The 144,179-nt window shown below is 44.7% G+C and overlaps 3 protein-coding genes across 5 annotated transcripts in view; all 3 read right to left on the minus strand.

Moving 5' to 3' along the window:
* LOC142740743 (speriolin-like protein) overlaps positions 1-3,168 on the minus strand; it is a 5,938-nt gene extending 2,770 nt beyond the window's left edge. Inside the window, exons 1-2 of one of the 2 annotated variants that reach the window (XM_075850166.1) lie at positions 2,862-3,167; positions 1,162-1,194 (exon numbers count right to left, since the gene is read on the minus strand). In XM_075850166.1, the coding sequence (XP_075706281.1) occupies positions 1,162-1,194; positions 2,862-3,054 (226 nt within the window). In that variant the 5' untranslated portion in view covers positions 3,055-3,167. Of the gene's footprint in view, positions 1-1,161; positions 1,195-2,861 lie in introns of both variants that reach the window. The other variant, XM_075850167.1, reaches the window with a different exon arrangement.
* A 14,822-nt stretch (positions 3,169-17,990) lies between these two features.
* On the minus strand, positions 17,991-27,021 carry LOC142740744 (uncharacterized). 2 transcript variants are annotated; one of them, XM_075850169.1, is made up of 4 exons: positions 26,102-27,021; positions 25,785-25,926; positions 25,121-25,273; positions 17,991-21,096 (listed from the first exon to the last, which is right to left on the minus strand). In XM_075850169.1, the coding sequence occupies exons 1-4, from the start codon at positions 26,150-26,152 to the stop codon at positions 21,059-21,061; spliced, it is 384 nt and encodes a 127-aa protein (XP_075706284.1). In that variant the 5' UTR covers positions 26,153-27,021; the 3' UTR covers positions 17,991-21,058. The 2 variants fall into 2 exon arrangements, with proteins under 2 accessions (XP_075706284.1, XP_075706283.1); XM_075850168.1 differs by lacking the exon at positions 26,102-27,021 and having other exon boundaries at positions 25,785-26,088.
* Positions 27,022-56,770: 29,749 nt separating this feature from the next.
* Positions 56,771-88,360, minus strand: LOC142742359 (inhibin beta C chain-like). The gene is made up of 3 exons (XM_075851995.1): positions 88,270-88,360; positions 87,587-87,940; positions 56,771-58,448 (listed from the first exon to the last, which is right to left on the minus strand). Exons 2-3 carry the CDS (start codon positions 87,930-87,932, stop codon positions 57,712-57,714), a joined length of 1,083 nt encoding a protein of 360 aa, XP_075708110.1. The 5' UTR covers positions 87,933-87,940; positions 88,270-88,360; the 3' UTR covers positions 56,771-57,711.
* Between the last annotated feature and the right edge of the window lie 55,819 nt (positions 88,361-144,179).

Genomic DNA, 144,179 nt, shown 5'->3' on the forward strand with positions numbered 1-144,179 from the left:
TCCACCACAAAAACGTAAATCTAAAAATAACTTTTTTCTGTTTAAATTTAGTTTAAAAAGGGTCTATACTTACCCCTCTGACATGGACATAGCAATGGCTGCTTTTCTTTCCGGCTGTTCTCCGTGCAGCACGGTCTCTCGGGATGACGTTTCATACCATGTGACTACTGCAGCTAATCACAGGAGGCCGGACTGCACGGAGAACGGAGGTACGCTTCACTATGGCAACACCAGGGGGTTAAGTATTAGCTTTTTTATTTTCCACCTCTGTTTTCCGCAGTGACGATTAATGGCCAAAAAATCTGTACTATTTGATACGGTTTTTCGGACGGAATTCCCTGTGGGTTCTAGGACGTATACGCCACGTACTTTTACACAGCGTATCCAACCTGTGGGAACATACCTTAAGGGTATATGTTCACACGCGGCAGATTTGTTGCAGAAATTTTTGCAACTGAAAATCCATTTGATACATGTGAATAGGATTGTTTCTGCAGCACATGCATGGATTTCTGCAAGCCCCATTCAGATAAATGGGTCAATTGCAGAGATTCTGTAATAAATCTGCAGAGTGTGAACATACTCTTACATTATTTTGATTGTTAAGGACATTTCTAAAGTGGTAAAAGATGAGTCTTGTCATTTGGCACTTGCTATTTTTGGTAGCATCTCCAAGGTTCAGATAATAGGGAATTCCTACTGATTAATCTTGAGTAGGTTAATAGGAATTTTGCAAATGCACTATTTAGATATCACTTATTTTCTCTGCACACTTAAGGGCACATGTAATTTCGAGGATCCAATGCCAGGTCCCTTGTATGAGATATTGTAGACATGTCACTATCAAGGGAGAGGGTGTGAATTAAAGGGGTTGTTTGAGATTAGAAAAAAATGTCTGCTTCTTTTCAAGAATAGGTTGTAATGGGGCTAAGCTGCAATACCAGACACAGCCCATGGACATGAATTGCGCTGTTTTGGGAGGAAAAAGCAGATCCTTTATTCTAATCTCAGACAACCCCTTCAAGGCCCTCTTAGGCCTGGTCATTAATAGGTTAAGAAATGAGTAGCTGCAATGTATTGAACATTATGTTAAATTATAATAAAACTCAAATACATTGTTAAAACCATCCCATCCCCCTTCAGGAAGGTAAATAAGCCTACCTCGACAAGTTGCTTGGAGTTTGTCTTTCTTGTCTATATATTTATGGGTTTTGAAAATTAAAAAGATTATTGAACTATTAATTTACAAAGTTTATACAATAGAATATCTTAAATATATGTACTGGCTCGGTTTGGAACTAAACCACGTTTCAGCTCTAGGTTCCATGTATACATCAGAAGATGCTCCCAATGTATATGTCTAACATGCCCATAGACTTCAACAGGCCAGAAGTATGCCAAAAGAGTGTCCTGTTGGCACACATTTGGCCGGTATGAATAGGCATGCCTTTTTATTTTACCTCTACTGAAAAGAATAGTCGACTATGTCTTTTAATACAACTGGTTGTCACAAAAGACATTTACCGCACAGTATATATTTTTCTTACAATCGGAGTCAATGGTAGATAGGGATACAGTTGTATACACTGTATGTCATCCGTCAGAGGCATCCGTTAAGCAGATACGTGATGAGCTTTTCATGACATATCCGTTAAGTGATTACCATTATAGCCTTTTGGTGACGGATGCCACTATCAAGCATCAGTCACAGCCTATGTTTAAAGTATACATCAGGAGCTTTTCCCAGGACATATACGTTTGGCGGCATTTTTACACAAAACGTAGAGCCCGAATGTGAAGTGAACATAACCTTAGATTCATTACAGACAGAGTATTGTATATACCATCAGATAACCAGGACAGGACTATGTATACACTGCCGGTCACCAAAGACGGGCCAAAGTGTATGGCTTTTGGCCTAATCAATATATATAGAACTAGGTCACCAGGGACTAAACATAATATACATGAAGTTGATCAGGCGATACTGCACACAGTGTAAGTCAAACTATGATGTAAATTACGGAAGACAGGTTATATTTATTGTTCACTATGCAGAAAGCTGACAGTAATTTCTAACAGTAGAACAAAATCTTCATGCCTTTTAATTTTTCTAGTACCTAATGCATATATGAAACCCTACAATGTAATGCTGTTGCTGCCAATAATACTGCCAATGAACATACGTTAAGATGCAATTGGAAGTTATTCTATTTTACCTTAATCTTTGAAAAGAACCTTTAGTGATGTCATATTCTACTGAATTCTAAACTAAATGTGAACATTACCATTACCAAAGATACTAAAGATTTATAAGGTAGTTCTGTAGTATGATCTAAGACTCTGTGCACATCTTCTTTTTAGTTTACACTTAGTGTGTACATTAGAAAAGCTCACAACGTACAAGCTAGGCGTGTCCATAGGGTTTGATTATCAGATGGTCAAAAGAATGTTCTTTTAGCCTCCGTCTGGCCAGTATACATTAGAATACCGCAAAAAGGATATGGAACAGTGTTGCAGACTATGCTATTCCATCCCACGGAGTCTGTTAAAAACAACTTTTTTTAACATAGTAGCCAATGGGTGATGAATGCTACTGCATAGCATCTGTCACAGATTGAACGAATTAGTCATGGGCTTTCCAATAACTTTTCACGACGTCTCCGTTAAACAGATACTATTATAGTCTATGGGTAATGGATGTCACTGTTAGGCATCAGTCACAGCCTACGCTTAACATATACATCAGGAGCTTTTCCTGGTGTATACGTCAAATGTAGATCAAAAAATGTGATGAGCACGTGCAACACAAATACTACATACTATATAATGATATACTATAGAGTTATCCATATAAATACCTCTTTCTTCAGAGTGACATCTTTTGGGGATGGATATGCCACGCACCTTGCCTTCTTTTTTTTTGAGAGCGCTACGTAGGTCTTTGTTTTCATACATCAGCCCAAGCATCTTCCGTAGTTCAGCACTTTCTGCCAGCAGCTCGGCATTTTCAATCCTTAATTTCTTCAATTCTTGACTTTGCTTTTGATCCATTATGTTCTAAATTACTTGTCAGACTGCAAAATTGTAGGTGGGTCTTGCGTCGCTTGCCTGTTTACATTGGGTACTTGCTTGGAAAACTGAAACTGCTCTTTACCATCACCATATCAGCCACTTATGCAGCAACTCAGCCTTTGTGATGTCATACAAACTCTTACAGTTCTGATTAAAAGGTACACACTTTCTGTTCTATATATATATATATATATATATATATATATATACATACATATATATATATATATATATATATATATATATACACACATATATATATATATATATATATATATCGAAAAATAAGCAGCAACTCCAAGATTCAAGTGAAAAAATGGGTACTTTATTGAACGTGCTATTGCCGCACGGGCAATAAAGTACCCATTTTTTCACTTGAATCTTGGAGTTGCTGCTTATTTTTCGATTTGTATGTACTTGGTCTGTTCCTTAGAGCTTGCACCCACACGCTGCCAGTGCTGCCTGACTCTGTATATACCTATATATATATATATATATATATATATATATATATATTCATTCAATAATTTTTTTGTTTATTTGTGAAAATAAATAAATAGTTTAGCAGTTTTTACTGATCTGCGCAGTTTGGTACAATCCCAAATGTACTGTATATGCTTGAAAAATTGGTCACTGCTCTACCTTAATTGGCTTAATGATATTACACTAGAAAATGGAAGACTTTTTGTATAAACCGGATAAGTGGTTTTTTTACCCCTTAAGGCCCCCTACAAATGGCCGTAGCCGTAATTCCAATCTGTGATTACAAGCACGGACAGCCGCGAACAGTCACCCACAATTGCGGGCCGTGCTCCCATTATAAAGTATGGGAGGAAGGTCCGTAAAATAAAAAAATAGAACATATCCTATTTTATGCGGATGCTATCTACGGCCCGGACACCTTCCCGTACATATACGGGAAAGTGTTAGTGGGCAATAGAAATGAATGGATTCGCAATTACGGATCCATAATTGCGGATCAAAATACGATCGTGTGCGTGGGGCCTAAGAACGCAACAGGTTTTGGCCTTGCGGACACAGCCCTATTTTTTAATCCTGGAATGATTCACTTTATATAGTAATAACTTTGGAATGCATTTACTAATCCAAGTAATTATGAGACCGTTTTTTTCATGACACATTGTACTTTAATTGAATGGTAATTTTTGGTGAATATGTTTACTCTTTATTTATAAATAAAAATCCAAAATGTAAAGTAAATTTAGAATAAATAGCATTCTGGCAAATTTGAAATCTTCTTTTTCTAAAATGGGTAATGATACCACACAAATGAGTAAATAAATAAGGTTTACGTCTTTTTGTTTTTTAAGTAATTGTTAGGCCCCATGCACATGAACGTGCTTTTGCGGCCGCAATTCCCCCGAAATTCCACGGGAGAATTGCGGCCCCATTAATTTCTATGGGGCCATGCACACGACCGTAGTTTTTATGGTCCGTGCATGGCCCGGGAGCCCGCACCGCAGAAAGAACGGATCTGTCTTATTACGGCCGTGTTCTGCGGTCCGGGCTCATTGAAAATAATGGCCGCGGCCATGTGCATGTCCCGCGATTTGCTGGCGGCTCGCGGCTGACAGTCCGCAGCCGGCCGACCCGAAAATCACGGCCGTGCACATGGCTACGGTCGTGTGCATGAGCCCTTAGTGGTACATTTTGGTCGATACAATTTGTGTTTTTTTGTGGAAAATACCAAAATGCATCACATTTTTTTTTTTAATTTGTCATTTCAAAAATCCTGAAGGGGATGTCCACTTTTTATTTTTTCTATTAATTTATTTATAAGATAGGACATCATACAGATTTCTAATATACATGTATTTAAAATTGTGCTCACATACCTTTCTTATATGAGTGCAGTTCTCTCTGTCTAAAAATAACAAAAATGGTATAGCCCATAGATTTGTCCATAAAAAAAAACATCCATAGTATAACTGAATGGACAGTCATGTGACCCAATTCATGTGACCACTGGCATTCAGGTAACACTGTCCAGGTGTCTAACAGGTAAATAGTGGGTTATTGAAGCGTAGATTTTGCTGGAATGGTTTTCGAGGGCCATGTCGCAGTGGCAGACCCCCTTATGTACCAGTACAGTGGAAACCCTAAAAATGTTACCCTATTTTGGAAACTACAGCCCTTAAGGACTTCATCTAGGGGTGTAGTGAGGAGGTGCTTCCCAGCAATCAATGCGCAGCGGATGGTGCAATGTGAAAATTCAAATTTTTCCACAGATAAGCAATTTTACTGCCCTATATGTTGTGCCCAGCTTGTGCCACTTTGACAAGACAGCTCTCTAATTATTATACTGTGCTTCATGTTTTTAGAAGCACCCTACATGTGGCCCTAATATTTTGCCAGCAAATGAAACAGGGTTCAGAACGGAAAAAGCACGATGAGCATTTGAGGCCTAATTTAGTGATTTACACAGCATTGGCCCACAATTGCAGAGGCTCTGAGGTGAAATAATATAATAGTTGACCCGATTTTGGAGACAAAAAACTCTCAAGGAATTAATCTAGGTGTGTAGTGAGCATTTTGGTTAGGTTCTAACCAAAAAATTCCCATTGGTATTTATCCAGTGAAACATATATAGTACTCAAGGGAAAAACCACGTATATTTACTATTGCACAGTGAATAACATATGTAAGCTAGGAAGAGTATATCAGGTGGTATAACAACAGAGTAAATAAATGATAAATTAATAATCAATGCATGTATGCACAGGCAAGGTTTTTCGGGGCAGGTGTCGCATTGATAAGTGGTATTATTTCTTATGCTTCTTTTGGAGCACACTGCAGATTTTTTTTTTTAGTTCTACCCTTCTTGCCAGAGGAAGTGTTGCTCTGATACACTATAGGCACCTTCACTTTCAGAAGTACAAGGGCCCTAGCCAGGGGCGTAACTAGGAAACACTGGGCCCCATAGCAAACTTTTGACTGGGCACCCCTCCCCTGGGTGCCACACACAGCCCACCCTTGTAGATAGTGCCCCCCTGTAGACAGTGCTATACAGCCCGTCCCATGTAGACAGTGTTATACAGCCCGCCCCTGTAGACAGTGCTATACAACACCCCCTGTAGACAGTGCTATACAGCCTCCCCATACATTGCTATACAGCCCCCCATGTAGACAGTGCTATACAATTTTTTTTATTTTAAGCCACGTTTCTAATCCCACCCAATTCCTGCCCATACACACCCGGTTCAGCCCACACAGTATCATGCTACCATAGTGCCCCCCACACAGTATAATACCCCCATAGCTGTTACTATACAATATAATGCCCACACAGATGTCCCATACAGTACAATGCCCACACAGATGCCCCATACAGTATAATGCCCACACAGATGCCCCTGTACAGCATAATGCCCCATAGCTGCCCCCACAGTATAATGTTCCTCATAGCTGCCCCACACAGTGTAATGCCCCCCATAGCTGCCCCACACAGAATAATGCCTCCCATAGCTGCCCCCACAGTATAATTCCCCCATAGCTGCCACCACAGTATATTGCACCAATAACAGCCCCCATAGTATAATGCCTTACGCAGTATGATGCCCCCATAGCTGTCCCACACAGTATAATGCCCCCCATAGCTGCCCCCACAGTATAATGCCCCCTCATAGCTGCAACCACAATATAATGCCCCCTCATAGTTTTCCCCACAATATAATGCCACCCATAGCTGCCCCCACAGTATAATGCCCCCACAGTATAATGCCGCCCATATAGTATAATGCCCCCATATAGTAAAATGCTCCTATAGCTGCCACCATATCAGCCCCCTTCCCTATCAAGTATAATGCCCTATAGTGCCTAATAGAAAAATAATGCCCCCCATAGCTGCCCCCACAGTATAATGCCCCCCAATAGCTGCCCCTACAATATAATGCCCCTCAAAGCTGCCCCCACAGTATAATTCCCCCATAACTGCCCCCACAGTATAATGCCCCCACAGTATAATGCCGCCCATACAGTAATGCCCCCCATTTAGTAAAAGGCTCTTATAGATGCCCCCATATCAGCCCCCATTCCCTACCAAGTATAATGCCCCATAGTGCTTAATAGAAAAATAATAACATAATTATTTACCTATCCCCGTTCCCACTATGGGTGGCGGATCTTTCTTTTCTGTGCTGTGAGTGACTCGGCGCAGACAAGCGTGATGACGTCACTACATCGCGAATACCTGCACCGAGCCGCTCACGGCAGAGTGAATACTGGAGCAAGGAGCCGTCAGCTACTTGCTCCAGCATTCAGGAAGCGGGACTAGCGTGGTCAGCGCTGTGTGGCTACTTGGGCCCTGTGGACCCCCCAGGCTTAGGGGCCTGGTCGCAATTGCGACTGCTGCGACCCCTAGAGCTACGCCACTGTTACAGTAGCCTATGGCAAAGCAGGGAGGTACCTCCCTGCTCCGTCATAGTGTTCAATAGCATCTGCGTCCGAAAGACACAGACACTATTGAATGTGGCGTCGCTACCGCTTTAGTAGCCATAGCGGCTGCTAGCGGCGTCTCCAGGCATGGGGGGGCCCGGTGGCACGGGCCCCCTAATATCGTGGGCCCCGTAGCAGCTGCTATGGCTGCTACAGCAGCAGTTACGCCACTGGCCCTAGCCTTCTTGGTTCCCAAATATTATGGAATAATTGGAATAAATGATTACCACCTCTTGAAACTGAAGGAATCTTCCTGTCTGGCTTGCACACCTTGGTAGCACGAAAGCATTATGCAGTGCCATCTGTACAATATGCACAGCCAGATTTTTTTTCCACACCTTGGTTTTCCACATGGCACTATATGGCTTCAGCACTTGATCCGAAAGATCAACACCTCCCATGAACCTATTATAGTGCAGAATACAGTCTGGCTTGTGCTGTACGTAACCCTGCATTGTGTTCAATATAAGGACAACCCTCTTGTCCTTATACAGTATGTGATCATCAACATGTTTTCACTGCATAGTGCCCTGCTGTCACCTCTTTTTTTTTGCACGGTCTCGTCTGCCGCGGTATTTCTGGAAGCGAGGCACTTAGGGCATGTTCAGACGTGGTGTCTTTCTGCAGACACTGTCCATTGCGCCTTTACCTAAAACGTGAAGTAAATTGCTGCGTATTAATCGTTGCGGATTCAGGTGAAGAGTACATCCTGCTCTCTTTTAAAACATTCCATCTCAGTCTGGCTATAGACCTCGAAACACATAGGTCCAGCCAGAATGATGAAATATCCTGTTCGTGAAAGCAATCCGCAACGCAACACACATTACATCTGCGGATTTCAATGCGTAATTTTGCAACTCCATTGAAATCAATGGAGAAATTCCGCCACAAGTACGAATCAAGTCCGCAACAGCCAGTGTATGCTGCGGACACCAAATTCCGCACCGCAGCCTATGGTCCACAGCGGAGTTTTCCGCAACGTCTGAACTAACTTGCCTAAAAATGTATTGAAACAAATATAAAAAACGACCGCTGGAGAATTCCACTGCGGACTGTCCGCAGTGGAATTCCACAGCAATTCCGCCACGTGTGAACATGCCCTTAAAGAGTGGGATGCTGGTATGGAAGTTATCCAAGTAGAGGTGGTAACCCTGGTCCAGCAGTGGGTGCACCAAATCCCACACTATTTTTCCACTAAATCCCAGGAAGAGGGGAATTCTGGGGTTCAATCCTTTCCCTTTGTAAACTCTAAGGGCATGCCCAGACGTGGCAGAGTTCTGCAGTCACTGTCCGCACCAATGCCGCACATAATCCGCACTGCGGATTCCGCTGCAGATTTTGCAAAATGCTGCGGATTTGGCTTGCGGAGTTAGGTACGGATTTCCAAGGCAAGTCTTGAAATAAAGGAACTGACATCATTTGTGAGGTCATTTCCTATGACCACGTGCTGGACACACACATGCCATGTATAAGTGTGGCCAGAAAGAGAAGGGAATCTGCCTGGAGAAGTCTACTCAACCGAAGTGTGGGACAATGCCTGACATCCAAGAGAGACCACTTCAATTACGAAGACAATATCTGATTCTGCTGCTGCGCAACATAGTGAGCATTGTCCGTCGTCGGCGAAGGCAACGTGTAAGTAATATTTTGTTGCCTCCAAACGTCACAGGCAAAAGTATATGTTTCTGTATGCCAATGATATAGTAATATGTTTCTTGGATTTCATAAACATTATTTGCACGCAGGCTGAAGAAAGAGGCTGTGTCCAACTGTGGGTTCATCCTTTGGTTGCTGAAAGACCAACCAAAGGTCATTTTGCACTTCTTTACCGAGATTTAAGAAGGTATATATTTTTAATACAATATTTCATTGTCACTGCCCCTGAGATTCTGTTGGGTAACTTAACAAAATATGCATAATATGTATTGGAATGAGTCTCTGCTCATCCGGCTGCTAAATGTGAGGGTAGGGTGTAGAGTAAAGTGTTGGCCAAGCTCTAAAACGCAATGTTCTGTGGACCGGATAGGCCATTGATTTCTGATCGCTCGGCCTCTGACAGTCGTCCCCGTCACCGATCAGTTGTCGTGAAGGGTCCATAGTGTTCGTATACCCTTCTTTTGCTTAACTTTCTCACAATTCAATTGCTAACACAGCTCCAGTGGCCAATCACACGATTTAGAACCTTATCCCATTGAAGTGCATCTGAGAAAGATCGCATAGTCGTAATGTACGCTACATGTGTGTCGGCGATTGACAGTGTGATTAAGTCAAGGAAATCAAGGGGTAGCAGCGGTCGTACGAGCACAGCGGCCCCTTCCAAACAGCTGCTCGATGACGGTCTCGTCTGGAGGACCCAGAAGGATCATATATTAATGGCCTATCCTGAGCATACCATATTCATTAGTCGTGTCTGGACCACACCTGTGTCAAACCTCCGAAAATGTAGTATAGAAGGACGAAGGGATTCATTCATGCACACCACATGGTGTCTGTAAATGCTGGCATGTGTTTCCGAATTAGGCTGGTTAACCACCATTTTTGTTCATCTTCGTGTTTTGTTCTAGATATCCCGACAAATTTACGGGATTCTGCCGGCTGAACATTGAAGCATTTGACAGGCTGCTAGAAATTGTCAGGCCACACATTACCAAGCAGAATACCGTGATGAGGATGGCGATTGCTGCTGAGGAAAGGTTGCTCATCACCTTGCGGTAAGTGGCCACATTTATGAGTGTCATCTAACATCCAATCAATGTCCCTATTGAGCAGTTGTTGATATTGGCCAAGTTTGTTGTTTTTAGAAACATATGTATTATAGTCTCCCTACATGTTGTTCTTAACAAATCGTGTTATGTAATGTAATTAATGATGGGTTTTTTTCCAGATTTTTGGCCACAGGCGAGACGTATGCATCCCTGCACCTCCAATTTTGGGTTGGCAAATCCACCATCTCAGAAATTGTGAAGAGCACATGCCACGTTATCTGGGAAAAGTTGCAGCCCATTGTGATGCCTTGCCCCACTACAGAGATTTTGTTACAGGTCGCAGCAGGCTTTCAAACTGTAACCAATTTCCATAACTGCATAGGCGCAGTTGATGGGAAGCATGTAAGGGTGCAGCAGCCACCGCACTCAGGATCACGCTTCTTTAATTACAAGAAGTATTTTTCGGTCGTCCTGATGGAGGTGGCTGATGCACATTACAAATTTGTTGCCATCGATGTTGGTGCCTATGGTAGTACTGGGGACTCACGGGTGCTGCGAGCCTCACAGATTGGGCTACAAATTCTCCAAGATCGTGTGTCTCTACCAGCTCCGACACCTCTTCCAGGAACCACGCATCCAGTCCCCTTTGTGATGGTATCGGATGAGGCATTTCCATTGAATCCTAACCTACTGTGCCCATACCCACGAAGGGGACTGAATGTCCGTAGGAGGATTTTTAATTATAGGCTGAGCAGGGCACGACGTTTCGTGGAGTGCACCTTTGGCATCATGGCAAATCAGTGGAGGGTCTTTACATCGGCCATCCAATTGGAGGAAACCAGCATTGATGCCGTCATCAAGGCATGTTGTGTTCTCCATAACTACCTCCAGGAATACTGTCAAGAAGTTGAAGGGGACTCACTTCTGTCCTATGTTGGCAGTGGCATTAACTGGGGTTCTGTTTCGCAGCCAAGTTGTGGTGTACGAGTTCGAGAGATTTTCACAGATTTTTTCATGATTTCTGAAAAGGCCGTGCCTTGGCAATATTCCTGTGTTGGTGGTGTGCAGCCTACCCAGCACTAAACCGTCTCATGTACAAACAGTACCCTCTTCTGTCAATGATACTCCTATGAATTGTGAAATTTTGTGTTTGATCTGCTCCCTTTAAAATAAAAAACAGCCCGATTATTCTCATTTTGCCTAAGTGTGTGTATTGGAGTAATCACATGTCTGAAAAGTGAGTATGATGTTCAGGTTGGGTTCATTTGTTGAGCACACCCTAGGATACCCACCCACACACTATATCCTTCCTGAAAGCGACCAAACCGAGAACATTCGGTATGGTCTCCTTTAAGCCATTGTTAAAAGGGGTGGGGTAATAGCGGGATTCACTGGTTAGTGACACCCACTATTACTACCGCCTTTATAAACAGGGTCACTAGGGTTATGCCTAGTTCCCGTACCTTTTCCTTATACTAACGTCGATCTAATTGCTTTAGCGGCTACTCAAGGGAATAAAACCGTATAGCAAATAAAGGTAATATTTATTAACATACAGTAATCACTCTCATATAAATAATACAGTAACTAATCACAGTACAGTGTAAACACGGTATCACAATCCTAATTATACCGCCACCCACTTACCTAAACATACATATGAATACAGTTACGTTACAACACAATACACATAAGTTACTTGTGATTCTCACACGCTCACTATCTCTATCCCACTCCCTCCTAATATAACTTTCCCTATACACTAAGGGTTAATACGGGATAAGGAGGAACAAGGGGAATGGGTTTCTGTGTACTTGGGGATGTGCAGGTAAAGGGTCACTGCAGGGTACTTAGGGCAGCAAGGGTGAACTTAGGGAACACAGGGTTACTCTGAGAAGCAAGGGTTAACTCTGGGACAGTAGCAAGGGGTTAACTCAGGGACTCAGGGAAGCAAGGGTTAACTTCTGGGACAGTAGGGACAGTACTCAGGGAGAGCAAGGGGTTAACTCAGGGAAGCAAGGGTTAACTCTGGGACAGTAGGGACAGTAGCAAGGGGTTAACTCAGCGACACAGGGAAGCAAGGGTTAACTTCTGGGACAGTAGGGACAGTACTCAGGGAGAGCAAGGGGTTAACTCAGGGAAATAAGGGTTAACTTACTCAGGGGGAGTAGGGACAGTACTCAGGGAGAGCAAGGGGTTAACTCGGGGACTCAGGGAAGCAAGGGTTAACTCTGGGATAGTACTCAGGGAGCGCAAGGGGTTAACTCAAGGAATCAAGGGTTACAGCAGGAGGAGACAGGGAGAGACAGGGTTAAGTGTAGCTATTGCTACACTTGATACTTAGCGTGACTCGACTTGGTGGAGCAGAAGCAGAAGCAGGAGCCGTAGCAGCAGGTCTTTGGAGGAGAGAGAGGTGAGCCGGGTCGTGGTGGTGTGGGAGGCAGGCAGGCAGCTCTCAGCTGGGGGTGAGGTCCTCTTCTGCTAGCTCCAGCTCCTGAGCGTACCGACGCAGGGCTATTTAACCCTGTCAGTACGCTCGCAGCGGGGGATGTGGCGCATGCCCCCGGCTAGCATGGGTCGGCATGGTGATCATGAGCGCCCGCATGAGAATGTCCGTGCGCGCTAGAGACTTGAAGTGGAGACAGGGGATAACTATCTCCTGTCTCCATGGTTACCAAACAAAGCAGGGCAATGCTAATTGTCCTGCTTTGCTTCCAACCGCATTCATGACCAGGGCTGTTGTTGTTACATCCCTGGCTCATGATACATTATATGTGTTATACATACACATTATATATATATATATATATATATATATATATATATATATATATATATATATATATATATATATATATATATATATATATAAACAGTCTAGAATTTTTAGGCTAGGTTAATTTTACCAGTGAGAGATAGATTATATTTAAAAAAAAAAAAAAAAAGAAAATCACATAGTCAAAATTATATATATTTATTTGCATTTGCACAGAGAAATAAGTATTTGATCCCTTTGGCAAACAAGACTTAATACTTGGTGGCAAAACCCTTGTTGGCAAGCACAGCAGTCAGACATTTATTTGTAGTTGATGATGAGGTTTGCACACATGTTAGATGGAATTTTGGCCCACTCCTCTTTGCAGATCATCTGTAAATCATTAAGATTTTGAGGCTGTCGCTTCGCAACTCGGATCATAAGTTTTCGATGGGATTAAGGTCTGGAGACTGGCTAGGGCACTCCATGACCTTAATGTGCTTCTTTTTGAGCCACTCCTTTGTTACCTTGACTGTATGTTTCGGGTCATTGTCGTGCTGGAAGACCCAGCCACGAGCCATTTTTAATGTCCTGGTGGAGGGAAGGAGGTTGTCACTCAGGATTTGACGGTACATGGCTCCATCCATTCTCCCATTGATGCGGTGAAGTAGTCCTGTGCCCTTAGCAGAGAAACACCCCCAAAACATAATGTTTCCACCTCCATGCTTGACAGTGTGGACGGTGCTCTTTGGGTCATAGGCAGCATTTCTCTTCCTCCAAACACGGCGAGTTGAGTTAATGCCAAAGAGCTCAATTTTAGTCTCATCTGACCACAGCACCTTCTCCCAATTACTCTCAGAATCATCCAGATGTTCATTTGCAAACTTCAGACGGGCCTGTACATGTGCCTTCTTGAGCAGGGGGACCTTGCGGGCACTGCAGGATTTTAATCCATTACGGCGTAATGTGTTACCAATGGTTTTCTTGGTGACTGTGGTCCCAGCTGCCTTGAGATCATTAACAAGTTCCCCCCGTGTAGTTTTCGGCTGAGCTCTCACCTTCCTCAGGATCAAGGATACCCCACGAGGTGAGATTTTGCATGGAGCCCCAGATCGAGGTCGATTGACAGTCATTTTGTATGTCTTCCATTTTCTTACTATTGCACCAACAGTTGTCTCCTTCTCACCCAGCGTCTTTATGGTTTTATAGCCCATTCCAGCCTTGTGCAGGTCTATGATCTTGTCTCTGACATCCTCAGGCTGGGTTCACACAACCTATTTTCAGACGTAAAAGAGGCGTATTATGCCTCGTTTTACATCTGAAAATAGGGCTACAATACGTCGGCAAACATCTGCCCATTCATTTGAATGGGTTTGCCGACGTACTGTGCAGACGACCTGTTATTTACGCGTCGTCGTTTGACAGCTGTCAAACGACGACGCGTAAAAATACAGCCTCGTCAAAAGAAGGGCAGGACACTTCTTTGGACGTTTTTGGAGCTGTTTTCTCATAGACTCCAATGAAAACAGCTCCAAAAACGGACGTAAAAAACGCCGCGAAAACGGCGCGAAAAACGCAGCGAAAAATGCGAGTTGGTCAAAAAACGTCTGAAAAGCAGGGTCTGTTTTCCCTTGAAAACAGCTCTGGATTTTCAGACGTTTTTGGTCACTACGTGTGCACATACCCTCAGAAAGCTCTTTGGTCTTGCCCATGTTGTAGAGGTTAGAGTCAGACTGATTAATTGAGTCTGTGGACAGGAGTCTTTTATACAGGTGACCATTTAAGACAGCTGTCTTTAATGCAGGCACCAAGTTGATTTGGAGCGTGTAACTGGTTTGGAGGAGGCTGAACTCTTAATGGTTGGTAGGGGATCAAATACTTATTTCTCTGTGCACAATGCAAATAAATATATATAATTTTGACAATGTGATTTTCTGTTTTTTTTTAAATATAATCTATCTCTCACTGGTAAAATTAACCTAGCCTAAAAATTCTAGACTGTTCATTGTAATGACGGGGGTGGGGAGACAGACAAGTGAGCCCTAATCTACCCGGCACTCAGTCCCTGCCTACTTGCAACGACCCGCCCTTGGCGACGGGGTACAACTGGGCGACGGTCCCTACGCTCAATAAGTGCATGACAGACAAACAGACAAGGGTACACAGAGCTAGGGGGAGAAAGGGGCAGTTGCCCACGGCAACACCGTGAGCAACAAGAGAAGTGAACAAGCCGAGTCAAACCAGGAGAGTACGAGGTGCCAAACGCAGAGCAGAAGAGTAGTAAACAAGCCGAGTCAAACCAGGAGTGTACGAGGTACCAAACGCAGAGTAGGAGAGTAGTCAGCAAGCCGGGGTCAATATGAAGCAAGGACAATAGTACAAGAAGCTGCAGCAGGGCCAGGAAACCAAATGAGAAGAATCACAAGCAAAGGAGGAACAGGCAAGGCAGGTATAAATAGACAGAGGGCGGGAGCTAGCTCCGTCTGGCCAGGCTGTGATAGGTTCTCCCACTCCTAAGCCTGCCACCCTGAGTGGTGGAAGATGGAGTCAGTCTCACAGACATAGAAGCAGGTGCAGACTGATTATCTATGGGCGTTAACAATATCAGCAAGGGATCAAATACTTATTTCCTTCACTGTATATATATATATATATATATTTACAGCCAATCAACAAAGAGAGAGAGAGAGAGAGGAGAAGGCAGCAGCACTCACAAAGAAATCATTGATCAGGTGCCAAGCAAAACGTCCCGATTGGTTTCAGTTAGAATTGGATGTGCATAGATTCATTAGAGCTATTAAATTGAAGGTATGGTTTGAGAAGCAACCCACTAATGCAGTAGTTCATTATACTCTCCCAATGTTGTCACTAAACAAATTGGGATTATTTAACAAAAGCCTGTTTCAACCTCCTGTAACATCACATGCGATAGAAACTTTTAGAGAATTAGTGCAGAAAGATATTAACATACTTAGGACTCAAACATGTGATCATGAGTTCAAACAGCCGAATATGACTACTTCTGATATTGTGGCATTGGAGGAGTTGATCCATAACTATGAACTCACGATAAAACCTGCTAAGGGCGGAGCAATCGTGGTTATGGATTCAGACTTGTACATGAGAGAATGTAATAGACAACTATCAGACACCAATGTTTATAGAATGTTAAATTGTGATCCTAGACAAGATATTACAAACAAGATTACTTCACTTATTAATGCAGCATTGGATGGAGATATAATTGATCAGACGCTACATAAATTTCTCATTGTAGAATTTCCCGTCACTCCTTGTTTGTACGTATTGCCAAAGATTCATAAAAATTTAACTAACCCTCCGGGTCATCCCATTGTTTCCGGTAGGGGTTCATTGATGAGCAATATTTAAATTTTTGTTGACAAAGTGTTAAGAAATTTTGCCATCAATGCCAAATCCTACATTAGAGACACCACCGATTTTTTACAAAAATTAAGAACGTTTGCTTTACCAGAGGGATCTATTTTGGTCTCCTTTGATGTTACTTCCCTTTACACATCAATTAGCCATAATAAAGGGCTTGATGCTGTAAGATGTAAATTAATGACTTCAAATTATGATACCGCTTCATGCGAGTTTATTATGTCTTTGGTGGAACTCATCTTGACCTCTAATTATTTTTTATTTAATGATAGCTATTATATTCAATTAAAAGGAACGGCCATGGGGTCCAACATGGCTCCAACCTATGCCAATATTTTTATGGACACCATGGAGGTGATGTCGATATATGTATCCCACCACTTCTCACATGTTTTGAGGTGGTGGCGATACATAGATGACATCTTCCTCATTTGGACTGACTCTGTTACTGCATTGATTGACTTTCACCAATTTCTCAATTCCTTGGATGAGGACATCCAATTTACTATGACACATTCAATGGATAACATCCAATTTTTGGATGTTACAGTACTGATTGATAATAACACACTAAAATCTAAAATGTATACTAAAGAGACTGATCGTAACACTTTATTAAGATTTGACAGTTGTCATCCAAAGAATATGGTCAAATCTTTACCGTATAGCCAAATGATTAAGGCCAAATGGAACACTGACAAACAGGAAGACTTGGACATATCATTAGACATCATGACTAGGAATTTTCTGCAGAGGGGTTACCCTAAATCACTATTGTTGACACATAAGAATAAGATTCATAACACTACAAGGGATAGTTTGTTTCAGTCTGTAAAATCCTCGGCACATAGAAAACAAAAACGTATTCCTTTTATCTCGACTTGTAACGATGTAAGTGGAGACCTTTCTAGGATTATGAACAGACATTGGCCAATAATTAGGAATAGTTTTGGTCACATTGATGATTTGAATAACAATCCTCTAATGTCCTATAGACGTTCACAAAATCTTCGTAACAGATTGGTGAAAACTAGAGTGTCAGTACAAAAAAAAAGGGTCACAATCCATTCTGAAGCCTTTAAAACCTGGTAATGTTCCGTGCCATAGATGCGTTAACTGCTCTTTGATGTGTAGGGGTAACACTTTCAGACATCCATTAACTGGTCAACAGTTTAAGATCAGATATAATTTTACTTGTGACTCGGACTGGGTCATTTATGTTCTATGGTGTCCCTGCGGCCTTCTATATGTGGGTGAGACCACCTGTGCCTTTAAAACCCGTTTAAATAATCATCGCTTCTCGATTCGTAAAAAGAAACTTGATTTGCCTGTAGCTAAGCATTTCTCAGAGTATGGTCATAATGAAAGGGACCTAACAATCATGATCCTTGATCACATCCCGCCATTACAATATGGTGGTGACCGACATATGGTTCTACACAAAAAAGAATTGAGATGGATATTCTTATTGAATACATTGAGACCATTTGGCCTCAATGTAGAATTTGGTGTAGATAGGATTGCCATGTGATGCATTCATGTCTCTGCTCTATCTTTTAGGTTCTGATGTTCTCTTCTTTGTAATTATTAATGACACATTAATGTTAATTTTTTAATTTTCCTAATTTTTTGTTACATTTTGATGAACACGGTTTTTCACATTTTTTGTATTTCTTTAGATCTGAACACCACTCCCAACAGAACTTCGGGATCTCTTACATTTATTTCCAACAATGAAGATAATGTGAAACAGATTCTCTTCATGGCTATATATCACGTTCTTTTGGTCCTAAAATATATTAATAAAATATGTATATTATTTAACTGAGTTTTTTCTAGTCTCCTTTTTCTGGATCTAGGTTATGTTGAGATATTATGGTATTAATCATATTTTTTTAATATTATTACGATATTATGTCGCTAATGAGTTACTATTGGTCCGTTACACGTGAGAGGTTGTCGGGATATCCTGTGCACATGAAAACGATTCCAGTGGGTTCTGGAAACCCTGGGATTAAGGTCGTTCTGAACACGTAATTGTGGACAGAGATCTTTGTACCCACGTGTGGATCAACAACAATAATCTGTTACCATAAAGATGAAAATTGTCTAAATGCTACTCTTTATTCCCATATGATATCTCCATGACTTACCAGCAGGAGCACTCAATAATTTATATGCTTTTTTTGCATACCGGACCATTTGACTGAATAGAGCTTTGTTATTGAAGGTAGTTATATATGATAATGCCACTCGATACTGTTATCAATGACATGTGACTTATGTGTATCGGTTGCTCGGCAACCGATGATGCCACCGCTCACATGGCCTTACCAGTGGAACGCATTGGAACGCAGTACATCATCATCATGCGCCTTGTGCGTCCTGCTGCTTAGCAACGACATACTTCCGACTCTGGGCATTACACAGATGCACTACATCCTGATTGTCACAAGTCATGCAGCTGAACACTGCTATGGATTCCTAAGGCTCTATATGCCAATGATATACCTGAAGTTCTGATTGGTGAGTGGTTTTATGGTGATGTATTTCAACACCACTGAGGCATAAATGATTATGTCTTAATCAGTTGTTGTTAATGATTGTTGTATTATTTATTGTGATTCACGTTATTTTATATGCACATGGGCACTTTATGTATCATTTCATTGTCTATATTGATACCTTAAACCATTTACTAACCAAGATTTTATGCACTTAGCACTTTATTGTATTATAATGAGACTAATTATGTAAAGTGGTCTCTACCCTATATATGTCTGTAGTATTAGATGTGTCACTAAGCTTGAGAAAGATCCTATTGTAGGATTGAAACGTTGCTGTTGTACTTGGATTGAATAAACCACCATTTTTTCAACTTGGAGTGCTGCAAAGTTTCTTTTGCTATATATATATATATATATATATATATATATATATATATATATATAGTAGAGGAAAACACAGCACTCAATGCAGACTGAACATCAGGCCATGTGCACGTTACCAGTAGAAGGACGAATCAACTCCTTAGAATGGAATACCAAAGACAGAGAACAAGTAACCGCACCAGGAATTCAGTGTTACGGAGATGTTGGTTTATTCACCACCAGGTGGAAGAATGAGCAACGTTTCGGTTCACACCTGAACCTTTCTCAAGCTAATTCAAACAGTGTATAATACCACATATATATAGGAGGATACACAGAGTATACAGTAAACAGTGCAATTACATAATGCGCATAAAAAAATGAATCCATATATAAAGTATGTTCATACAATTAGTGAAAACATATATTAAAGTGACCAGTGCATTTATTTCAGTACAACATCTCTCAGTATGAGATACAAATGTGTATATAACACAGGTAATACTATAATTACCCTATTCAGTGATATCATATCCTAATGAAGGGTCGGAGCAGAGGAATAATATCCAAAACTAATTAGAGTACAAAAAAATAGGACTTGTACTATAGTACTTACATTGTCGGCTCTCGGTGAAGCATGAAACAAGCAATGGCGTCCCACGGTCAGTAGTGCGCATGCGCAAGATGGCGGACTGCCGGAAGTGCGTCACATGGAATGCATCCCCGGAACGCAGTACAGCCGCGCATGCGCAAATGGCTCATTCCGTCACAGCGCATATTATAGCAGGACAGAATAACATTCAAGTGCGGGAATTACCCGGCAATGAATATTTTGATATAAATACCCTGCCACCAATGTGTATATATAATTATATGTCTATATATACATTTTATAACATTGACGTCTTACGTCACCGAATGTCAACTATACGCCCTGAGACAAATTCAGGGAACAAGTAAGTACATAAACAATAGCACAGTAACATCGCATGACACCGCCACAGTCACACAAAACTATGCCCAACAATGGTCAAGAGCACCGACCAACCCAAAAATACAACTACTGGAAAGTATGGTAGTGAGGAGGGGCAATTGGGGACACAAAGAGGGGACAGAGGAGGAGGTAGTGGTAGGAGGCATGTATGACGAAGAGGTGGAAGGATGGATCTGAAGAGGTGGAAGATTCGAAGAGTAAGAGGTTGAAAAAGTGGATGGGACATTGGAGTAAGGTCGGAAAGAGGAAGAAGAAGGGTGTCGACCAGACCAGGGTGAAAACAATTGCTCTGGCTGCAGTGAGTGTCCAGAGCCAGCAGGTGGGGCGTGTGGCACAGCAGCAGACGGGTCAGCCCTACGCCCAGTCAATGTGCGCAGATGGAAAATAATGTCCGCCACATCGAGTAGGGGCTCGGGGGCTAAAAATATATCTGACTGAGTGAACACACATGTCATAAAGGCCGCCTGCCTATTTTGGGTCATGCTTCTGCAGGGCCCAGCTACGGAATAACCAAAATTGTGGAGGTCATCCTCGGCCTCCACCCTCCGAATCATCGTCAAGGCCTGGGACTCCACAGTGTTGGCAGTTTCGGGTGTGTTCGCTCGTTTTCGCCCACCCCCACGTTGCCTTTGATGGGGAGGTACTGCCGGGGGGGCTGGACAGGTGTGTTCCACACTACTTGCTGTGGCCTGAGTAGACTCGAGGGCCACATCTTCTTCAGCCATGTCGTTGGCCTGCATTTCCCCCACAACATTGTGGGACGATGCTCCCACCGCCTGCTGCTGCACCTGGACAAGGCCACTCAGTTGGTGACGGCGAGGTGGTACATTGCCCTGAGATCTACATGGAAAAACAAAGGCCATTGAGTTTTTGTATTTTGAAAAATTTCCTTGACACTTCGTCAGTCGCAAATATCGCTAACATTTCTGTTTTACATTATACACACACACACGATCTGACAGCAAGCTTGTGTGTGGAAAAAGAACACTCATTCCCTTCTAGAAGAGATTGAGTTACATAAGCAACTCAGAGTGATATGTCATAATGTGTAAGGGCAGAGGCGTAGCTAGGTTCTCCAGCACCCGGGCCAAAGATTCAGTTTGGCGCCCCCCCCCCCCCCCCAACCTCTTTCCCGACATCTCCTTCCCCTTCGCCGTGTTTGTTTTCTCTACCAATCGACGTGTCATTTCTTTTTATGTAACGCGAGCATAAAAAAATTTGTACATTTCACAAGCAATATGGTTCTATACACAACACCAGAACCAAGCTCAGTACATATATACAGCCCCAGAAGCAAGCTCACTACATATATACAACACCAGCACAAATACAGCTCAATTTAGTGCAACCCCTGCTGTACAGGTGTGTACGGCGTAAAACTACAGCTCCCAGCATGGCCCAAACAATGGTAAGGATATGCTGGGAGATGCCGTTTCACAAAAAATAAATCCTATCATAATCATATCACCCATCATCTCGCTGCAGATCATACAGTGACTACTGTGCGGATTAGAGGCAGAATGAACATTTACATTAAGTGACTCACCGGTGACGTCTCAGATTCTAGTTCTTTTTCTCCATCCGATCCAGACATCTATGATGACTTCTCCCGGTCACAGCCCATTTCTGCAGTTTGCCGCTCAGATGTCTTCAGCTTCTCACTTTTCCAACATTTCTGCACCTATAAACAAAGATAAAGTTATCATTATACCGCACACTACGCCCCTAAATATAATAGCGCTATACACTGCACCTCTAATTATGATAGCACCATACACCATGCCCCTCTAGATAGTGCCTGCCATAGAGCCCCCTGTAGATAGTGCCTGCCATAGAGCCCCTGTAGATAGTGCCCCCATATAGACCACCCCTGTATATAGTGTCCCACAAATAACTCCCCCTATAGTGCTCTACAGATAGCCCACCCCTGTATATAGCCCCCAGTAGAGATATAGCCCACCCCTGTATATAGTGCTCCACATATAGTCCACCCCTGTATATAGTGTTTCACAGATAGCCCACCCCTGTATATAGCCCCCCCTTGTACATTTAGTCCACCCCTGTATATAGTGCTCCACTAGATAGTCACCCCTGTATATAGTGCTCCACAGATAGCCCACCCCTGTATATACTATATACAAGGGTGGGCTATCTGTGGAGCACTATATACAGGGGTGGACTATATGTACAAGGGGTCTATATACAGGGGTGGGCTTTGGGCTTTCTGTGGAGCACTATAGGGGGAGCTATTTGTGGGATACTATATACAGGGGTGGGCTATATCTACAGGGGGACTATATACAGGGGGACTATATACAGGGGTGGGCTATATCTACAGGGGGACTATATCTACAGGGGGGCTATATCTACAGGGGGCTATATCTACAGGGGGACTATATACAGGGGTGGGCTCATATCTACAGGGGGACCATATCTACAGGGGGACTATATACAGGGGTGGGCTCATATCTACAGGGGGACCATATCTACAGGGGGACCATATCTACAGGGGTGGGCTATATCTACAGAGGTGGGCTATATACAGGGGGAATATATCTACAGGGCTGGGCTACCTATGGAGCGCCATATACAGGGGTGGGCTATATCTACAGGGGGCTATATACTATATAGCCCCCTGTAGATATAGCCCACCCCTGTATATGATGCTCTATAGACAGCCCACTCCAGTATATAGCCCCCCTGTATATAGCCCAGGCCTGTAGATATAGTCCCCCTGTATATAGCCCCCTGTATATAGCCCAGCCCTGTAGATATAGTCCCCCTGTATATAGTCCCCCTGTATATAGCCCAGCCCTGTAGATATAGTCCCCCTGTATATAGCCCAGCCCTGTAGATATAGTCCCCCTGTATATAGCCCCCCTGTATATAGCCCAGCCCTGTAGATATAGTCCCCCTGTATATAGACCCCCTGTATATAGCCCAGCCCTGTAGATATAGTCCTCCTGTATATAGCCCAGCCCTGTAGATATAGTCCCCCTGTATATAGCCCAGCCCTGTAGATATAGTCCCCCTGTATATAGCCCCCCTGTATATAGCCCAGCCCTGTAGATATAGTCCCCCTGTACATAGCCCCCCTGTATATAGCCCAGCCCTGTAGATATAGTCCCCCTGTATATAGCCCAGCCCTGTAGATATAGTCCCCCTGTATATAGCCAAGCCCTGTAGATATAGTCCCCCTGTATATAGCCACCTGTATATAGCCCAGCCCTGTAGATATAGTCCCCCTGTATATAGCCCAGCCCTGTATATAGCCCAGCCCTGTAGATATAGTCCCCCTGTATATAGCCCAGCCCTGTAGATATAGTCCCCCTGTATATAGCCCAGCCCTGTAGATAGTCCCCCTGTATATAGCCCAGCCCTGTAGATATAGTCCCCCTGTATATAGCCCCCCTGTATATAGCCCAGCCCTGTAGATATAGCCCCCTGTATATAGCCCCCCTGTATATAGCCCAGCCCTGTAGATATAGTCCCCCTGTATATAGCCCAGCCCTGTAGATATAGTCCCCCTGTATATAGCCCCCCTGTATATAGCCCAGCCCTGTAGATATAGTCCCCCTGTATATAGCCCCCCTGTATATAGCCCAGCCCTGTAGATATAGTCCCCCTGTATATAGCCCAGCCCTGTAGATATAGTCCCCCTGTATATAGCCCAGCCCTGTAGATATAGTCCCCCTGTATATAGCCCCCCTGTATATAGCCCAGCCCTGTAGATATATTCCCCCTGTATATAGCCCCCCTGTATATAGCCCAGCCCTGTAGATATAGTCCCCCTGTATATAGCCCAGCCCTGTCGATATAGTCCCCCTGTATATAGCCCCCCTGTATATAGCCCCCCTGTATATAGCCCAGCCCTGTAGATATAGTCCCCCTTGTAGATATAGTCCCCCTTGTAGATATAGTCCCCCTGTATATAGCCCAGCCCTGTAGATATAGTCCCTCTGTATATAGCCCAGCCCTGTAGATATAGTCCGCCTTGTAGATATAGTCCCCCTGTATATAGCCCAGCCCTGTAGATATAGTCCCCCTGTATATAGCCCAGCCCTGTAGATATAGTCCCCCTGTATATAGCCCCCCTGTATATAGCCCCCCTGTATATAGCCCAGCCCTGTAGATATAGTCCCCCTTGTAGATATAGTCCCCCTTGTAGATATAGTCCCCCTTGTAGATATAGTCCCCCTGTATATAGCCCAGCCCAGTAGATATAGTCCCCCTGTATATAGCCCAGCCCTGTAAATATAGTCCCCCTTGTAGATATAGTCCCGTCCCCCCGCAGATACAGCCACACACTTCTATTACAATTTTAAAAAAAACAAAAAAACAATTCAAACTCACCTTATTCCCGCTCCCACGCCGTCCGGCAGCCATGGAGACCTGCTCTCTTCTGCGCAGGTCTCCAGGGGTTGAACTCAGCGTCTATGAAAGGCGCTGATTGGCTGGGCAGGATGACTTTCCCTGTCAGTCAGTCAGCGTCTTTCATCGACGGAAGCTTCACTGGTACAAAAGGTACCAGTCGCTTCATTCGTGGAAAGGCGCTGAATGGCCGGGCACGGAACGTGCCCGGTCATTCAATGCTTCTAATTGTACCTGTGTCCTTGCGACACAGGTACAATTATAGTGCAGGAGGAGGTGGCGCTGGCGCCCCCCTCTGAACTGCGCCCGGGGCACATGCCCTGCCTGCCCCCCCTAGCTACGCCCCGGGCCATTTTAGTGACGACCCGGGAAAAATCCTCACATACATATCCAGTGAAATCGACACAGGAGTGAAATAGACATCCTATTGATTCTAATCCGGTGTTTCATTCGCTCCCTTTTAACCCAGGTGTGTGTGCAAATAGAGACTTACGTTCGTAGCTCCCTGCTCGGAAACAGGAAGGCCAGTTCCTCAAAGTGAGCAATGGTGGAGCGACGTGCCGGAGAGGACCCACTTGGATTTTTTTTCCGGGCTGCTTCCAGAAACAGTCGCGGACTGTCCGCCATCGGTTGCGCACATCATTTTCTGCAAAAGTAATAATGTTGGTAAATGAGGACAGAGGGGATGATGTGAGGTGTATCCAGAACAATCACTTAAAATGGCCTGTCCTGAGCATAGGTCATCAATCCAACAACATCATTGGGTCAAAACTCGACTAGACAGTGGATATGGCTAAGGCTGGGTTCACACGAACTATTTTCAGCTGTTGAAAACAGCTCAAAAAATGGCCAAAAAAACGGCGCGAAAAACGCGAGTTGATCCAAAAACTTCTGAAAATCAGGTGCTGTTTTCCCTTGAAAACAGCTCCGTATTTTCAGACGTTTTTGGCTCAGCGTGTGAACATACCCTTACAGTTCGAAGAAAGATGTCAACAACTTCGCACATGTCATAGTGACATGACAGAAGTTGGTGTATCGTTTAGCTAACCATGAAAGGCCAAAGATTTTAAGAAACATTTAAGCATTCAAATGATGCAAAAGAACGTTAGCATACAGTCTTTAAAACGATCTGCATTACAAACTATATGCAAACTTACCAATCACTCCTTGCTCTCTCTCCAGCATGCCATCCCACTCGGGGTACAGACCGCGACACACGTACGTCCAGCCTTCCTCCCGTGTGTTACGCTCACTGTAACCAGCACTGGAGGTGTCCCATAATTCTGGCCTATTATGTACCTACAAAAGAAATACACAGTGCATATTGAAGTTTTCATTGTACTTATGAATAAGGTTGTATCTGTTACATGTTTATCTGCCTTAGAATGTGTACATACTGCAGATGCTGCTAGTGATACACCATACATACTAGTCCACATTAAACAACATGACATAAACATATGCAGGTACTTACCAGATTTATAAGTGTGGATACTTCCATGTCCATGCGACGATATCTGGCCATTGCTGTGTCTTTCTGTCTCTTCCTGTCAGCCTGCAAGCCGAAAATAGAGGTTTTCTTTCCTCAACAGAATGATGTCATATCCTGCTCCTGCTTGAAATCCGCACCGCAAAACAGCCGAAATCTGTGACACACATTACATGTGCGGATTCAAGTGCGGAATTTAGAATCTCCATTCAAGTCAATGGAGAAATTCCACAATGAGTCCGCAACAAGTCCGCGACACGTCCGCAACAACCAGTGTATGCTGTGGACACCAAATTCCGCACCGCAGCCTATTCCGCAGTGGAATTGTCCGCAACGTGTAAACGAACCCTACAAAAAAGCTGTGGAAGGCAATGGTGAAACGTGTACGCTGCGGATTTCCGCTGCAGACAGTCCGCAGCGGAATTCCAGAGCAATTCCGCCACGTCTGGCCATGCCCTAAACCTGTGAGTGTCCCCTAAGGTACTATTGCACACATTCATTTTAATTCTATACCTTGCCCTCTTACTGGGCAGGTATTAAATGAATTTAAGCCTCCCTTTAGAATGTCCAGTGGATTAATCTATAGAAATGTACTTTTCAGGGATTATGTCTCAGCAAACTTAATGCTAAAATGACCAAGGAGTGGCCTGATTTTTGATAGGCGGCCGTATGTGTGGCCATGGTCGTGCAGTAAAATGGGGTATGGTAGAAAATTTCTGCACTTCAGTATTGCTTAATCTTTGGTTTCTTAACTAACTTTATATACTGCACATAGCCCCAAAAAGTAATTTTCTCCACTGCATCTACAGAGGTTCAACAGGGGGGGTCTAGCAAATGATGAAGTGTGGTTTTGGGCGATAAATTGCTGGGTATATAAAATCAGAGATTTTTATACACGATGTGTGTGCATATTGCTTTTACACATGTATACAAATTATAGATTTAGGGCATGTACACACGGCTTATTTTCAGGCTTATTTTGGGGCGAAAAAAAGCTTATAATTAAGTATTAAGCTCCAAAATACACTTGAAATATGCCTGTAAACAGTTTCCCATTGATCTTAATGGAAAATGCACTGTGTTGTTCACGAGGCGTATTTTTACGCTACTGAATTAAAAAAATAGGGGAAAAAAAGTGGCATGTCACATTTTGAGGCGTTTTTGGAGCTTATTTTCCATTGACACTATAAAAAAAAAACGGCCCAAAAAGCGGCTCAAAAAAGCATGTAAAATGCAATACAATAAGCGTCAAGTTTAAAAAAGCTTAATTTTCATCTTCAAAACCACTTTGAGATCAGAGGCAGTTTTCTTTGAAAACAGCCTCGTAAATTGCAGCCACTTCTTTTTGTATGTGTGACCATACCCTTAGAAGGAGAAGAAAAAAAGAAAAGAAGAAAAAAATAACAAGAAAAAACTGTATTAAAAAAGAGAAATAATAGAGAAAAAACTGTAGTATAAAAAATAGACTACAGTAAATGTTTGCGTAAACCTGTATTATAAAGCATTTTACTAAACAAACTTCAGTAAAAATAATAATATATATTATATAGTTTTACATGTTCTGACTACAAATTATCTCTAATGCTATATATACGTACTAGGGGAAAAAAACTTTGGTAATCGAAGTTAACTGCAGTAAATTTACACTACAACTGTAATACAGCAACAGTATTTAAAATTTACCGAACAAACTTTAGTGAACAAATTGACACCAATAAAACAAAAATAGTTATTTTTTTTCTGAACTACAGTAAAAAGAAAGAATGTCCATAACTAGTTGACGGTAAAACCATAACGCTTTATGTTAGTAGAAAAAACTGTAGAACAGAAAATTTATTACAAGCAATTTACACTATAACTGTAGCAAAACTACTTAAACTACAGTATATAAAATGTACTGAACAAACTTCAGTAAAAAAAAAACTGACACCAAAAATGTTTGCAAAATACTATTACTGTATAAAACTAAAAAAGTTCTTTTTTACAAAAACAGACAACACGAACCATAGACGTATGTTACCCTACCTACGTTGGTAACTACAACACCTAACCACTAGTTTATTAAGTTAAGGCTCTATTCACATGACAGTGAACGTCACACGACCGTTTTCAGAACAATAAAGTTCTATGGGTGTATTCACATGGCCGTTTTTTAATGGCCCGTGAATGTTGGCCATCAAAAAATAGGACATGTCCTATTTTTTGCCGTTTTCACGGCCAGGCAGGCTCCCGTAGAAGTCAATGGATCAGTTTTTACCAGACTTATTTTTAGGAAACAATCCTTGTAATGGCCAGTAAAAACTGATCCTGGCTGGACTTTCAACAATTGAATCCCCGGCCAGAGCATCCCAAGGTCTCTGACCCGGGACTTCAGTCTTGTAGCTAGCACCCCTACATGTAGATAGCACCCCCCTACCTGAAGATAGCAAGCTCCCTGCCCATCCCCCGTAGATAATGCACCACTGTAGCTCCCTGTAGGAGCGGAATACCCTGCATCCAGACCCCGCTCTGGCAGGGGATTTTGCTCCTGGAGAAACTCCTGGCGTCACTATCCATATATGGATAGTGACGTCAAGGTGTTACTCCTGAAGCGGAATCCCCGCCCGCTCTAGCAGCGGATTCGGCTCCTGAAGAAGCCCCCGGCGTCACTATCCATTTATGGACCGTGACGTCAAGGGGTCACTCCTGGAGCGGAATCCCCGGTCCACTCTGGCAGGGGATTCCGCTCTCCTGACGTCACTGTCCATCTATGGTGTGCTATCTACAGGGGGGCCTGCTATCTACAGGGGGGGTGCTATCTACAGGGGGTTCTATATGGGGGTGTGGCACGATCTACAGGAGACACTGTGGTGCTATCTACATGGGTACTGTGGCACTTTATATGTGGGCACTGTGGTACTATGTGGGCAATGTGGCACTATCTACAATGGACACTGACACTATGTGGGCACTGACACTTTATATGTGGGCACTGTGTCACTTTATATGTGGGCACAGTGGTACTATGTGGGCACTGTGGCACTATCTATAGTGGGCACTATGGTACTATGTGGGCACTGGCACTTTATATGTGGGCACTGTGGTACTATGTGGGCAATGTGGCACTATCTACAATGGACACTGACACTATGTGGGCACTGACACTTTATATGTGGGCACTGTGTCACTTTATATGTGGGCACAGTGCTACTATGTGGGCACTGTGGCACTATCTATAGTGGGCACTGTGGTACTATGTGGGCACTGGCACTTTATATGTGGGCACTGTGGCACTATCTGCAGTGGGCACTGTGGCCCTATGTGGGCATTATCTACAGTGGGCACTGTGGCACTATCTACAGGGACATTGCAGCACTATCTGCACGGGCACTGTGGTATTTTCAGGGGCTTGTGACAAAAAAAAAACCTGACAAATGAAATCCATCCTTTTTTAAATTAATGGCCATGAAAAAACGGAGGGCAAACGGATGACAAACGGCCATTAAAAACGGACAGACGGACTGGAAATGGAGTCGACTCAGCTATTGATTCCGTCGGAAAACCGGAAACCTGCCGGAATGGTGACGAACGGAAACCATTGGTGATGTTTCCGTCACCATTGAGATCTGTGCTTTCACTTTCACTTTCCGTTGTGGGGTTCACCCGACGGAAACCTCAGACAGAACCCCAGAACTGAAGCGAACGGTGATGTGAACAGGCCCTCACACTGATGCAAAATGGCCATGAAAAACTGACAGTTGATAATAGCAAAAATAGCAAAGATCACTGTGCATCACTGATCAGCACTCAGCAGCCACCGGAGGCACATAGGGAGACTGTGTGGGTGTAACCAAATAAAGGGACGAAGAAAAGAAAAAACACTGACCCCCCCCCCCCCCCCGAAAAAAAAAAAAACAAAAAAAAAAACAGAAGTTGATCATTGATGTGTATCACTAATCAGCACTGGGGCAGTAGCAAAGGAACGGACATGTGTGGAGAGAAGGGACTGGTAGATGCACTTAGGTGGTATTTAGGAGGGCATTGGGATATATAAAACAAGATGACGATCATTCTCTAAATATTTACACAGGAATCCAATGCCAGACCACATGATTAGGGATAAAGTACATTTTCTATTAAATCTCACCTGCTTAACCTAACAAGAAGTGCAGCACCGACCTAAAAACACTAACATAGAGAAATCACTGGGACCGGATGGCATACACCCCTGTGTTCTGCAGGAATTAAGTACCATGATAGACAGACCCTTATTTCTGATATTTAAAGATTTTATCTTGACAGCGTCTGTTCCACAGGATTGACGCATAGCAAATGTGGTGCCAATATTCAAAAAGAAGTCAAAAAGTGAGCCTGCAAACTATAGGCCTGTAAATGTAACCTCCAATGTGGGTAAAATATTTGAGGGTTTTCTAAGTGTTGCAATTTTTGAGTATTTGAATACAAATAAACTGTTAACGCAGCATCAGCATGGATTTATGATAGATCGGTCCTGTCAAACCAATCGGATCAGCTTCTATGAGGCGGTAAGTTTTAGACTGGACATTTGTATGGCTGTGAATGTGGTTTATCTAGACTTTTAAAAGGCATTTGATATTGTGCCGCATAAAAGTTTGGTACATAAAATAAAAATGCTGGGACTGGGGGAAAATATGTGTAATTGGGACAACAACTGTCTCAGTGACAGAAAACAGAGGGTGGTTATTAATGGTACATCCTCAGAGTGGGTCACAGTCACTAGTGGGGTTCCATAGTGGGCCTTTTTCTTTTTAATATGTTTATTAATGACCTTGTAGAGGGTTTACAGAGTATAATTTCAGCATTTGCAGATGATACTAATGCTACAGAGGGATTTGAGGAAGCTGGAGGTTTGGGCAGAGAAATGGCAAATTAAGTTTACTGTTGGTTAATAATTTTACATTTATGCATTAAATGGTAAAACTGAAACTGAAAAAGATTTGGGGGTATTGGCGCACAGTACATTTGCCTTTAGCAACCAGTGCGAGGCAGCTGCTGCCAAGGCAAATAAAATCATGGGATGCATTTAAAGAGGCTTAGATGCTCATGACAAGGACATAGTTTTGCCTCTATACAAATCACTAGTCAGACTACACATAGAATATGGTGTACAATTTTGGGCAGCTGTGTATAAGAAGGACATGGCTGAACTAGAACAGGTTCATAAAAGGGCGACCAAAGTAATTAAGGGAATGGGTGGATTGCAGTACCAAGAAAGGTTATCAAATTTGGGGCTATCCTGTTTAGAAAAAACACGGCTTAGGGAAGGAGCATAGCTAAAGGCTTATAAGCCCTCAAGCAATAATTCAGCTTGGGCCCCCTACCCCCCCCCCCCCCCCCGATACCAAGAGACCCCTGTGCGTGCCTATGGATGCCCCCACAGTATAATGTCCCCCATAGCTGCCTCCACAGTATAATGCCCCCACACAGTATGATGCTCCCCATAGCTGCCCCACACAGTATAATGCTCCGCATCGCTGTCCCCCGCACAGTATAATGCCCCCAAAGCTGACCACACACAGTATAATGCCCCCCTACAGCTGACCACCCCGGTATAATTCTCCCCATAGCTGCCCCACAGTATAATGCCCCCATAGCTGCCCCACAGTATAATGCCACCCATAGCTGCCCCCATAGTATATTGCCCCCATAGTTGCCTCCACAGTATACTGCCCAACACAGTTTATTGCTCCCCATAGCTTCTCCACACAATATAATGCCCCACATAGCTGCCCCACACAGTATAATGCCCCCTTAGCTGCCCTCACACAGTATAATGCCTTCATAGCTGACCAGCACAGTATAATGCTCCCTATAGCTGCCCCCACAGTACAGGGTGGGCCATTTATATGGATACACCTAAATAAAATGGGAATGGTTGGTGATATTAACTTCCTTTTTGTGGCACATTAGTATATGGGAGCGGGGAAACTTTTCAAGCTGGGTGTTGACCATGGCGGCCATTTTGAAGTCGGCCATTTTGTTTCCAACTTTAGTTTTTTCAATTGGAAGAGGGTCATGTGACACATCAAACTTATCGAGAATTTCACAAGAAAAACAATGGTGTGCTTGGTTTTAACCTTACTTTATTCTTTCATGAGTTATTTACAAGTTTCTGACCACTTATAAAATGTGTTCAAAGTGCTGCCCATTGTGTTGGATTGTCAATGCAACCCTCTTCTCCCACTCTTCACACACTGATAGCAGCACCGCAGAAGAAATGCCTCCCGATCTGACCCCCTTAGACTTTTATCTTTGGGGTCATCTGAAGGCAATTGTCTATGCTGTGAAGATACGAGATGTGCAGCAACTGAAACTACGGATACTGGAAGCCTGTGCTAGCATTTCTTCTGCGGTGTTGCTATCAGTGTGTGAAGAGTGGGAGAAGAGGGTTGCATTGACAATCCAACACAATGGGCAGCACTTTGAACACATTTTATAAGTGGTCAGAAACTTGTAAATAACTCATGAAAAAATAAAGTAACGTTAAAACCAAGAACACCATTGTTTTTCTTGTGAAATTCTCGACAAGTTTGATGTGTCACATGACCCTCTTCCCATTGAAAAAACTAAAGTTGGATACAAAATGTCCGACTTCAAAATGGCCGCCATGTTCAACACCCAGCTTGAAAAGTTTCCCCCCTCCCATATACTAATGTGCCACAAACAGGAAGTTAATATCACCAACCATTCCCATTTTATTTAGATGTATCCATATAAATGGCCCACCCTGTATAATGCCCCCCATAGTAAATTGCCACCCATAGTTGCCTCCACAGTATAATGTCCCAACACAGTATAATGCTCCCCATAGCTGCCCCCACACAGTATTATGCTCCCCATAGCTGCCCCCACACAGTATAATGCCCCCATAGCTGCCCCCACACAGTATAATGCCCCCATAGCATCCTCCACACAGTATAATACCCCCATAGCTGCCCCCACAGTATAATGCTCCCCATAGCTGCCCCCACAGTATAATGTTCCCCATAGCTGCCCCCCACACAGTATAATTCCCCCATAGCCACCACGACACAGTATAATGCCCCCCATTGCTGCCCCCACAGTATAATGCTCCCCATAGCTGCCCCCATAGTACATTGCCACCCATAGCTGCCCCACAGTATAATGCCACCCATAGCTACCCCGTACAGTATAATGCCCCCCATAGCTGCTACCATATCACCCCCCCCCCCATATCCAGTATAATGCCCCATATGTGCCTAATAGAAAAGTAATAAAATAATTGCTATCCCCGTTCCCATGACGAGTAGGCATCCGTTTCCTCATTTGCACTGTGCTATGAGTGACTACACTACATCGAGCCGCTCATGGCTAACGGCACAGTGAATGCTGGAGCAAGGAGCCGTCAGCTCCTTGCTCCAGCATTGAATTCAACTGTATCTGCATCCTGAGGAAACAGATACAGTTGGAACCGGGACCAACGGAGTCAGTGCTGTGTGGCAACGTGGGCCCTTTGGGCCCCCCAGGCTTAGGGGCACGGTCACAAGTGCGACCGTTGCGATCCCTATAGCTATGCCACTGGCTTAGGGCGATCTAATTACAGTGTATAAATATATAACTGGACAGTACAGAGATCTTTCTATTGATCTTTTTACACTTAGGCCTGTAACAAGGACAAGGGGGCAACCTCTACGTCTAGAGAAAAAAAGGTTTCACCATCCTCACAGACGGGATTCTTAACTGTGAGAGCAGTGAGATTATGGAACTCTCTGAAACAGGATGTTGTGATGGTTGATTCTTTGAACAAGTTCACATAGGGCCTTTATGCCTTTCTTGAAAAATATAATATTACAGATTATGAGAATTAGATTCTGGAGATGGGATCTTGATCCAGGGATTTATTCTGATTGCCATATTTGGAGTCGGGGAGAAATTTTTCCCCTAATGAGGTAATTGGCATCAACCTCATGGGGGTTTTGCCTTCCTTTGGATCAACATGGTAGGCTTATATGTTGGACCTGATAGACCAGTGTCTTATTTCAATCTTATCAACTATGTAAGTATGTAAATCGCAGATAAGCACAGCACAAAACCGCTCTGCTTGCCGTTCCGAAGCGGAATAAGCGGCGACCGTTATTTTAAAATGGCTGCTATTGCTGTGATTGGTCGGTCTATACCAACCCACCAATCACAGCAATTTCCAAAATGAGCCCACCATCACCTCCTCCTCCACACTTGGTAGTAATTGGTGCTGTACTGCATAGCACCAATTAATACTATTTCACTTGTGTCACAGGGCACAGTAAGTGTTTTATTGCAAACTTGCTGTGATTAGGTATTGCAGCCCTGCTCAATTAGGGTATGTGCACACGTAGTGACCAAAAACGTCTGAAAATACAGAGCTGTTTTCAAGGGAAAACAGCCCCTGCTTTTCAGAAATTTTTTGAGCAACTCGCGTTTTTCGCTGCATTTTTCGCTGCGTTTTCGCGGCGTTTTCACGTCGTTTTTTACGTCCGTTTTTGGAGCTGTTTTCATTGGAGTCTATGAGAAAACAGCTCCAAAAACGAGGCTGTATTTTTACGCGTCGTCGTTTGACAGCTGTCAAACGACGACACGTAAATGACAGGTCGTCTGCACAGTACGTCGGCAAACCCATTCAAATGAATGGGCAGATGTTTGCCGACGTATTGTAGCCTTATTTTCAGACGTAAAACGAGGCATAATACGCCTCGTTTACGTCTGAAAATAGGTCGTGTGAACCCAGCCTTACAAAGAATGGGGCTGATCTGCAATACAACACAAACTGTGGACAGGTGTGGTGCTGTTTTTGGAAGAAAGCAGCAAGGTTTTCTTACTCCTGGACAAACCCTTCAACAGATGCTTTGCAATATAATATGGTACATGTAAAAAGCCTCATGCACATGGCCGTGCACAAGCAATATGCATGGAGCCTGTAGAACACCTAGAATCCGTATACAGGCCTGTATGGCTATATGGTGCTTCTATGCGGAATACCTCCAAATTGTCACGATCGGTGGGCATCTGGACCCACTGGGCCGCACTGCCGCAGCGGTACAGCAGCAGGCCAAACAGGGCACAAAGTCAACGTCTATCGTTCGGACAAAGGCACCTGTGGCAATCCAGACAGCAGCGATGGCCCAGGCCCGGATGGAAATCCGGCAGCAGGCAGACAACAGGTGCGGAGAAACACACGGATGTAGTAGGCGAAACAACACGACTCCAACTCAGTATAGCACAGGAACACGGTAGCACAGGAAACAGAATACAGGTAGCACAAATGGAAACACTGGAACTGGAAAACACTCAAAGAACCATTTGCAAACACAGACACGGGTAGATACAAATATGTTCAGGCAAGAAAGGAAGGGGCTGGGTCCTTCTTATAGTCCAGGGTGATCTGGGAGCAATCAGCTCAATCTCACACATGTGTGTGCTCTAGCTCCTTAAGGCTGGACTGAGCTCGCGAGCACACCCTAGTGGTCACTGCGGAACAGGACGGCCTCATGTGCATACATCTCTGGAGAGAAGGGCGTCGACAGGATGGGAGGAGCTCGTGGTCAGCGACTACGGACGTTACACAAATACTGTACCTCTGTACTACAGTTCGTAATAAAAAAAATGGACTACTGGATTAAGAAGAAAAAAACAGTGTGTGCCACAATTTCAGGGTGCTGTATTACAATCTGTACAACATAGATATATATACTGTAATACGGTCATATGCATGAGGCCAGGTGCTTAGTTACTTTGCAAAAACTTTGCAAAAGCATCATGTCGCCTTCTCCAGTCATACACAGGGTTAGATTTAAAATTCTACAGGTTTTCTGTTACCTCTCAAACTGTTTGACTTTAAAAGTCTTTGCATTCCCCTGCTGGTTCAATTTAAATAACTCCCTGAACTGTCAATGGGGCATGTAATGGCAAAGGGGCGTTACTATAGCTGTGACACTGTCCAATCAGCTACGGACAGTGTTACAGCAGGACCGAGGAGAGAGACCACGTGCACGCACACGTGCACGCTCTCACTCTTCAGCTGTCGGCAGACACGGACAAGACTGATCTCTCGCGTAAGATCACAGTCTTGTACTTGTCTGCCAAACTGGCAAGGGGGCATGTCACTGCTACGGACAGTGTAAGAGCTGGAGAGAGGAGAGCGCGCATGCACACGCTCTCCTCTCTCTTGCTGTAACACTGTCCGTAGCTGATTGGACAGTGTCACAGCCATAGTAACACGCCCCCTTGCCATTACACGCCCCATTGACAGTTCAGGGGGTTATTTAAATATCGGCACCAAATATAACGGCACCGATATCTAAAACACGGAGGAGAGTAGAAAAAAATGTAAAGTGCCCCAGGGTTTGTGCAGCCCTACCCATTACACGCTGCACTCCGCTGCACATGTATGGGCAGGTGAAAGCAAAACATGCTCTAATGTGCTGCATTGTATATGTAATGTATACGTCAGGCACTAAGCAGTAGTAATATATCAAATGGCAGAGCACTAAAAGAGCACAACTAAATGTACCCCTTTGTTGCATATTTGTCCCAGCTTAGAAAGAGACTAAGATAATAACTTATATATGAGAAATATGAGCATTAATCTTCTACTCTACATTAAAGTAAATATGTTATTGTTTTACATTGCATTGTTCGCCTTACGGTGGGATTTAAACATGAACCAATAAAGTATTTGCTTTTGTGGAAAAGACTTTAGCTGAAATTTCTGCTCCATAATATATGGGCACAAACCTACAAGTCCGGACTCTCAAAAATACAAAAATGTCCCAAAAATACTTTATATAATAAAGTACCCAATAGCAATGCAATAATAAAATGTATGGGGTTTGATGTCTGATTTGCTTGTGCACCCTCAGAAGTGCTGTTCGATGAAGCTGTATTTTTCTCTTTGGCTCATAAGGGGCATAAAAGGATGACATACTGTAGGGGGAAAGCACAGCACACAGTGATAAATATGAGAGTTTTTTAAAGGGCTCTCCGGGACTTTAACATTATTGGCCAATCCTTAGGACCACCTCTCTTCTAGGATTTCCACCAATCAGCACAATGAAGGGACGAAGCATTCGCAGATTTCATTGTTTACACAAGCACAGCAGCTCATCCATACGAGCGGCTGTGCCAGGTACTTCAGCTTGGCCCAATTAATTCCATTCTGACAAATGGGACGAGCTACAGCACCAGACATAGCTACTCATATGGATGAGCTGCTGTGTCTGTGTAATCAGTGAAGGGGATGCTGCGCTACTTATACTTCATTCTGCTTAGTGGCCGGGATCATGGTCAACTTCCACCGATCAAACACTAGTGGCCACCAATGTTAAAATCCTGGAGAATCCCATGACAAACGTTTTGATCCTACAGTGAAGTTGAATGTACACAAAATGTAATGGAACTTGAATAAACAAACAACTCAGTTTTAGAATTATTAGATTCTCTATATAACATTTACTAACGTAATAAAGTTATCTAAAGTTATCTAAAAGCCCTTTTACACGGGCCAATTATTAGGCAAACGAGCGTTCATGTGAACGCTCGTTCCCGATCATTCCACTGTGTAAACAGGGCAACGATCAGTCGATTGATCATCGGCTGAGTGTATAGTTTATGCTGCAAGAAATATTTTCGTTCTCGACAGCACATCTCCCTGTGTAAACAGAGAGACGTGTTGCCAACTAGATAGAAATATATGAGGACGAGTGATCGTTGTAACAATCGCTCGTCCTCAAACATAGCTCCTTGTGAAAGGAGCAAACGAGCACCGATCAACGAGCTGTCTTGTTGATCGGCGCTCGTTTACACGTCCAATGTCGGGCCATGTAAAGGGTCCCTAACACTCATGTCACCCATGAGAAAAAGCAACTGCCCCCATAAACTAAATAACTGGTTACACCATCTTCGAGCAATAATTGCAACCACTTTCTATAGTTCTCTCCCTCATTAGTTATAAGGTTATTCTTACTTGCAAAACTGGTTTATATGGATTTTTCTAGGATATTCCATCGATATTTGATCAACATTCACCAATCAATGGGACCATCCATAATCCCTAGAACATTTGCACATGATTGCCCTGGAACATAATCCCTTGAACACATTTCTAGGTAAATCACAGTGGGCCTTTCAACTTTTCTCCTAACCAACGCAAGAGGCAGTGGGATATGCGGGGATCCTAGCAATTAAACTCTGCATATCCACACATATTGATAACTTTAGGAATGAATTGCTCATGTCAGATCCATCCATGGCATTTTTTGGGTTCAATCAGGGCATTGGCTACACCATTGACTATTCAGATGTAGACATTCTTTGTATTTTCTACGACCGCCATTTTGCATAATTCAATTACCCTTCATGTTATGAACAAATGTCGTTTAATTCTCAATAATTTTCTGGTACAGAGCAAAATCCATCATAACAGCATGTTGTCTAGGTCCTAGGGCAGCAGCAACACATCCTTACATGATCACATGACTACCTCCATGATTGACTGTTGGGGTAAGTTCACACGTAGCATAAAAACTGCGGATTTAACTCAATGGATTTTGTTGCGGAAAATAGCATTATACAGTAGCAGCAAAGTGAATGAGATTTTAACAAATATCATCCACGCGCTGCGTAAATGATGAGCGAAAAAAAATGCTCAGTAGTTGACCTGCGGTGAGTTTTTTTAAACCGGGCATGCCAATAGAATTTGCACAATCACTGCTTTTTTGTTGCAGGTTTTCCCCATTGAATTCAATGGAGGGGTAAAACCCGCAACAAATAGCAGATGTTGCAAATTTTGCAGCGGAAAAGATGTGATTCCGCCACAAAAATCGCAACTCAGGGGTAAAAAAAAAATCTTACACTTACTCAGAATGCTGTGCTTCTTCATCCAGACCGTTCTCCTGGGATGACTTTTCATCCCATGTGACCACTGCAGCCATTCACAGACAGCAGTGGTCACATGGGATGAAACGTCGTCCCAGGAGGCCGGCCTGCAGGGCGGCAGAGGGACGCGTCGCCATTTATGTGCAGTTTTCCGCAGCGAACATTCTGGCTGAAAACTGCACCACAATTTGGTGTGGTTTTTCGGGCGGAAATTCCCTGCGGCGCCCAGAGCGCATACGCTGTGTGCTTTTACACAGCATATTAACCCTGTGTGAACATAGCCTTGGAGTTTTATTCTTTCTGTGGAGTTCTGTATTGCCTTTACACCAGACATAATGAGACCTGTTTTGTCCAAAGAGTTCCATATTTAACACCTTCCCGACCGCCCACTGTCTTTTGACGTCGCTGTAGATGCTTAGTCTACAGAGACGTCTTTTGGCGTCGCTGTAGATCAGGCTGATGAGCGCTCGTGTGAGCACTCATCCTCTAAGCAGGAGTTGTTACTAACAGCTCCTGATCTTAGAGCAGCCTCCTGAACACAGCTGGGGTCGGCAAACTTTCGGACCCCAGCTGTTTAACCCTTTGATTACCGCGGTCCGTGACCGCGGCATGATCAAAGGGAATTCCCCTCTTTGATCGCATCAACGGGATTCCAGTGATGCGATCAAACACTGGGGAATCCCTCTGCAGTCAGCCCTGGGGACCTACAAAGGACCCCAGGGCTGTCTGTTCCGTGTGCCTGCTTTTCGGGCACACTATGTGCTGCCCGATCAGCAGCCTGTGTCATAGTGACACAGTGTAATGTATTAGCGTACAGAAGTATGCTAATACATTGCAAGTAAAAAATAAAGTTACAAATAAAGTTATCCCTTGATGGGATTAAAAAAAAAAAAAGTAACAAAACAAATAAATAAATAAAAAAAGTCCCAAAAAGAGTCTTTATTTTGCATTAACCCCTTCCCTCTTTAGCCACTTTTGACCTTCCTGACAGAGCCTCATTTTTCAAATCTGACATGTGTCACTTTATGTGGTAATAACTCCGGAATGCTTTCACCTATCCAAGCGATTCTGAGATTGTTTTCTCGTGACACATTGGACTTTATGTTACTGGCAAAATTTACTCGATATGTTCAGTATTTAATTGTGAAAAACACCAAAAATTAGCGAAAAATTGCAAAAATTAGCATTTTTCTCAATTTAAATGTATCTGCTTGTAAGACAGGCAGTTATACCACACAAAATTGTTGCTAATTAACATCACCCATATATCTACTTTAGATTGGAATCGTTTTTTGAACATCCTTTTATTTTTCTATGACCTCACAAGGCTTAGAACTTTAGCAGCAATTTCTCACATTTTCAAGAAAATTTCAAAAGGCTATTTTTACAGGGGCCAGTTCAGTTGTGAAGTGGTTTTGAGGGCCTTATATATTAGAAACCCCCAAAAAGTCACCCCATTTTAACAACTTCACCCCTCAAAGTATTCAAAACAGCATTTAGAAAATGTCTTAACCCTTTACACATTTCACAGGAATTAAAGCAAAGTAGAGGTGAAATGTACAAATTTCATATTTTTCTGCAGAAATAAATTTTTAATACAATTTTTTTTATAACACAGAAGGTTTTACCAGAGAAATGCAACTCAATATTTGTTGCCCAGTTTCTGCAGTTTTAGGAAATATCCCACATGTGGCCGTAGCGTGCTACTGGAATGAAGCACCGGCCTCAGAAGCAAAGGAGCACCTAGTGGATTTTGGGGCCTTATTTTTGTTAGAATATATTTTAGGCACCATGTCAGGTTTGAAGGGCTCTTGCAGTGACAAAACAGTAAAAATCCCCCAAAAGTGACCCCATCTGGGAAACTAGACACCTCAAGGAAATTATCTAGGGGTGTAGTGAGCATTTTGACCTCACAGGTTTTTTACAGAAATTATTGGAAGTAGGCCGTGAAAATTAAAATCAACATTTCTTCAAAGAAAATGTAGGTTTAGCGTTTTTTTTCCTCATTTCCACAAGGACTAAAGGAGAAAAAGCACCGCAAAATTTGTACAGCAATTTCTCCCGAGTAAAACAATACCTCACATGTGGTAATAAACGGTTGTTTGGAGACACGGCGTGGCTGAGAAGGGAAAGAGCGCTATTTGGCTTTTGGAGTTCACATTTAGCAGGAATGGTTTGTGGAGGCCATGTCACATTTACAAAGCCCCTGAGGTGACAAAACAGTGGAAACCCCCAACAAGTGACCCCATTTTGGAAACTATACCCCTTGAGGAAATTATCTAGGGGTATAGTGAGCATTTTTACCCCACAGGTTTTTTGCAGAAATTTTTGCAAATAGGCTGTGAAAATGAAAATCTACATTTTTTCAAATAAAAATAGCTAATTTTTTTTCATTTCCACAAGGACTAAAGGAGAAAAAGCACCATAAAATTTGTAAAGAAATTTCTCCCGAGTAAAACAATACCCCACATGTGGTAATAAACGGCTGTTTGGACACACGGCGAGGCTGAGCAGGGAAAGAGCGCCATTTGGCTTTTATAACTCAAATTTAGCAGGAATGGTTTGCGGAGGCCATGTCACATTTACAAAGCCCCTGAGGGGATAAAACAGTGGAAACCCCCCACAAGTGACCCCATTTTGTAAACTACACCCATTGAGGAAATTATCTAGGGGTATAGTGAGCGTTTTGACTCAACAGGTTTTTTGCATAAATTATTGGAAGTAGGCCCTGAAAATGACAATCAAAATTTTTTCAAAGAAAATTTAGGTTTAGCTAATTTTTTATAATTTCCACAAGGACTGAAGGAGAAAAAGCACCGCAAAATTTGTAAAGCAATTTCTCCCGAGTAAAACAATACCCCACATGTGGTAATAAACGGTTGTTTGGAGACACGGTGTGGCTGAGAAGGAAAAGAGCGCTATTTGGCTTTTGGAGTTCACATTTAGCAGGAATGGTTTGCGGAGGCCATGTCACATTTACAAAGCCCCTGAGGGGACAAAACAGTGGAAACCCAGCCACAAGTGACCCCATTTTGGAGACTACACCCATTGAGGAAATTATCTAGGGGTATAGTGAGCGATTTGACCCCACAGTTTTTTTGCAGAAATTATTGGAAGTAGGCCCTGAAAATAATAATCTACTTTTTTTCAAAAAAAATCTAGGTTTAGCTAATTTTTTCTCATTTCCAGAAGGACTGAAGGAGAAAAAGCACCACAAAATTTGTAAAGCAATTTCTCCCGAGTTAAACAATACCCCACATGTGGTAATAAATGGCTGTTTGGACACACGGCAGGGCTTAGAAGGGAAAGAGCACTATTTGGCTTTTTGAGATCACATTTAGCAGGAATGATTTGCGGAGGCCAGGTCACATTTGCAAAGCCCCTGAGGGGACAAAACAATGAAAACGCCCAAAAAGGGACTCCATTTAGGAAACTACACCTCTTGAGGAATTCATCTAGGGGTGTAGTGAGCATTTTGACCCCACAGATGTTTCATAGAATTTATTAGAATTAGGCAGTGAAAATAAAAACAGTCCTTTTTCTTCAATAAGACGTAGCTTTAGCGCAAATTTTTTCATTTTCTCAACAAATAAAGGAAAAAAAGAACCCAAAATTTGTAAAGCAATTTCTCCCGAGTACGGCAATACCCCATATGTGGTCATAAACTGCTGTTTTGGCAAACGGCAGGGCTCAGAAGGGAAGGACCGCCATTTGGAGTGCAGATGTTGCTGGATTGGTTTCTGGGCGCCTGTGGGCCCAAAACAGTGGAAACCCCCCAGAAGTGACCCCATTTTGTAAACTACACCCCTCAATGCATTTACCAAGGGGTGTAGTAAGCATTTTAACCCTGCAGGTGTTTTGTAGAAATTAGTGTTCACTCGATGTTGCAGAGTGAAAATGGGATTTTTTTTCCATAGATATGCCAATATGTGGTGCCCGGCTTGTGCCACCATAACAAGGCAGCTCTCTAATTATTATGCGGTGTTTCCCGGTTTTAGAAACACCCTACATGTGGCCCTAATCTTTTGTCTGGACATATGACAGGGCTCAGAAGTGAAGAGTACCATGCGGAGTGGAGGCCTAATTTGGCGATTTACAAAGTATTGGTTCACAACTGCAGAGGCTCAGATGTGAAATAATAAAAAGAAACCCCTGATAAGTGACCCCCACTATGGAAACTGCACCCCTCAAGGCATTTATTAAGGGGTGTAGTGAGCATTTTCACCCCACAGGTCTTTTCCATAAATGAATGCGCTGCGGATGGTGCAAATTAAAAATTTATATTTTTCCCTAGATATGCCATTCAGTGGCAAATGTGTAATGCCCAGCTTATGACGCTGGAGACACACACCACTAAAATTGTTAAAAGGGTTCTCCCGGGTATGACGATGCCATATATGTTGAAGGAAACTGCTGTTTGGGGACGCTGTAGGGTTCAGAGCCGAGGGAGCACCATTTGGCTTTTGGAGAGCGGATTTTGCTTGGTACTATATTTGTTTGAGTATTGCTGGTGTTTTATAATGTGGGGGTACATGTAAGCGGGGAGGAGTATATAAGGGGCATAGTCAGGTGGTATAAAAAAAAAATAATAATCCATAGATGTGTGTTACGCTGTGAAGCAATCCTTTCCGCACAGGCCAGTGTCGCACTGATAAATGGTGTCATTTCTTATCCCCCTTTTGGTCCACACTCCGCACCTTTTGTAGTTTGGGGAATTTTGCTGGGAAAGTGTTGTCCTGGTATAATACGGGCACCGTCGCTTCCAGCGGATATGTTTGGGCTCTCCCCTTCCTGGTTCCCTAATTTTAGGTCCTTGATAAATCGCCTCTTGAAACAGAAGAAATGTTCCCCTCGGGCACAACTGCATATTTTTTTATTTCCTGACTTATTGGAGCCATAACTAATTTTATTTTTCATAGACGTAGCGGTATGAGGGCTGGTTTGTTGCGGGACGAGCTGTAGTTATTATTGGTACCATTTTGGGGTACATGTGACTTTTTGATCACCTTTTATCCTATTTTTTGGGATGCCAGGTAAACAAAAAAACGCAATTCTGGCACAGCTTTTTTCGTTTTTTTTTATACAGCGTTCACCATGCGTTATAAATTACATGTTAACTTTATTCTGTGGGTCAGTACGATTCTGGCGATACCTAATTTATAGCACTTTTTTATGTTTTACAACTTTTTGCACAATAAAATTACTTTCGCCAAGTTGTGAGAACCATAACTTTTTAATTTTTTTGTCGACGGAGGTGTATGAGGGCTTGTTTTTTGCGGGACCAGCTATAGTTTTTATAGGTATCATTTTTGGATACGTGCGACTTTTTTATCACTTTTTATTCTAATATTTGTAGGTCAAAGTGACCAAAAAACAGAAACTCTGGTAAAGTTTTTTACGTTTTTTTTTTACGCTGTTCACCGCGTGCAATAAATAATATAATATTTTGATACCTCAGGTCGTTACGGTCGTGGCGATACCAAATACATATGGTTTATTATTATTTTTTAATAATAAAGGACTTGATAAGAGTAAAAGGGGGATTGTGTTTTATTTGATTACTTGAAACTTTTATTGTTTTCAAACTTTTATTTTTTTCACTTTTTTTTACACTTTTTTATACTTTTTTTACACTTTTCTTCAAGTCCCACTAGGGGACTTGAAGGTCCAACGGTCAGATATTTTTTTTTCTAATACATTGCACTACCTATGTAGTGCAATGTATTAGATCTGTCAGCCATTCACTGACAGCAAGCCGATTAGGCTTCGCCTCCCGGCAGGGCCTAAATCGGCTTCCGTAATGGCAGAGCAGGAGACCATTGTGTCTCCTGTTGCCATAACAGCAGTCGCCAGTCCCGATTGCCTCTCAGGGCTGGCGATCTGCTAGTAACCGCTACGATGCAGCAATCGCTTTCGATTGCTGCATCGAAGGGGTTAATGGCAGGGATCGGAGCTAGCTCCGGTTCCTGCCGTTACAGGTGGATGTCAGCTGTAACATTCAGCTGACTTCCACCGCTGATGACGCCAGATCAGCTCCTGAGCTGATTTCAATTTCAGTTTCACCTTTATTATGCTTGTTTGGGATTGTATCTGAGGATATATGGTCTAGCCATACTAGAATATTTTTGAGGGAGGTACAGTACAGCTGACTTCCACCGCTGATGACGCCGGATCAGCTCCTGACCCGGCGCCATCTTGCCGGCAGCTACGGAAGCCGATCAGGCTCCGCCAACGGGCGGATCTTGACCGGCTTCGGTGCTAGGCAGACCGGGAGGCCAGTTTTAGGCCTCCGGTTGCCATTGCAGCCACCGGAACCCCGGCAATTTCATTGCTGGGGCTCCGATGAGCTGCAAACACCTTAAGTGCAGCGATCGCGTTTGAGCGCTGCACTTAAGGGGTTAATGGCGGGGATCGAAGCTAATTTCGGTCCCCGCCGTTACAGTCGGATGTCAGCTGTAAGATACAGCTGAGATCCGACGATGATGGCACCGACTCAACTTCAGAGCCGGTGCCAAACATTTGACGTAAATGTACGGCATTTTGCGGGAAGTCAATGCTTTCCATGACGTACATTTACGTCAAATGTCGGGAAGGGGTTAAATACATTTTATTGCCCCTACACTAAATTAAAAATAAAAAACCTACACATATTAGGTATCTACACAACCGTAATAACCTGAAGAATTAATCTAATGGGTTATTTAACGTGAAACGTGAACGGGATAAAAAAGAAACAAAAAAAACTATTCAGAGAATCGCTTTTTCCTATATTCACGCCGTAAAAAAATATTTTTTTACCCCCAAAATACTATTTCTCTCGCATAAAGCAAGGCCTCATACAGCCACGTCAATGAAAAAATAAAAAAGTTATGGCTGCTGAAGCGCAGAGAGGCAAAAATAGAAAAATTGAGCTGGTCATTAAGGTCTTTTCAGGCCCGGTCATTAAGGGGTTAAATTAAAGAACACCTCCAATTATATAGAAAAACTATTATTTAGCAAAATAATTGATATTCTATATAACTTATTTACTGTTAATTCAGCTTTTTAAAAGCAGCACGGACTACCCGCTTAGGGCGGGTTCACACATGGCGGAATTCCACTTAAATTCCGCTGCGGACACTCCGCAGCGTTAATCCGCAGCGGAGCCGTTTCTCCATTGACTTTCACTTTAATTTAGCAGTGTTCGTTTACACGATGCGTACAATTCCGCTGCGGAGCATAGGCTGCGGAGCGGAATTTGGTGTCCGCAGCATGCTCTGTCTGTTGCGGAGCAGTGGCGGACTCATGGCGGAATTTCTCCATTGACTTCAATGGAGATTCTAAGTTCCGCAATGAAGTCCGCAGCTGTCATGCACATGTCATGTGTGCTGCGGATGCGTCTTGCTTTTTTAACTTGACATTTCTTCATTCTGGCTGGACCTAGGTATTTCTAGGTCTACAGCCAGACTGAGGAAGTCAATGGGGCTCCCGTAATGACGGGAGCGTTGCTAGGAGACGTCTGTAAATAGTCACTGTCCAGGGTGCTGAAAGAGTTAAGCGATCGGCAGTAACTGTTTCTGCACCCGGGACAGTGACTACCGATCCCAATATACATGTATCTGTAAAAAAACATATAAGTTCATACTTACCGAGAACTCCCTTCGTCTGTCTCCAGTCCGGCCTCCCAGGATGACGTTTCAGTGTAAGTGACGGCTGCAGCCAATCACAGGCCAAGCACAGGCTGCAGCGGTCACATGGACTGGCGCGTCATCCAGGGAGGTCGGGCTGGATGCCGAAAGAGGGACGCGTCACCAAGACAACGGCCGGTAAGTATGAAAATCGTTTACTTTCACTAGGGAAAGTGCTGTCCCTTCTCTCTATCCTGCACTGATAGGGAGAAGGGAAGCACTTTTCCCGCAGTCTGCAGCAGCTAGTCCGCATCAATGTACTGCACATTTTGTGCAGATCCGCTGCAGAATCTGCAACGCAGATTCTGTGCGGCATCGATGCGGACAGTTGCGGAGGAATTCCGCCATGTGTGGTCATGCCCTTACGGTGCTGCAGACTGTTTATAACTTTGCAGTACGGTAACCAGCAATGCAGTAGGGACAAGTGTCCTGCTCTGTCTCCTAGGCTACTGTCTTCAGTAAGGGAGCCAGCACTGTTGAATGTAATGTAATTTTACAGTGCTGGTTCCTGTACTGGAGACGGGAATCTACGGTACAGAAGGGAACGCTCTGTTTCCTACTGCAGAAATATGAGCAGCCCATAGCAAAGACCATGGCTATGTAGAATTGAGGCACTAAATCAAATAGAGAAAGTGCCTGGGACTGTATGTGATATGGGGAAAGAAGGGGGGGAAAAGTGCGGGAAAAATTAGGAGCAGGGATTGGTGGGACAAGGGGATAGAGGAGGGGTTAGGAGCAGATAAATAGTTGAGGTCAAGGGCAGTTCACCATCTTACCTGCTGGAGCTGCAAACGTCAGACGTCTGGTCCTGTGAGAGATCTTCCTCTGCGGTCCAGGGCGTTTTCCGGAGTGCAGATGGCGGATGAGCTGATGAGGCAGGTGGCACAGCGGGTTGCCACGGAGGGTACAAGCTGGCTGGAGGTGTTCCTGGCAGGGGATCGCAGGCAGGAGGTGTTACCTGCGGCGGTCGTCGGTGTCAGCAGCGGTGGAGTCCCGTCGGCGTCAGCAGTTAGAGGTAGGCCGCGCCGGGTTTCTCGGCCTCCTCCCCGTTTGAGCCCCAGTCCACCTTCAGCCACCCAGAGGCGGGCCGGCACCGTTCGCTCTTCAGGAGCGGGACGGAGGCGCCGTCGCCTGCTCTCCCCTTCACCCGGTCCCGACGTCATGCCACCCACTCCCCTGGCTGGGGGAGCTTCTGCAGTTCTCCCCATCCGGGCTGCAGGCAGTGCAAGGCCGCAGGCGGCCGCAGAAGCCGGGGCCGTTATTAGTGCACCACTGGTGCTTCTTCTTGGCCCGACAGCTTTCTCCCTCTCACAGCAGGCCGTGGTTGAGAGGGGAGCTGGAGGGGGGGGTCTTAGGAGAGCAGAGACGCAGGCCTCAGGCACCAGCAGGTTAGGTGTGGAGTTGCTGCCACCTGCTGGTGGTTCTGGAAATGACACAGAGCTGGGGAGAGAGCTGGTGAGTGGCCTGTGGTTACCAGGCACAGGCACTGTGAATGAGAGGAGTTCACTGGGTGGATTGTCGTGCGGTAGCAGTGATCTGTTGCCGTGCGGGCAGTCTGCGGAGCAACGTGATTTGCCAGTTTCTCTTTCGGAAGTTTTCTCTTCCAGGTGCGGTGTCGGCGAGACGCAGACGGCGAAGGAGACTGCATGGGAGAGGACATCGTCGTGGTGGTCACGGGCGTCCACGCCATCAGGTTGAGAGACGTCGCCGTTCCCGGAGTAGGAGTGTGTCTTCCAGTACAGCATCTTCTTCGCCGTCCCAGTCGTCATCTGGAGCCAGTACACCCAGCCGCACGGGAAGGAGATACACGAGGAGTCGTCGTCGGGAGCACAGGGATCGGCATTCATCTTCGCTGGTTCCAGTTCCAGAAGTCGCTTCAGCCTGTCCACCTGGTGGGGATCTGTCTGTGGTTCCGGTGTCTGGGAGAGTTGATGCACCCTCGGAAGTGATGAGGACGCCCTTCTCCGGTGAGTCTCCATGTGGGAACGCATGGCTACCTAAGGGTGATTTATCTGCTATTGATTTAGTTTCTGCTGTAAAGGATCTGCCAGGCACAGCTTCGGCTTTAACTCCCATAGGTAATCAGTCTACACCTGAATCTACGTCTCTGAGACTGACTCCATCTTCCACCACTCAGGATGGCAGGCTTAGGAGTGGGAGAGCCTATCGCAGCCTGGCCAGACGGAGCTAGCTCCCGCCCTCTGTCTATTTATACCTGCCTTTCCTGTTCCTCCTTGCTTGTGATTCTTTCCGTGTGGTTTCCTGGCCCAGCTACAGCTCCTAACTATTTGATCCTGCTCCACACTGACCCTGGCTTACTGACTACTCTCCTGCTCTGTGTTTGGTACCTCGTGCTCTCCTGCTTTGACTTGGCTCGTTCACCACTCTGGTTGCTCACGGTGTTGCCGTGGGCAACTGCCCTTTCCCTTTGCTTTGTATTCCCTTGTATGTTTGTCTCGTGCATTTACTGAGCGTAGGGACCGCCGCCCAGTTGTACTCCGTCGCCTAGGGCGGGTCGTTGCAAGTAGGCAGGGACAGAGTGGCGGGTAGATTAGGGCTCACTTGTTCGTTTCCCTACCCCCGTCGTTACATCTGCATTAAAAAGCTTGTTGGATGGTTTGTGTACAAAAGGCAGAGCTTCGGTTCCGTTGGTTTCGCCAGGGGGGGCTCAGCCTCCACCTGAGCGGGCGGCCAGTATGTCTGGCTTGACATTCCGTGATTCGCTGTTTTGTGGTGTTGCTCCATTAGGTACTCACCTGTCGGCCGAGATCAAGGACAAGATATGGGCACATGACTTTGTGGATGTTTGGTCCTTGGTGTCGGTCGATCATGTGACGATAGATAAGGAGCGTGTTTTCGAAAGAGGTTCGGAGAAAAAGGTAAAAGTTGCGAAAACTTTTGGCAATTGGCTCCAGGGTTTTTCTACCTTGGCTCATGTCATTTGTCAACGTTTTCCGGAAAAAGGGGCCAAACTGTTTGTGTATGTAGACACTATATTCAGTGCCCACAAATTGCACGGAGGTGCAGCTTGGTGGAGATATGACGAGGAATTTCGTCGTCGGTTGGCTTTGACACCTGACATTGGTTGGGCGTCAAAGGTGACGGACGTGTGGTTACAGCTAATTTTGGCTCAAAAGCAGGCTCGGCCCTTTCAGGCAGGAGCCGCAGTTTCGGGTTCAGCACCCGGTATTGCGGCGCAGCGCCCAACAGGAGCATGTTGGCTCTACAATGAGGGACATTGCAGGTTCTATTCTTCCTGCAAGTTTCATTATGAGTGCTCCATCTGCGGGGGTGCCCATTCCGCGCTTCGCTGTTTCCGACGGGCAAAACAACCTTCCAAGGTGGGTCCTGCCGTTGCAGCGGAGAACTCCGGTGAGCGCTCTCGCGATGGAGCCGTGGCTCGCCAGGTATCCCAAGAGACAGGAAGCAGACCTGTTAGGTCGGGGCTTCAGTGAAGGTTTTTTCATTCCGCATGTTTTTTCTTCGGTTTTGATGTCAGATAATTTAAAATCGGTGAAAGAAAACATGTGTTTGGCACGGGAAAAAGTGCTGAATGAAGTGTCTTTAGGCAGGATGGCGGGCCCCTTTGAGGAGCCACCTTATACGAATTTACGGGTTTCTCCTCTTGGCTTGGTCCCCAAAAAGGAACCGGGGAAGTTTAGGTTGATTCATCACCTTTCCTTCCCTCGCGGGGATTCGGTCAACGATGGGATCTCCAGAGATGAGGCTGCAGTGTCTTACACGTCTTTTGATGTGGCTGTGCGGTTGGTACGGGAGGCAGGCGTAGGTGCCTTGCTTGCTAAATCGGACATAGAGTAAGCTTTTCGTTTGTTGCCTGTGGATTCTGCCTGTTTCCATTTGTTGGGATGTCGTTTAGATGAGCAGTTTTTTGTAGACATGTGTTTGCCTATGGGTTGTGCCATCTCATGTTACTATTTTGAAGTTTTTGGTTCCTTTCTGGAATGGACAGTTCGTTTCAAGACAGGTATTTCTTCAGCCATTCATTATTTAGACGACTTTTTATTCGTAGGTCCAAGTGATTCAGGAATATGTGGTTATTTGCTGAAAACCTTTCGAGTTTTAATGTCTGAATTTGGTGTCCCGATAGCAGAGGACAAGACGGTTGGTCCGGCCATGATTTTGTCGTTTCTGGGTATTGAAATTGATACGCAAGAGATGATTTTCAAATTACCTGACGACAAGCTTGTGCGTTTGCTTTCTACCATTGACGAATTTGTTTTATCAAAAAAGGTTACCCTGAAGCATCTTCAGTCACTGTTAGGGTTGCTGGTTTTTGCTTGCAGGATCGTTCCCATGGGTCGCGTTTTCTCTAGACGCCTATCATTGGCGACTAGGGGTATTTTGCGGTCACATCATTTCATTCGTGTCACTAGGCAAATGAAAGATGATTTGCGTGTGTTGCAGACTTTTTTGCGATCTTTTAATGGTAGGGCGATTTGATAGTCTGAGGAGGTTTCCAGTTTTGAGTTACAGCTGTTCACAGATGCTGCTGGCAGTGTCGGTTTCGGCGCGGTTTTTGGAGCGGAGTGGTGTTTTGCACGTTGGCCTGTGGGCTGGAGTAGTATGGGTCTGACATTGAATTTGACACTTTTAGAACTCTTTCCCATTGTGGTTGCAGTAGAATTGTGGGGTTCAAAGATGTTGAATAGTCGCATACGTTTTTGGACGGACAATATGGCAGTGGTGCAGGCTGTTAACAATTTGTCTTCTGGATCATTGCCGGTTTTGGCGTTACTTAGGCATCTAGTTCTACGTTGCATGCAATGGAACATTTGGTTTCGGGCCACACATGTGCCGGGTGTTGAGAATAAAATCGCAGATGCCTTATCTCGTTTGCAGATGGGGGTCTTTCGGGAGCTTCACCCGGTAGCACGGCTGGAAGGGGCGCGTTGCCCGGATCACTTATGGGCCCTGGTCAAGGGGAACTTGCCCGGCTAGTTCAAGGTTCTGTGGTACCAGGTACATGGCGGAGCCATAATAAGTCTTGGGCAGAGTGGTTGGAATTATCTGGCGGGGTTTTTCCTACAAATGATGAGCAGCATTATGAGGTTACGTTGGAGCATTTGTCTCGGATGCGTACTAATGGTTCTTCGGTGTACACGGTTTCAAAAGGTTTGACTGGTATTGCGTTTATGTTGAAGTTGTGGGGTTGTACTGATGTGACTAAAATGTTTGTTATTAGACAGGCATTGAAGGGGTGGAAGAAGGAGCATGTTGTGAAGGATGCTAGGAGGCCCATTACGTATGCTTTATTACTAAGAATTCTGACGGTTGTTCCGACAGTTTGCTTTGATCCTTATGAGTCTGTTTTGCTACGTACTGCTTTTTCTTTGGCCTTTTTCGCAGCATTGCGGGTGAGCGAATTGGTGTCACCGAGTGCAAAGCGGTTTGGGGGTCTTCTGTTTGCGGATGTTTTATTGGAGGAAAAAGTGGTCCGGGTATGTGCGAGACGGTCCAAGACTGATCAGATGGGCGTTGGTGTTTGGTTGTGTGTGAATTCATTGGGTGGTGAATTCTGTCCAGTTCGTTTGGTGCGTGAGTTTTTGTCTTTTCGAGCTGATGGGGTTCCTTTCTTGATACATTCTAATTCTTTGCCGCTTACTCGATTTCAATTTGGAGCCGTTCTTAAGTCTTGTTTGGAGCATTTGGGCGTTGATCCTTCTGAGTTTGGGACTCATTCGTTTAGAATAGGGGCAGCCACGGAGGCTAATGCTTTAGGTATGGGGGAGGAAGATATTAAACGTCTGGGTAGGTGGAGTTCAACTTGTTATAGGTCCTATGTGCGTCCGGATCTGGTGTTTTGATTCTTTCCTTGTCATTTCAAAACATCGGCCGCAAGTATGGATAATTTGCCATTCTTTTATTTTCTGGGCAGCTCGTCGGGCTGAGTATCGGCCTTTAGGCTTCAGTCTTGGGGTGTCATCGGCCAGGGTGCACTGGAAAGTTATCAGAGGGCTGAGGTGGGTTCAGCTGTTGCCATTAATAGTTGAAGTTAGTCGGGAATGCCGCGGTCCAATTGTGCTCGTTATACATGTTGGGGGAAATGATTTGGGGAATGTGAAATTGTTTGAGTTGTTGTCCCTTATCAAGGCTGATTTGGGTCATTTCAAACAGCTTTTTTCTGATTGTGTGATTGTTTGGTCCGAGGTGATTGCACGAACTCATTGGCGAGGAGCTAGAAGTGCTGTGGCCATCGAGCGGTCAAGACGGCTGTTGAATGTTCGTATTTCCAGGTTTGTTCGTTCCATTGGGGGGGTAGCAATTCGTCATTTGATGTTGGAAGGTGACAATGGGGACTTATTGTTATCTGACGGCGTTCATTTAAATGACATTGGGATCGACATCATGCTGTCGGGTCTGCAAGATGGAGTGGAGGCTGGTTTGGCATTGTGTGGTGGGGGTGGTCGGAGTACCGCGTAGGTGTTCGCGGTATCCTCCTTGGCGGAGATAGGCTCTGAAGAGTAAAATCCGGAGAAGAACCTACATGCGCGCCGCTTCACAGTGGGCGGCATCACAGGAGATGTGAATAAATTAAGTGGTTACTTCAGGGCCATGTGATACAAAAATGTTTGGTTGTGTTAAATAAAGCTGTGGCCATTCCCACATTCTCCAAGAAACAGGTTTCGTTGCTTTATTTGTTTATTAAATTGGGTAATCAGAACCGATAAAAACACAGGGACATATACAAAAACACCGAAAAAGGCCATACTTACAAATGGATACAGCCAGGCCAGAAATGCTGATGAAAGGGCGAGCAGGTGCTTTAAATAATAATAGCCACTCCCACTAGTCTTGAGGGGAGTGGTGTGTGGTGCATGGGATGTGTAGTAAGAAATAATAAATGAATAGTGTGTGTGCAAGTGTAATACTATAAGTGAAATATAGGGGGCAGTAATAAATGAAGTGCCTCAATAGAAATAAATGGATAATGGAGTGCAAGTGAGTGAAACATGGAGGGATAGTGTGTACGTCATGAGGCACAACGTATATAGCCAGGTAGAAGCCTATTTGTGACGCCTTGATAATTCATAGAGCGGGCTACCCTGCTTGCTATGCCAAACAACAACACACCATGCTCTCCCAGCATCAAAGACCCGGCTGTGTCCAAGAGAAGCGAATATACATAATAATGAAAAATACCTGGGGTATTGGTAATCATTTTGGCCAAAAGGACGCAAGCTCGCAATCCACGACAAGGATCCCCAGACTTGCGAGTCCCTAACTCCTAAACTGGAACAGAACGTTCCTGATGCACAAACAGAACCGATAAAAACACAGGGACATATACAAAAACACCGAAAAAGGCCATACTTACAAATGGACACAGCCAGGCCAGAAATGCTGATGAAAGGGCGAGCAGGTGCTTTAAATAATAATAGCCACTCCCACTAGTCTTGAGGGGAGTGGTGTGTGGTGCATGGGATGTGTAGTAAGAAATAATAAATGAATAGTGTGTGTGCAAGTGTAATACTATAAGTGAAATATAGGGGGCAGTAATAAATGAAGTGCCTCAATAGAAATAAATGGATAATGGAGTGCAAGTGAGTGAAACATGGAGGGATAGTGTGTACGTCATGAGGCACAACGTATATAGCCAGGTAGAAGCCTATTTGTGACGCCTTGATAATTCATAGAGCGGGCTACCCTGCTTGCTATTGGGTAATGATGCGTCAGCGACACTTAATATGGGGATAACATTAGTACATGCAGTCTTGAGGCACTAAATCAAATAGAGAAAGTGCCTGGGACTGTATGTGATAGGGGGAAAGAAGGGGGGGAAAAGTGCGGGAAAAATCAGGAGCAGGGATTGGTGGGACAAGGGGATAGAGGAGGGGTTAGGAGCAGATAAATAGTTGAGGTCAAGGGCAGTTCACCATCTTACCTGCTGGAGCTGCAAACGTCCCTCCCGCCCTCCCTCTTTAGGTAAAATTTGGGTGTGTGGTTATGGTGTTTCTCTGTCTTTTAATTTCTTTGCTTTCCTTTGCCATGTCTCTTATGGCTCGTCAGCTTCTTGCCTTTTTTCTTTGCGTAGGCGTGTTTCTGTGGTTTTTCTTAGTTTTTTCAGATGTCACAGCAGGCGGAGATAGGCTCTGAAGAGTAAAATCCGGAGAAGAACCTACATGCGCGCCGCTTCACAGTGGGCGGCATCACAGGAGATGTGAATAAATTAAGTGGTTACTTCAGGGCCATGTGATACAAAAATGTTTGGTTGTGTTAAATAAAGCTGTGGCCATTCCCACATTCTCCAAGAAACAGGTTTCGTTGCTTTATTTGTTTATTAAATTGGGTAATGATGCATCAGCGACACTTAATATGGGGATAACATTAGTACATGCAGTCGCAAAGTCCAGTAAACAAGTTATATAGAAAAATGATTATTTTGCAAAATCTTGCACTATATTATTTTTTCTATATAATTGGAGGTACACTTTAATCTACCTCTAGAAAATTATCCCAAATATGTTATATTGGTTTTTTTCAAATGTTTTTTCTTGGATAGCAGTTGTTTTTGCCTTGCTACACTACCATGAATACCTTTTTAGCAGCACTTTGGATGTTCTTCTGGGATATTACGTGACTGTGCCTCAAAGTAATATTGGCAAACCCGTAACTCGTTGGAAAATGTACTACTGATACAAGTTTCCTCCATTTAAATATAATATCTTTATGACTTTCCTGATAGTTTGGTTGACTAAAGAGCCTCAGATATAGTTTTATAAATATATTTCAACACATTAGTTTTCATCTTTTTTGCAATCTCCTTTAATCGTGACAGTGTGCTTTAATCTTAGGCCTTATTCACACAGACATGTCTGTATTGCGCGCGCAAAAAATGCTGCGTTTTGCGCGCGCAAAAGGTCCGTGTGTCATCAGCATATGGTGATTTTCGCGCAGCCGGCATCATTATGACACTCTGTTTTTATGTTTACAAACAGAAAAGCACGAGGTGCTTTTCATTCATTTATTTTACTACTGTTGCGCGAATCACGTGCGGCACCCGGAAGTGCTTCCGTGTGCCGAGCGCGATTTGCACGCACCCATTGACTTCAATGGGTGCGTGCTGTGCGAAACACGGGCAAATATAGGACATAGGTCACAATGATGTGAAAGTCTTCTATCAAATTATAGGAAGTGTTTAGTTGCAATAAATGAGGCAAGGATTTAAGGGGTAGTTGCATAATCACATGGGTGATTTGGTTGTTGGATCTTTTTTTTTCTATCTGTGAGCTGTTCTACTTGTGGGCAGCATATTATAAAGCAGTAGGGGCTAAGAAGATTGATTTATTAATTTTGCGGGGAGAGATTAAATGAAAATTGTCAATTATTAATTTACTTCCCTGGTCACTGGACATTTGAGTCCAGTGGGCAGTCTCACTCCATGATTGGCAGCCTGCACTGTGCGAGTGTGCATACAGAGATAGCTGTCAATCATTGTGTAGGACCACCTACTTGACTCAAAAAACTCACAGTGAGCATCAACAAAAGTCAGGTTATATGGAATCTGTTTCCGCAGAACATTATATCATTCTATTGAGCTCCTCCTGCTCTATAACATGCTGAAGATAAAGCACCATGCTCAATGTGATAGGTTTTCTCCAAATAAAGGCAGTAATAATTCTAAACCTACTGTATGTTAAGTGATTAAGGTTCCACTTGTTGAATATTAGATTTTGTTTAAAGTTTGTGATTCTCCACTACAACTAAAATACAAAATGAAACAATTTTGCAAATAGATTTCAGTTTAAAAATTCTACAACTCATTTGTAGAGCTATGTATCTCAATGGTTACAGACTAATAAATGCAGAATCAAACTAGACATAGAGTTTATTTGTGGTCTGTAACCATGGAGACACATAACTCTGCATAGTAGCTGTAGACACAAAATAGTAGAATATTATTGATCAAGACCATTTACAAACTTTCTTTATGTTTTATTTTGGTGCATTGGAGCAACAACAAAAAAAATGGTTATGTATCTTCAAAGATCAAAAACTGTTCAATGTGACAAATCTGTAATAACAGGGGATATCGGAAAAAAAAAAAAAGCTTTTTACATCACAAAAAGTAAAACCAACATAAGATTGATAATATTTTAATTGTAAAATAATGTCCAAAAGATAATTTATCTGGTTAGTTACATTTACTAGAGTGTAATACAACTACACATTTAGTATCTTTGTGGAATCCATGGCGTAACCCCTCTCAAGTTACCCATTTTACAAAAATAAACACTTTGTTGTGGAATTCCGCAGCAGACAGTTTGTCCATTGGTTTCCACACCTTTTTTGTTATCTTCGTTCAGACATTGCGGACAACTCCGCTGCGGACCATAGGCTGCGGTGCGGAATTTGGTGTCCGCAGCATACACTGGCTGTTGCAGACTTGATGCGTACTTGTGGCGGAATTTCTCCATTGACTTCAATGGAGTTGCAAAATTACGCAATGAAATCCGCAGATGTTGTGTGTTGCGTTGCGGATTGCTTTCATCAACAGGATATTTCATCATTCTGGCTGGACTTATGTGTTTCGAGGTCTATACCCAGACTGAGATGGAATGTTTTAAAAGAGAGCAGGATACACTCTTCACCTGAATCCGCAACGACTAATCCGCAGCAATTTACTGCACATTTTAGGCAAAGGCACAACGGAATCTGCAACTCATTGATGCGGACAGTGTCTGCAGAAATCCGCCACGTCTGAACGTGACCTTAAAGTGCATTACCACATTCATCTTATGGGTTAGCTCATATCGCCCTGAAGAATTTCCACCTACTGGCTTTTCCTGCTTGCAATATCCAGGGCATCAAAAACCTGATAAAGCAGTAAATGAAAGTAATAATAACACGTGTGCTCATTTTTTTCCCAGCTGTTTTCTCTTTAATTTATGGATTTCCCCTCTAGTGCCAACAATTTTTGATGCTGATGAACATGAAAAGGAAGGTACAGAATATGCATTTAAATAATTTAAAAACTGTTTACGACAGGCTCACTTGAAAAAGGAGGTGAATGAACACATGTTAAGTGCAGCCACAGCTTTCCACGATCATATCGGGAATGTCTGCCTTGACAATGGTGTTGTTGATGTCAAAGTAAAGAAATGAGAGAGGCCTTCGTTTTGTTGGAACACAACACAGACTGAGATTAGAATATGCATTGTTTGCTTTGATGAGGCTGAATATAGCCGTATGACTTGACGCTGCAATTCCTGGCGCTCTGGCCAGGTGAACGGGACACCTACCTTCACATAGATTCATGAAATAACCCTTTGGGCTAATTATCCAGTCATTCCAGCCAATATCTTTAAAGGCAATGTAAAATTTTTTCAGGCAACAAATTTGCATGTCACTAGTGCACTCCGTAATATGTCTCCGAATTCGAGAGTACTCTTGTTTATTGTGAACTTTTAATGCTAAAAATGGACGATGGACATGGCTAATATTATCCATTTTAAGCGGATTCTGACAGTCCAGACACATCAGTTCTATGTACATATTTTCTGTTCCCTCGTTGAGGGCTTTTCCAGAGCACATTTGTAAAGGAACCATATACCAGCCACCACTTACAGCTGTAGCCTGGGCTGTTCCTTTTATCGAATAGGCCTCAGGCATGAATTTACAAGTCACTGATAGGGTTATCTTGTTGCGGGATGTAGTTTTTAGATACAACCACATATGTGCCTGGTGTATTTCCTCTCGGTTGTCTTTATCAGTAGATAGATGAAAATGAAGAACACTTCTGACACCATTTGAGTTATCTGCATATAAAATAATGTGTAAACAAGGGTAAATAAATGTTAACCTGTGGTGTAGTTTTAAGGACTGTTAGGCTATGTTCACATGGAGTATTTTGGGGGAGGAATATCTGCCTCAAAATTCCGTTTGGAACTTTGAGGCAGATATTCCTCTCCCTGCACGCCGATTTTCGCGGCAATTATCGCGCCGTTTTTCGCCCGCGGCCATTGAGCGCCGCGGGCATAAAACAGCGAGATATACACTTTCTCCTGCCTCCCATTGAAGTCAATGGGAAGTCAGAGGCGGAAGCGCCCGAAGATAGGGCATGTCGCTTCTTTTTCCCGCGAGGCAGTTTTACTGCTCGCGGGAAAAAGACGCCGACGCCTCCCATTGAAATCAATGGGAGGCGTTCTCGGGCCGTTTCTGCCGAGTTTTGCGACGCGGCTCCCGCGTCAAAAAACTCGGCAAAATACCCCGTGTGAACATAGCCTTAACTACAAATTATTTTTTATTTTTCATACATATTTGGGAAAAATCTGAGACTGAGAGAAAATATTTTGACAAACAGTGTTTTGCATAAATATTTGCTCATTATATGAAACCCTTCTCGCTGCAGCCACTTTTGACCTTCCTAACAGAGCCTCATTTTTCAAATCTGACATGTTTCATTTTATGTGAATATAACTTTGGAACGACTTAGGCTGGGTTCACACGTGGCGGAATTTCACTTAAATTCCGCTGCGGACACTCCGCAGCGTTAATCCGCAGCGGAGCCGTTTGTCCATTGACTTACACTTTAATTTAGCAGTGTTCGTTTAGACGAGGCGTAAAATTCCGCTGCGGAGCATAGGCTGCGGAGCGGAATTTGGCGTCCGCAGCATGCTCTGTCTGTTGCGGAGCAGTGGCGGACTCATGGCGGAATTTCTCCATTGACTTCAATGGAGATTCTAAGTTCCGCAATGAAGTCCGCAGCTGTCATGCACATGTCATGTGTGCTGCGGATGCGTCTTGCTTTTTTAACTTGACATTTCTTCATTCTGGCTGGACCTATGTATTTCTAGGTCTACAGCCAGACTGAGGAAGTCAATGGGGCTCCCGTAATGACGGGAGCGTTGCTAGGAGACGTCAGTAAATAGTCACTGTCCAGGGTGCTGAAAGAGTTAAGCGATCGGCAGTAACTGTCTCTGCACCCGGGACAGTGACTACCGATCCCAATATACATGTATCTGTAAAAAAAAATGAAGTTCGTACTTACCGAGAACTCCCTGCTTCTGTCTCCAGTCCGGCCTCCCAGGATGACGTTTCAGTCTAAGTGACGGCTGCAGCCAATCACAGGCTAATAACAGGCTGCAGCGGTCACATGGACTGCCGCGTCATCCAGGGAGGTCGGGCTGGATGCCGAAGGAGGGACGCGTCACCAAGACAACGGGCAGTAAGTATGAATTTCTTTGACTTTCACAAGGGAAAGTGCTGTCCCTTCTCTCTATCCTGCACTGATAGGGAGAAGGGAAGTACTTTTACCGCAGTCCGCAGCAGCTAGTCCGCATCAATTTCCTGCACATTTTGTGCAGATCCGCTGCAGAATCTGCAACACAGATTCTGTGCGGCATTGATGCGGACAGTTGCGGAGGAAATCCGCCACGTGTGGTCATGCCCTTATCCAAGCGATTCTGAGATAGTTTTCTCATGACACATTGTACTTTATGTCAGAGGTAAAATTTGGTCGATACATTCATTGCTTATTTGTGAAAAACACCAACATTTTGAGAAAATGTGCAAAAATTTGCATTTTTCTAAATTTAAATATATCTGCTTGCAAGACAGATAGTAATACCACACAAAATAGTTACTAACTAACATTTCCCATATGTCTACTTTACGTTGGCATAGTTTTTTGAAAATCTTTTTTTTATTTTTCTAGGACGTTACAAGACTTATATATTTAGCAGCGATTTCTCACATTTTAAAGAAAAATTCAAATGCCCATACATTAGAAATCCCCCATTTTTAAAACTGCATCCCTCAAAGTATTCAAAGTATTCAAAACAGCATACACAAAGTTTCTTAACCCTTTTAGGAATTTCCTATTTGTGGGGTGGAATAGGAAAAAAACAGTACTTCCTCAATCTTTTAGGGGGTTTTGTTTTTACGGCATTCACTGTGTGGTAAAAACGGCATGTTAACTTTATTCTGCGGGTCAATACAATTACGGTGATACCAAATTTATATAGCTTTGTTTATGTTTTACTACTTTTACAAGGAAACAACTGATAGGTAAAAATTAAATTTGAGTTTTGTCACCATATTCTGAGAGTCATAACTTTTTTTGCGGGGCGAGCTATAGTTTATATTGGTCCCATTTTGCGGTACATGAGACATTTTGATCACTGTTTATTGCATTTTTTGTGGGAGATGTAGTGACCAAAAAACAGCGATACTGGCGGTTTTAATTTTTTATGGCGTTCACCGTGCAGACTAAATAATTATATATTGTAATAGTTCTGATTTTTATGGATACCTCGATACCAGTTATGTTCATTTAAAAAAATGTTTACATTGTACTTAAGGGAAAATGGGAAAAGTGTTTTTTTTTTAACTTTATTTTTTTGTTTTTTATTTATTCAAAAAACGTTATTTTTATTTTAATGTTTTTTACATTTTTTATTTTTTTTTACTGTTTTTTACTTTTTTACCCCCTCTTGCAGTATGTCGTGATACTGACACTATCTGGCAGGGCTTCATACGAGTACAAAGATGGCAGACCTGGGGGCCTTCATCAGTGATTCCAAAACTTTAGTGGTTCATGGTGTACGAATCGCAGCACAATAGTGATTATCCGTGAGCGTCGGACTCCGTTTCACAGATTACAAAAAGGATCACTCGACCTCAGGAGGGCTTCCCCATAATTACTTTCGGGTAGCCTTACCGAAATGAACTGCGGTTATACCTCCCTCTACCCATATATATTGATGTCACTATAACATTACCTGCTGGCTTGGCATTAAAGAGCTTAAAAGGGGTTGCTTTTTACTTGGATACAGTCCTAGAAGACATCAAAGAGTCAGGCACAGGTTTTCAGGGCACTTTAGATTCGCAACAAATTTATTCGACCTAATCTAATCGGGCGGCCGATTTGTCCGAATCTGACCCAAAACAAATTTGGGAAAATTCCCTCATCTCTATTATGAATAGATTCAACAACTATATTTTAAGTTTGTTTCTACATTGCATACTGAAATTTGCTGACTGTGGAATTTATATTACATATAAATTACTATGATGTTTGTTCAATTTTTCAGTGATTCTTAGGCCTCATGCACACGACCGTAAAAACTCCCGTTATTACGGGTCGTAATTACGACCCCTAATAACGGGCTCATAGACTTCTATTGGCGACGGGTGCCTTCCCGTTTTCTCACGGGAAGGTGCCCGTGCCGTTGAAAAAGATAGAACATGTCCTATTTCAGGCCGTAATAACGGCACGGACAGTCCATAGAAGTCTATGGAGCTCTCGTAATGACGGGTGGCTACATGTGTGCACCCGTCATTACGGCAGCGTTGCTAAGCGACGTCAGTAAATAGTCACTGTCCAGGGAGCTGAAAGAGTTAACTGATCGGCAGTAACTCTTTCAGCACCCTGGACAGTGACTACCGATCAGTATAAACCTGTAAAAAATAAAAATAAAAGACTTTCATACTTACCGAGAACTTCCTGCTTCCTCCAGTCCGGTCTCCCGCCCGTTGCCTTGGTGACGCGTCCCTCTCGACATCCGGCCCGACGTCCTGGATGACGTTTCAGGCCATGTGACCGCTGCAGCCAATCACAGGTCAATCACAGGCTGCAGCGGTCACATGGACTGCCGCGTCATCCAGGGATGTCGGGCTGGATGTGAAGAGAGGGACGCGTCACCAAGACAACGGCCGGGTAAGTATGAATTTCTTTAACTTTTATTACAGAAAAGGCTGTCCCTTCTCTCTATCCTGCACTGATAGAGAGAAGGGGCTGCCGATTTGTGCAGTGCTATTTTGCCGCCAAAAACGTGCCCGTAAATACGGGTGGAATACGGGTGACACCGGACCCATATTTACGGGCACGGGTTCGTAAATACTGGTGCAAAACGGGTGGAATACGTGTGACACCGGACCCGTATTTACGCCAGTATTTACGGGTGGGAAAAAATACCGTCGTGTGCATGAGGCCTTAGTGTGTTAGAGAAATTTACTACAAAAGCAGACCTGGATACCATTCTGCAGCAAGTCTATACTTCCTATATTTATCACATGACATGGCTCACCATTGCTGATGCATCATAAAAAGTAACATTAATTTTTTAAAAATGTGTGGGCTAGCATATCAAGTGAAAATAGCATACTATTCTGTACTTCTGTATTCTGCACTTTCTTAAAAGATATGGCCATTTTTGCAAACAACTTTTTTTTTTTGCTACAAAGTAAGCCCAACGTAATGTAGGCGCTGGCGTAATGGAGAGAGAGCATGACAAGGTGGTTTGGGTATAGCTATAGTTAGAGGCTAAGTTGGAAGGGGGTTAAAGGGATAAGCAGAAGGAGGTTTGGCATAGGGGTGGATCTTTAAGTTGAGGGAGGAGTATGGGGTATATAAGCCCTGGTGGGATAGAGGCAGCCCACTTTCCCGCCGGACAACAGAATAAGGAATTTTCAGTGCAGTGCAGTGTAGTGTGTTTAACTTACCTTCAGCATGGATGGTTCCCTGGAGTCCATGATGACCAGGATTCGAGATGCGGCGCTGCTGCATGGCCCTGGCTGGAACACCACTTTGCTGGGGCTCTGCCTCCTGTACTTGCGGCTGGAGTTTCGGGTGTGGAGGGACACAGGAGTCGACGTTGTAGGCCTCCGGAGTGGCATTCCCCTGAGGTAAATCCTCAGTCCCGTCGGCGCTGTGAGAGCCCCACCAGGGACCCTCCTCCTCCGGTTCCTAAGCAGGCGCCATGCTTGGGGGCTAGGAGGTCAGGGAGGAATCCCGGCAGGCGGGTGGGATTGGAGGTGGCAGGAGGAGTTGGGCAGCGGCCATCCTCCCTCCTCCTGTCTTCAACGTCCAGACCGGAAGTGGCGGGGGACCGAAAGTGACGGCACTCTCCAGCGCTGATGTGCTGGGCGCTGGAGGAGCTCAGCAGACGGAGTCAGGGCATGCATGAGCGGCCCGCTGGGTGCGGCAGACAGGCTCTTTGGAGAGGAGATCGTCGCCTCCTGCTGGAGCAGGGAGGCATGCTGCAGGGACCGGAGGTACCCGATCCGGGAGTCGTCTTGACGTCGTCGCCCCTTCTGGTGAGGGGGGGGTCGGTGGCCATCTTCCCCAGGACTTGTTGTCGGGAGATGCAGAGGATTCGGAGGATAGCTTTGCGGATACAGATGATCCTGGGAGAGGGGACTGCTTGTCTCTTTATGCCACGCCAGAAGCAGGTGGTGGCACTTTGGACGGGCCGGTGTCGACTGGGCCTTGTGCTACTTCAGCCAGGACATCTACGAGCTGCGGGGCTAGGGTGGTGCTGGACCATGACCCCCCTGGAACACCGCGATCGGATGAGAGACCGTCTGGATCCATGGAGACGGCCGCTGGGAGGTCACCTCAGGGACGGCTGAGTGAGTCTACCACTACTTCTGTTCTGGGGGCGGGTGGGGGGGATGTGGGGGGAATGTTTTCTGTGTTTAATATGCAGTTGTTTTTTAAGGGTATGCAGGAATTTTTTAGTAAAAGTGTGGGGGAGGTAGGTCAGTCCCCGGCGAGGGTGTGGGGTGCTGCTTTTGAGGTGTGTGAAGGTATGTGTGCGGCTAGGATTGCAGTTGCTAGTGTGGTGGAGCATGGTGCGGGGGCTGTGGTGGATGTGGATAAGTCTGTTGATGGGGAGGCTGGTACGTCCAAGAAGGTGATGGATGACGTGCGTTTGGCTGACGCAGCGAGAGGCGAGGTGTATGTGTGCTTTGAGGGCCCGCTTGGGGCACATTTGAAATCAGAGATTAGAGAGAAGATATGGAAGGATGAATACGTGGACATTTTTGCTTTGTTGCCATTGGAAAAGTTTAATCTGGACCGGTGGAAACCGGACGAGAGTAAAAAGGAGGAAGAGGAGCGGCGTCGTTATCGGTTGATTCCTCGTACGTTTGCGAATTTGCTTCAGGCCTTCGCAATTTTGGCTAGCATGGTGGGCGAAAAGGCGCCGGAGAATTGCTCAGCGCTGTTTTGTTACATGGATTCGGCGGGGGAGGCGTACAGGGTGTATTGGGGTAACGCATGGTAGAGGTACGACGACCAATTTTGTCAGCGGAAGGCGGTGCGGCCTTCCTTGAGATGGGATCACAAGGATATTAGTCGTTGGATGCGGTTAATGTCGGCTCCAAAACAGGGGCATCAGCCCTTTCGTGACACAGCCGGCGGTCAAGGGTCAGCAACGAGACAGTCGGCTTCATCTGGAAAAGGATGTTGCTGGCAGTTCAATGAGGGCCATTGTAAATTTGGCTCCGGTTACGGAGGCGCCCATGGTTTGTCCAGATGCTTCACGAAGCATAAGAGCAAACTGGGAGATGCTGAGCAGAAGAGGGGTGACGCCAGTGAGGGTGGAAAGGATGCTTCCATTTTTAAGGGTGTACCCAAATAAGAAGGTGGCGGATTTGTTGTTTCGGGGTTTTGCAGAGGGTTTTCAGATTCCTTGTAATTCTACGGTCCGGGAGGGGGTGTCACGGAACTTGTCGTCTGCCTTAGCGCGCCCCGATTTAGTTACAGAAAAATTGATGAAAGAGGTGGCTTTGGGCTGCAAAGCTGGCCCGTCCCCCCCCCCCCCTGTTCCTGGTTTGCGGGTTTCCCCTCTGGGTTTGGTTCCAAAGAAGGAGGTTAACAAATTCCGCCTTATACATCACCTGTCTTATCCTGAAGGGGAGTCTGTGAATGATGGCATTGATCCTAACCTGTGCGCAGTTAGTTATACTTCTTTCTAGGCTGCAGTCATTTGGGTTCGCAAGTGCGGAAAGGGCTCTCTTTTGACAAAAACCGACATTGAAGCCGCGTTTCGTTTGTTGCCAGTGCACCCGGAGAGTTTTTGATTGTTGGGTTGTTGTTGGCAGTGGGGATATTTCGTTGATAGTTGCCTCCCAATGGGCTGCTCGATTTCCTGCGCTTATTTTGAGATGTTTAGCTCATTTTTGGAATGGGTGGTTCGGCGGGAGGCGCAGGTGCCGTCGGCGTTGCACTATCTCGACGATTTTTTGTTCATCGGTCCTCCAGCTACGTATGTGTGTACAGGGTTGCTTCATGCTATGGAAAAGGTGGCGAGTGACTTTGGTGTGCCGCTGGCGCCCAAGAAATCTGAGGGACCTACAACGGTCATCAAGTTTCTGGGGATCATTATAAACTCAGACAGAATGGAATGTCGTTTGCCTGAGGATAAATTGCTGGAATTTAGAGATTTGGTGGCGCGTGCGTTACGTATATAGAAGATTCCGTTACGGGACTTGCAGTCCTTGTTGGGACGTTTGAATTTTGCATGTCGGATTATGCCAATGGGGCGGGTTTTTTTATAGGCGGTTGGCTAGTGCCACTGCGGGGGTTCGTTCTCCACATCATTTCGTTAGGTCGCCCTGTGAGTTGAAAGCAGATTTGTTGGTATGGGGGGAATTTTTGCAAAGCTACAACGGCCGGTCTGTTCTTATGGATAGGCCTGTATCTAGTGTGGATTTGGAACTCTTTACGGATGCGTCAGGTGCTTGTGGTTTTGGGGCGTATTTCCAGGGGCAGCGGTGCGCGGGTGTCTGGCCTAGTGCATGACAAGAATGTGGGTTTGTCCATAATTTAGCTTTGTTGGAACTGTTCCCGATAGTGGTGGCTGCGGAAATCTGGGGTGATTGTTTGAGAGATAGGAGAGTGCGTTTTGTGTGTGATAATTTGGGAGTGGTTCAGGCCATCGATGCGCAAACGGCGAATTCCCCTCCAGTTGTGCGATTATTTCGGCATTTGGTTTTGAGGGGGCTTGTGCTGAATTCGCATTTTGTAGCAGTTCATGTTCCAGGGGTGCTCAATTCTGTGGCTGATTCCCTTTCTCGTCAACAGTGGGACATGTTTCGTCTGCTGGCGCCGGGGGAAGAGACTCACGGCATTGCTTGCCCAGAGCATCTTTGAAAGGTGAAATGACGGTGGCGATGTCGTTAATTAGACGGTCAGTTAGTGGGGCTACGTGGAAGGGGTACAGTGCGGTTTGGGAAGCCTTGTTAGGGAGTGCGCAGGTGAGTATTGATGCCGGGATCGGTTGGCATGCTTGTTGTACTTTATAGGTAATTCTTACAGTGAGGGGGTGTCGGCTTCGGGGGTGTCTAGGCGATTGTCGGCACTAGCTTTTTGGTTTAGACTTTTTGGTTAGGCAGGCGATGAAGGGTTTTCAGAGGGGTTCCGTGTTTAGGGATTATAGGAAACCGGTATCTTTTGATCTCTTGGAATCTCTTTGTGGGCATATGCAGGCTGTTTGTGTGTGGGGGTTTGAAGTTCAATTGTTTACGCTGGCTTTTTCTTTAGCTTTCTTTGTGGCGTTCCGTATATCAGAGTTGGTGGCGGCAAGTAAGCGGGTGTCTGGGGGTTTATTGTTCATAGATGTTGCATTGAAAGCGTCCTCCATGTCATACTTGCTCCGCAGATCAAAGACAGACCAAGCGGGGAGATGTTTTTTGGTGCACCTACAGGCGTTACCAGGGTCTAGGGTATGCCCGGTTCGCTGTTTTCAAGATTTTGTGTCAGTTAGGCCTGAGGGGCCGGTATCTTTGTTGGTTCATGCGGATGGTCTGTCGCTGTCAAAATATCAATTTGTGCAGGTTTCTCTAAAATGTATCCTGTTGTCTGGGTGGGTGGGATCGGAATATATCTCTCATTCGTTTAGAATTGGCGCAGCTACGGAAGCGCCTAGGTGGGGTTTATCCCTGGCTATGGTTAAAAGGATAGGTAGGTGGGAGTCAGACAGATATAGGATTTATATCCGGCCTCATTTGCTTTAGGGCGGTTGGGGAGAGGAGAGTTATGTTACAGGTGTGGTTGATTTGCATTACCTTACTCTTGTTATGTATTTCATTTTAGGTGCAGGCCCCTGCTTGGTATGGATAATGGGGCACTCCTACGTGCACTGGGGAGGTGTTCGGGCTGATGTTCGCCCGGCTGGACGTCAGTTGGGCTTCGCCCAGTACGACGTTCAGGTCAGATGGTTGGGTTTGAGGGGCATGCTTTGGTGCAGGCTGTTGGCAGAGCTTCAGTTTTATTCAGGTTTGGATAGGGCACCTGATATTTTGGTCATTCACATTGGCGGGAATGATTTGGGAAAAAGGTCATCCAGGGATTTGATGAGGGATGTCAAGCTGGACCTTTTGTGTTTGTGGTCCTCATTTCCTGGTCTGATCATTGTATTGTCAGACATTGTTGCCCGCAGGGCGTGGAGACAAGCCCGTTCAGTGCACATTCTGAACCGAGCTAGGGCGAAGGTGAAAAAAGTAGTGGGAAAGTTTGTCGCTCGCAATGGTGGTGTGATGGTGCGCCATAGGGAATTCGAGGGGGCCGAGGTCGACTTTCTTCGGTCTGACGGGGTGCACTTAAATGATGTGGGGTTGGACATGTGGACTCTGGGCATTCGGGACGGTTTGGAAAAAGCCCTACAGTTGTGGAGGGATGTCCATGTGTAAAGTGTCACACATGAATGTCATGGCGGTAGGAGGAGGGGTCTTTAAAGGCACGGAATGGGAAGAAGGAGAACAACATATAAGATTGTTGTAAAAGAACTCGGGGCATTTAACCCTGTGTAGTATTGTAGGGGCTGGGAGTGGTTACCCAACTTGTTTTATACATTCCTGATGGGCAGGGTCCCCAGGAAGGGTAGGTCTTGGATATGGTTGGTGCCCTTGGGTCAGGTGCAGTACAGCTGTAGGGCAATAAATTCCAGACCTGACAAGGAAAGGATGGAGTTAAAATATAACGCTTGAAGTGCCTTCAAGGATCCTTTAACAGTGGAATGTTTGCAGAATAGTGCAGGATGTTAATTTATAAAATGTTTGTTATATTATGGTTATGCTATTTGATTGCATTTGAATATTTTGTGTATTTAATAAATGGCTGCTGTGACCTTTACACCAATTTCAAGTTGTTGTCCCTTATTGGGTTACTGGTGGTGGGAGGTCATAGATAGCAAAAACATCAAACATACCTTAAATAGGCTCTGTCACCACATTATAAGTGCCCTATCTTCTATATAATGTGATCGGCACTGTAATGTAGATTGCAGCAGTGTTTTTTATTTAGAAAAACTATCATTTTTGACGGAGTTATGACCTATTTTAGCTTTATGCTAATGACTTTCTTAATGGACAACTGGGCGTGTTTTACTTTTTGACCAAGTGGGCGTTGTGGAGATAAGTGTATGATGCTGACCAATCAGCGTCATACACTTCTCTCCATTCATTTACACAGCACATAGTGATCCTGCTTTGTTCACTATGGGCTGTCACATACACACACATTAACGTTACTCAAGTGTCCTGACAGTGAATAGACATCACTACCAGCCAGGATGTGATGTCTATTCAGAATCCTGACACTTCTGTAACGTTTGTGGTTGATTTACAGCACAGCAAGCGTAAGCTAATTTTAAATGACAGTTTACAGCGTAATCTCGCGAAATTGCGCTTGCCTTGCTGTAAATCTCACACAAATGTTACCAAAGTGTCAGGATTCTGAATAGACATCACGTCCTGGCTGGTAGTGATGTATATTCACTGTCAGGACACTTGAGTAACGTTAATGTGTGTGTGTATGTGGCTGCACATAGTGATCTAGCTAGATCACTATGTGCTGTGTAAATGAATGGAGAGAAGTGTATGACGCTGATTGGTCAGCGTCATACACTTTTCTCCATAACGCCCACTTGGTCAAAAAGTAAAACACGCCCAGTTGTCCATTAAGAAACTCATTAGCATAAAGCTAATATAGGTCATAACTCCGTCAAAAATTATCGTTTTTCTAAATAAAAAACACTGCTGTAATCTACATTACAGTGCCGATCACATTATGTAGAATATAGGGCATCCATAATGTGGTGACAGAGCCTCTTTAAGTCAAGTAAGCCCAACGTAATGTAGGCGCAGGCGTAATGGAGAGAGCGCATGACAAGGTGGTTTGGGTATAGCTATAGTTAGGGGCTAAGTTGAAAGGGGGTTAAAGTGCTAAGGAAAAGGGGGTTTGGCATAGGGGTGGATCTTTAAGATGAGGGAGGAGTATGGGGTATATAAGCCCTGGTGGGATAGAGGCAGCACTCTTTCCCGCTGGACAACAGAAGAAGGAATATTCCCGCCCGCCCTCCCTTATTTTCTCTCTTTATGTTGCGGCAGGTGGAGTTGTGATTTGTCACAGTGGCGTTTGCGGTAGAAGGAGGGGTCTTTAAAGGCACGGAATGGGAAGAAGGAGAACAACATATAAGATTGTTGTAAAAGAACTCGGGGCATTTAACCCTGTGCAGTATTGTAGGGGCTGGGAGTGGTTACCCAGCTTGTTTTATTTATTCCTGATGGGCAGGGTCCCCAGGAAGGGTAGGTCTTGGAGATGGTTGGTGCCCTCCGGTCAGGTGCAGTACGGCTGTAGGGCAATAAGTTCCTGACCTGACAAGGAAAGAATGGAGTTAAAATATAATGCTTGAAGTGCCTTCAAGGATCCTTTAATAGGGGAATGTTTGCAGAATAGTGCAGGATGTTAATTTATAAAATGTTTGTTATATTATGGTTATGCTATTTGATTGCATTTTTATATTTTATGTATTTAATAAATGGCTGCTGCCTTTACACCAATTTCAAGTTGTGGTCCCTTATTGGGTTACTGGTGGTGGGAGGTCATAGATAGCAAAAACATCAAACATACCATAAGTCATGCAGCTAAAACTAATAAAGCAACTTTGCAAATAATCGTGATTAAAAATGTTCTACCCTTTTGTGTCTACAGTTCCTATGCAGACATATGTGTCTCCAAGTTGACAGAGTAAATGTAAACCTATTGTTACGTCTATGGCCGCGGCCCGTCATTCTGACTTACCCTATGACGGCCGCGGCCATGGACACGTGAGTTCTCTGCGGCGTCTCCCTCCTGTGAGACGCCGGCACTCACTTCCTGGATCTGAGACTGTCTCCCGCAGGGCGCGCGTGCCCTCGCGTGCATGGCCTTAAAGGAAGGAAGTCTGCAATCAGTCCAGAATGCTGCTGGACTATAAAAAGGGCTCTGCTCTCTTGATCATTGCTTGAGCTTTGTTGTGTACCTAAAGTTTGTCTTGCAAATCGTCTCCTAGTGTTTTCCAGTTCCCAGTGTTACCCGTTCCTGCTGCCTGTACACTGTATCCTGTGCTACCGTGCCTCTGTGCCATATAGAGTTGAAGTCAAGTTGTGACTTCCGCTGCATCCACTGTGTCACATCCCACCGGTTGTCCGTCTACTGCCGGTGCCTTATCTTCAGCCTGAATGACCGCTACTGTCTACATTGCCTCAGGTACCCTTTCTGGACTATAGACTTTGTACTGTACCTGCTTGGCCAGCTGCTATCCCACTACGCGGTACGGCCCAGTCGGTCCACACCCCGCGCCGTGACACCTATATACAGTATGATCCTGCAGTCATCCTCTTTTACATATATCCCCTACGTCATGCTAATCTAGAAAATGCATGTTTACAAGAAGTAAGAGAGAAATGGAAGAGAATATTACTGCAGGATCGCACTACACAGGGTTTGTAGACTTTAACCTTCTTCTGTTCCTCCATATGCCTACAATTTCGTATGGAATCTGCCGGAAAATTTTTATTAAAACATTCCATCGGATTTCTTATATACCGAGACTCTCACCTCTAGAAGAACTGCTTCTAGGAGTTAATATCTCTGTAAACACGGAGTCCGTAGCCTGTAAGACAGTTCATTGAGGCTTTAGGGCTCCGTATTAAAGGAGTTGTACATGCTACATGCCAGTGTGCATAAGCCCTAAGGGTCCTCTTACAAACTGCTCGTTGATCGGCACTCGTTTGCTCCTTTAACAAGGAAAAATGCATGGGGATGAGCGATCGTTACTACAATCGCTCCTCCTCATACATTTCTATCATGTCGGCAGTACGTCTCCCTTTGTCAAAATATGCGTGCTGTTCCCAAGGATCCCCATACACCTGTATTGTATATCCTGCCCAAAATAAATAAAATCCTCTGGAATCCGCCAGGCTGACCTATTGTTTCTGGCACTGATTCCCTTTTTCAACCTGCTGCCATCTTCTTAGATGCTCTTCTCAGACTTTTTGCCCAAGTAGCCCTATCCTTCCTGAAGGATATTAAAGAGTTTTTCAAGTGATCTGAGCAAAAGCCTACTTACCGCCATGGATGTTGCTAGTCTGTATACCAGTATCCCACATACTGAAGGTATCCAGGCAGTCTTCAACACCATAAAGACTGCAGGAACCTTCACGGATAATGAGGTGACTTTCATAATGGACCTCTTGGACTTTGTACTCATCAATAACTGTTTCCTCTTTGGTGACACATATATTACGAACAAATCTCTGGTACCGCTATGGGTTGTAATGTGATACCTACGTATGCTATTATCTTTATGAATTGTTTTGAAGATTTATATGTTTAGAACTATCCTCTCTTTTCCAAGGTTCAGTTATATCTTAGATATATTGATGATATTATTATGATCCTGAATGACGCTCATGACGAACTTTCTTTATTCATTGCAGATATCAAAAGATCAGTCGGTTCAGTTTGTCTGTCATTAGAAGCTAGTCCATCTAAAATACACTTTATGGATGTCCAAATATAGGTAATCTCTTTAAAATTAAGTTGTGACCTCTACAGCAAACCTCCAGACAAAAATAGATTTACATTACACTAGCTGCCATGCACCATCATTAATCAACTCACCGTCTCTTTCGCAAGCTATACGGGCTAAATAAATCGTTTGTGAAATCGGTCAGTGAAATCAGGGTTCAAGAAATGGCCTCGAAATTTAAACAAAGAGGCTTCCCTGATCGGATATTGAAACCCATATTGCAAAAGATGCAGCTATGGATAGATAAGCCCTTCTCAAACAAAAAGTCAGACAACCAACATAACTTTGTCGCATACCATGTGTCACCACCTACACCTTGAACTCCCAGGAGATCAGGCAGATTATAATTCGACATTGGCATTTAGTGAATAGAAATTACCCAAAACTTTTTTCACAAATGCCTATGATGTCCGGGACAAACTAGTTCACTCAGATTTAAGTCCCCAAAAACGCAGCATACTGATCACAATTACAGGAAGCTAGAACCCAGGTTTTTTCACTTGCCTCAATTCTGCTCAGTGCGGGAATATGAAAAAGGGCTCCACCTTTACCCATCCATGTACTGGGAGAAGATTAAATGTCTTGGGACATTACACATGTGATACAAGCTTGGTCATCTATTTGATTAAATGTCCATGTGGGTTGGCATATATGGGTGAAACTACACAGAGAGCCAAAGATAGGATTTCAAGTCATAAGTGCTCCAATAGGAATAACCTTATAGACCAAACTCTCCCCTTCAATTTCAACTCTTGTGGACATTCTGTACACCAGTTACGTTTTCAGGTTATAGATTGAGTTCCTCCAAAGAGAAGAGGGGGGAACCGAGAACAAATTCTTCTTGACAGGGAATTGAGGTAGATTAAGAAACTCAACACTCCACACCCAGATGGTCTAAATAGGGAGTACATCACTACTTAATCCCTTGTTTAATCGTTTTTCTCTACTATACTTTCATGTATCTAGTAATGGTTGGCTGACCGCCTTGAAGCATTACCATCACTACCATCTACATCAGGGGTCTCAAACTCGGCCGGGTAAGTGGGCCGCATATAGAAAAATTGGGAAGCTGACGGGCCGCATTACTTTCAAATTTGATACAATACAAAATTATTGTTAATCAATTAGTTATTTGAACTACTATAATACTATATTACTATAATAATAATAATACTACATTACTATAATAATAGCGCTAGGTTTAAAATTTGAGATATTTCTCCACCTGCTTATTTCAACAATCCAGCTTTCCAGTTTAAGTGTCGCCAAATGCAGTCCAGCGGCTCAGTTAGCACACATGTCAAGATTGGGCAGCCCCTTTTTAGATAGTGCCGCAGTGCCCTCTGTGGATGCTGCCACAGTGCCCTCTGTGGATGCTGCCGCAGTGCCCTCTGTGGATAATGCAACACACCCCTAGATAAGGCCACAGTGCCCTCTGTAGATAAGGCCACAGTGCCCTCTGTAGATAAGGCCACAGTGCCCTCTGTAGATAAGGCCACAGTGCCCTCTGTAGATAAGGCCACAGTGCCCTCTGTAGATAAGGCCACAGTGCCCTCTGTAGATAATGCAACACACCCCTAGATAATGCCAGTGTCCTCTTCAGATACTGTCACACACCCACTTGTAGATAACGCCACAGTGCCCTCTGTAGAGGCTGCCACAGAGCCCTCTGTAGAGGCTGCCACAGTGCCCTCTGTAGATGCTGCCACAGTGCCCTCTGTAGAGGCTGCCAAAGTGCCCTCTGTAGAGGCTGCCCCAGTGCCCTCTGTAGAGGCTGCCCCAGTGCCCTCTGTAGAGGCTGCCCCAGTGCCCTCTGTAGAGGCTGCCCCAGTGCCCTCTGTAGAGGCTGCCCCAGTGATGTCAGGGGCTTGCCCAGAGCTGGAGTCCCAGGCAGAGCGCTAGTAGGCTCTTCCTGGGACTCCAGCTGTGCTCCTGACATCACTGGGACTCCTGCTCTGGGGAAGCCCCTGACATCATTGTCGATGTATGGACAGCGATGTCAGAGGCTTCCCCAGAGTCCCAGAGCAGAGCCGATAATAGCGCTCTGCCCGGGACTCCGCTCTGGGGAAGACCCTGACACACTGTCCATATATGGGCAGATATGTCAGGGAATTCCACAGAGTCCCGGAGCAGAGCCTGTACTAGCGCTCTGCCCGGGACTCCGGCTCTGGGGAAGCCCCAGACATCGCTGTTCATATGTGGACAGCGATGTCAGGGAATTCCACAGAGTCCAGGAGCAGAGCCGACACCAGCGCTCTGCTCCGCTCTGGGCAAGACCCTGACACACTGTCCATATATGGGCAGCGATGTCAGGGAATTCCACAGAGTCCTGGAGCAGAGCCGACACCAGCGCTCTGCTCCGCTCTGGGCAAGACCCTGACACACTGTCCATATATGGGCAGCGATGTCAGGGAATTCCACAGAGTCCCGGAGCAGAGCCGACACCAGCGCTCTGCTCGGGACTCCGGCTCTGGGGAAGCCCCAGACATCGCTGTTCATATGTGGACAGCGATGTCAGGGAATTCCAGAGTCTCGGAGCAGAGCCGATACTAGCGGCTCTGTGTCCCGTGGGCCGCAGATGACAGCCCCAGGGGCCGCATGCGGCCCCAGGGGCCGCATGCGGCCCGCGGGCCGCGTGCTTGAGACCCCTGATCTACATTGTAACTTTCACCTCCCATGTCTGTTTCTCATTACAGGCTTAGCTACTACAATCATATGGGGACTGCTCATCTTAACCTCAATCATTTTTATTGTAATCTTTCATTGTTTACTATAATGCATTAATGTATGTTATTATGCTTGGATGTATCTATTGGTTGAAGATTACTTTATGTATATGTCTCATCCAATATGGTCTTAAGATGGTGCTCTATATTGTATAAATTCAAATCCATTTGTCACCTTGCTACATAATATGATACTCTATACTGCCATTTATAGCCCATGTTAGTCTATGGACCATTAGTTATGTATCACCTAAACTGAAGTAATTCTTACATTGCCCCCTTGTGGTCATTGGTACGACCTTAGTTTGCTATTAGAAAGCAGCTTCACTAGAGAATGACGTCATTATACTCGGTTTCACTTAACAGCGTCTTTCTAATATGCTACCTACTTCCCTACTCTCCGGCGCGTGATATCAATGCACCGGCGCGTCATCACGCGCCCTAATTGTCGTGACGTTACGGAGCCGTTATGCAGCAACGTGTTGACCTTAAGGTGCTGGAATGTCACCACACCTCCTGCGCATTCTTACACAGCCGTACGCCGTCATCTGGACCTGTATTGTATAAAAAAATTGGATAGCACTCCTGGTAAAGATGTTGAGGTGCTGTGAGGGTTCGGGTTTGGCAAACCCACAATAGTCATTCAGCAAATAACCCAAGCACTCAAACGTATGAATGAATAAGATTCGTATAATTCTTGTATTATTTAATTTTCAGTTTGTTCTTCACTGAAATAAATCTTCACAAAATTTCAGTAATTGCTAACAAGCGATTGTAAATCTTCAGTGATTGCTGACAAGCGATTGTAAATCTCAGTGAGTGATTGCTGACAAGCGATTGTAAATGACGTTTCGGCCAACTCTGGCCTTTTCCAAAACCGCTTAAACTGAATGGAGCTGTGGAACTGTGTAACGAGGCGTCTACCAGACGCTCTGCATGTGTGTCTGCTCGTGCTTGTCAGCAATCACTGAAGATTTACAATCGCTTGTTAGCAATTACTGAAATTTTGTGAAGATTTATTTCAGTGAAGAACAAACTGAAAATTTAATAATACAAGAATTAAACGAATCTTATTCATTCATACGTTTGAGTGCTTGGGTTATTTGCTGAATGGACCTGTATTGGTGACTGGACGCCATAAATATAGCACCAGCACCTTGTGCCTCTCTGCTACTGGTTGCAATACACCAGTCCTGTTTTATTCACACTCTGCATTGCACTAATACAGCGCTTCATTATCAGGTTAGTCTCTATATCTGTGGGCACATCTATATATGCACTTATTTGTATAGGTACTACTTCTATTCCAGTTCTTCTGGCTATGTCTATTGCTTAGGTGCACTGGCCGCTAGTCTCTCCTATTGCTAACCTCCATATAGTTAATTCTACACCTCCATTAGAGTATTACCATATAATCTATGCCTGCTGCGCCTTCATGTCTTCTTTTTTATAACCACAATGATTACCCTCTTTGTTATTGACCACTTGTAAGACCTCTTATATTGAAATATTTGACAAAATGATCAACTAATCTATATCCTTGTGTCTTTTTGGGCTTTGTATTATATCATACCGCTCTAGTATCTATGCAAGTACTTTCCCCTCTTTACCCTTTTTCTCTCCCTGTGCCATACAGTGGCTACCCATGTATGTATATATATCATATGTTCTGTATATGTATTTACACCATATAATTTACTGAGATTTCTCATTTCTGTCTAGCTGGACGAAGGATCTTTATGTATAGATCCAAAACACTAAACACTAAACACTAAAATAAAGCATTGAAAAAGACTAACAAGTTCTAAAGTCTGCAGTGCGGTCTATTTCTTTAAATGTTTGGACAACGATAATATTTCATGCTGCATAAACTATACGATCAGCCAATGAACGAGTGTTTACAGGGCAATGATCGGGAACGGACGTTCATATGAACGCTCATTTGCCGATAATTGTCCCATGTAAAAGGGCCTTTAGTGTCACTATGTTGATAAGCTAAAGACGGTAAAGAGAAATGTTACATTACGGAGCTGTGAACACAACTTATCTTAAAGAGACTCTGTCACCACATTATAAGTGCCCTATCTCCTACATAAGGAGATCGGCGCTGTAATGTAGGTGACAGTAATGCTTTTTATTTAAAAAAACGATCTTTTTTCACAACGTTAGGAGCGATTTTGGTTTATGCTAATGAGCTTTCTTAATGCCCAAGTGGGCGTACTTTTACTTTCGAACAAGTGGGCGTTGTACAGAGGAGTGCATGACGCTGACCAATCGGCATCATGCACTCCTCTCCATTAATTTACACTGCACTAGCGATATAGTTATATCACTATGTGCAGCCTCATACACAAGCCCTAACATTACTACAGTGTCCTGATAATGAATACACATGACCATCCAGCCTGGACGTCATGTGTACTCAGAATCCTGACACTTCTGAATCTTTTTTTGTGAGATTTACAGCAAGTGAAACCAAATCTCGCGAGATTTCGTATCCGTTGCTGGAATCTCACAGAAAAGATTCAGAAGTGTCAGGATTCTGAGTACACATGACGTCCAGGCTGGATTTCATGTGTATTCATTATCAGGACACTAGTAATGTTAGGGCTTGTGTATGAGGCTGCACATAGTGATATAACTATATCGCTAGTGCAGTGTAAATGAATGGAGAGGAGTTCATGATGCCGATTGGTCAGCGTCATGCACTCCTCTGTACAACGCCCACTTGTTCGAAAGTAAAAGTACGCCCACTTGGGCATTAAGAAAGCTCATTAGCATAAACCAAAATCGCTCCTAACGTTGTGAAAAAAGATCGTTTTTTTAAATAAAAAGCATTACTGTCACCTACATTACAGCGCCCATCTCCTTATATAGGAGACAGGGCACTTATAATGCGGTGACAGAGTCTCTTTAAGCTCATAAAGCTTAAAGGGGTTGTCCGAGATACCAAAATTTTTTCAAAAACTGTGTCATACATTACCCCTTATACAGACAACCTAAATAAAGCATTATTTAAAAAAAAAAAATTCTACTTGCCACATTTCTTCTTTGAATTTAGCACAGCTTGTTTACATGCAGTTCAGCTCTGGTTTGTTGATCTTTCCTTGTGATGAAACTTATTTTCCGTGCACGCTCATTGCAGCCTGCAATGAGCGTGCACGTACCTTCCAAGAGTTCATGTGAGCTGTCCTTGCTCCTCCCCGCTGACATCCTTCACTGGACTTGTCTCCTTGCTGACATTCTTGAAGGATGATGAGCAAATGTTCTCCTCCCCATTATGTTTTTCACATTTATGTTTTCTTTCTCTTTTCAGGTCTATAAACCTCTGCGTGTCTACCCTCACCCTCGTCCACCCTCTTCTATCTCATGTCTCTCTCCACTAAGGCTATGTTCACACAGAGTTTTTTACAGGAGGAATATCTGCCTCAAAATTCCGTCTTGAAGTTTGCGGCAGATTTACCTCTCCCTGCACGTTGATTTTTGCGTCGTTTTTCCCGGCGTTTTTTGTGGCGTTGTTTGCGGCTTTGTTTGCGTTTTTGTTTGCCGCTTTGTTCGCGGCGTTATTCGTTTCGTTTTTCGTGCCGTTTTTTGCGTTTTTGTTTGCTGCTTTGTTTGCGCCGTTTTTCGCTTCGTTTTTTTGCGTCGTTGTTTGCGGTTTTTTTTGCTGCGTTTTTCGTTGCGTCTTTCGTGGCGTTTTCCCTGTTGTTTTTCGTGGTGTTCTTTGCCTCTTTGTTTGCGGCTTTTTTCGCAGCTTTTTTTGCAATGTTTTATTGCGGCATTTATCGTAGCCTTTTTTGCGTCGTTTTTCGCGTCTGTTTTTTGCGGCGTTGTTTGCGGCTTTTTTTGCTGCGTTTTTCGCATCGTTTTCCGTGGCGTTTTTCGCCCGCGGCAATTGAGCGCCGCGGGCATAAAACAGCGCGAAATACGCTTTCTCTGCCTCCCACAAGTCAATGGGAGGTCAGAGGCGTAAACGCCCGAAGAAAGAGCATGTTATTTCTTTTTCCCGCAAGGCAGTTTCGCTGCTCGCAGGAAAAAGACGCCGACGCCTCCCATTGAAATCAATGGTACGCATTTTCGGGCCGTTTTTGACGAGTTTTGCGACGCTGTTTCCGCTTAAAAAAAACTCGTCAAAATACTCCGTGTGAACTTAGCCTAATGCTGCCTCTGTTATTGTACTTCATGTACCATTCCTCCTCCTCACATGCACTTTGTGCTGTGAGGAGGAGTAATTTTATTACATAGATGACACACTACCCCTCCCTCCAACTGTACCTAGCGCTATTGTGAGTAGCGCTATTGTAACTTATCGGAGTAGTGGAATCCCACTATGGTCGGGGATTCCGCTCCTGCACGCTTTGCTTGGACATAGACCTAGGCAGAGACATGAAGCAATCCGTTGTGGACCGGAATCATAGTGGCGCTGTCTACCTAAGGGCGGATTTACACGATCGCCATATACGTCCGTGCAACCCGCGTGTTTTTCACGCGTGTGGCATGGACCTATGCAAGTCTATGGAGCAGTGCAGACTGTCCGTGATTTTTGTGCAGCGAGAGTCCGCAGCGTGAAACATACTGCATGTCCTCTATTGGTGCGTTATCATGCACCTACACTCACATTGAAGTCAATGCATGCGTGAAAACCACGCACCGCACACGCGTGTTTGGTGCGTGATTTACACAGCAATTTTTTGTAAAAAAGAAGAAAAAAATGGGCTGGCTTTGTGAGTGCATGAATAACGCATGACAATCGAAAAGCACACTGATGCATAAGGGCGGATTTACACGAGCGTGTGCGTTTTGCGCACGCAAAAACCGTGGTGTTTTGCGTGCGCAAAATGCACTTGACAGCTCCGTGTGCCCTGTTCATATGGTGCGCGGCTGCATGGTTTTCGTGCAGTCGCCATCATTATGACACTCCGTTTGGATGTTTGTAAACAGAAAAGCACGTGGTGCTTTTCTGTTTACATTCATTCTTTTACAGCTGTTGCGCGAATAACGCTTGTCCCACGGAAGTGCTTCCGTGGGGTGCGCCTGATTTTCACGCACCCATTGACTTCAATGGGTGCGTGATGCGCGAAAAACGCCGAAATGTAGAACATGTCGCGAGTTTTACGCAGCGCACACACGCTGCGCAAAAATCACTGACAGTCTGCACGGCCCCATAGACTAGCATAGGTCCGTGTGTAATCTTAGGATATGTTCACACGGCAGCGTCCGTAACGGCCGAAATGACAGTGCTGTTTCCAGGAGAAAACAGCCCCGTCATTTCAGCCGTAACGGCATGTGCAGGCGCTTGAACGCCGCGTCCATTATGGACGTAACTGGAGCTGGTTTTCCATGGAGTCCATGGAAAACGGCTCCATTTACGTCTGAAGAAGTGACATGACACTTTTTTGGCGCGGGCGTCTATTTACGCGCCGTCTTTTGACAGCGACGCGTAAATATACGCCTCGTGTGAACAGACAAACGTCAGCCCATTGCTTTCAACGGGCAGATGTTTGTCAACGCTTTCAAGCCGTAATTTTGGACGTAATTCAGGGGTTAATACGCCCGAATTACATCCATAAATAGGCCGTGTGAACATACCTTTATACAGGAATAAAAAGAATGTCATCTGGGGTCCTGTATCTAAGCCTACATTGTGTTAGGCTTAGATACAGGCTCCATGTGTGACACTGTTTGTTAGACCCTGTATCTAAGCCTAACAATGTAGGCTTAGATACAGGACCCCAGAAGATCTTAACCAGTTCAGGACCGGGCTTTTTTGCGCCTTCAGGACCAGAAACCGTTTAGCCATTCATAGCACGTGTTAGTTAAATGGCTATAACTTTTTTATTTGTTGGCCAACGACGTGATTTTTGCGACGTTTTTTCCGTAGACAATGTAGGTTTATTTTTTTATCGTTTTTATACACACCTTTTTTGCCATTTTTGAATTTTTATTCATAAAGTTTGAAAATAATAGTAAAAAAATACGCTTTTTTACGTTTCAGCTATTTTTTTTTTGGTAATAACATAGTTTTACCCTAAAATAGACCTTTTATTTGTGATCGTCATTGTCTACCGTAAATTTTAATATATTACATGTCTATATTAGGGTAATTGGGTCAGCGCTAGCATTACAACAATGATTGGCGGGGGGGGGACGTTTTTTTTGGGGGTGGGTATTTTATGTGTATTTATTATTTACATTTTTTTTGCACTTTACTTTATTATTTTTTTTATTACAATGGTCTGTCCCTCAAAGGTCAAAAAAGACCTTTGGGGAACTTTTAATATTTTTTTTCTCTCTTTAAGGCCTCATGCACACGACCGTATTTTTTCACACCCGTAAATACTGGCGTAAATACGGGTCCGGTGTCACACGTATTCCACCCGTTTTGCACCAGTATTTACGAACCCGTGCTCGTAAATATGGGTCCGGTGTCACACGTATTCCACCCGTATTTACGAGCACGTTTTTGGCAGCAAAATAGCACTGCACTAATCGGCAGCCCCTTCTCTCTATCAGTGCAGGATAGAGAGAAGGGACAGCCTTTTCTGTAATAAAAGTTAAAGAAATTCATACTTACCGGCCGTTGTCTTGGTGACGCGTCCCTCTCTTCACATCCAGCCCGACATCCCTGGATGACGCGGCAGTCCATGTGACCGCTGCAGCCTGTGATTGACCTGTGATTGGCTACAGCGGTCACATGGCCTGAAACGTCATCCAGGACGTCGGCCCGGATGTCGAGAGGGACGCGTCACCAAGGCAACGGGCGGGAGACCGGACTGGAGAAGCAGGAAGTTGTCGGTAAGTATGAACGTCTTTTATTTTTATTTTTTACAGGATAGGGGATACATGTCTTTTGTTTATGGCAGAGCGGGGAGATACCTCCCCGCTCTGCCATAGTTTTCATTGTAGTCCCGGCGGTAGTTACGCCACTGGGCTGTGGCCTGCAGACCGGGTAGTCCCCTGACCTCGCCTCACCTCGCAACGCTCCCGTAATCACGGGTGAACACACGGAGCCACCCATGATTACGGGAGCCCCATAGACTTCTATGGGATGCCCGTGCCGTTATTACGGCATGAAATAGGGCATGTTCTATCTTTTTTAACGGCACGGGTACCTTCCCGTGAGCAAACGGGAAGGTACCCGTGGCTAACAGAAGCCTATGAGCCCGTTATTGCGGGTCGTAATAACGACCCGCAATAACGGGTGTTTTTACGGTCGTGTGCATGAGGCCTTACACCATGTTTTTCCACTGTAACTGGAGCGGCACAGCAGCCCCAGTTACAGGGAAAATCAGCCCTCTCATAGTGACGATTGTCACTAACTGGGCTGTGCTGGGTCTAGTAAGACCAAGCAGCAGTCTGTCAGTAACGGCACCCGGCGATCATGTGACCAGTCACATGATCAACGGGAGGAATAGAGACAGCGCCGCTGCTGCTGTCTCTATTCCTATACACAGCGTTCATTGAACGCTGTGTAAAAAGACATCGGAGAGGGCAGAAACAGCGAAAGCTGCTTCTATCTTCTCCTCAGCGTCCCCTGCAGTCACTGACAGCCGGAGACCCGACATTCAGCTGCCCGATCGCGCGGACAGCAAGTTAAAACCCGAGCCGTAAAAAGTCTATGCCTCGGGTTTTAAGGACCCGTCCCTGACCGCTGGCCGTAAAAACACAGCCAGCGTTCGGGAACAGTTGTTAAACAGTGTACTATTATAGGCTCTGCTCCGGGACTCGCCTGACTAGCGTAGTGCGGCTCCTCCTTGGGCCTGCTCGGTCCTACGGCGCAACGGTGTCCCGCGGGCCGCAGATAACAGCCTCAAGGGCTGCATCCTGTTGTATAATCCCCTATCAAAGCCTACTATGTGTAGGCTTTGATAGGGTAAGAACTAAAAGTACAGATGCCACTGTACCTCGTCGACTGGGCTAGTCCGCAGGTGCCGTCCCTTTTCACTTTTTTCACTGTGAACACGCATAGGCGCGCTCACAGTGAAAAGCTGCATAGGCTGGGCGGGCAGTCATGAACGAGCACCCGCAGATACTACACGTCACCAGTGACGTGTCGTATCCCATCCGAGGTCTCGCTGGGGCGAGACCATGTGATCGGGATACGACACGACAGTGGAGGAGGAAGAAAAAGTGACGTCAGAAGACATGTGATCGGAAGAAAAGAGCTGCCAGAACGGAGAACAGAAGCAAGATTGCACAGGTAAGTATATTATTCAATAGTTAATATGTGCATTGTGAGTTTAAATTTAAAGTAAAAATATATCTCGGACAACAGCTTTAAGTTCAAGGTTCATACAAGAACAAGAGTTCAGTCTCCTGATTTTGCTTGTTTATAAACTGGTAAAAAAAATAAAAAAAACATGGTGGCACACTATTCTATGAAATACATTAAATAGAAGCCACTACCTTTTTTCTTGTGGAGAAACCCAATTCTAAATTAATGTCTATTAAACGTACAAAAAGAGGATTTCCCAAAGAGCAAACTACAGCAACAATAATTATATATCCTTGGGCACCTTGCAACATACAAAACTTATAAAGCCCTTAGAATAAAATAACTAACGTAATGTAGATCCCTCAGTTAAAGTGGATCTGACAGCTGAATATTCTGTCCTATGTAAGGGCAGCATATTACATCTAGATGTCAGTAATTCTACTTTTCAAAATGGTAAAAAAAATCTGATGTTTTGGTAATGAGAGCAATGAAAGAATACAGGAGACTCAGAATTATGTGTCTGGCTATTCAAAAGAGGAGAACTCCCCCCCCCCCCCCCCCCATTTCTGGAGGTGATAATCCAAAAGATTGTATATGGGTTCACACAAACTGCCACATTATTACCGACTTTTATGGAGTTTGTGCAGATGCACAACCACATTTTTTAAAAACAGGGTTTTGTTTTTTTTACAAAAAAGGAGCATGGCAATGTCAGCAACTTGTTTCCCATCATATGCAAACTTGTTTGTGGGACCAGGTAAAAACACATTGCACCGTGATTGAGGGATATGCAGTCTCTTGGACGCCCTTCACCTTTTCTGGAAAAACCAAATGACAACAATCTGAATATCAAATTAACTCATGTAAAACTGAAGGATAGCAGTCACGTACCACAAGGTAAATCCTCTAATTAGGAATCGGACTGGTGCTGGCAAGACTGGGGCGCATAATCTAAGGGATTCCCAGGTTTCACGTTTTAACCTCCGTACAGAGATGTGGACTTCGGTCACAGTCCCCAAAATAGTCTCGGATTGACAGTGATAACATAGCAGATAGTTGAGCTGTGGTCGGAACCGGAGTTCATTACCAGGAGGGCAGGCAGGATGCAACAAGTCAGGGAATGGGGCAGGAATAAAGACAAGATCAAGCCAAAAGACATGTAGCAGTGCAGCTACCAAGGGGCAGAATTTGTGCCCAGAATTATATATTTAAAAGGAATGTTACAAGAGAAAGTGTCCTTTCTCCTTATTTATTAGGCAAGAAACCTGGAAAAAGGTCTGGGTTGCTGGAGTGGAAGAGAATAGTAAAAGTTCCACTCCGTCTTTAGTACAGTCCAGGGTTTGGGCTGCCTTATGAGTTTCATTAGCTGCCAGCTGTGAGAACTCCTTTAAGAAAGGTGTGATCTATTCATACAAGGCTCCCAGTCTAGAGAAGACAGGCATTGCCGGCCTGTGGGAGTCAGAAGTTGTGGTAAGAACACATGTTTGTTGTGAGGTGCTGGGCAGAAGGCCTTTCACCCTGATAGCTAGGGAAGCTGTATGCTTATTTAGAGGCTGGACGGCCTAGGGTTTATTTTGATCTGTTTTGCAAAACCGCTTTTCATGTATGAAGGCAATAAAGCTGGTTGCGGCCAGTTTCAAACCGAATCCACTGTGTTGGAGTGAAAATTCTTAACTGTGCCAACCATCTTGACTCTGGAGATGGCAATCCTGTGAGCTAACTTACCCAAAGTTGTCACAGACAGGAAGAAGACAAAGGTCAGATCAATAATAGAACTACAAGTAATATGCAAGCTATCCAAAGACAAAAATATGGTCAGAAACAATAATCGAACTACAAGTACTAGGCAAGGTATCCAAATAACTAGACAGAAACATGGTCAGGAACAAGCCAAGGTAAACCAACAATAGTCAACAATCAGAAGCAAAATCAATACCAACAATAACAACAGAGCCAGGAAGGAAATACCAAAATCCACAGACAATAAGTGTAAGATCTGACTGGGTTTAAGGCTGGATTCCCACGTCGCTGTAAATGTGTATTTAGCCTCAATGCACATCAAAACCATGCCATTTTGCCATGATTTCACCCCCGAATAGCAGGGTCATGAGGACCTAGCCTAAGACTTCTATCACACAGCAGTATTTTGCTCAGTATTTTGGATCAGTATTTGTGAGCCAAAACCAGGAGTGGTTCCATAACATGGAAGACGTACAAATCTTTTCATTATACATTTACTCTGTTTACGTTTTACTCCTGGTTTTGGCTTCCAAAATTACTAAAGTAAAATACTGACCAAAATGCTGCCATGTGAAAGTGACCTAAATAGCAGGCCTGATGGGATCATCAGAAAAAGCTGCCCAGACACAGAGCTCAGAACCAGAAAGAATTAACAATTACTCTGAAAAAAGAACAGAACTAAACAGAAACCTGGAGAGGTATGTAACAGCAGCATTCATTTTTTTGGAGATATTAAAATGAATGCGGACGACATAGGTCAAGTGCACACAACAATGTTTCGTAAGCAACACCAGTGTGAACTCAGTTGTACATGCCAAGTCATCTAATCCTGATCATACGTGCCATCCCCACAGGTCAATTTCTAAAAGCCAGAGGAATCTGTGATTAGGTGAATGAACTTAAAAACGCATAGGATTTGAATCACAGATTTTGAGACGGGGCTATGAACAATTGTACACGAACAGAGGTTATGAACGGGTAAAGGATGAGGAGAGAAACCACCTACTTATCCCTAATGTATATGCGCTTAGTGACAATCAGGTCCGACTGAACCTAACTTATCACACCAGGTGGAATGATATGATGGGATATTCAAACACTATTGGCCCATACTGACACACGGAGGATTTTACCTCCCCAGCCAAAAGTGACAAACAAACGCAGTAGTACCTTTGATGATATACTAGTACGGCGCCATTATGTACCACCAAGATCCACGTTTGTTTTGGCTCACTGGGTCCCAAGTGGGGATCTTCTGTATATGAGATTGTTCGGCCTGTAGGCATATAACTAAAACTGAAACATTTCATGATACCACAGGGGTAAATGAATACTGTATTGTACATTCCATAACCTGTAAGACGTCATCAGTCATCTACTATGCCACTTGCCCGTGAGGCCTTATCTAAATTGACCTGAAATACAGAGAGATTTGTGTACAAATTCTTGAAGATATCTAAGACATGAATGCAGAAAATGCAAATCTGTACCCAGACATTTCAGTGACTATCACCAAGGTAAGTGGATGAATTTGAGAGACCGAGATATTGACCAGAAATATCTTGGGGTGGATATTATGAAAATATTGGCGCAGGTAGTGTGTAAATGAATCGCTACAATTAAGACCGTGTTCCCACAAGGATTGAATGAGAAATGGGGATTTGCATTCTTCCTGTAAGTTCATTATGTTGCATTGATGAGATTTTGCCTGAGGTATACATTATGTATATAGGGTATGTCGTTTTTAATTTAATTGTAAAGGGAGGCCAATTATAATGTTTACAAAACGGTTATGGCAGTGGAAACTTTGGTAGTGTTTATGGCATGACTGATTATTGGTTATGCCCACATATTAAATTGTGTATGGTGTTATATGGTGCTGGGTGCAGTATTTATTTTCGATGGGAAACATGCAAGTGGGACTCATGCAAACTATTGAAGAGAAATATACTGTAAATGTTGGACCTAAATCTATATTAATCTGGATAAACACTTTAATAACAATTACTGTATTATTATTTTTTGGAACCGATCTACCTTATAAAGCATGACCTTGCATCAAAGGCAATTTAGGTAAGTGAAATACAAGTTATGATAATGAATTCATTTTTACCATACAGTAGATCTTGGTACAACCAGGCCCAGAATATTTTATAGTGGCCTTATTTATTCACTGATATTGTTATTTATTATTATCGATACCATTTTTACATTTATGACTATATCTGATTAATACCCTGTAGTAGCCTCCACCTACACTGCTTTTATATGTGTCTTGATGTGTACTTGTTTTTTAATTAAGGAATTGTGTTAGATGTATTTCTTACATTATATAATAAAGTTATGACTTGTATACTTTTCATCAGTTGTTTTTCCTTTGTTTTGGCTTTAGAGGTTTTACAAATTATTGTCTGTCTATTATAAAACAAAAACTCTACTTATAAATAAGACATTAAATGAATTGAGATAATAAAACATTTTACTAATAAATAAAAAATATATATGACCTAATGATGCATAAAACGGCATAAACTAGCATAATGGGCTTAGCAGGAATATCAGGATATACATTGACATATGTTGTTCTATACATACATGTTAATAAGCTCCTCTATACTCATATTATTGCATACCTATTTCAGCAAAGCTGATGACTTCATAGGTTTGACCAATATCCAGTTCCTTGTCCCTTTTACCAGTCTTTATTGGCAAGTCTAGTGAATTGTCTTCATCCAACTCAATGTTCAACCGTAGCAAAGCCTGTGCCAGATTCTCCCTAGACACAGCTTGTGAAATGTTTGGCCGCTGGCGCAAGTGAAGTTTGTTTAGAATGTTCTGCTTGGCCACTTCCAGAAGTATTTCTTTCTCAGCTTCAGGCTCCATCGGTTGGTTGAAAACGCTACAAGATGAGCAGGAAAATGTTGCCAGTGATGCCTGCATAGTAACCAGTATTAGGGGTAAAGCCATATGGACTGACATGATGGTATCTGCAGAGAAGACACAACAGTTCAGCAAATACAAAATATAATTATCAGCTAAAAACATAGTCCTATGATCTCTTTTTAGTGCACATTAGTCTAGAAAACACTTAAGTCAAGAGCCTGGCTACTATTTTATTCTGTTACATGATATCAAAATAACACATTTTAATAACAAATTTCACATTGTTTGGCAGGTGATTGATTATTTTCTCTACAACTGTAAATTAAATAATAAACTAAACTTAAAGTAAAAGTAATAAAGTAACATAACAACGGTATGCTCTGCCGTCCATAATTGGATAAAAGTAAATACTATAAAAAATAAGTCTGGTTACAAGTATTCCTGGCTTGGAGATCTGGAGCTGGTGATTGCTTCGCTCTGCTTTCTGCTCTGACTCTGGTGTCCTTTGAAATTAGGAGGAAACTAAATCCAAAAGTGCAAAGTTTTCTATTATTTTAGCTTTGTTTTTCAACCAAACAAAAAATCAACAAAAGCTGTATGAGAACAGCAAATATACACAATGCGGTGACCTCAGAAGAGCTAGCAGAGCACAGTTAACCCTCTCTGATCTTTCATCTATTCTATGGGCAACATTTGTCAAAGTGGAGTGTTATAAGAAAAACAAAACATATCAAAATAACACTATAAATAACTAGACAAAATACTTTATGTTTATTGTATCTAATGTGTATGCATATTATAATCCAAATTATTATTTTACTATTGTTAGTATTCAGCCCACCTTCGTTATTTATTGTACTTACGGTAAACATATTTTCGGCAGATTTATTATTGTATTTGCACCTCGGTTCTGGCGTTTCGTGCACCTATTTCTTGATGCATATATTGTCGGTCAAATTAAATAATGCGTGCGCCAGAAAAAAACTTGCTTTCAGACATGTTCGACACATCGGGTCACATAATTATAATATGGCCTTTGATTTGTCAAGTTATGAATTGTGCCAGATTTAAAACTTGTGTGTGCCAGTTTTGTGGCGCAGAACACTGCTGTAAAGTATTCCACCCAAAAGGGGTTGTGTAAAGCAGGTAAAGGAATCTTACATGCGCCAAGAAGCGCCAAATCTATCAGTGTGCAAGTCATTACAAAATTTGGCGCGTCTTCAGCCTAGCGCCTCTAGCTTTAGGTTATCTATCTTTAAGTCATTATTAATAAATCTGCCCCATTGAGGCTGCTTTACTAATGCTAAAGATTTAGACAGGGTAAACTTAAACCAGGCGGTCAGAAGATTTATTACAGTGGTAAACGCTGAAGGATAAATTTAGTGTATCTAGCTAGACATGTTAGAGCTTTTCTCTTCCTTATGCCACCTCTTGGTTGGCTTAGTTTATGTTAATAAATGTGGCGCATAAAGCATGTGCGGCAAAATTTTGGTGCAATTTAAACAGTAAATCTGCCCTATTGTTGGTTAAGACCATATGAAGGTAATAGAGAAGGTTCCCCAATCAGGACTTGCCTTTATTAGCTAGAGCAGGGGGCCTGTGCAAAGAGCGTTTCCCACTCTGGGTGCTTCATTTTGCCGGAAGCATCAATGCAAAAAAAAGTGTGCGGCTACCAGTTCTCCCAAGGCTGATATCAGCCCGTGGAGAGACCATTACAATCAGTTAGTTGTCAGGCTACATACCAACTAAAAAGTTAATAATAGGAAGCCATGTTTCCATGTAGTGGAAAATTTGCACTGCGGATATGGCCTGAAATCCACAGCAGATTCAGATTTTTCTTGCTATATGGGAATTGTGTTAAAAGTTAATTAGACTAATACACTCTAAGGGTGCCCATACACATTTAATATAAGGCGCATGTGGTTTAACCACAAATTGCATTGGCTTTGCCTTGCAGTTTTTGGATGCATGGCTTGTGCAGGTGAAGCCGTGCGTTTCTTGGCCGAACAACACACTACTGCTACATGGTCGCAATGTGTAGGGGCAGCCACCCGACAATCACCACCAAGAGGGAGGATTGAGCTCTTCCCTCATAAATACATTGGACTCTATTGGACTGGTGTAATCTTTGAACGCTCCTATAAGCCAAATGGAACAATATTTTTTTGTACCGTGTTTTGGAGAATAGGGCAACAGACCTGTCCCCATACTATGCTGTGATTATATACGGCAGAATGCCTGATAAGAGATCCAATTTAAAGATTGATGCCACATCCATAAGATACACCATCAAGGTGTGATCGGTGGTATAATCACTGGTACCACCAGACGTTCTATTAAAATTTTTAAGAATAGGTTCCCTACTTGGCTGACATCGATATGCATGTGAGGTGCTCAAGGTGTAGTGTGCTGCCGAAAATTATACTTAAACTAATAATGAAATAAACCAATTACAATTTGCCACACATCCAAATTGAAATAAATATTGGAGAAGATTTACTTAGCTATATTTGCACCAAAAACCTGGCGTACATGAATGGCGTCAGATTTATTATGTGTTTTAGACACTATTTGCGCCTCACCAGAAAGTTTCGAAAAGGGTCTATAAAAAGGGGCATGGCTCAGAGGAGTATTAAAAATTCACCATTTTGGCGCAAAATATTAGTTTAAAGTAAGCCAGCCAAGAGGTGGCATAAGGAAAAGAAAAGTGTCTTTCATGCCTAGCAAGAGGCGCCAAATCTATAACACAGTGTGCGCCACTGTGATAAATTTTACACATCTTCTGCCTGCCTGGTCTACTTTTAAGCTGTCTAAATTTAAGACGGTAATAATAACTTTCCCCCATTATGTAGGTACTATGGGAAGAAGCAAAACACTACAAGTTTTCCAGCTTTTTGTCACACTCCCTAAATACAATGGTTTAGTGTACAGATACAGTATCAGATTCAAGCTTAATGCATAGAACCTGGCTCAGTAGATACATACAGCACCAGAACCAAGCTCAGTACATACATACATACATACATACATACATACAGTACGTACATACATACATACAGTACAAGATCAAAGCTCATCACATAAAGTATCAGAACCAAGCTCAATACAGAGATAGTGCCAGAACCAAGCTCAGTACATGAATGCAGCACCAGAACAAAGCTCAGTACATAAGTACAGCACCAGAACAAAGCTTAGTACATACATACATACATACAGCACCAGAACAAAGCTCATTACATAAATACACCACCAGAACAAAGCTCAGTACCTATATTCAGCACCAGGACAAAGCTCATACATAAATACAACAGCAGACCAAGTTCAATACAGAGTCAGGCTCAATTCACATTACGTTTTGTGCACACATTTGTGGTATACGGAGACATATGTTTTTAAACTCAGCCTGATGAAGATGATGGTTGAGCGTCAAAACGCGTAACCAAATAAATTATGCTTATTATTACCCTCTGGCTCCGGTCTTCTGACGTTTTGCTGGTCCCTATTTTTCCCCACGTTCTTATCCATATACATTGCGGTGGCAATTTTAACGTTTCCTGCCTACACCAGGGTTGTGCCTGTGATTGCACAACCCCATCAGGTAAATGCATCTGACCTGTACCATGTGGCATGATGTATGTCTTTTTTTCTTCAAAATATAAAGGAAGAAGTAAGGAGTGGCTGCAGTGTTTTTTGGTGCCAGTACTAAGGGGTTTGGCAAGGGAAGGCATTATTGACAAATACGTATACATTTTATGTATGCAAAAGTAGGGCTTAAGATTGCATACGTCATCCATGCTTCGCCATTGTCTTCAATACAAATAAAAACGTATCAGTAGTGAGAAGCTAGACATAGACCGCACATCCACAATATATATTTTGAGCTATAGATGCTAGGCAAAATTTATAAACCTGAACATGAGGTTCTTTGTTAACATTTTGATCAAATTGTATATAAACCCACTTGCCACTTCACGGTGACCTCTTTAAAGTGAGTCCCTACCCTATCAGTTGCAGCACCGCATGGCGTCCACTGCCACTGCAGCATCACTCCTGCAGAGGGAGCAACTCAGAGGCCCAAAAGCACCCATGCTGTCAGACCATGCCAAGCCTCCTTGGCTCTGGGCCACATCCCCCACAAGTGCAGCACTACAGCAACAGATACCACAATACAAATAAAAACGTATACATGTGGTATACGTTTTAGAAAAGTATTTATTAAGCGTAGCAGACTACGCTTTTCAGGGCTTTGGAAAAAAATGATAGACTGTAAGCACACAAATCTTATGCACATATAACACGATTAGGACATCAATTGTGACCATAGAAATCAATGTAAACGCTGTGGTGCACACTTTGACACTGTTTTTTTCATGTCAAAACATGCACGTTAGACATAGAGTAAAAATGAGTTGTGAACTTAGCCTTACAATGCCAGAATCTAGCTCATAACATAAATACAGCACCAGAACCAAGCTCATAACATAAATACAGCACCAGAGCAAAGCTGAGTACATAAATACAGCACCAGAACAAAGCTCAGTACATAAATACAGCAAAAGAACCAAGCTCAATACATAAATACAGCACCAGAACAAAGCTCAGTACATAAATACGGTACCAGAAAAAAGCCCAGAACAAATAGAGCACCAGAACCAAGCTCATTACATATAAACAGCACCAGAACAAGCTCATTATATATATACAGCACCAGAACAAAGCTCATAACATAAATACAGCACCAGAACCAAGCTCATAACATAAATACAGCACCAGAACAAAGCTCAGTATATAAATACAGCACCAGAACAAAGCTCAGTACACAAATACGGCACCAGAACAAAGCTCAGTACATATATAAAGCACCAGAGCTCAGCTCAGTACATATATAAAGTACCAGAACCAAGCTGAATACAAAGATACAGTGACAGAACGAAACTCAGTACATAAATACAGCACCAGAACAAAGTTCAATACATAAATACAAAACCAGAACCAAGCTCAGTACATATAGAAAGCCCCAGAAACAGACTCGGTACATAAATAAAGTACCAGAACCAAGCTCAATGCAGAAAAAACCGTGACAGGACCAAGCTGAGTGTCACGTTCAGTGGATATGTGGACCCACTGGGCTGTACCGCCGTAGCGGGATAGCAGCTGGCCAAACAGAATACCCAGTCAATGTCTATAGTCCGAGTAAGCGTGCCTGGTTCAGACAGTAGCTATGGTTAGGCTCGGATGGGACCTTGGCAGCAGACACCAGGCGTGATGCAGCATAGCAAACGTGATCGGTGGCACAACACGACTCCAACTCTCTAAGACACAGGAACAAGGTAGCACAGGATACAGGATGCAGGTAGCAGGAATGGGAACACTGGGAACTGGAAAACACTAAGGGACCATTTGCAAGGACAGACACAGGTAAACACAACAATGCTCAGGCAATGAGGGAAGGGGCAGGGCCCTTCTTATAGTCCAGGGTGAGTATGGGCTAATTACTGATTTTCTTCATGTGCACGCTGGCCCTTTCAGGCCGGGCACGAGCGCGTGCGCGCGCACTACGGGACACAGCAGAATGAAGCGGAAGTGAACACTGGTGTCCCCTGAGGAGGAGATGCGGGCCAGTGCTCACAGATCCATGGCTACGGCCATCGGAGGGGGGGTTGAGTAATCAGGACGGTCCATGGCCATGGGTGTTACACTCAGTAGACAAATACAGCACCAGAATAAAGCTCAGTACATATATACAGTACCACATCAATATTGCCAAAGGCAAAAAGATTAGCCCTTGTTTCCCAGACACCTATTGAATGCTTACTAGTATTGTGGCGTATAGCTTTATTTGGATAACTATAAGCATACAAATGAAGATTAAAAACGCAATGTGAACTGGAAAAAGTCTCCATACAATGATTCTAATGATATTCTGTAGTCAGTACCGTCTATGTGCAAAGTCAAACCACCCTCTCTGGTGGCTGCACTACCTATATAAAACAACTAAGATTCGCGGCTGCAGAATGCTTAGGTAGGGACTTAGAATTATCAGAACACATTGATTTTAAAATTGAAACAGCCCAACCGACTTGTTACACCACTGAAGTGGCGTCCTCAGCCTCAGGGGGAAATGGGGCTAATCTTAGTTGTTTCATATAGAGGCGTAGCTAGGTTCTCCTGCACCCGGGGCAAAGATTCAGATTGGCGCCCCCCCCCCCCAACTTATTTCCCGACATCTCCTTCCCCCTCGCCATGTTCTCTTTCTCTACCAATCAATGAGGTGTAATTTTTTTCACAATTTTTTTAATGTAACGCGAGTATAAAAGCATTTCTACATTTTACAAGCGATGTAGTTCTATAATGTAATTAACATAAAAATAAATTAAAGAGGCCACACACAGCCCCCTGTAGATAGCGCCACACACAGCCCGCTTCCCCCCTAGAAGATAGCGGCACACTCCCCCCCCCCCCTTGTAGATAGTGCCACACACAGCCCGCCGCCCCTTTGTAAATAGCGCCACACTCCCCCCCTTGTAAATAGCGCCACATTCCCCCGTTTTAAATAGCGCCACACTCCCACCCCTTGTACTTAGCGGCACACTGTGAAAAGACCGGTGAGCGGTAGCCTACCGCTACCACTCTCCGCTCTGCCTGTTGTGACTTACCGGAGGAGCCGAGGAGGTCATGCGGCGCAGGCGGCGGCGGAGTTTCTTCTGACTTGGGTCGGTGACAGCCAGGGCTGGCCTTAGCTTGGATGGCGCCCTGTGCGGGACTCTCTATTGCCGCCCCCTACACAAATCAAAACGTAACCACATATATGGACACACTAGAACATATATACTGTATATACATAAAGACAGATATTTAGACATACAGGCAAATATACATACACACATTTTGGAATACATACATACATACAGGTAAATATATAGACGTACAAACACATATACACACACACACACACACACACACACACACCGGCAGATAAATACACAGACAGGAACATATACAAATACATAAAAGGCACAAATATACAAGCACAAAGACACATTCACAAACAGACCCATATACACGCACACAGGCACATATGTACACAGCACAGATAATGTAGTAGCTGTTGCCTGCAGTCCTATGTAACACCACAGATAACACATAGTGATAACTCTCTGAGTACTGATAATGTAGTTGTGTCCCCTGCAGTCCTATGTAACACCACAGATAACACATTGTGCTAAATTACAATCTCAGCTCTATTACACAGTACAGATAATGTAGTAGTGTTACCTGCAGTCCTATGTAACACTACAGATAGCACACTGATAACTCTCTGAGTACAGATAATGTAGTAGATATAAGAGACAAACACATGCAGAGACACAGACAGACAGAGAGACAGACAGACAGAGAGATACGTGCAAACACACACACACACACACACACACACACACACACACACACACACACACAGTAACATATACACACACAAACACAGAGACACACACTGTATTCACACTACACACACACAGACACTCACCATGTCTCCTTGCTGACAGGTCAGGACGGGCTGTGGGCGGAGCTACCTCTCTGCTTCTCGGCATGTGTAACTTCAGAGCTGGAAGGCTGCAGCACGGGAGTGGACCTGTCCCCTGACCTGAGTCATCTGACCTCATGTCACTGATGTGAGGTCAGGTGACAAGTCAGGTGACTGGACTGGTCCACTCCCTGGCCGTCACAGACCCCAGTCAGAACGCCCTAATTTCCTGGCTCTTCCTAAGCTGCTGCAGGTGTCCGACATACGGGGCGCCTGTCAGCAGCGATCAGCTGCTCTTCGGTGCCCCCCCTTCCCGTGCGCCCAGGGCACATGCCCCGCCTGCCCCCCCCCCCTAGCTACGCCCCTGCAGCCACCAGAGAGGGTGGTTTGACTTTGCACTTAGACGGTACTGACTACAGAATATCACTATTATCATTCTATGGATACTTTTTCAGTTCACATTGCATTTTTAATCTTCATTTGTATGCTTATACTTATCCAAATAAAGCTATACGTCACAATACTAGTAAGCATTCAATAGGTGTCTGGGAAACAAGGGCTAATCTTTTTGCCTTTGGCAATATTTATGTGTTTTTGTGTGTATCTCAGCCCACCAGATACCTGGGTCCTCTCTTTGGTTTTTGTATATACAGTACCAGGACCAAGATCATACCATAAATACAGTACACAAACCAAATACAGCAGCAGAACCAAGTGTATTACATAAATAAAATACCGGAACCAAGTTCAGTACATATATACAATACCAAAATCAAGCTCATTATATATATGCAGTGCTAGAACCAAGCTCAGTACTTAAATACAGTACCAGAACAAAGCATACTATATAAATACAGTACCAGAACCAAGTTCACTACATAAATACAGCCAGAGAACCACGTGCACTATATAAATATAGCACTAGAACCATTTCACTATATAATGACAATATTAGAACCAAGTTCACTATATAAATATAGTACTTAGGACTAAGCTCACTATATAATGACAGCACTATAGAACCAAGTTCACTTTATAATGACAGTTCTAGAACCAAGTTTACTTTATAAATATACTACTAGAACCAAGTTCACTATATATAGTACTAGTGCTAAGTTCACTACATAATAAGAGTGTAAGGGTGCTAGAACCAATTTCACTATATAAATATAGTACTGGAACCAAGTTCACTAAATAAATATAGTACTAGAACCAAGTTCACTATATAATGAATAAGTACTAGAAACAATTTCACTTTATAAATATACACTACCGTTCAAAAGTTTGGAGTCACCCAGACAATTTTGTGTTTTCCATGAAAACTCACACTTATATTTATCAAATGAGTTGCAAAATAACTAGAAAATATAGTTAAATAATGATTTTTATTTCAAATAATAATTTTCTCCTTCAAACTTTGCTTTCGTCAAAGAATGCTCCATTTGCAGCAATTACAGCATTGCAGACCTTTGGCATTCTAGCTGTTAATTTGCTGAGGTAATCGGGAGAAATTTCACCCCATGCTTCCAGAAGGCCCTCCCACAAGTTGGATTGGCTTGATGGGCACTTCTTGCGTACCATACGGTCAAGCTGCTCCCACAACAGCTCTATGGGGTTGAGATCTGGTGACTGCGCTGGCCACTCCATTACAGAAAGAATACCAGCTGCCTGCTTGTTCCCTAAATAGTTCTTGCATAATTTGGAGGTGTGCTTTGGGTCATTGTCCTGTTGTAGGATGAAATTGGCTCCAATCAATTGATGTCCACAGGGTATGGCATGGCATTGCAAAATGGAGTAATAGCCTTCCTTATTCAAAATCCCTTTTACCTTGTACAAATCTCCCACTTTACCAGCACCAAAGCAACCCCGGACCATCACGCACTCTTCCAGCATCTTTTAAGTTGTTCTGCGTCTCACAAATGTTCTTCTGTGTGATCCAAACACCTCAAACTTCGATTCGTCTGTCCATAACACTTTTTTCCAATCTTCCTCTGTCCAATGTCTTTTGCCCATATTAATCTTTTCCTTTTATTAGCCAGTCTCAGATATGGCTTTTTCTTTGCCACTCTGCCCTGAAGGCCAGCATCCCGGAGTCGCCTCTTCACTGTAGACGTTGACACTGGCGTTTTGCGGGTACTATTTAATGAAGCTGCCAGTTGAGGACCTGTGAAGCGTCTATTTCTCAAACTAGAGACTCTAATGTACTTGTCTTGTTGCTCAGTTGTCCAGCGGGTCCTCCCACTTCTCTTTCTACTCTGGTTAGAGCCTGTGTGTGCTGTCCTCTGAAGGGAGTAGTACACACTGTCGTAGGAAATCTTCAGTTTCTTGCCAATTTCTCGCATGGAATAGCCTTCATTTCTAAGAACAAGAATAGACTGTCGAGTTTCACATGAAAGCTCTCTTTGTCTAGCCATTTTGAGAGTTTAATCGAACCCACAAATGTAATGCTCCAGATTCTCAACTAGCTCAAAGGAAGGTCAGTTTTATAGCTCCTCTAAACAGCAAAACTGTTTACAGCGGTGCTAACATAATTGCACAAGGGTTTTCAAGTGTTTTCTAATCATCCATTAGCCTTCTAACACAGTTAGCAAACACAATGTACCATTAGAACACTGGAGTGATGGTTGGTGGAAATGGGCCGCTATACACCTATGTAGATATTGCATTAAAAACCAGACGTTTGTAGCTAGAATAGTTATTTAGCACATTAACAATGTATAGAGTGTATTTCTGATTAATTTAATGTTATCTTCATTGAAAAAAAACGGAACTTTTCTTGCAAAAATAAGGAAATTTCTAAGTGACCCTAAACTTTTGAACGGTAGTGTAGTACTAGAACCAAGTTCACTATGTAATGGCAGCTCTAGAATCAAGCTCAGTACAGAGATCAGTTGCAAAGTCAAATTAACCCCTGACAAGGGTTGTACTATATGAAATAACATCTCCCAGTATGATCTGAACAATAATAAGGATATGCTAGGAGTTGGTACCACAGATCATCTTGTTGTAGACCATCCAGTACTGATGCGAGGCAGAATAAACAATGACATTTAGTGATTCACAGGTGACTTCTTCTCTGATTAAAGTTGTTTCGCATCTGGCCAAGACCTCCATGATAACTTTAGCTGGCTACGACTCATCTCTACAGAGTTTGCCACCGAGATGTGTTTGGCACCTCACATTTGCACATCCCCACCCCCTATACCTGTATACTCCTCATAGTGCTACATATTGTCCCCCCTGAATATAATAATCCACACGCTGTGTCCCTTGAATATAATATCATATAATATAAATAGAATAATAATACAACACACTGTTCCTCTGAACATTTTAATGTCACTCACTGTGCCCCCTGAGAATAGTGCCAGACAGTGTCCCCGAAAAAAGAAATGTGCAACAAGTAGTGCCCCCTTAAGTATACTCATCATTGGGTAGCCACATTATTCACGAGAATATTGGTTCCTAGGTGCTCCATGCATTTTTAGACACAGTACCTCTTTTGTCTATGCTCTTGGTCTGTGTATTATAGCACTGCACTGTTCAGCCACATTCAAGTGAATGGAACTAAACTGCAATATGGGAAACGAGGGCAGCACAGTTGATGTGTGCAGGGAAATTATACTTCCGATTATATCTAAAATTTACAAACAGGCAAAATTTACCTACAGTACAGCGTTGTTGTTTTTTATTAGTTAACTAACCCCTTCCCGGCATTTGACTTATGGCTAAGTCATAGCCGGGTAGGGGAATTATGGAGTGGGCTCACGGACTGAGCCCGCTCCATACAATTTGGGTGTCGGCTGTATGTTAGTCGACACTTCACCGCAGTGGCATAGCTATAGGGGTCGCAGCGGTCGCAGTTGCGACCGGGCCCCCGAAGCCGCGGCCCCCCGCACCACATCAATAAAAAGTTTCTATATTAACTCAGGCCGCGTGCCCTTGTTACTATAATAACTGACAGTACTTACCTTCCTGGTTTCGGAGTGCAGCGGAGGTCCTGACGTCACAGCGCTGTGAGCCTCGCACAACATCGTGATCCCGGATAGAGTCAGGACAGAACTTCCGCCGCGGCTGAAGAGGAGGGTAAGATTAATATCCCTGTCTGCTGAAGCTGATTGGCAGGGTCCGACTCCCGGAAGCCGGCCAATCAGCTGTTTTGAAGGGGCCGCAGCGCTCGTACGAAAGCTGGTGCTTCCCCTTCATTCCGGTCACTTCATTCCGGTCACTTGCTCAAACTGTGAATCCATTGCTAAGGCGGGGCTTAGTGTTAGCCAGTGCAGAGGCGAATACTAACCCCCATTATTACCCTGGTACCCACCGCCACCAGGGGTGCTGGGAGGAGCCGGGTACGATCCAGTACCTGACCATCTGAAGTGATGGCCGGCCACCAGGGCGGCCGCAGGCTGGTATTATCAGGCAGGGACAGGCCAGAAACAGTGGCCCTTCCCACCCTGGTAATGCTGTCTGCTGCGGCTTTATTGTATCTGGCTGTTTATGAAAAATGGGGGGGACCCAACGTCATTTAAAAAAAATAAAATAAAAATAATTGGAAAGAACGATGTGGGGTCCCCCCCAATTTTCATAACCAGCCAGATACAACACAGCAGCAGCCTAATATTACCAGGGTGGGAAGGGCCACTGTTTTTGGCCTTCCCGAGCCTAATAATACTATATAGCGACCGTGGCATTTAAATAGTTAGAAAGAGTGGGGTGACCCTCTCTAGCAGCTTATCGCACCTTCCGCAATGCAATCGTGGTGTGGCGATGGTTGTTATGGCCCCCAGGTCTGCCATCTCTGTGCTCCTATTATGCACTGCCTCTGGCAGGGCTTAATAGAAGCCTGTCAGAAAGACAATATACTGCAATACATTATTATTGCAGTATATAGTACAAGCGATCCAACGATCGCTAGTTGAAGTCCCCTAGCAGGACTAATAAAAAAAGTAAACATTAGTAAAATAAAGTGGGGTTTTTATGTAAAAAAAAATGAAAAACTTAACAGTTCAAATAAAAATTCCTTTTACCATTTTTCCCTTAAAGCATTGTAAAAAAAAAAAATATATATATATATATATATATATATATATAATTGGTATCGCCGCATCTGTAAAATTCTGTGAAAACACAACAGAAAAATGTAAACGCCAGAATCGCTATTTTTTGGTCACCTCATCTCCCACAAAAAATTGAATAAAAGGTGATCAAAACCTTACATGTACCCCAAAATTGTAGCAATAAAAACTACAGCTTATCCCGCAAAAAATAAGCCCGAATACCACTTAATCGACGCAAAAATAAAAATGTTATGGCTCTCAGAATTTGGCGACACAAAATTAATTTTATTTTTTACACTTAGTTTTTCCCTTGTAATGCCTGATTTACACGAGCGTGTGCATTTTGCGCACGCAAAAAACACGGCGTTTTGCGTGCGCAAAAGGCAGCTGCGTGTGTCATCAGTGTATGATGCGCGGCTGCGTGATTTTCGCGCAGCCGCCATCATTATGACACTCCGTTTGAATGTTTGTAAACAGAAAAGCACGTGGTGTTTGACAGCTGTTGCGCGAACCATGCAGTTCGCACGGAAGTGCTTCCGTGCGACCTGCGTGGTTTTCACGCACCCATTGACTTCAATGGGTGCGTGATGCGCGAACAGCGCACAAAGAAAGGACATGTCGTGAGTTTTACGCAACGCACTCGCGCTGCGCAAAATTCACGCACTGTCTGCACTGCCCCATAGCCTAATATAGGTGCGTACGACACGCGTGAAAAGCACGCGCGTCGCACGCGCGTATATTACGCTCGTGTAAATGATGCCTAAAAGTAGTAAAACATAGAAAAAAAACGATATATATATATATTTGCTATCGTTGTAATCGTATTGACCCACAGAATAAAGTTAACATGTTGTTTTAATTGCACGGTGAATTGCGTAAAAACGAAGTGCAAAAAACAATGGAGGAATCGTTGTTTTTTTTTTCATTTTCTACTCCACAAATATTTTTTTCCTGTTTCCTAGTATATGGCACAATAAATGGCGCTATGAAAAACTGCAACTCGTCCCGCAAAAATCAAGCCCTCATAGGACTATATCGACGGAAAAATGAAAAAGTTATGGCTTTTGGAACGTGGGGAACAAAAAAATCTGAAAATTGTTTACTATGGGAAGGGGTTAATCCTCAACCATTGCATAGAACTGTCACATCCTCCTGTTCCCTGGCTGCTCAATATATAGATGTTACAGCGCATTCTCTATAGTGCTAGTTAGTCCATTCCTATAGACTTGTTTACAGCTTGTTTTGACCTGGGATATGGCTGAGCTGCAATGCTGGACACAGCCAATGGACAAGAGTAGAGCGTTTCTAATCTTATACAACCCATTTATTTACCTTCCTTTTATGTTCTTCCTGCTGCTGTGTGGTAACTTATAAGAACCACGGGTGTGACAATATAGAGCTGGGCACTTTACCCATACACTCCCCCCTTAGTTTTGACTCCCCCAGATCAGACATAAAAAAATAAAAATAATTTACTCACCGCTACTCTTCTCTTGTCCAAAGGGGACCCGTACTGGATTCCCTCAGGCTAACAAATCTAGCCACAGCGCATACAAGGTCCTGACGCTGGGCAGCCCAAGGACGTTATATACGATGCAGCACACGTCCTCGTCATGTGCTGCACCGCATAAAACATCCTGACGCTGCCCGGTGTCCGGACCTTGTATGTGCTGTGGCATGGACAATTGCCAAACCTTATGTGACAGCCTAAGGGGATCCGGGCCCCCTTCCGCTATGGGCTTGTTACGCCACTGTTTAGACCACTTTTTATGCATAATATCCACATTGTGCGCATTTAGACATTATGAGTAAAAGAAGATAAGGAAAAACGAAAACAATCATAATCCATATAGATTATTGTGATTAATTCTTATGTTTGCTTATAGAAATCCTAAAAATTATGGAACATGTTGAAAATATAGAATATGATCATGCCATTCAGGGCCGGCTCCAGGTTTATGTGGGCCATTTGGCGACACAGACTTAGTGGGCCCCTTTGCATGGGAACTCACGGCGGCAATAAAATGGCAGAAAATGGCATATAGAAGTTAAACCCTGTCTATGCCCCCACATAGAAGTTAGGCCCCCAGATGTCAGGGGCTCCCTCTAGGAGCAGAATATAGGGCCAGAGCTTCAGCAACGCTCTGGCGGGGAATTCCGCTCCTGGAGTAGCCATGAAGGCAGCGTAAAGCACCCCGCGACCGAGTGAACCCCCCCAATGGTAGTGGGTCCCAGCAGTTGCCCGGTGTTCGCTGGCTGCTGGCGCTGGCCCTGATGCCATGACATTGTTTCTATCAGGCGACCTTTGTTAAAAATATTTGCTGATCTCAAAGTCCTCATGAATAGAATATACAAGAGCCCAGACTCCCCTGTCTATATTCTGTAGTAGTAAAAAGAGTCCAGTCTACTAAATATAGGCTATTATTATAGAATGCTCTTGAATAACTTTTTTGCAGAGAAAGATTTGGTAGTAAATTAGAAAAGTGTAAAATAGCATGCTTGTTTGGGATGTGATGGTGTGATGTTTTTTTATATTAATCCTTTAACCCTTTAGGATAAATTCACCTGCAGCAGAGTTGCAGAAATTTCTACGACTGTGCTATTCATCTGAATGGAATTTACAAAAAGAATGCCTGCAGGCAACAAACCCTATTTCCCAACTACCTCGATGAGAAAGGGGTTAAGAACAAGACAAGGGCTAATGGCGGCGTGGCGAAAGACAGACTCGTAATATGGACACATCTGATGACGTAAGGAGGGGGTGTGTCAAGAGGGGCAGCCAATCTCACCAGGGGAAACGGGCCGGCCGTCCGGAAAAAACGATCGTCAAATAGCAAACAACGTGAGGTAAGCCAATGATAGGTGAGATAGAGCGCATGCGCATCTGCATTAACCCTTTCAAGACCAAGCTCATTTTGGCCTTCAGGAACAGGCCCATTTTTTCAAATTTGACGTGTCACTTTATGCGGTAATAACTCTGGAATGCTTTTGCCTATCCAAGCGATTCTGAGATTGTTTTCTCGTGACATATTGTACTTTATATTAGTGGAAAAAGGTGGTCAATAAATTCATTGCTTATTTGTGAAAAACACCAAGATTTAGAGAAAATTTGCAAAAATTATGATTTTTCTAATTTTAAATGTATCTGCTTGTAAAACAGATAGTAATACCACACAAAATAGTTACTATTTCACATATTCCATATGTTTACTTTATATTTGCATCGTTTTTTGAATATTATTTTATTTTTCTAGGACGTTACAAGGCTTAGTACTTTACCAGCAATTTCTCACATTTTCAAGAAAATTTCAAAAGGCGATTTTTACAGGGACCAGGCCTTATGTACTAGATAGACCCCATAAATCACAGGAATTAAAGCAATGTAGAGGGGAAATTGACAAATTTTATTTTTTTTGCTGCAATTCATTTGTAATAAAAAATTTCTGTCACACAGAAGGTTTTACCAGAGAAACGCAACACAATATTTATTGCCCAGATTCTGCAGTTTTTAGAAATATCCCACATGTGGCCCTAGTGTGATAATGGACTGAAATACCGGCCTCAGAAGCAAAGGAGCACCTAGTGGATTTTGTGGCCTCCTTTTTTTAGAATATATTTTAGGCACCATGTCGGGATTGAAGAGGTCTTGTAGTGCCAAAACAGTGGAAACCCCCCAAAAGTGACACGGTTTTGGAAACTGCACCCCTCAAGGAATTTATCTAGGAGTATAGTTAGCATCTTGACACCACAGGTCTTCTGCTATATTTATTGGAGTTTGCCTGTGAAAGTGAAAATCTACTTTTTTTCTGAAAAAATATATAAAAAAATTATATTTGCAAGGAATAAAGAATAAAAAGCACCCCAAAACTTGTAAAGCTACTTCTCCCGATTACAGCAATACCCCATATGTGGTACTAAACTGCTGTTTGGACCCACGGCAGAGCTTAGAAGGGAAGGAGCGGCATTTGGATTTTGGAGCGCAGATTTTGCTGGATTGGTTTTCAGTGTCATGTCGCGTGTGCAACGCCCTGGAGGGAGAAAAATGGTGGAAACCCCCCAAAAGTGACCCCATTTTGTAGACTACACCCCTCAAAGAATTTTTCTAGGGGTATAGTTAGCATTTTGACCCCACAGTTTTTTTGCTGAATTTAGTGGAATTAGGCCATGAAAATGAAAATCTACTTCTTTCTGAAAAAACATAGAAATGTTTCATTTTTACAATGAATAATGGAGAAAAATCACCCCAAAATTTGTAAAGCAATTTGTCCTGATTACAGCAATACGCTATATGTCGTAATAAACTGCTGTTTGGACCCACGGCAAGACTTAGAAGGGAAGGAACAATATTTGGCTTTTAGAGCTCAAATTTAGCTGGAATGGTTTTCGGGTGTCATGTCGCATTTGCAAAGCCCCTGAGGTACCAAAACAGTGGAAACCTCCCAAAAGTCCCTTTAGGGGACTGGAACGAGCGATCATTAGGTCGCTGGTACAATACACTGCAGTACTAATATATTGCAGTATAATATCATTTTTACAGGCTCCTGTAACAGCGCGATCGCTGTTCCTGTCCATTAGTCCTGGGTGTCAGCTCTAATACACAGTGGACACCTGCAGAATATGGAGCGGGCGCAGCGCATGAGCCCGCTCCATATATAACCCCCTGCACCACGACATGCTATTAAGTCGTGGTGCGCGAAGGCGTTAATGCGCAGCGGATGGTGCAAAGTGAAAATTTTAATTTTCCACTGATATGCCATTTTAATGCACAATATGTTGTGCCCAGTTTGTGCCACTGGAGACAAATAGCTCATACAATGTTGAGCGGGTTCTCCCGGATATAAAATATCATATATTTGGACGTAAGCTGGTGTTTGGGCACGCTGTGGGGCTCAGAAGGGAGGGAGCGCCATTTGGCTTTTGAAGCGCAGAGTTTGCTTGGTAACTGTTCTATTTGGGGTTTTGCTGGTATTTCAGTTTATGATGTGGGGGTATGTGTAAATTGGGCAGAGTACATCAGGACATAATAAGAGGGTATAATAATTTGGTAAATAAATAATAATCCGCAGATATGTGGCTAATGTCGCACTGATAAATGGCGCCCGATCTTATCCGCTTTTGGACACTGCACAATTTCTGTCGCTATATTCTGAGAGCCAGAACTTTTTTTATTTTTTCTTCACCGGAGCCGTGCGGGGACTTATTTGTTGCGGGACAATCTGTAGTTTTCATTGGTACCATTTTAGGGTACATGTGATTTTTTTATCACTTTTTATTAGATTTTTTTGGCAAGCAAAGTGACAAAAAACCAAATTCTGACAATGTTTTTTGTCTTTTTTTTTTACACTTTTCACCGTGCGCTATAAATGACATTTTACTTTATTCTGCGGGTCGATACGATTACGGCGATACCAGATGTATATAGTTTCTTTATGTTTTGTGGCATTTGCGCAATAAAATCACTTTTCAACAAAATTATTTATTTTTTGTGTCACCATATTCTGAGAGCCATAACTTTTTTATTTTTCAGTCAAAAAAGCTGTGTAAGGGCTTATTTTTTGCGGGACGGGTTGTTGTTTTTATTGGTACTATTTTAGGGTACATGCGTCTTTTTGATCACTTTTTATTCTATATTTTTGGAGGGTTGATGACCAAAAAAATAGTGATTCTGACATTGTTTTTTAACTATTTTTTTTGCGCTGTTCACCGTGCGGGAAAAATAATATTATAGTTTTATAGTTTGTGTCGTTGTGAACGCGGTCATACCAAATATGTGTACTTTTTTTTAACATTTTCATTTTTTTCCTATAATAAAAGACTTATTATAGGAAAAAAAAGCATTTTTTGTTTTTGTAACTTTTATAACTTGTTTTTACACTTTTATAAAACTTTTTTATTACTTTATTTTTTACTTTTTACTTGTTTTACTTGAAGACTGGCAGCACTGATCGCTGCTATAATACATTACACTACCTAGGTAGTGTAACGTATTATAAACTGTCAGTGTGACGCTGAGAGTCACACTGACAGGAAGCTTATGAGGACCTGCCTCCGGCTGGTTCTCATAGGCTGCTGTGCATGGCAGACCCGGGGGCTGTTGTATGGCCTCCAGTTCTGCCTTATAACCGACTGCAGCACCCGCAATAGGTCCCCGGGAAAGTTTGTTGTAGCAACAAACTTTCCAGTTTGTTGTAGTAACAAACTTTCCAGTTCGTTGCTACAACAAACTTTCCCTGCGATCACATGACCGGGACCTGAACCAATTAGGTCCCGGTCATGTCTCCGGGACCAGAGGCAGGGGTTAACAGCGCGATCCGGGTGTCAGCGCTATTCTGAGACACCCGGATCACGCTTTTAACACCCACCGTGAATTCACGTCGGCGCTGCACAGAGCCCAGCAAGCGCCGACGTGAATTTACTGTGGGCGGTCGGGAAGCGGTTAAAAGCGAACATAGTGCAGATATTCCGTCCCAGACTAGTGTATACTCATTGAGAGAAGTGTAAAAAACTGGCGCATGTGCAGATGCGCAATGGCAGAACTTAGACTAATTATAGTCGATATCACTGAGGGCAGTGAAAAACTGCACTATGTTCGCTTTTAATGCAGATGCGCATGCGCTCTATCTCACCTATCATTGGCTTATCTCACGTTGTTTGCTATTTGCCGATCGGTTTTTCCGGGCGGCCGGCCCGTTTCCCCTGGTGAGATTGGCTGCCCCTCTTGACACACCCCCTCCTTACGTCATCCGATGTGTCCATATTACGAGGCTGTCTTTCGCCGCGCTGCCATTAGCCCCGCGTACCCCTGAGGACGCTACTCAGTAGCGAAACATGTCGGGGGGGCTTTCTTTGTTTTAATTCCTACCTTTGACCGGATCTACTGTGAAATTACCTAGACAATTTAACTTGCTATCGTTAGGAGCCAATGCTCTTAGGCTGTGCTTACTACGCTTCTGTACCTACACATGTAAACTATTTCTATGTCCGGTCTCAGGCAGTGATAATTTTAATACAATTCTATGTGGCCTGTCTTGCTATACGTAGCTTAATAAAGTCTTGTTCTTAACCCCTTTCTCATCGAGGTAGTTGGGAAATAGGGTTTGTTTGCCTGCAGGCATTCTTTTTGTAATCTGTGTATTGTGCCCGCCAACTACCTAGGGTCTCCATTATATCTTTATATTCATCTGAATGGGGCTTGCAGATTCAACCCCATTTAGATCTATATATATTAACTCTTATATGCGGTAAACAATACTCATTGAGGCACCTATTGAGTATAAGCAAAGGGAGGGGGCTCCCTTTGTTAGCTCTGTCAGCCGCAGCATAGTGACTGTCAGGGCTGGCAGTTTTATACAGACAAAGGCCCCCAGGGCTGTACTGTCAAAATGCCTTATAGGTATGTAATAACAGATGCAAGTGCATGTTATATGCACAGGCAATAATAATGTATTGGAATACACAGATATTTCCATACATTATATTTACTAAGCATGAAAAAACAAAACAACATTTTAATAAAGTTTAATAATGTGAAAAAGTTGCAATAGTGAAAAAAACAAAACAATATTTAAAAAAAATATGCATCCCAAAATGATACAGAAGTTAAAGTGAAGTAAAGTAAAGCTGTGCTAAAAACAAGACCTTACACAGCTAAGTCAATAAAAAAAGTTACAGCTTTCTGAATGCAGTAAGGCAAAACAGGAAAACAATCTATGTCCTATTATTATACTTTCTACACCTGGGTTCCCGCCTTTGGATGTTCTATGACTGGCTGGCTCTTTCCTATATATAGTGGAACATACATCATTTCAATGCTACCACCAGACGAAGGCAGTTGCGCCGAAACGCGCGTTGGGGCAGACACATTGCCGTGCTCTCACCTGGACGTTTAATGGGTACGTGCTCCATCATCATATGTTGTTCACATTTGTCCATATATTGATGTTATCCATTTATGGTATTATCTTTATACCTTTGAGTACTTCCCCTTTGACCATTTCATCTGGCATACATTTGTAGTCATTTTGTATTCATTTATATTTATGTACCGACGTACCCTCATTACCAGATTATACTCTTTGTCTAACTTAGACGTTACTTACCTTGTATAGTGCATGGCGTGCATGTCTTTTTTAACCTGTTGGTTGATGGATTCTTTTTATTATTGTGTATTTATGTGTAATTTTCATTAAAGTACTTTTCTATTTTCTCATATGTTCTGGTCTTGTTGCATCTTTTTTCTCTTTTCGGTCATATGTGCTAAAGAGGTTAACAGACAGAACAAGGAGGGTCACAAAGCAAAATGACAACGCTTGGTATGCACCACTGTCCCAGTGGTCAGACTCCACCAATCATTCACACCCTATCTTGTGGATAGATTAAAATTATCATTATGAGAAACCCCTTCTATCTGTACACTCAAGAACATGAAGTAATCCTCACTAATGCTAATGTATGCTAAAAATCTATGTATTGAAGTATGTCATACAAAAATAAACACCTGAGGCATATTTGAATACTGATTAATCAGAAATTTTATTGAACTATGTACCATATTTGTGCCCAAACAATCAGAACGCCAAATGGACTTAGGTAGACAGTTGCTAGATATGACTTTTCACCTAGAAAGGAAGGTTAAACACACAGTCACATCATTATAAGCATCAGCAAACATTGGGCAATTATTTTTTCTTTAGATGTCCGAAGGGCCGCTGGAGGCAACCGCAGGGCTGGGAGTTTTGGAATAGCGGTTCAGGATCACTGGTTTCAGGAGGGAGACATGGAAGGAGTTGGGAATCCTGAGGGTAGGAGGCAGACGAAGCTTGTAGTCGACAGGGTTGATCTGCTGCAGGACCTCGAATGGTCCGAGGAACCTGAGGGAAAATTTACATGACGGCACCCTCAGTCAGATATTCCTGGACGACAGCCAGACCTTAGTGCCAGGAAAAAACCAAGGAGGCTCTCTTCTCCTTGTGTCAGCCTTCCGTTTCATGCGGTCCACTGCCATTAGGATGGAGGATCGAGTCTGCTGCCAGACCTGCAAAAAGTCTCTAAACGTGGAGTCAGCTGCAGGTACAGTACCTCGGAAGTATCAGGCACCGGGAGAGGAATTTGTGGGTGCTGGCCGTAGACAATGCAGAACGGTGTACTCCTAGTAGACTCGCTGTTGTGATTATTTTAGAAGAACTCCGCCCATGGGAGCAGCTGCACCCAGTCATCATGCTGCTTGGAGATGAAGTGGCGTAGGTAGTTCTCAAAAATATGGTTGATCCTCTCAACCTGACCATTAGACTGAGGATGGTAGGCAGAGGAAAAGTCCAACTTCACGCCAAGAAGTCCGCAGAGGGCTCTCCAGAACCTCCAGGTAAACTGAACCCCCTGATCAGATACAATATGCTGCGGCAAGCCGTGCAGGCGGAACATGTGTTGGATAAATAACTTGGCCAACTGAGGAGCAGAAGGAAGACCGGTCAGAGGAACGAAGTGGGCCATCTTCGAAAATCGGTCCACCACCACCCAGACAGCACTGCAACCAGCAGAGAGAGGCAGGTCCGTGATAAAGTCCATCACTATATGCTGCCAGGGAGCATTGGGCACAGGCAAAGGCTGGAGCAGACCACCAGGTCTGGAGTGGGTGGCCTTGTTGCCTGCACATACAGCACAGGAAGAAACGAAGTCCACAATATCCTTGGGCATTGTGGGCCACCAGAAATGACGAGCAATCAAATCCCCGCGTGACCTGCCAGTCTAGAGGAGTGTCCCCAGCGGAGGATTCTTCCACGATCAGCCAGGTGCACAAAAATCCTCCCTGGAGGAATGTCCCGAATTTGCAGGGGATTGACCAAGGCAATGCAAGATGGATCGATAATGTTCTGTGGACTGTCCATGGTGTCTTCTGTCTCGAAAGACCTGGACAAGGCATCGGCCCTCACATTCTTGTCGGCTGTGCGATAATGAAGCTCAAACTGAAACCTTGCAAAGAACAGTGACCACCTGGCCTGACGAGGGTTCAGCCGTTGTGCCATCTGGAGGTAGGTCAGATTCTTGTGGTCCGTTAAAATCAAGATCGGATGACCCTCTAGTAGATGTCTCTACTCCTCCAGAGCCAATTTGATGGCCAGTAACTCCCGATCCCCAATCGAGTAGTTACGTTCTGTGGAAGAGAAGAGCTTGGAAAAGTATCCACATACCCTTGACTTGCCCTTGGGACCTCTCTGGAACAGGAGTGCACAAGCACCGACAGAGGATGCGTCCACCTCCAACGAGAACTGCAGAGAGACATATAGACATATAACTGGGTCTGGCAGAGGTAGTCCATTCACTGATGCAACTGTCAACGGGCTCTCCAGAGGGGTGGTGGGTAATTGCAGAAAGTCCACCAGATCTCTGCAGATGAAATTAGCAGTGGATCCAGAGTCCAGATACGGAGAGACCTGATGCGTTTTCTCGCCGGGCACTATGGTCACAGGTATGGACAATTTAGACGGAAGTCCATCTTTACCAAAGGTCGTCACTCCAAGCAACCCTAGGTTTTGGGATTTTTGGGGGCACAGGCACACAAGATGTCCATCGAGGCCACAATAAAGAAAGAGCCCAGATGTGCGTCTGCGTTGTCTCTCTTGGGTAGATAACTTATACTGGTCTGTTATTACCGACTTCTTAGGAGGATCGACATCTGAGGACAGCAGGGGTTGCTGCAAAGTAGGGACCAGACTAGGAAGGGCTCCCTCCCGTTCAACCTCTTGGAGGCGTTCACGGATCCGTATATCAATCCGGGCAGACAGAAGGATGAGGTCATCCAGGGTAGACGGCAGATCCCGGGTGGCAAGTTCGTCTTTAATTCTGGAAGATAGTACATGCCAGAATGCAGCCACCAGAGCCTCATTGTTCCACAATAGCTCTCCCGCCAGGGTGCGGAAGTGGATGGCGTACTCACTCACGGAGGTGTCTCCTTGGCGCAGGTTAATCAAAGAGGATACTGCAGATGAGACCCGTCCAGGCTCCTCAAACACCATGCAAAAAGTCCAAAGGAAGGCAGGGAAGTCACGGGTCTCTGGTCCTTGTCTCTCCCAGATAGGGTTTGCCCATGCAAGAGCCTTGCCGGTGAGGAGAGAAATGATGAAAGCGACCCTGGCACCATCAGACGAAAAAGTCCTAGCATACAGGCTGAAGTGGATCTGGCGTTGATTAAGAAAACCACGACAGGTACTTGCTTCTCCATCTAAGTGGTCAGGAAGTGGCAAAGAAACACGTGGGTCAATACTGCCAAGAGGCATAGACCGAGGATCCACATTGCCAGGAGGTGTAGTAGAAGGAACAGCAGCTTGTGCCTCCTGCCGACGTACAAGAATGTTCAATAAAGGAGTTGGTCCTGTCGAGATCGGAGGTCCAGCATATCCGCTCGCATCTCCTGTGACGTCGTCATGGTCTTGAACCGACCAGCGGGGTTCATGGCCTGAGCGTACTGTCACGAAGGGTCTGTGGACCCACTGGGCCGTACCGCCTTGGCGGTAAGGCAGCTGGCCAACAGGGAGCAGGTGAATGTCTATAGTTCTATAGGTACGTGTGGCAGTTCAGACAGCAGCAGGGCAGGCTCGGCTGGGACTTAGGTAGCAGGCGGACGTCAGGCGAGGTGTAGCAGGTCAGACATGGATGTAGCGCAGCACGACTTTGGCACAGCTCAGTGCTAGACCAGAAATGTATGGATTGCTAGGAACAGGAACTGGAAACAGGTATAGGTACAGGGACAGGGACTGGAACAGGAAACACACTAGGAGGCCATCACAGAGACAAACTATAGGGAACACAACAATGCTCAGGCATAGAACTAGGGGGCTGGACCCCTCTTATTGTCCAGGGTACTCACTGGTGAAAGTTCATCCACGAGGTCCGGTGTGCGCGCTGAGGTGAGTGGACGCGAACGCTGGCGTTTCCTGAGGAGGAGGCTGGGGCCAGCGCTTGCCGACTCGTGGCTTCGGCTGTCAGGGGGAGGTTGGAGCTGACAGCCCGCAGCCACGGACATTACAGCAGTGATTATGGGCACGGCCGTGTGCATGGTGCCTTATTCCTTAATATAACTTTTATCACACAGGATAAGCTTCAATACACCGGCTCAGCAGTAAACTGTCCTAGATTTTTACTTTATAATGAATATCATTTCTGTGAGGCCTGAAACTTTTACCCATAGAAGATCTATCCTCAAATAATTTGCCCTGTCATAAAAACTAATCTATGTATGATACTATACCACTAAATAATACAGTCATACAGTAACCATTTAATACCACTATACAAGGGTCTAATAATATTGTCACATCAAGACCACATATTATCATTACATAGTGTATGAATGATACTACTATACTGTTACTGAATTTAAAACACTATACTAAGACCAATATTACCATGATACAGTGATCATATAGTGGTAGATACCATTTCTATACAGGCGCTCTGTAGACAATATTAGTAAAAATAGTGCAGTTACATCCAATGACTCACAAGTGATGTCTTTTCTGATTGGAGTCTTTCATTTCCTCTTTTCTTTCAAACTGTTATGAAGACTTCTTTCAACCATGACTCGTCTCTGCAGAGTTTGCTGCCCAGACATCTTTGGCTCCTCGCTTTCCAGTACCCTTTCCACCTATTCTCCAGCTTGTACACAAATTTCCCATCCTCCACCTTTTTAACTGTACCAACCTACTCAGGGGCGTAGCTAAAGGCTCATGGGCCCCGATGCAAAAGTTCTTATTGGGCCCCCCCGCAAACTTCTCATGGCCGACAGTCCGCATATTCAGCTGCATCGCTGGGTCTCCTAAGTGACCCAACAATGCAGCACTAGCAGCCAGGGGCGTCACTAAGGGCGTAAAATGTCAGGGGAAATAGCCCCAATACATATGTGTCTGCCCCAAAAAAATGTGTGTGTGTATATGAGACAGCATATCTATAGCACTACGACCCTATCAACTATAGATAGGATTAGATACAGTGGCTCAGCAGACAGTATCACACATGATAGGATTAGATACAGTGGCTCAGCAGACAGTATCACACATGATAGGATTAGATACAGTGGCTCAGCAGACAGTATCACACATGATAGGATTAGATACAGTGGCTCAGCAGACAGTATCACACATGATAGGATTAGATACAGTGGCTCAGCAGACAGTATCACACATGATTGGATTAGATATAAGGCCAAGCAGACAGTATCACACATGATTGGATTAGATACAGCAGCTCAGCAGACAGTATCACACATGATAGGATTAGATATAGGGCCCAGCAGACAGTATCACACATGATAGGATTAGATACAGGACTCAGCTCGCTGACATTGCGGCTCCAGCGCTGGACCCAGGAAAAGTAAGAATAATAATTTAGCTTCTTTATGTGTTACTGATTATTTTTGTGTGTTTGTGTTTTTTTACAGGTTCGGTTGTTGGACTTCGGATACGAGGACTTCGATGACGGCGTTTTTTTATTCTCAATAAAATGCTTAACCCCTTCCCGCTCCTTGACGTACTATTACGTCATGGCAGCTGTATCGTTCGCGCTCCATGCCGTAATAGTACGTCACGGGAGTAACGGCCGTTTCGGCCGTCCTCCCGACACATACAGGAGCTGTGACGCTGCTGTCTTGTTCAGCAGCTGTGACAGCTCCTACAGCGGGGACCGATCGCTGTGTCCCCGCTGATTAACCCCTTAAAAGCCGCGTTCTATAGAGATCGCGGCTTTTTAGGGGTTAAGCTGCCATCGCCGGCCTGCTACACGATAGCGGCCGGCGATGGTGACTATGGCAACCGGACACCAAACAATGGCGTCCGGCTATGCCATAGACGGAAGCCTAGTGGGTCCTGACAACGTCAGGACCCACTATGCTTGCTGTCAGTGAGTAACTGACAGTTCTAATACACTGCACTACGCATGTAGTGCAGTGTATTAGAATAGCGATCAGGGCCTCCTGCCCTCATGTCCCCTAGTGGGACAAAGTAATAAAGTAAAAAAAAAGTTAAAAAAAGATGTGTAAAAATAAGAAAATAAAAGATTTAAAAGTATTAAAAGTAAAAATCCCCCTTTTTCCCTTATCAGTCCTTTATTATTAATAAAAATATATAAACAAACTAATAAACTATACATAATTGGTATCGCCGCGTCCGTAACGGCCTGAACTACAAAATTATTTCATTATTTATCCCGCACGGTGAACGCCGTAAAATAAAATAATAATAAACCGTACCAGAATCACAATTGTTTGGTCACTTCACCTCCCAAAAAATGGAATAAAAAGAGATCAAAAAGTCGCATGTACCTAAAGATGGTACTGATCGAAACTACAGTTCGTTACGCAAAAAATAAGTCCTCGCACGGCTTTATTGATTGAAAAATAAAAACGTTCTGGCTCTTAGAATAAGGTAACACAAAAAGTGAATGATTGTTTACAAAACGTATTTTATTGTGCAAACGCCATAAGACATAAAAAAAACTATAAACATCTGGTATCGCTGTAATCGTATCGCCCCGCAGAATAAAGTGAATATGTCATTTATAGCGCACGGTGAACGCTGTAGAAAAAAAAGAATAAAAAAACAATAGTAGAATGACTGTTTTTTAGTCACCACGCCACCTAAAAATAGAATAAAAACTGATCAAAAAGTCGCATGCATGACATGAAAACTGCAATGGATTCCTCAAGGGGTCTAGTTTCCAAATTGGGGTCACTTTTGGGGGGTTCCCAATGTTTTGGCACCACCAGACCTCTTCAAACCGGACATGGTGCCTAATAAAAAAGAGGCCTCAAAATCCTCTAGGTGTCCTTTGCTTCGGAGGCCGGTGCTTCAGTCCATTACCGCCCGAGGGCCACATGTGGGATATTTCTCAAAACGGCAGAATCTGGGCAATACGTATTAAGTTGCGTTTCTCTGATAAATCCTTTTGTGTTATAAAAAAAAATGGTATAAAGAGGATTTTCTGACAAAAAAAAATATGTAAACTTCACCTCTACTTTGCTCTAAATTTCTGTGAAACACCTAACGGGTTCATAAACTTTCTACATGCTGTTATGAATACTTTGAGGGGTCTAGTTTCTAAAATGGGGTGTTTGATAGGGGTTTCTAATATATGGGCCCCTCAAAGCAACTTCAGAACTGAACTGGAACCTAAAAAAAAATAAAAAATGAGGCAATACTTCGCTTCTTACATTATACTGATAATGAGCCGTGCCCACCCTGAGATGACCCCAGTTTTGACCGTTTGTATAAACTGAGACCCCTATTAGACCGTTCCAGTGCCCGGTTTTCCCAAGCATACACCCCCGAGAAGTGTATTTCTATTGATGAGTCCCTGGTACATTTTAAAGGGAGGGTTCAATTCCGCGAGTACCTGCCGGGTAAGAGGGCAAGGTATGGCGTGAAGATGTCTAAGCTGTGAGAGTGCATCAGGGTATACCTACAGGTTTAGGATATATGAAGGAAAGGCCACCCCCAAAACAAACTGCATCCTGGACTACAATAGGTACATGGGAGGGATGGACTTGTCAGATCAAATCCTGAAGCCCTACAGCGCCATGCGGTGTGGTATAAGAAGCTGGCCGGGCACATCATACAGATGGCATTGTACAATGCGTACATGCTACATCGATGTACAGGCCAGACGGGAACTTTCCTGGAATTTCAAGAGGTGATTATCAAGAACCTAATCTTTAGGGACCAAGAAGGGGGGGCACCCAGTACTTCTGGAAGCGAGCCCACACGCATCGTACCAGGGCAACACTTTCCAGGAGAAGTTCCCCAAACTGGCAAGAAGGGAAAAAGTCAAAAGAGGTGCAAAGTCTGCTATAAGAGGGGGATAATGGATGACACAATATATCAATGTGACACGTGTCCCGAATAACCAGAGCTCTGTATGAAAGAGTGTTTTAAAATTTATCATACATCCCTTGGTTTATAATTTACCCCAATTTTACTTACCCTGATGCACTCCGCACAGCTTATCCCCCCTCGTCTTTCCCCTCTGAGCCCTGCTGTGTGCCCAGGCAGCTGATAACAGCCACATGTAGGGTATTGCCATACCCGGGAGAACCCACATTACAGTTTATGGGGTGTGGGTCTCCGGTCAAAATGCTCACTTCACCTCTAGATGAATGCCTTAATGGTGTAGTTATTAAAACGGGGTCACTTCTTGCGAGTTTCAACTGTACTGGTACCTCAGGGGCTTCTGCATACATGACTTCGCACTAGAAAATCCCCAGTAGGCCAAATGGTGGTCCTTTCCCTCTGAGCCCTCCCATGGGCCCAAACGGCAGTTTATCACCACAAATGGGGTATTGCCGCACTCAGGACAAATTGGGCAACAAAATGGAGTATTTTATTTCTTGTGAAAATAAGAATTTTTGAGCTAAAATGACATATTATTGGAAAAAATATATATTTTTTTAATTCCCAGCCCAATTCAAATAAGTTCTGTGAAGAAACTATGTGGTCTAAATGGTCACATTACCCATAAATGATTTCCTTGAGGGGTGTAGTTTCCAAAATGGGGTCACTTCTGGTGGGTTTCCATTGCTTTGATACCTCTGGGGCTCTGCAAATGCGACATGGCACCCGAAAACCAAACCAGCAAAATCTGTACTCCAAAGAACACACAGCGCTCCTTCCCTTCTGAGGCCTCCCATGGGCCCAAACGGCAGTTTATTGCCACAAATGGGGTATTGCTGCACTCAGGAGAAATTGGGCAACAAAATTGAGCATTTTGTTCCCTGTGAAAATAAGAAATTTTGATGAAATTTTTTCCAATAAGATGTAATTTTTTATTTTTTTAATGTCACAGCCCAATTGAAATAGGTGCTGTGAAAAAACTGTGTGCTCAAAATGCTAACAACAACCATAAATGAATTCCTTGAGGGGTGTAGTTTCCAAAATGGGGTCACTTTTGGTGGGTTTCCATTGCTTTGATACCCCTGAGGCTCTGCAAATGCGACATGGTACCCGAAAACCAATCCAGCAAAATCTGGACTCCAACAAACATATAGCGCTCCTTTCCTTCTGAGCCCTCCCATGGGCCCAAACGGCAGTTTATCACCACAAATGGGGTATTGCCACACTAAGGACAAATTGGGCAACCAAATGGGGTATTTTGTTCCCTGTGAAAATAAGAAATTTTGATCACAAATGACATTTTATTGGAAAAAATGACATTTTTTTCATTTCACAGCCCAATTCAAATATGTGCTGTGAAAAAACTGTGCGGTCAAAATGGTAACAACAACCATAAATGAATTCCTCGAGGGGTGTAGTTTTCAAAATGGGGTCACTATTGGGGGATTCCTACTGTTTTGGCACCTCAACACCTCTCCAAACCCGGCATGCTGCCTAAAATATATTGTAATAAAAAAGTGGACTCAAAATGCACTAGGTGCTTCTTTGCTTCTAGGGCTTGTGTTTTAGTCCACGAGCGCAGTAGAGCCACATGTGGGACATTTCTAAAAACTGCAGAATCTGGACAATACATATTTAGTAGTGTTTCTCTGGTAAAACCTTCTGTGTTACAGAAAAAAAATGAATAAAATTGAAATTCAGCAAGAAAAATGAAATTTGCAAATTTCACCTCCACTTTGCTTTAATTCCTGTGAAATGCCTGAAGGGTTAAAAAACTTTCTAAATACTGTTTTGAATACTTTGAGGGGTCTAGATTTTAAAATGGGGTGTTTCATCAGGGTTTCTAATACATAGGCCCCACAAAGCCACTTCAGAACTCAAGAGGTACCTTAAAAAAAAGGCATTTGAAATTTTCTTAAAAATATGAGAAATTGCTGTTTATGTTCTAAGCCTTGTAACGTCCAAGAAAAATAAAAGAATGTTCAAAAAACTATGCCAATCTAAAGTAGACATGTGGGAAATGTGAAGTAGTAACTATTTTGGGTGGTATAACCGTCTGTTTTACAAGCAGATGCATTTAAATTCAGAAAAATGCAATTTTTTCAAAATTTTCTCTACATTTTGCAATTTTTCACCAATAAACACTGAATATATCGACCAAATTTTACCACGAACATGAAGCCCAATGTGTCACGAGAAAACAATCTCAGAATCGCTTGGGTAGGTTTAAGCATTCCGACGTTATTACCACATAAAGTGAAATATGTCAGATTTGAAAAATGGGCTCTGAGCCTTAAGGCCCAAACTAGGCTGCGTCCTTAAGGGGTTAATGAGGGTTGTGTTTTTTTATTTCAATAAAATATTTTTTCTATGTGCTTGTATCTTTTTAAACTTTATTATCACCGCCTTAGTAATGGCCGCTGGCTGATTCACAACCTCCATTACTAAGGCGGGGCTTAATGTTAGCCGGTGCAAAGGCCAACACTAACCCCCATTATTACCCCGGTACCCACCGCCACCAGGGGTACTGGGAAGAGCCGGGTACGAACCAGTACCCGTCCATCTGTAGTGACGGGCAGGCATTGGGGCAGCCGCAGGCTGGTAGTATTAGGCTTGGGAAGGCTAAAAACAGTGGCACCTACCACCCTGGTAATGCTGCCTGCTGCTGCTGTGTTATATCTGGCTGGTTATGAAAATTGGGGGGGACCCCACATCGTTCTTTCCGATTCTTTTTTATTTTATTTTTTTTAAATGACGTGGGATCCCCCCCATTTTTCATAACCAGCCAGATACAATAAAGCAGCAGCAGCCTAGCATCACCAGGGTGGGAAGGGCCACTGCCTTTCCCCTCCTGATAATACCAGCCTGTGGCTGACCATCACTACAGATGGTCAAGTACTGGATCGTACCCGGCTCTTCCCAGCACCCCTGGTGGCAGTGGGCACCGGGGTAATAAAGGGGGTTAGTGTTAGGGTATGTTCACACGAGGTCATTACGTCCGTAATTGACGGACATATTTCGGCCACAAGTACCGGACCGAACACAGTGCAGGGAGCCGGGCTCCTAGCATCATACTTATGTACGACGCTAGGAGTCCCTGCCTCGCTGCCGGACAACTGTCCCGTACTGTAATCATGTTTTCAGTACGGGACAGTTGTCCGGTAGCGAGGCAGGGACTCCTAGCGTCATACATAACTATGATTCTAGGAGCCCGGCTCCCTGCACTGTGTTCAGTCCGGGACTTGCGGCCGAAATACGTCCGCCAATTACGGACGTAATGACCTCGTGTGAACATACCCTTAGCCTCTACACCGGCTAACACTAAGCCCCGCCTTAGCAATGGATGCTGTCACTCAGCCGGTGGCCGTTACTAAGGCGGTAGTAATATAGTTTAAAAAAGAACACAAAGACATAGAAACAATATTTTATTGAAATAAAAAAAAACACACAAACCTCATTAACCATTTTATTGATAATAAACAAAAAACCGTCATCGAAGTAGTTCTGGAATCCGACGTAGTCCAACGACCGAACCTGTAAGAAAACACACAAAAAAAACGATTAGTAAAACATGTGTTAGGCTTAGATACAGGGCTAATGTGTGATACTGTCTGTGTGACCCTGTATCTAAGCCTACCACAAGGTAGGCTTAGATAGAGGGTCCAGCAGACAGTAATCTTATACAGTATAAGATTACTGTGTGCTGGGGCCCTGTATCTAAACCTACAGTGTGGTAGGCTTATATACAGGGCCCATCAGACAGGATCACACATGGGCCATGTATCTAAGCCTACCATGTGATTGGCTTAGATACAGGGCCCAGCAGACAGCATCACACAATCTGTGATCCTGTCTCATGGGCCCTCTAAGCCTGCTGCATCGTAGGCTTAAAGGGGTTATGCAGTCCCTAAACATTGATGGCCTATCCCCAGGATAGGCCATCAATAGCTGATGTGTCGGGGTCCGTCTCCCGGGACCCGCCAATCAGCTGTTTTGAAGGGGCCGCAGCACTCGTACGAGCACAGCACAGTACGCAGCACAGCGCTTGACGTCAGGACCTCCGCTGCGATCCGGAACCAGGAAGGTAAGTACAGTCTGTTACTATAGTAACAGGGGCCCGCGGCCCGAGTTACTATAGTAACTTTTTATTGATGTGGTGCGGGGGGCTGTGGGCCCCCCTGGCTTCGGGGCCCGGTCGCAATCGCGACCGCTGTGACCCCTATAGCTACGCCAGTGAACCTACTGCTTCCCCATTACTGTGCCTGCCGCCCCAGGTGCCAATATTATGTACCTCCATTATGTTTGTCTTACAAGCTGTCCCCATATACATATATAACCTAAAAAAGAAGATGCCAATAGACTAGAAGTATAAGAAATTGAAAAAATACTTTATTGAAGATAACATGTAAACGTACTATGATAAAAAACGAATCCATAAACCAACAGGTTAAAAGGACATACAAGCCATGCAGCTAATGAAGTAAATAGGTTGTATAAGTTGAAGAATAAATGAATAAAGAATGCCTGGTTGTACAAACTATCACTGTAAGTGTTAACACGCTAAGTCCTGCCCACAACAGTTTGAAGCAACATTGAATGGACATATGCCATATAAAGTAGTTAAAATAACAAATATGTATGAAGATGGCAGAAAATAAACATTGCTAACAAATGAAACAGTATTGGAACAAATTGCGATAGTTAAACATACCCATGGTAAGTCCAGGACTAGATGCACAGCAAGATGTCCGCCCCAACGCGCGTTTCGGCGCAAATGCCTTCGTCTGGGGGTAGTGCTGGACAATGCACATGCCACTTTAAATAGGGGGAACCAACCAATAATAATAAAGTATCCGAAATGAGGGATCCCGAAAATGAAAGGTGTAGATACCTCACTGTATAATTACAGGTCGCTACCTCGAGGTGACCCCCGGACGAAGGCATCCCGCCGAAACGCGCGTCGGGTCTGACGATCTCTCCTGCCTGAGACATCACCATGGGTATGTGACCAGCTACATTCATTTTTCTTTGCTGTTTTATTCATAGACCTGATTTTCTAACTTGTATTGACACAGAGACTTCACCATGTATTTATCTATTTTTTCACTTGAGTTTTACAATCTCTGCTCCGTCTAAGTAACTTCTAATCAACTTGTATGGTCTATCTATTCAACATAGCTGTTACCACCATATATATGTATCTATGGTGCACTTGTATCTCTGGCATCAGATGAACGTTTTATTTTCATGCTGTGCATGACTCATTTTTTTAATCCTGTGATTTTTTCAATAAAGATTGTTATTCTCTTTTCTGCTACATTGTTGTGTTAATTGTACCCCACACCTTATAGGCTTTATACCTCGAGGTGAAGCAAGATGGCCGCGCCACCGGAAACGCCGCTCATGAGGGGCCGGAACCGGATACACGTCACCGCGTCAGCAGGTAAACTACCCCCAGACTAAGGCATTTGCGCCGAAACGCGCGTTGGGGCGGACATCTTGCTGTGCATCTAGTCCTGGACTTACCATGGGTATGTTTAACTATCGCAATTTGTTCCAATACTGTTTCATTTGTTAGCAATGTTTATTTTCTGCCATCTTCATACATATTTGTTATTTTAACTACTTTATATGGCATATGTCCATTCAATGTTGCTTCAAACTGTTGTGGGCAGGACTTAGCGTGTTAACACTTACAGTGATAGTTTGTACAACCAGGCATTCTTTATTCATTTATTCTTCAACTTATACAACCTATTTTACTTCATGAGCTGCATGGCTTGTATGTCCTTTTAACCTGTTGGTTTATGGATTCGTTTTTTATCATAGTACGTTTACATGTTATCTACAATAAAGTATTTTTTCAATTTCTTATACTTCTAGTCTATTGGCATCTTCTTTTTTAGGTTATATATTCATGCTTTGGATGCTTGTGTGGGTACACGCCCCAGGATCTAGCTCACACCTGATTGTTTGCTTGCTAACAGCCGCAGTGTACTTCTTTTGGGCTGATCAGATCCATGCTGTGCTTTTCGGTTATATTGTCCCCATATACAGTTCACTGATAACAGGAATCTAATGTTAACAGCCCATGTTACCAGTGATCTATATACAAAGACATCTAGAGAAGACACAGTTTACGTCTTCTCTAAATGCTCCAAAGCACACCCTATGGACAGGGAATCCCTATGACATTATCAATGATGTCACAAAGTTCCCTAGCATCTGCCTGAATCCAGAAGCAGCACTTTCTACATTAAGGGACACTGTGATATTTAGGAGAACTGTGCTACTGTGCTTTAGGGCTTATTCGAATGTGGGGAAATTTGACGTGAAAACCGTCCATTTATCACATTCGCATTGCCCCCGTGTGGGTCCCGTTTTCACTAATTCCCCATAGACTTGAGTCTATGGAGATGGAGGGATCCGTGAAAACTGAAGAAAATAAGACATGTTCTATTTTTCAAGGGACCCTTCACAAGGGCCGTTGAAACAATGGCTGTGTGAACGGCCCCATTGAAATACATGCGTCCGTGCGACGGCCGTTGTTTTAACGACCATCACATGGATGTCTTCTACGTTCGTCTGAATAAGGCCTTAGTGTTAGTTAGGTCTCTCGGTATAAACAATGTATCATAGTAGGAGTACCTAAGACCTGCTCATGGGGAATACTTTTAATGTGTAACTAATAATGCTCTTTTATACAAAGTCAGGACCCAGTATGCTTGCTGGCAGCTAGTAGCTGACAGCTCTAATACACTGCACTACGCATGCCCCTCAAAGCCACTTCAGAACTGAACTGGTACCTAAAAAAAAGAGGCTTTTGACATTTTATTCAAAATATGAGAAATTGCTGTTTATGTTCTAAGCCTTGTAACGTCCTAGGAAAAAAAAAGAATGTTCAAAAAAACGATGCCAACATAAAGTAGACATATGGGAAATGTGAACTAGTAACTATTTTGGGTGGTATTGTCAGGGTAGCTTCCTTCTCCCTGTTATTCCACACCGAATAGCCACCTCTGTAAATTGGAAACTGAGTGCATGCATGGAAGAAATATACCAGGCAGAATAGTGTTGGTACCGATCCTCCCTCAGGGAAGCAGGAAGGACAACTAACTTTTTATTGAACAAAGAGTTACAAAAAATCTTCCCTGTAGGAAGGTGGGATGTGCTTAAGCCCCATTGGCTCTATTCAGCTGTAAGTTCATCTGTACACTCCTCTTGCATTCCAGGGGCGGTGTCTTCATAGGCATGTTCCTTATGCAGCCTCCATCTTCTTACATAGATTCAAGCTCTTTGTGTAATATACTGAGTCTTACCTAGCAACCTACTACTGACCACTCGAACCAGGCAGGTACCTTTGTACCTGGACTTCTAAGGTTTCGGAATGGTCCTTACTTTCCCTATTCTCCTCAGGATACAGGATGGCTGTCTTTAGAGGGACTGTCGGTGTCACCTCGTCTAATTGTGTAAACATAGTGGGCACAGTCTGTTCTACAGCTTTCGTCATCATTTTCCTGATACAAGGGAAAACACAGCACACAAGGACAGAGAATAATATTAAAAAGACCACTATCACTACTCCTATTTGTGCTAATATTTTCTGCCATCCAGTCATCCATGAAAAATACTGGTCCCATGGGTCGGTAATACCTGAGTTCCTTTTCAACTCCTGAGATAAGCTCTCCAACTTATGTATAGTCATTGTGACTTTCCCTTTGGGCCCGGTCTTGTCGGGGATATACATACAGCAGGTTGTCCCTATCATTCGGCGTACCCCACCTTTTTCAGCCAATATCATATCATAGTTGAGGTAGGCCCTAGTTGGTCGGCTAACCCTTGGGTATAATTTACAAACCGCTGCTGGTTGTAATATATATAATTAATCCAGATTATATTTTTATTAACAGTAATAATTGGGATAAGAGACTCAAATCCTGCCTTCACCTGATCTCTGGCCTTGAACTTGTCTGGCACCCCCCTCGGGACACCAATTGTATCTATATACACATGTGGATCGAAGCTTCCCCTTGGGGATGCTTCCCTCTTTCTGCGGCGGTAAGATCATTTTATTGGTTCTCCATCTGAACCTTCGCCAAGAAAGTGGAAAGGCATAATTGCTTTAGCCAATGCACATTCTCCTTTCCATTGCCCCTCAAATCTGGTTCTGATTTTCATATCCCCACATATCCAGTATATATCGCCCAAAAACTGCACCTGATTCTGAGTGATAGATGCATTTAATGAGTTTTACTTTGAACAGTACCCTTCCGGAAAGTTCCCTAGGAATCGGCCATTCCCTTCTGTATTGATGTAACATGTGTAGTTGCCTTTGTAAATGGTAAGTTCCTGGGCTTGTTTGGGTGTCGTGGTGACTATGGGGTATTCCTTTTTCCAGGACTCGCATACTGTGTGGTCTAATGTTATATTGGTGTATAGGCTTAGGAAACATTCTTCAGCATTGTCAGGAATATTAAGTGGTACTATCCCTGGTGTGGACGGGCTCCTGCACACACATAGCAGTTGGACTTATTCACTTTCCGTGTCGTGTATTGTACCCACTCTAGCCAGACATTATTGTCCCCAAATCCGGTTTCTACGGCCATATTGTCTTCCAATCCCGGGTCAGCCATGGCCATCATATTCTTATGCATGTGTATTTGGGATTGCAACATGTTTATTAGTCTCTTGGGGTTCAACTTTCTCCATTCTTGGGAGCCTACCATGTCTTTTAGTTAGAATTTTCCCATTTCTCTGTTTACTCCCCCATAGGTCCCTAATATGTATGTGTCTTGGTCTGTTATACTAGGGTTTTCTATGGTGAGGATCGAGCCTAATCCTGACAGACCACATGCTTTCCTTGATAGCGTCATTCTAGTTAGAAGTGACTTCCCATTAATGTCTTTCTTTTCTAAGGCACCCTGTGGACGATATCACCAATGATCCCCCGTGATCCAGCCCACCGCCCCCCAGGATGTACAACGATTGCCGTAATAATTGTCTGTTACACATATATAATGAGTACCTCGATCACACAGGTGATAAGCATTCCAATATCCGCATGTTTGTTTGATACAACCATGTTTGTTTTTGAAGGATGTTACAGACTCAAATTCAAACTGGTATGTAGCTACATGTGTACTAGAAGAATTATACCAAAAGGTGGTCACCCCATCAGCCTGGGTGATTGCTACATGTCCCCCCCTATTGCACACAGTGCAATAACATGAAAAAGGATAAGGATGTATATGGTGATAGTCATTCTTTGGAAGAGACCCTCTTGCAGTGCGAGGCGTGGATCCAGGTTGGCCTTCCTTCCAGCTTAACTGCAGTGGGCGAGATCAGGAGGACCTGGTATGGACCCTCGAATCTGGCTTCTAAGGCCCCCCTGACGTGTCTTCTCACCAGTACACAGTCTCCTGGTTGTAGCTTGTGCACCCCTGGGACGGAATCTGGATCCAGAATGGAAGAAAACACTGCAGCATGTGTTACTGTCAACTCTTTACTGAGGGGAATGACAAAATTAACAAGACTATCATTTCCTAGACTAAGCTGTTGTGGGTAGTAACATCCCATTCTGGGAGGACCCCCAAAGAGGACTTCATATGGGGTGAGTCCTGTTGGCTGTTTGGGGGTATTTCTAACCGAGTACAAAGCAATGGGCAATACTTCGGGCCATGGCAGGGACAGTTCTTTAGTGGCTTTAAGAATTTTACTTTTCAGAGCACCTTTCCACTTTGCCACTGCTTTGAGGGTGGTACGGGGTGTGTAGTCCGAGATCTGCACCCACCATCTTCCAAATGTCTCTGGTCACATCTGCAATAAATGCTGGTCCCTGATCACTTTCTATGACTTCAGGGATACCAAATATGCAGACTAACTCTGTCAGCAGTCGTTTCACCGTGGTTCTTGCTGTCATGTTGGACACTGGGTAAGCTTCCGGCCATCCTGAGAACATGTCCACCACCACCAGGACATATTCATACCTTCCACTCTTTGGTAATTGCATATGTTCTATCTGCATCCTTTGAAACGGGTACAATGGTTTTGCCAAGTGTTTCTTTGGAGTGGGTTCAGTACTTCCTGAATTGCAGGTATTGCAGATTTCACAGCTTTGGGTGTATTGCTTAACTGGTATGGAAATTCCGGGTGCTACGTATAGTTTGTTTATGGCAGCAATCATCTGATTCTTTCCTCTGTGTACTATTCCGTGGGCCCATTGTACTGTAGATGGGTAAGGTGCTCTGGGTAGACATATTCTGTTCCCTTTTCTCCAGAGTTCATCTTCTCTCTCGTGGGTTGGGGCTTGTTTTTGGAATTCCTGGAGGGTCTTGACTCCTGGATTATCCATTTTCTCCCTCTCCTGATCTTCTTCTTTCCTTTTACCTCTCCTCGTCATTACGTACACACCTGCTTCCTTTCGAGGTCCTATGGCTGCTTGCTTAGCCTCTTGATCCGCAAACTGATTTCATTGGGCCTCTGCCGTATGGGTTTTCCCATGTGCTTTAACTTTTATTACTGCCACTTGCAGGGGGAGCTGGAGGGCCTCCAGTAAATTCTCCACCGCCTTCATTCTTGATAGGAGATCCGGTGGCTGTCTTGTAGCCCCGCATAGCACATATCTGACAAAAATCATGCGACACCCCGAATGCATATCTAGAGTCAGTATAGCTATTGACGGTTCATCCTTCTGCATATCTGCAGGCTTCAGCTAGGGCTATCATCTCCTCCTCTTGCGCTGATATGTGCGGCGGAAGAGATCCGGCTGTAATGACCGTGGTAGGGGACACCACAGCATATCCAGTGTGGAAAGACCCCCATTCATCCGCATATCTGGATCCATCAGTAAAGAGAGTAAGGTCAGCATTGACTATCATCTGTTCAGTCACTGTGGGCAAATGCGATGTTTCACGGTGCATCGCCTGGAGGCAGTCGTGTTCGTGGACATCTGGATCATCATAATCCGTCATGAGCGGGGGGTTAGGAGTGTGAGAAGAAAACCCATCTGTATAATCCCCCCAAGAGAGACAGAGAGAGGAAGCAGTGTGGCTGTATTCAGGATTGTGCATCGCTGTAGGGTCACATTTTCTGGGAGAAGAAGAGAACATTGGAGTCTCATATGCCGCTGTGAAGAGAGATGCTTTTGTTGGCTTTGAGCAAGGATGGCTTTGAGATAATGTGGAGCCAATATCGTAACTGAATGTCCTACAAGAATGTCAGACGTTTTATCCAGCAATTCTTTGGCGGCCAGCACAGCTTTAAGACACACAGGGGCCGCCTGTGAGACAGAGTCCAGTTTACAAGAGTAATATCCAATGGGACTGTGTTTTCCCCCATGGTGTTGGGTTAACACTCCGGATGCATGGCCGTGGTATTCTGACACGAAGAGGAAAAATGGTCGTTGATAGTCGGGGATGCCAAGGGCTGGCGCGGAGACAATCAGTTCTTTGAGCCTTTGTACCGCATCCACGGCTTCCACAGGTAGATGTGAATTCCAGACTACATCCTTCAAGGCATCATACAGTGGTTGCATAAGGGAGGAAGCATTGGGAATCCACTGTCTACAGTAGGTGACCATACCCAGGAACGCTTGGAGTTGTTTCACTCCCCTTGCGAGGGGAATATCTCGAATAGCAAACTTCCGGTCTTCAGTAAGGTGTTTCATCCCCTGGGAAATGCAGTGTCCCAGGAAAACAACTTTGGTGGCACACCACTGGAGCTTCTGCAGAGAAACCTTACAATTAATTTTCGCAAGAAACTGGAGCAGGCGTAGAGAGAACTGATGACTTGTCTGTTTGTCCGAACAACAGAAGAGTAGGTCTTCCACGTATTGGAGGAGTGTGGCTTCAGGGTGAGTTCGTATCCAAGGAGCCAGGCACATGGAGAGGGCCTGAGAAAAGTGATTGGGTGAGTTCTGTGCTCCTTGTGGCATAACTGTCCAAGTGTACTGAGCTCCCCTGTAGGTGAACGCAAAAAGATACTGACAATCAGGATGTAGAGGGACACTGAAGAAAGCATTAGCCAAATCAATAACCGTGACATATGTAGAGTCGGGCGGAATGTTACTCAGCAGAGTATGTGGGTTGGGGACCACTGGAGTTTCTAGTACCGTGGCAGCGTTAACTGCTCTCAGATCCTGGACCATGCGAAATTTATCGGGCTCACCTTTCGGAGTTTTCTTCTTTACATGGAAGAGGGGGGTATTGGCTGGAAATATGCAATGGATAAGGGTTCCAATCCTGTAGTAGTCCCTGAATCTGGGCTCCCAAGGAAGCTTCTTGTGTAGCCTTCGAAGGATATTGTGGGAGCCGTCGTATGTGCACACCTTCTTTGAGGAACACTTGAACAGGTGGAACGGGTAATTTCCCTATATCTTCCGGGCCTGTGGACCACAAAGAATCGGGGATCTGATTGTAGAAATATTCCGGAATGGGGGTGGGAGGGGGTTGTTGTAGAAGTCAGGGGATAGCCCTGATCTGACAGGTCTCTTCCTGGGACAGAGGAGTGTCCAAATCAAGGTACATTCCAGAGTCTTCATAGCGGATAATCGCGTGAAGTTTTTGTAACAAGTCCGCTCCCAACAGGTCGGGAGGACAGGTATTGGAAACCACAAATCTGGAGAGAATCTTTTGTTGGGCACCAACAGGAACGGGGTAGGTGAGCCTAGAAGAAGATGGCTTGCCGTCTACACCAACGCAGGAGATATAATCTTCAGAAATTAAACCAGCAGCAGGTAGATCCTTAGTTCTTATGACTGACCTGGCTGCACCCGTGTCCACTAGAAAAGGCAAAGAGTGGCCTCCCACCAGGATCCTAACAGAAGAAATAGGTCCAGACTGTGCAGTAACAGAGGCCATGGTCGGCACGGGCTTGCCGGTTCCCTATGGTCGGTAGGGACGCTCTGGAGTGCGATTACAGTAATCACCCTGAGGTCGTGGGTCGGGTCGATTGTCCAGACGAGTCTTGCAGTTTTGCTTGAAGTGTCCTGGTTCCCCACATCTATAACAGACGAGGACTTCACTGGCCCGTCCGGGACCCTGGGTGTCAGGATATTCCCTTGTAAATCTCGCTTGTATGGGTCTGGGCCCATAAGATCATTGAGGAGGATGGTAAGCCCTATGCTGGTCTGGCATACATAATTGTATTGATATCCTGGCACACGGCTACCTTCGTAGACTCCTGTGGGGTGGGGGCTGGTTGTTTTTCAATAGCTTTAGCTATGAGGAGGATCTTCCTGGGATCCATGTCAACATATTCCGGCCTTCCCTCCACCAACTTCTTCTTGATATGCTCCTTGAGCCCATTAACAAAGGAGGTCACTAATAACACCTGTTGCATTTTGACTTTAACATCAAACCCCTGGTCTTGAAAAAGGGATTGTATCCGGGCATAGAACTTCTCCACTGATTCCGTGGTGCCTTGGGTGCAGTCTGAAATACTCGTGGAAGATTCTGTTATCCTATCCCTGGCCCACCCTTGCATTTAGTGGCAAAACACATCTCCTGACTCATAAGTTTCCTGATTTGGTACTTGTGTATCATCTAAGGCAGACTAGATTATGGGCCAAAAGCTGTCCCCCGCCTTGATGCTAGTGATGAGTTGCAAATCCTTCCATGCTGCTGAGTATGTCTGTTGAATTTGTCTAAGTCTCCTGTAGAACGGCATAGGATTCTTGTCCGGGTCCGGGAGTTGGCTCGCAATCTGGTTCACTTGCGTCGGGTTGAAGGCCACATAATTGTTGGGTGCGTCACCTTGGGACGTGGTCGTGGTCGTAGGTGGGTCAGGGACTGGAGGACAGCCGGGGATGGCGGAGGAAGCAGCTGTGGTAATCCCGATCTCCCGAGGCAGTGCCGCATTGGGGAGTACCACGGTGGATGTGGATATGGGAACTAGAGGTAAGGCTGTAGGAGGGGGTGGGTAGACCGGTGGGTGGGGTAGGCCAGGTAGCAGTGCATCCGGGTCTTCAGGGAACGTCTCCTTAAGTAAAGGTGAGGGGGATAACTTGCTTGGACATGTTCTGCACTGCCTGCTTCAGTGCTTGGACAGTAACATCATCATTGCTAATCAATCTGATTTCCTCCAGAGACGGCACTACTGGGTGATGCCATATGACCTGAACAATTGCCTGTGCGCATGCTTGAGGTGGGAAACCAAAAATGGCTGCAGTAATAGCTGGGAGTGCTATGGTTGTGAGGCGTTTATGATTGACGAGATCCAGAATCCTGTGGACAGTTGTCTGAAGCTGCTGGACACAGTGCTCGTGATTCTCGGCCTCATACACAGGGCCTACTGCATGTACTATCACGGTGCAGGGGAGATTTCCTGGGCCTGTGGTTGCCAGATCTGTCACTCTAAGTGGGCCCTGTTCCTGAACTATGAGATCACGGTCACGTTGGATTACGACACCTCCGGCGTGTACTATTGCTCTGGCCACCCCTCGCATATGGCAGAGCTTACTATTAGCTGGGTTGACAATCGCATCCACTCGCTGGGTGACAATATCGCCCATTCCTGCTATCAACAAAGTGTCAGTAGGCCACACCATTCTTTTCACTAACGGGTCCCAGTACTGCGGGTATCCCGCATCAGAGAAAGTATCTCTCTCCTCCACTGGTGGGGACTCCGGTATGTTAAATGTGATACGGCCCGGGATCTGACTGACAGGGAGGGGGTGCGTACTTTCCTCTTTCACAGCATGTAACTCATGCTGGGATTCAGTGTCTTCATCCGGTTCAAGCTCACTCCTTCTCTTTTCCAATTTGCGTTGAAAGGCCGGGCTATTAAGAAAGTAATCTATGGACGGGAAGTTCCAAGTCATGGCTGGGACAATAGGGAAAATGGGCACAAAATCTTTCGGGACATAATAGGCACCTTCCGGTGTAAGAACTGGGTATAGTGGTAATGGTGGCTCTATGGTAGTTTCCTGTGGAGTAGTAAGATGGCCGCCGGGGGTGGGGACTTCCTGTGATGTACTGATGTCAGTTGCGGGTGTGCAGGGCGTGTCCGTGGGTGCGGAAGGGGTTGGGCTTGGGAAGGCTGATTTGGTTAAGCCGGACGTGACCTCATCAGGGGGTGGGGGGCGGCCTCTCCCACAGGAAACACATTGCACAATTGTGAGGGGGTTTTGCTGGCCACAATAAGGACACACCCAACATGAGGGACTGCCGCCATTATAGGGCGGTGGCTGGTCCTGTGGTTTATAATACATATAACATAATATAATGCCTTTCTTATTCCTAACTTCTTCTTCTGCAAATCCCTCTTTGCTGACAGCTATGGCTGTTCGCTGCCATGCTAAAGCACTTTCCATCAACTTACTATCTTCCAACTTCCCTTTGTTCTCCCGAATACCTTTTGCCCAGTCTCCGGCTTGTAGCCGCCCTCCCCTATGCATTCCGCACACTTCCATCAATTTCTTCATTTTACTCACATACTGTTTCCCTTCCCTTCACCAAATCATACGAATAGGATCGTCCGGGTACGGGTGATCCTGATGATTTGAATATGGTCCGTAAACCATCCATTCTAACTGTCTATATCCTTCACGTAATTTATATAACAATTTTCGGTCCACAACTCTCTAGGTTTGGCCGGAATATTACAATTTCTCAGTCTACAACTCAATAGGTCTCGCTGGAATATTACAATTTCTCAGTCTGCAACTCACTAGGTCTCACTGGAATATTAAAATTTCTCAGTCTGCAACTCACTAGGTCTCGCTGGAATATTACAATTTCTCAGTCTGCAACTCACTAGGTCTCGCTGGAATATTACAATTTCTCAGTCTGCAACTCACTAGGTCTCGCTGGAATATTACAATTTCTTATCACACGTCTTATCGTGCCCCTGTATAAGACAGGATATATTTTCTATCTAGTCCCTAATTACCCAGAGGATGGTTAGTCGGGCACGACTAATTTCTTACGGGTTTGTGACCACACAGCGGGGATGTCGCTCCTGTCGTCTGAGCTAACCCAGGCAATCGACCAGGGTTCTACAGACCACCACAAGACCGTCCACGAACACAGATAAGTCGAAGATTTATAAAACCAACTGACTTACAGTGTTATTGTGGAGGTGATCAGGCTCCTTCAGTGGGCAGTCGCGGGTCGTCTGTTTCACTCTGTGATTGTCGGTTGCCTGGATTCCGATATCCCCTCGAGTGCAGCCCCACGTTTCGGGCGCCAATTGTCAGGGTAGCTTCCTTCTCCCTGTTATTCCACACCGAATAGCTACCTCTGTAAATTGGAAACTGAGTGCATGCATGGAAGAAATATACCAGGCAGAATAGTGTTGGTACAGATCCTCCCTCAGTGAAGCAGGAAGGACAGCTAACTTTTTATTGAACAAAGAGTTACAAAAAATCTTCCCTGTATGAAGGTGGGATGTGCTTAAGCCCCATTGGCTCTATTCAGCTGTAAGTTCATCTGTACACTCCTCTTGCATTCCAGGGGCGGTGTCTCCATAGGCGTGTTCCTTATGCAGCCTCCATCTTCTTACATAGATTCAAGCTCTTTGTGTAATATACTGATATATATATATATATATGTATGCAAGGCTAATATTTTTGCAAACAATATACAGGCTAATGATCCCTGACAGTATAACCTTCTGTCTTACAAGCAGATGCATTAAAATTCAGAAAAATTATGTTTTTTTCAAATTTTCTCTAAATTTTGCTGTTTTTCACAAATAAACACTGAATATATCGACCAAATTTTACCACTAATTTAAAGGCCAATGTCTCACGAGAAAACAATCTCAGAATCGCTTGGATAGGTTTAAGCATTCCCAAGTTATTGCCACATAAAGTGAAATATGTCAGATTTGAAAAATGGGCTCTGAGCATTAAGGCCCAAACTAGGCTACGTCCTGAAGGGGTTAAAAGATGTTGCCATGAGCAGGTCTCGGAGACCTCCCTTTTCCTTTCATAGACTGTTTAATTATTGTAATGGCAGGAAGGAGGTGAAGGGAAAGTGAGCCCTAATCTACCCACCGCCCTGTCCCTGCCTACTTGCAACGACCCGCCCTAGGCGACGAGGTACAACTGGGCGGCGGTCCCTACGCTGGCTAAGTGCACAGGAAGACAAACAGGGAACACGCAAGGGAAGGGGCAGTAGCCACGGAACGCCACGAGGAAACGGGGCGGCGAACGAACAGTCAGGACCAGGACGAAGTGAGTACACCCGAGCGGACACGGAGACAGAAGCAAGCCAGGGCAAGCAAAGCAGGTCAAGCAGAACTGCAGCAAGGCAGAAGCACGGCAGAAGCAGGCTGGAGCAAGCAGCAGTGGGGCCAGGAATCCAAAAGAATTACAAGCACTGAGGGAGAGCACAGGGCAGGTAATAAAGGGCAGGGGGCGGAGCTAACTCCGAGAGACCAGGCCGCGATAGGCTCTCCCACTCCTGAGCCTGCCACCCTGGTTGGTGGGAGAAGGTGTCAGTCGAACAGGTCTGGCCTCAGGTGTGGATTGATTAATCCCAGGAGTGTAGCTAGATGAAGTACCTGGCAGATCCCTAACAGTACTCCCCCTTTTATGAGGGGCCACCGGACCCTTACTAAGGGGACCCGGTTTAGTGGGGAAGAGGAGGTGGAACCTCCTGATCAATACCCCAGCGTGAACATCACGGGCAGGTACCCAAGTCCTCTCCTCCGGCCCGTATCCTCTCCAATGGACCAGGTACTGGAGGGAGCCCTGGACCATCCTACTGTCCATAATCTTGGCCACCTCGAATTCCACCCCCTCAGGGGTGAGAACGGGAACAGGAGGTATCCTCGAGGGGGACCAGGACGGGGAGCAGCGTTTAAGGAGGGAGGCATGGAAGACGTCATGTATGCGAAAGGATGGGGGGAGCTCCAGACGGAAGGATACAGGGTTGAGGACTTCAATGATCTTATAAGGTCCAATAAATCGGGGAGCAAACTTCCTGGACGGGACCTTAAGGCGCAAGTTCCTGGACGACAACCAGACCAAATCCCCGACGACAAACCGGGGGTTAGCAGAACGTCTACTATCCGCCTGAATCTTTTGTGCGCTCTGGGACGCCTCTAGGTTCTTCTGAACCTGGGCCCAGACAGTGCACAGTTCCCGATGAACCTCCTCTACCTCAGGATTATTGGAACAACCAGGGGAGACGGAGGAGAACCTAGGGTTAAACCCGAAATTACAGAAAAACGGGGAGACCCCTGACGAGTTACTGACCCGGTTATTCAGGGAAAATTCAGCAAGGGGAAGGAATGAGACCCAATCGAATTGACAGTCAGAGATGAAACACCTTAAATATTGTTCCAGGGATTGGTTGGTCCTTTCCGTTTGGCCATTGGTTTCGGGATGGAAGGCGGAGGAGAAGGACAGATCAATCTCCAACTTTTTACAAAAAGCTCTCCAAAATAAGGAAACAAATTGTACCCCTCTGTCAGAAACGATATTGACTGGGGCCCCATGGAGACGCAGGATGTGTTTCACAAACAAAGAAGCTAACGTCTTGGCGTTAGGTAGCTTCTTAAGGGGCACAAAGTGGCACATCTTGCTGAAGCGGTCGACTACCACCCACACCACCGACTTGCCCTGAGATGGAGGCAAATCGGTGATAAAATCCATGGAGATATGGGTCCAAGGTCTCTGGGGAATGGGCAAGGAACGTAGTAGGCCCGCAGGTCGGGACCTAGGGGTTTTGGACCTAGCGCAAACCTCACAAGCGGCGACGTAAGCCCTAACATCTTTAGGCAACCCAGGCCACCAATAGTTTCTGGTAATGAGGTGTTTGGTGCCCAAGATGCCAGGATGACCGGATAGAGCGGAGTCATGGTTTTCCCTGAGTACCCTCAGCCGGTATTGCAGGGGAACAAACAGTTTGTCCCCAGGGACGTTCCCGGGAGCTGCACCCTGATCAGCCGCGATATCAGAAGCTAAATCAGAATCCGTGGCAGAGACGATTATACCAGGGGGTAAAATACAAGCGGGATCCTTCTCGGAAGGAGGATTGGCCATGAAACTACGTGACAGAGCGTCAGCCTTAATATTCTTGGACCCAGCCCTATAGGTAACCAAGAAATTAAATCTGGTAAAGAATAGTGCCCACCGAGCTTGTCTAGGATTAAGCCTCCGGGCCGATTCTAGGAAAACCAGATTCTTGTGATCCGTAAGGACCGTTACCTGGTGTCTGGCCCCCTCCAGGAAGTGCCGCCACTCCTCAAAAGCCCATTTAATGGCTAGAAGTTCGCGGTTGCCAATATCATAGTTACTCTCCGTGGGCGAAAACTTCCTAGAGAAGTAAGCACAGGGGCGGAGATGGGTGAGGGAGCTGGTACCCTGGGACAGGACGGCCCCCACTCCCACCTCGGAAGCGTCAACCTCCACAATAAATGGCTCCTCTTGGTTGGGCTGAATCAGCACGGGGGCCGAGATAAAGCACTTCTTGAGAGTCTCAAAGGCCTGGACGGCCTCAGGGTGCCAATGGAGGACATCGGCACCCTTGCGGGTAAGGTCCGTAAGAGGCTTAGCGACGACCGAGAAGTTGGCAATAAATCTCCTGTAATAGTTGGCGAACCCTAAAAAACACTGTAACGCCTTAAGGGAGGCAGGTTGGACCCATTCCGCCACAGCTTGAACCTTGGCAGGGTCCATGCGGAATTCATGAGGAGTGAGGATTTGCCCTAAAAATGGTATCTCCTGTACCCCAAAGACACATTTTTCAGTCTTAGCAAACAGATTATTCTCCCGAAGGACCTGGAGCACCTTCCTGACATGCTCCACGTGGGAGGACCAGTCCTTGGAAAACACCAGTATGTCATCAAGGTACACAACAAGAAAATTACCCAGGTACTCTCTCAGGATTTCATTAATAAAATTCTGGAAGACAGCAGGGGCATTACACAACCCAAAGGGCATGACCAGGTATTCGAAATGACCCTCGGGTGTGTTGAACGCAGTTTTCCACTCATCCCCCTCTTTGATGCGGATAAGGTTATATGCCCCCCGTAGATCGAACTTAGAAAACCATTGGGCTCCCTGAACCTGATTAAAAAGATCCGGAATCAAAGGAAGTGGGTACTGGTTCCTTACGGTGACCTTATTCAGGTTACGATAATCAATGCACGGCCTAAGACCACCATCCTTCTTCCCCACGAAGAAGAAGAAGCCAGCACCTACAGGAGAAGTCGAGGGGCGAATGAAACCCTTGGCCAGGCATTCTTGGATATACACCCTCATCGCTTCACGTTCAGGACATGAAAGATTAAATATCCTACCCTTAGGAAGCTTGGCACCAGGCACCAAATCGATAGCGCAATCGTAATCTCTATGGGGGGGCAACACCTCGGAGGCCTCCTTAGAAAACACATCGGCGAAGTCCTGAACAAACTCAGGAAGTGTGTTTACCTCCTCCCGGGGAGAAATAGAGTTAACAGAAAGACATGACATCAGACATTCATTACCCCATTTGGTGAGATCCCCAGTATTCCAATCAAATGTGGGATTATGCAACTGCAACCAGGGAAGGCCTAAAACCAGATCAGACGATAATCCCTGCATCACCAGTACAGAGCACTGCTCCAAATGCATGGAGCCAACCAGGAGTTCAAAAACAGGAGTATGCTGAGTAAAATAACCATTAGCAAGGGGTGTTGAGTCGATTCCTACTACAGGGATAGGATAAGGTAAATCAATACAAGGCATCTTTAGAGACATAGCAAATTCCACAGACATGATATTAGCAGATGAGCCAGAATCCACGAAAGCACTGCCCGTGGCAGACCGGCCAGCAAACGAGACCTGAAAGGGAAGCAAAATTTTATTGCGTTTCACATTAACGGGAAATACCTGTGCGCCCAAGTGACCTCCCCGATGATCACTTAGGCGCGGAAGTTTTCCGGCTTTTTATTCTTGCGCCTGGGACAGGTGTTCAGTAGATGCTTGTCGTCCCCACAGTAGAAGCAGAGACCATTCATTCTGCGAAACTCCCTACGTTGTCGAGGGGACATGGAGGCCCCGAGTTGCATAGGTACCTCCGAGTCCTCCGTGGAGGGGCGAGGAGACGGGACCTCGGGGGGAATCGCAGAAAAGTCAGAGGGGAGCACACTGAAGCGTTCTAGCTGACGTTCCCTGAGACGTCGGTCAAGTCGTACTGCTAGGGCCATAACCTGGTCAAGGGAGTCAGGCGAGGGGTAGCTAACCAGCAGATCCTTCAGGGCGTCAGATAATCCTAACCTAAACTGGCACCTTAGGGCCGGATCGTTCCACTGAGAAGCTACGCACCACTTCCTAAAATCAGAACAGTATTCCTCAACCGGTCTTCTACCCTGACGTAAGGTCACCAGCTGACTCTCGGCTAAAGCAGTCCTGTCAGTCTCGTCGTAAATGAGTCCGAGGGCAGAGAAAAAACGATCAACAGAGGAAAGTTCAGGGGCGTCAGGAGCCAAGGAGAAGGCCCACTCTTGGGGCCCTTCCTGGAGTCGGGATATGATGATACCCACCCGCTGGTTCTCGGAACCTGAGGAGTGGGGCTTTAGGCGGAAATACAGTCTGCAACTCTCCCGGAAGGAGAGAAACGTCTTACGGTCCCCTGAAAACCGGTCAGGTAACTTGAGGTCGGGTTCTAGAGGTGAGGTGAGGGGTACTACTAAAGCAGCGTCACCCTGATTGACCCTTTGGGCCAGGGCCTGGACCTGTAGGGAGAGGCCCTGCATCTGCTGGGTCAGGGTCTCAAGGGGGTCCATGATAGCGTCAGCGTAGGAGAAATGGTAGACTAGGTAAGGGCTTGTAATTATGTAATGGCAGGAAGGAGGTGAAGGGAAAGTGAGCCCTAATCTACCCACCGCCCTGTCCCTGCCTACTTGCAACGACCCGCCCTAGGCGACGAGGTACAACTGGGCGGCGGTCCCTACGCTGGCTAAGTGCACAGGAAGACAAACAGGGAACACGCAAGGGAAGGGGCAGTAGCCACGGAACGCCACGAGGAAACGGGGCGGCGAACGAACAGTCAGGACCAGGACGAAGTGAGTACACCCGAGCGGACACGGAGACAGAAGCAAGCCAGGGCAAGCAAAGCAGGTCAAGCAGAACTGCAGCAAGGCAGAAGCACGGCAGAAGCAGGCTGGAGCAAGCAGCAGTGGGGCCAGGAATCCAAAAGAATTACAAGCACTGAGGGAGAGCACAGGGCAGGTAATAAAGGGCAGGGGGCGGAGCTAACTCCGAGAGACCAGGCCGCGATAGGCTCTCCCACTCCTGAGCCTGCCACCCTGGTTGGTGGGAGAAGGTGTCAGTCGAACAGGTCTGGCCTCAGGTGTGGATTGATTAATCCCAGGAGTGTAGCTAGATGAAGTACCTGGCAGATCCCTAACAATTATGTATCAGCAGTCTGTGTAAAGTAGAAGACGCCCCTCAAATACGGTACTTCAGAAATAAGTGTCATAGCTAATTAACCCTTTGTAGAGACAGACAATTTTTCTTTTTTCATTTTAGTTTTTTTCCTCTCCGCTTTCCAAAAGCCATAACTTTTTATTTTCTCTAACATAGCCGTATGAAGGCTTGTTTTTGTAGGATGAGTTGTAGTTTTTAATGGCACCGTTTAATGTACCATATAATGTACTAGAAAACTGAAAAAAAAAATTGTTGAAGGTCGATATGGGCAAGAAACAGTAATTTTACATTGTTTTTTGGGCTTCAGTTTTACGGAATTCATCGTTTGGTAAAAACAACATGCTAACTTTATTCTACAAGTTAATACAATTACGGCAATACCAAATTTCTATAGTTTTTCTTGTTTTACTACTTTACAAAAAAATAAAAAACTGTTAACAAAAATGTTGCCATTGTTTGTGTGGTGTTAGGGTTTGTTTTGGTGGGGCAAGCTGTAGTTTTTATTTTTACCATTTTGGTGCAACTTTTTGATCACTTTTTATTTAATTTTTTGGGGAGCTAAGATGACAAAATAACAGAAATTCTGTTCATAAATATAAATTTTCTTACATCATTATCCGTGCGGGTTAAAACAAAGTTATATTAGCATATTTAGTTTTTTTATGGAAGCTGCGATACAAGTTAAATAAATTTAAACTTTTTTCACTTTACTTTAGGGGAAAATAGGATAAGAGGGGTTTGTGAACTTTTAATATTTTTTTTGTACATTAAACTAAACTTTTAAAAAACTTTGGACATTTCATAGTGACATGTCAGAAGTTTTGATTGGTGGGGGGACTGATCGCTAAAATGAAGAGGCATAACAGCTCACATAAGCAATGTGCCGTTTAGTTTCTGATCGGCTTAATAGAAAGTCTAAAAGTCCGTACACCGCTCTCGCTTGGCTCTACGGGGAAAGCCAATCAGAAACAAAGCAGCACAGCGCTCACCCGAGCGCTTTTGGTGCTTTGTTTTAGCGATTGGTGGGGTGCTTTACCAGCCAAAATAAGTGCCAATGCCATGACGTGCCCTGGCCCCATGACATCCCTGGCTATAGCATCGGACAGCACGGTGGCTCAGTGGTTAGCACTATTGCCTTGCAGCGCTGGGGTCCTGGGTTCAAATCCAACCAAGGACAACATCTGCATGGAGTTTGTATGTTCTCCCCGTGTTTGTATGGGTTTCCTCCCACACCCCAAAAACATACCCATAGGGAATTTAGATTGTGAGCCCCAATGGGGACAGTAAAAAAGTGGACCTCTGTACAGCGCTGCGTAATATCTTGGCGCTATATAAGTAACTGAAATAAATTAATTAATTAAGAACAAAGACCCCATTATAGTTTCATATTCATCTTCTTCTCTTAGCTTTAAGTTGACAATACACTTTAAATAAATATCAGCAAAACCCTTGTAATGTGTATGATCCCTTCTACCAATTGAAAAAACATGCATGTTTGGCCGAGCTGAGCGTGCATATTCATGGTGAAATCCAGGGTGAATAGCTATTGACCAAACTTACGTTTGTCCGACAGCTATCTTAAAGGCAGTGGCGTAACTGCAACCGTAGCGTCTGCTAGGGGGCCCGTGTCGCCCGCCGGCATGGGCCCCCACCATGGCCGGAGGCGCTGCTACAGCGCGACGCTACTGAATACTACGGCAGAGCAGGGAGATATCGCAGAGCAGGGAGATATCTCCCCGCTCTGCCATTAAACAAAAGACATGTATCCCCCAAGGGGATACACTTGTGATCGCTGGCATTGATAGGGAGAACGAGGGACTGAAAATTCCCTGAAGTTCTCCATCACAAACCTCGGACTTCCGGGGTCTGTGTCGGCAGCTCCGTAGAAATGAATGGAGCGCTGGTCGCGCTTGTGGAGACGCCGGAAGTCAGAGGTTAGTCATGGAGAACTTGGGGGACTTTCAGTCCCCTGTTCTCCCTATCAGTGCCAGTGATCACACATGTATCCCCTATCCTGCATGCCGTTACCTACAAGGGGGGGGACTCTGCATGCCGTTACCTACAGGGGGGACTCTGCATGGCCTTACCTACAGGGGGGGGGGGGAATTTGCATGGCGTTACCTACAGGGGGGGACTCTGCATGGCGTTACCTACAGGGGGGGACTCTGAATGCCGTTACCTACAGGGGGGGGGATTCTGCATAGCGTTACCTACAGGGGGGGGACTCTGAATGGCGTTACCTACAGGGGGGACTCTGCATGGCGTTACCTACAGAGGGGGACTCTGTATGGAGTTACCTACAGGGGGGGAACCTGTATGGCGTTACCTACAGGGGGGGACCCTGTATGGCATTACCTACAGGGGGGACTCTGTATGGCGTTACCTACGGGGGGGGGACTCTGTATGGCGTTACCTACAGGTGGGACTCTGTATGGAGTTACCTACAGGGGGGGACTCTGCATGGCGTTACCTACAGGGGGGGGACTCTGCATAGCGTTACCTACAGGGGGGGGACTCTGCATGGCGTTACCTACAGGGGGGGACTCTGCATGGCGTTACCTACAGGGGGGGACTCTGTATGGAGTTACCTACAGGGGGGGACCCTGTATGGCGTTACCTACAGGGGGGGGACCCTGTATGGCGTTACGTACAGGGGGGGACTCTGTATGGCGTTACCTACAGGGGGGGACTCTGCATGGTGTTACCAACAGGGGGGGACTCTGTATGGCGTTACCTACAGGTGGGACTCTGTATGGCGTTACCTACAGGGGGGGACTCTGCATGGCGTTACCTACAGGGGGGGACTCTGCATGGCGTTACCTACAGGGGGGGACTCTGTATGGAGTTACCTACAGGGGGGGACCCTGTATGGCGTTACCTACAGGGGGGGACCTAGTATGGTGTTACGTACAGGGGGGGACTCTGTATGGCGTTACCTACAGGGGGGACTCTGCATGCCGTTACCTACAGGGGGGGATGACTCTGCATGCCGTTACCTACAGGAGGGGGGGACTCTGCATGCCGTTACCTACAAGGGGGGGACTCTGCATGGCGTTACTTACAGGGGGGGACTCTGTATGGCGTTACCTACAGGGGGGGACTCTGCATGGTGTTACCTACAGGGGTGGGACTCTGTATGGCGTTACCTACAGGGGGGGGGGGACTCTGTATGGCGTTACCTACAGGTGGGACTCTGTATGGAGTTACCTACAGGGGGGGACTCTGCATGGCGTTACCTACAGGGGGGGGACTCTGCATAGCGTTACCTACAGGGGGGGGACTCTGCATGGCGTTACCTACAGGGGGGGATTCTGCATGGCGTTACCTACAGGGGGGGACTCTGTATGGAGTTACCTACAGGGGGGGACCCTGTATGGCGTTACCTACAGGGGGGGGACCCTGTATGGCGTTACGTACAGGGGGGGACTCTGTATGGCGTTACCTACAGGGGGGGACTCTGCATGCCGTTACCTACAGGGGGGACTCTGCATGGCCTTACCTACAGGGGGGGGGGGAATTTGCATGGCGTTACCTACAGGGGGGGACTCTGCATGGCGTTACCTACAGGGGGGGACTCTGCATGGCGTTACCTAAAGGGGGGGACTCTGCATGGCGTTACCTACAGGGGGGGACTCTGAATGCCGTTACCTACAGGGGGGGGGACTCTGCATAGCGTTACCTACAGGGGGGGGACTCTGAATGGCGTTACCTACAGGGGGGACTCTGCATGGCGTTACCTACAGAGGGGGACTCTGTATGGAGTTACCTACAGGGGGGGACCCTGTATGGCGTTACCTACAGGGGGGGACCCTGTATGGCATTACCTACAGGGGGGACTCTGTATGGCGTTACCTACAGGGGGGACTCTGTATGGCGTTACCTACAGTGGGGGGACTCTGCATGGCGTTACCTACAGGGGGGGACTCTGTATGGCGTTACCTACAGGGGGGACTCTGTATGGCGTTACCTACAGGGGGGACTCTGTATGGCGTTACCTACAGGGGGGGGGACTCTGTATGGCGTTACTTACAGGGGGGGACTCTGTATGGCGTTACCTACAGGGGGGGACTCTGCATGGTGTTACCTACAGGGGGGGACTCTGTATGGCGTTACCTACAGGTGGGACTCTGTATGGCGTTACCTACAGGGGGGGACTCTGCATGGCGTTACCTACAGGGTGGGACTCTGCATAGCGTTACCTACAGGGGGGGACTCTGCATGGCGTTACCTACAGGGGGGGACTCTGCATGGCGTTACCTACAGGGGGGGACTCTGTATGGAGTTACCTACAGGGGGGGACCCTGTATGGCGTTACCTACAGGGGGGGACCTAGTATGGTGTTACGTACAGGGGGGGACTCTGTATGGCGTTACCTACAGGGGGGACTCTGCATGCCGTTACCTACAGGGGGGGATGACTCTGCATGCCGTTACCTACAGGAGGGGGGGACTCTGCATGCCGTTACCTACAAGGGGGGGGACTCTGCATGCCGTTACCTACAAGGGGGGGACTCTGCATGCCGTTACCTACAGGGGGGGACTCTGCATGGCATTACCTACAGGGGGGGGACTCTGCATGGCCTTACCTACAGGGGGGGGACTCTGCATGGCCTTACCTACAGGGGGGGAATTTGCATGGCGTTACCTACAGGGGGGGACTCTGCATGGCGTTACCTACAGGGGGGGACTCTGCATGGCGTTACCTAAAGGGAAGGGGACTCTGCATGGCGTTACCTACAGGGGGTGACTCTGCATGCCGTTACCTACAGGGGGGACGGACTCTGCATGCCGTTACCTACAGGGGGGGGACTCTGCATGGCCTTACCTACAGGGGGGGGGACTCTGCATGGCCTTACCTACAGGGGGGGAATTTGCATGGCGTTACCTACAGGGGGGGACTCTGCATGGCGTTACCTACAGGGGGGGACTCTGCATGGCGTTACCTAAAGGGGGGGGGACTCTGCATGCCGTTACCTACAGGGGGGACGGACTCTGCATGCCGTTACCTACAGGGGGGGACTCTGCATGGCGTTACTTACAGGGGGGGACTCTGTATGGCGTTACCTACAGGGGGGGACTCTGCATGGTGTTACCTACAGGGGTGGGACTCTGTATGGCGTTACCTACGGGGGGGGGGACTCTGTATGGCGTTACCTACAGGTGGGACTCTGTATGGAGTTACCTACAGGGGGGGACTCTGCATGGCGTTACCTACAGGGGGGGGACTCTGCATAGCGTTACCTACAGGGGGGGGACTCTGCATGGCGTTACCTACAGGGGGGGACTCTGCATGGCGTTACCTACAGGGGGGGACTCTGTATGGAGTTACCTACAGGGGGGGACCCTGTATGGCGTTACCTACAGGGGGGGGACCCTGTATGGCGTTACGTACAGGGGGGGACTCTGTATGGCGTTACCTACAGGGGGGGACTCTGCATGCCGTTACCTACAGGGGGGATGACTCTGCATGCCGTTACCTACAGGAGGGGGGGACTCTGCATGCCGTTACCTACAAGGGGGGACTCAGCAT

This window comes from Rhinoderma darwinii, chromosome 2 (genome assembly GCF_050947455.1).
Source record: "Rhinoderma darwinii isolate aRhiDar2 chromosome 2, aRhiDar2.hap1, whole genome shotgun sequence".
NCBI lineage: Eukaryota > Metazoa > Chordata > Amphibia > Anura > Rhinodermatidae > Rhinoderma > Rhinoderma darwinii.

Coding starts and splice junctions, on each gene's coding strand:
- LOC142742359 (XM_075851995.1), bottom strand. CDS start 87,932: ATGTCAGTCCATATGGCTTTACCCCTAATACTGGTTACTATGCAGGCA. Junction 58,449..87,586: donor CATCAGCTTTGCTGAAATAG/GTATGCAATAAT, acceptor TTTTATATGCAG/ATAACTCAAATGGTGTCAGA.
- LOC142740744 (XM_075850168.1), bottom strand. CDS start 25,254: ATGGCGGACAGTCCGCGACTGTTTCTGGAAGCAGCCCGGAAAAAAAAT. Junction 21,097..25,120: donor CCGAGCAGGGAGCTACGAAC/GTAAGTCTCTAT, acceptor TTTTCCATGTAG/ATCTCAGGGCAATGTACCAC.